Source organism: Vipera ursinii, assembly GCF_947247035.1.
Source record: "Vipera ursinii genome assembly, chromosome: 2".
NCBI classification, from domain to species: Eukaryota; Metazoa; Chordata; class Lepidosauria; order Squamata; family Viperidae; genus Vipera; species Vipera ursinii.
This window is the reverse complement of record NC_139513.1, coordinates 18,132,564-18,276,742: the sequence shown is the minus strand read 5'-3', so window position 1 is coordinate 18,276,742 and position 144,179 is coordinate 18,132,564. Positions and strand designations below refer to the sequence as shown.

The following is a 144,179-nucleotide window of genomic DNA, read 5'->3' as shown; positions in this document are numbered from 1 at the left end:
ATGTGGCCGGCATGACTAGACGCCAAAGGTGCACGGAACGCTGTTACCTTCCCACCATAGTGGTCCCTATTTTTCTACTTGCATTTTTACGTGCTTTTGAACTGCTAGGTTGGCAGAAGCTGGGACGAGTAACAGGCGCTCACTCTGTTACGCGGCACTCGGGATTCGACCCGCCAAACTGCCGACCTTCCGATCGACAAGCTCAGCATCCTAACCCACTGAGCCACCGCATCCCTTAGTGTGACACTAGATAACCTTTTAAGATATGTTTAAATCTAGCCAGTGAAGTCATCAATTATAGCACAATTTGTTTTTTTCAATACAATGCTACTTATGCAATAAACCTACATCCTTAACATTCTGGTATGCAAGTGTCCTAAAGTATTAAATGAAGATAAAGGACAAAAAATAAATTATGAAAATTTTGTCAATATTAATCATACTTCCAATGATTACAGGCACTATAATTATTTGACTTCCATCAAAATTAAACATGATGATGATAGAATAAAAATAAAAATTGAAGAAACAGCATACATCAGAGTATTTATTTTACAATAATAGTTTTGGTCTTAGGATAAATTACTTGCTACTGTACTTTCCATCATGTTTTTCATGACATGTATAAATATCTATTGGTGTATCTTTGTATCTGTTTGTGTGTATATATACATAGATATAAATATGAAAAAGAAGATGGATTTTTGTACCTGATAAATAAAAAACAAAGGAAAATTAGTAATACTAAAATAGAAAATGATTACATTTCAAAAGGAGCAAAATGAAATTTAAAAATACTAAGAATCTGTGATGTTTCTGACTAATTTTCTTTTAAAAGGTAAAGGTAAAGGTTCCCCCGCACATGCATGCTAGTCGTTTCCGACTCTAGGGGCCGGTGCTCATCTCCGTTTCAAAGCCGAAGAGCCAGCACTTGTCCGAGGACGTCTCCGTGGTCATGTGGCCGGCATGACTAGACGCCAAAGGCGCACGAAACGCTGTTACCTTCCCACCGTAGTGGTCCCTATTTTTCTACTTGCATTTTTACGTGCTTTCGAACTGCTAGGTTGGCAGAAGCTGGGACGAGTAACAGGCGCTCGCTCTGTTACGCAGCACTCGGGATTCGACCCGCCAAACTGCCGACCTTCTGATCAACAAGCTCAGAGTCCTAACTTTTACATATCTGCAAATTAGCAATATTTATAAACTGTTAGCCCTCCACCCCTCACTTAAAACCAATCTGTAAATTATTATATATGCCCTGCTTGGGGACATTATGCACAGATGGGAAACATTCTTGCTTAAATTAAGTTTAACCTGTGAGATATATATACAAACACACACATACATATACATACACACACACACACACACTTACTTCCTTGAGTATTTTTTTTGATGCACCCAATATGGGGAGAAGAAATCTTTTGCCTGTATCAGCCCAAACTAAGGCCATCCAGAGGCAGCAATCGCTACTGCAACAATCATTTTTATATTAAATTTGGATTGCTAACAAAGAATTAAAGGGAGACTGGTATAGCTATTTCAAGCCGCTTTGCAATCAGGGTACAGTGAGAATTGCATTTATTTTTTTTTGTCACAGTGTTGAGCAGAATTTATTCTTGCTGCTGCGTTTCTGCCATTTTTACTGGTTTGGTGTTCCAAAAAAGGCAAGCAGGATAGAGCTTCCCTGTTCAAATACTGCAGTTTCCCCACCGCCACCATCCCTAAAACTTTTCTTCCCCAAATAGCCCATGGGATCCTCAATCTGAACTAGAGCCCTGGTACAAGTAGCCCATATAATTCACATCTAATGCAGATTCTTGAAACTTCTTCCTGATGTGTTTGCTGCACATCAGGGCCATGGAGAACCTGTCCCCTTTCAAGCAGTCAAACCTGTGGTCTACCTGAGCTATCTTGTAGAGGTTCAGCAAATTTGAGATATGGATGGACATGTCTGCACCAACTCCTTCAAGGACCACCAGCGTGTTTTTCCTCTTTCCACAGCTGTAATTTGGAACATCTGCCTCTCCCTTTGATAGCAGATCCAGCAAAGCCTCCAGAGTTACTTTTGTGGTGACACCAGTGTCGTAAATATTGTAGCCCAAGGTGACGTTGGGTAAGATTTGGGGGTTCTGATTAATCTCCTCAAAGGCAAAAAGGAAGGACAGAGCTTTCCAGTACTCTGGGGAGCCTGTTCTGGAAATATAGGTACATTATATTTTCCTCCTGCATTCCACCAGAACAACATATTTAAAAGATTATCTTATGATTGTAGTAGTAGTAGTAGTAGTAGTAGTAGTAGTAGTAGTAGTAGTAGTAATAATAATAATAATAATAATAATAATAATAATAATAATAATAGTAATAATCAAAAACCTCTGTGTCTAATTTCTGAGCTATTTCTTTGGCTGATTTAAAACCCAAATGAGAGGCTTTACAATCATTCTGTCTCTCTGCAAATACATCTAACTTCTTCCATGCTTTTACCTGCTGCAGAACATCTTCTCAGGTCACAAAGAAACAAGTAAAAGTGAAGTTGGTCCTAAGCTCCCTGGGGTCTAACAAACCAAGAACAAGTCATCTAAGAATTATCCTCGATCCAACCCCCTTGCCCAGCAGATGCTTTGCTAATTTAAAACAGTAAGTCCTGTTACTCAGAAGAGACACTCACATCTAGCCCACTCATTCTCCCGTCCTTAATTAGTTTTCTATCCAAACTGATGTATGTAGAATTTTAGGCTTGAGAATATGCTGTTCTTCCCAATCATCAAGGAAGTAGCACAGAAAATGTGTAACAAAAATATTCAGTAAGAGGATTTGAATGACTTGCATGAAGGGTAAATACAGAATCTTGGAAAATAAAAAAGGGGTTTCCAACCTTCCTTTAACAATGAATAAATTAAGGCAGAGACACATGGAACAGTTGAAGTAATTTCTTTCCAGGTTTCTTGCCATCTGGGCTAAGTTTCCATTTGTGATATGAACTACCAATGGACTCCCCTCATATATCTTGGTTGTTTACATCTTACCTTCCTTTTGTAACAATCTCACACCACAATCCCTCATACACAAGAAATTGAGAGGCTGTACCTATATCAGACACAGGGACTTACTCAAACCAATCAGCAATGGGACTTTGCTTAAACCCAACGCTGAACAGGTCAGAAGCAATTTTGAAATGAGTGATCCCACTGATGACGTACTCTCCTGGTCTGTAGAAATACAGTAGCTTTTTTTGGCCAGCCTTCAAATTTAAGGGACATTTCAACCTTAGCATCCCACAAGTTATGTGGGACAAGAGCAGAAGAATAATCAGCATAGTTCGCATGTTGAGTAGAGTCAGTTGTTCTCATGAAATATGACTAAGAATAACAAGACCTAAATTTCCTGTGATTTGCCTTATTCAAGAGCTCAGCCAACATTTTATATCTGATGGAGATGAAAATAAATTCTCACCAGACACATCCTTCTGAGCAATTAGTGGCAAAATGCATTAAAACACCCAGACTTTCTGGCACAAGTTATCAAATCATATTGTTTGTAAGTCTGCTGTTTGCACTGAAGGCAATCATTGGGGAAATCACTGGAGAATCAGAAAGAAGACAATCAAAACGTGACTAATTTGTAACAGGAACACCAGCTGCCTGCAATTAGTGCAGGTTCGCATCCCACCAGGCTCAAGGTTGACTCAGCCTTCCATCCTTCCGAGGTAGGTAAAATGAGGAGCCAGATTGTTGGGGGCAATTAAGCTGACTTTGTAATAATGCCGCTTGGGGGGGGGGGGGAAAGCCCTAATAAGCAGGCATATACATAGAATGAAGGCTATTGCTAAGCACATTGGTTTGTGCTTAAATTGTAAGCCACCCTGAGTCTTCGGAGAAGGGCGGGATATAAATGGGATTAAAATAAAAAAAATAAATTTCCTCTGCAATGTCTAAGACTCTGGGTGATCACACGGATTAAAGCCAGCTGGAAAACTTGCTGATGCAATTCTTATAACCATAAATTTTTTCAGTGATCCATCTTAATAAGCATCAGGATCCAGAGAATTCTCTAAGCTTTGCAACAATAGAGCAACCTTTCTTTCACTAGTGGGTTGTAGGAGGTCTTCCAGAGGCCCCAAAGGAAGCACTAAAAGATAGTGGATTTCATCCCCAATCCACCAATGATACACTTCACCTTGAACACCAATGGCCATTACATTACCTTTGCCTTTTCAAAAGCTTATGAGATTTTTTCCCCTCCCCCACTGTATTTCCTGTATTTGTGTACCTGTCACCTTGTCACTTTTTAAGTGATTGTCATTAAAATCTAAAGTGGCTATCAATAAATAGCAGTTGTCAGCTAAACCCAAACTTTTTGCACATAACTGCACCAATATGCCATAGTTGGATTCCAGCTAGATGTGAAATCATACTATGGTTTGCTCCTTTGTTGGTTGCTTTGAGCCTTGTTAAAACTCAGCAATTTGTAATAATAGTTTATGACTTCTCATATTGTGCAAGCATAGACAGGCGTCTTTTTTTTTTTCAGAACATGAGCCATGTCAGATAAACCAGACAGGAAACAGGACCAGGTGAGCTAATTCTACTTTATTGTAAGGGTCCATTAACAGAATCTTGCAAGTCTGAAAATACAATCTTCCTGCTGTCACTTTTAATTGCTTCATTCATTAGAGTGGGTCCTTCCTAAGTTTCTTTCTCTGATCATTATGCCACCCTCTGTTCTGTGAAATACTAACATCACTACTTCATTTCCTCAAGGTCTTCCATGCATTGCATTATAATCATAGTCAAGCAAGGCCAGATGAAGGAGTGCCATGAGAAGGGAACCAAAAAAACAAGTATCTCTGTCTTTGAAAATGGGAGAAGGTAATCCAGCAAACTGCAAATTGGTACGTGTAGCATCTATACCAGGGATTTTCAACTGGTGGTACTTTGGCACCTGGCAGGTGGTATGTGACCCTGTCTAACCTAGGCAAGTGTAGTGGAGGAAGGGAATGAGCTAGAGCAGCACCGCACAGCCCTGGGGGAGAATCATCTGGAGCTGCAGGGCTGCCGGGGTGAGACAGATGCCCCAGGATCGGCATTTGAGGCTACATGCTGATTGGCACTTCCAGTGCACCTGGAAGAGAAAAGGAGGAGGAGGGGGGAGAGGGGAGAAGTTATAAAAGGAGCAGGTTTTGGCGGGAGAGGGGAAAAAAGATGTCGGAGAAAGAGACAGAAGAGAAAAGAGAAGAGGCTTTTGTCAGAGAAGAAGTGAAGAGAAAGAGAGAAAGGAAAGGCTTTTTGTGAGAAGGGTGAGAAAACGAGAAATGAAGACTTTTTATGAGAAGGGTGAGAAAGAGAGAAGCGTTTGTGAGAAGGGTGAGAAAGAGAGAAAGAAAGGTTTTTTGTGAGAAGAATGAGAAAGAGAAAGAGGAGAGGTTTTTGTGAGAGAAGCAGTGAGGAAAAAGAGGGAGAAGAGGAGAGGCTTTTCTGAGACAAGCAGAGGGATCAAGTGAATGAGCAGAGGCTGTGGAAGGAGATCCCAGCAGGCAATGAAAGAGAGAGAGAGGAGAGGGAGAAAGGAAGAAGGGCCAACCAGCCACCTGACCATCAAGGTAGTAGTGTACTGTATATTAATAAATATAGAGAAATTCATCACACATTCTGTTATGTACTGGGTTCGTTGCTCAAAGACGAAGACGAGGAGAGTGAGTTCAGCAAAGATCATTGTTTATGATCATTGTTTATTGTTTGCAGGATCTGAACTGAGAAACTGGGCTGTGAATGCAGCAATTTATACCCTGGCCTCTAGGTGGCAGCCAATTGGTTTAAAGCAGACATGTCAAACACAAGGCCCGGGGGCCGGATCCGGCCCGCGAAGTGGTTTCATGTGGCCCGCGAAGCCATCCTGGAAACAGTGAGGGAACGGCCCCCACTGCCTTGGCCCTGGCCCAGAGACCCTCCTTCTGCCAGAGACCCTCAGATCTGTCCCACTCCTGCCCAGGCCCCCATAGGCACCCTTGATGCGAACGATGTAGAGCTGGCCACACCCACCCAGTAGGCCATATGCACTTGGCCATGCCCACCCAGCAGGCCATGCCCACCCAGGCTACACCCACCTGGCCCCCTGAGGGCAACCGCAATGCTGATGCAGCCCTCAATAAAATTGAGTTTGACACCCCTGGTTTAAAGCAACCTATTGCCGCCCTAGAGCCAACCAATAGCGGTGCTGGAGACAGGTTGTCTGAGGAGCTGGGAGCTGTTAGCCAGCTTCCCAGCTCATGCAACCTTCCAGCAATTACCCATGTGGTGTTCCCTTAACAAAACAAGCCCAATACATTACACCCCTCCCCCCTAGAATGTACAAACATTATAGCAACAAAATAAAAGTAATTACAGCAATACAAGTTTACAAAGGTATAACAATAGTGTGAGTTTACACATTTCCGTTCTAGCTAATACAGGTAATTTCTAGCTATCAGCACAATAAGGTACATACAACATTATAGCTTCATTATTTCAGGACAAAATCTTGTAGATAAGCAGGAGGTTTGTGAGCCCTTGTGAAACCTGGGGGACCCTGGCACTTCCTGGCCTACCAGCTTGCCCGCCGGGCTGGGTAGACCAGTGTCTCTTAGTTCAAGTGATTCAGGTTGGCTCGGCATTCTCTGGCTGGCCCTTCCAGGTTGGCCCACCCCAGGATCGGTTTGTTCCACAGAGTTAGCACAGCGGCTGTAGCATTCAGGTTAGCTTTCTCCATCAGGGGACCCATGTTGCACTTCCAGGCTTTCCTCCCCTATGGCCATCTCCCTGTTGCTCTGGCTGCTTGGGCACTCAGAGCCTATGAATTGATCGGCCTGGCTGCAAGTTTGCGGTCCATGGAAAGGACCTGTGACGAAGTTCTTGCTTTGTGGCCGTTCTGGAAAATGCTTCCTAAGCTGATCTATATGGCAACAGACAACTCACCCACCCTCTAGACCCACTTTGTATGAGAGAGGGCCTGACGTTTTAGTGATTTTCCCTGGCACCCACAAGTTCCCATGCCTGTAGTTCCTGGTCCCCACCCCATCACCCACTTGCAGCCCCCTCGGGGGTTTTGGGCGAGAGGCCTCCGCTGCTACCCGGTATGGGTGCAACCTGTCCAGTTTCGTGATCAGTCGTCTCCCCCAGCACAGCTCCGCTGGGCTTTTCCCTGTAGCCGTGCATGGCATGGAATGTTGGCAAAGCAAAAAGTCAGCCAGTCTGTGGTGCCAGTCCACAGTCACTATACGCCTCAATGACTCTTTTGTTATGCGGACCATACATTCGGCTTGACCATTAGAAGATGGGTGAAATGGGGCTGAAGTTGCATGCCTAATGAGGTTTGCTCTCAGGAACGCCTGAAATTCTGCTGCAGTAAATTGGGCCCTGTTATCGGACACTACGACATCCGGCAGCCCGTGCATGGAAAAGAGTTTCCTAAGCACCTGGATGGTCCTAGCAGTAGTCATGTTTGCAATTGGTATAACATCTAGCCATTTAGAGTGGCTGTCGACCACTATGAGGGCCCAGCAAAGTCTACGTGAATCCTAGACCAGGGAGTGCGAGTCTCCTCCCACCTGTGAACTGCAGCGTGCGGCATTTCAGGCCTTGATTGCTAGCATGTATAGCACCCATGCACCTGGGCCTCAATGGCTTTATCTAATCCTGGCCACCATAAATAGCTTCTAGCCAAAGCTTTCATGCGGACAATACCCGGATGGCCTTCACGCAGTGATTGCAAAACCTGTCTCTTAGTGAGGTAGGAACTATGACCCTATTCCCCCAAAGAATACAGCCCTTATGAGATGACAGTGCATGTCTCCTTGTGAAATAGCTCTGAAACTCAGGACCTGGGCTTTTATCCAGCCACACTGTGTGTACCCAAGACAGCTCTCTATTTAGTGTCTTGTCTGCTGCCGTTTTTGCAGCTATGTCCCCTGCGTGGAGGGGGAACTCAGGCAAGTCCTGTATGGACAAAACGCGGGCCGCTGGGGCAGGATCTGGTTCAATTTGTGGCAGTGGAAACCTGCTCAGGCCATCTGCATGGCCCATATCCTTTCCGGGTTTGTGAATTAGCTTAAATGTATAAGCCAATAAAAAAATGGACCATCTAAGCATTCTAGGGGATAAAATGTGGGGTGTCTGTCTGTTTGTAGTGAATAACCCCAATAGCGGTTTATGGTCTGTGAAGACCGTGAAGTCCCTGCCGTATTCATGGATTTTTTTAACTCCAGCTACTATGGCCAATGCCTCTTTGTCAATTTGAGCGTAATTACGCTCAGCGGAGGACAGTGTCCTTGAATAAAAGGCAATTGGAACTTGAGTTCCATCTTTCTCTAAGTGACTTAAGACTGCACCCACCCCATATGGGGACACGTCACACGCTAAGCAAACTGGTTTAGACTCTTTGAAATGAGTGATAATGGAACTGACCAACAGAAGTGCCTTCAATTCCTGGAAACTCTTTTCGTGAACAGTAGTCCACTTCCATGAAGCATTTTTATCCGAAAGCCTGTGAAGCGGCTCCGCCACTGCGGCCTTGTTAGGAAGGAATGCATGGTAAACATTGAGGAGGCCCATGAATGCCTGCAGCTCTCCTTTTGTTTTAGGGCTAGGTGCCATCTGAATGGCTTTTACTTTAGACTCAGCAGGGTGGATGCCATCAGCATCAATGAGAAACCCCAAGAATTCAGTTGAAGGGACTCCAATAATGCACTTATTCTTTTTGAGCTTGAGGCCTGCTTCTTGCAGCCTTTGCAGGATGGCTCTGAGCCTCCTTGCTAGCACCTCAATGGATTCTCTGGTGATGAGCACGTCATCAAAATAGGGGCAAACCCCCAGAATGCCCTTGAGTGTACGTTCCATGATGCCCTGAAAAATGCCCGGGGCTACACTGACCCCAAATTGCAGGCGCTTTACTTTAAACACCCCACTGTGGGTTACAATTGTCTGTGCCACGGCCGTGGCCTCAACAGGAAGTTGCTGATAGGCCTGAGCCAAATCTAATTTTGCAAAAATGGTGCCACCCTGCAAAGATGCCAGGATGTGGCTTACTACTGGTACTGGGTATGCGTGCTGTTTGAGTGCCCGGTTAATTGTGCATTTATAATCTGCACAGTTTCTGACTTCCCCGTTGGCTTTTAGTGGTGTTACAATTGGGGTCTCCCACTCACCCCCATCTACTGGTTGCAAAACGCCCTGTTCAACAAGTTTATCTATTTCAGTGTCTATTTTGTGTTTGAGGGCAAATGGGACCCTACGAGGCTTAATCCTTACTGGCACTACATTCGGGTCTAGTTTGAATGCTATTGGAGGGCCCATGTGTGTTCCCAGAGCTGAATCAAACGCATCTGCGAATTCCTCGCATACTGTCACTAGACTTGCAACACGTGTCCGGTTGATTCTGGTTACTTGGATGCCTAGCGCATCAAACCAATCGAGCCCAATTAGGCTCGTTCTCTGGCCCCCTACTACAACAACATCCAGGTGCCCTGAAAACCCCTTAAATTTAACGGCTAGTGTGGCTTCATCCCTGACTGCGACTCTGGCACTCTGAAAATCAGTTAGTATGATGTCAGAAGGCCCCAGCTTGGCCCATCTCTTACTGCGACTACAAACAAAATTAAATGTTTCAAGGGAAATAATAGAAATGGCAGAGCCTGTGTCTAGCTCCATCTTGCAGGGGACCCCTTGCAGCTCCACCTGAAGTGTATACTTGGGCTTAATTGGGCGACAAGCCCCAGTACGGCAAACACTTCTGTGGCTGGACCAAAACCCCACGCTGTACTGTCCCGGGGCCCCGGTACCTCTCCTGGTTGGATCTTCCAACTGGCAATTCGATGGCCGGTCCCTCTGGCGACCTCTGCAGACGGACGTGATGTGGCCTGTCTTTCCGCAGGCCCGGCATGTGGCTGTCCGGAACCTACAGTCCAAGCATTGGTGGCAGCCGCCACAACTTGGACATCTAAGGAAGGGATCTGCCTTGTAAGTGGCACCATGTTGCTTGTTGCTGCGATGCTGTTGGTTGAGTTGTCTGTGTAGCTTGTCGACTTCTGTGTTGTCTTCGGGGCCTTCAGTGTGTTCGGCCTCCTCGTGGACAGCTTCTTCACGTTGTGCAGTTTTGGCAGGCTGCATGGCTTGTACGGCCCCGCCGGCGGCTTCGTCCGCCATGACTTCCTTCTTTGCGTCTGAAAATGATAGGATCTCTTTGGCGAAAAGCTTCTGCTGTAGCTCTCAGTTGTGGAGATTGCAGACAAGCCGGTCTCGTAGTCTCTCTTCAACGTCGGAGAATTCGCACAGGCGTGCAGCCTGCCTCAAGGCTGCGATGTACTCGGACACGGTTTCACCTGGTTGCTGTACTCTTTGCTCAAATGCATAGTGCCAAGCAATTACCAAAAGCTTGGGCTGGAAATGGTCCCCGAGCTTCTTCTTCAAGTCCACGAAGGATATGGACTCAAAGGCGTTGGCACGAACAGGTTCTCTGCTATGTCGAACATTGCTGGGCTGTACACACAGAGGAGTGTGGTGGCCTTCAGTCCGTCCTCAGTGACCTGGTTTGCTCGAAGGTAATTCTCGACCCTGGACAGGTACGAGGGCCACTCTTCTGGCTGCTTAGTGTTGAATTCTTCCAGCTTTCCGACCTTGGCCATTTCTGCTGGTCTTCGTGGCTGGTGCTCGGCATCTTCAAATCCTGCTCCTCAGTTGCCCAGGGACCGGTCCTCTGAGAACGTGGTCACTAGCGTGGCTGAGCTAGCCAACCGTAGGGGGGGGGGAAATTGCTTTTCCCACCAGGTGTGCGCTGCCTCTCCCCTAGTGACTTTCAGCTCCATTGGAGAAGCAGGATCCCACCTTCGTCGCCAGTGATATGTACTGGGTTTGTTGCTCAATGACGAAGACAAGGTGGTGAGTTCAGCAAAGATCATTGTTTATTGCTTGCAGGATCTGAACTGAGAAACCAGGCTGCAAATGCAGCAATTTATACCCTGGCCTCTAGGCGGCGGCCAATAGGTTTAAAGCAACCTATTGCCACCCCAGAGGCAACGAATAGCGGCGCTGCAGATGGGTTATCTGAGGAGCTGGGAGCCATTAGCCAGCTTCCCAGCTCAAGCAACCTTCCAGCAATTACCCACGTGGTGTTCCCTTAACAAAACAAGCCCAATACATTACACATTCATCAGTGCAAAGGGAAAGAGATTCAACAAAGGAACCAACACCAAAGAAATTAAAACCGGCATAGAATTGAAAATACAATGAAGATTATGTGAAGTTTGGATTTTATTTCATGGAAGAAAACAATTAGCAGCTTTCTTTTTGTGTTATCTGCAATGAAGTATTATCCAAGCATTCCATGAAGCCTTAATCCTGCAGTGGAGCCACAAGATGTTGGCAGCAGGGCATTTTGGATTTGTAAAAACTCTCCATCTAGTGAGGAGGCAGTTTTGGTGGCCAAAGATCAAAATGACACTGTCTATATCATTGATCTTTGGTTGATGGTAGCAGTGCCTCAGATAGAAGGTCCATATAGAGAGTGGTAAGGACAGCTGAGGAGATTATAGGAAGCCCGCTTCCCATTATTCAGGACAATGCTTATAAGCGCTGTGTGCTTAGAGCTCGAAGCATTGTTAGAGATCCTAACAATCCCACTTCATGGTCTGTTTCTGTTGCTTCCCTCAGAGAGGAGGTTTCAAAGTATTTCTATCACGACTACCAGATTCTGTAACAGCTTTGTTCCCTGTGCCATCTCTCTGGTAAACTCACAAGATTCATTTTTCTCGCCATGTATATGTACACATCTGAACTAGACTGTGCTGTTTCACTGGGTCATATATATTTAATATTTATTTGATTTTTCTACCGCCCTTCTCCCGAAGGACTCAGGGCGGTGTACAGGGCAATAAATATCAAAAATACAAGATACAAAAGTTAAAAAAACATTAAATAATTGTGCACGATGCAATAAATTAGTTAAGATCAATGTTAAAACCCCAAACCCATCAGACCAGGCCGGCTTGTTCAAATAAATAAGTTTTTAGATCACGTCGGAAGGAGCAAAGGTCGGGAGCCATCCGGAGCTCAACCAGTAAGCGGTTCCAAAAGTCTGGCGTGCCCACAGAGAACGCCCTCCCCCTGGGGGTCACCAGTCGACATTCTCTGACCGGTGGCACCCTGAGGAGGCCCTCTCTGTGGGAGTGCACTGGACGGAGGGAAGTTGACGCCTGCAGCAGGTGCTCCCGTAGGTAATCCGGACCCATGCCATGTAGGGCTTTATAGGTCATCACCAGTACCTTGAATCTCACCCGGAGGGCAACTGGAAGCCAATGCAGCTCACGGAGCAGAGGTGTAACATGGGAGTATCGGGAAACCCCCAACACAACTCGCGCGGCTGCATTCTGCACCAGCTGAAGCCTCCGAGTGGTCCTCAAAAGCAGCCCCATGTAGAGAGCATTGCAGTAGTCTAAACGAGAGGTCACGAGCGCATAAGTGACTGTACGCAAGGCATCCCGGTCCAGATAGGGCCACAACTGGCGCACCAGGTGAACCTGGGCGAAGGCCCCCCTAGTCACAGCTCCTATATGATCTTCTAAGGAGAGCTGTGAATCTAGGAGGACACCCAAGTTGCGAGCCCTATCTACGGGGGGTAATAACTCACCCCCCATAGTAAGAGGTGGAATAATCTGAATTTCCCGAGATGCCGGCATGCACAGCCACTCAGTCTTGTCAGGGTTGAGCCGAAGCCTGTTCCTCCCCATCCAGACCCGGACCGCCTCCAGGCAACGGGACATCACGTCGAGGGCATCACTGGGGTGGTTTGGGGTTGAAATGAAAAGCTGGGTATCATCAGCATACTGATGATACCCAACTCCAAAACCACGAATGATCTCACCCAGAGGCTTCTATATAGATGTTGAACAGGAGAGGCGAGAGGACCGACCCCTGAGGAACTCCACAAACGAGAGGCCTTGAGGTCGACCTCTGCCCCCCTGCCAACACCAACTGTGAACGTCCCAGAAGTTAGGAAGAGAACCACTGAAAAACAGTGCCTCCCACTCCCAACCCCCTGAGACGCCGCAGCAAGATACCATGGTCGATGGTATCAAAAGCCACTGAGAGGTCTAATAGGACTAAGACAGAGGAACAACCCCTGTCCCGAGCCCTCCAGAGATCATTCACCAGAGCAACCAATGCCGTCTCCGTGCTGTGCCCGGGCCTGAAACCTGATTGGTACGGGTCCAGATAGTCAGCTTCCTCCAGGAACAAAGGGAGCTGATGCGCCACCACGCTCTCAACAACCTTCGCAAGAAAGCAAAGGTTGGAGACCGGACAGAAGTTGTTTAATACAGCTGGGTCCAAGGCAGGCTTCTTGAGGAGAGGTCTCACCACCGCCTCCTTCAAGGTGACGGGGAAACTACCCTCACTCAAGGAAGCAGTTATCACCACCTGGAGCCAGCCTCATGTCCCATCCCGAGCTGCATAAACCAGCCAGGAGGGGCACGGGTCCAATGAACACGTAGTGGAGCTCAGCTTCCCCATGATCCTGTCCACATCATCCAGAGTCACAGGATCGAACTCCTCCAGTTCCTCCAGAGATGGATATCCATTCTCAGGCAGGAGAGATTGTGCTGCACTGCAATGAAGGTTCAGTTACCAAGTTTTACACTGCACTTTGTTATATGGGCTTCCTGGCAGCTGTTTGTTTGGTGGTGGCATTCCTGGCCCGAAGGCTGCCTGGGGCCTTTAATGAAGCCAAGCTGATCACCTTCAGCATGCTGGTCTTCTGTAGTGTTTGGATCTCCTTTGTGCCCACATACATGAGTACCAAGGGCAAATACATGGTGGCTGTGCAGGTCTTCTCCATGTTGGCCTCCAGTGCTGGGCTGCTGGGCTGCATCTTTTTCCCCAAGTGCTACATTATTCTTTTTTGACCCGATTTGAATAGAAAGGAGCAGCTTATTCTGAAAAGTGAAAAAGAAATGTCATTTTAAATTTGCACCATTTATCAAGCAGTATGAGATCCATTTGCTTATTTATGTTCCCAAAGAAAAATGTTTAGATCAAACATGATAAATTTTTAGGGAAATGTATTCTGTCTGCTTTATACTTACCTTTTAAGTAACACCTAATTTGTTAAAAATAAAAACTTCTTTAAAGGAGTGGTAGAATCAGAACATCAATTCTACCCTACATAAACATACTGTCAACGCTGTAAACATTGGATGTTCTTCCTCTGACAACTGATTGAAATTGCAGCCATTTCCACTTTGCTTTTAACATGCTTTTTCTTCATTTTAGAAATCAGGTGCAGAAGGTGGATTTGGGATGAATGCTTGAGCTCAGATAGCCATAATAATAACGCTGCTCTGTGGGAACTCAAAGATGAACTGACAACAGTTTGGCGGGCTGAGGAGGTGAAGAGAAAGCCCACGTTTCAGGCTAATTGGAGAATGTGATTTATGACGGCCTATTGGGTGTGGGAAGGGACGCAGTGGCTCAATGGGTTAGGACGCTGAGCTTGTTGATCAGAAGGTTGGCAGTTTGGCGGGTCGAATCCTGAGTGCCGCGTAGCAGAGTGAGCGCCTATTACTCGTCCCAGCTTCTGCCCACCTAGCAGTTCAAAAATGCAAGTAGAAAAATAGGGACCACTACGGTGGGAAGGTAACAGCGTTCCGTGCGCCTTTGGTATCTAGTTATACCGGCCACATGACCACGGAGACGTCTTCGGACAAATGCTGGCTCTTCGGCTTTGAAACGGAGATGGGCACCGGTCCCTAGAGTTGGAAACGACTAGCACACATGTGCGGGGGAACCTTTACCTTTACCTTACTGGGTGTGGGAGCTGCAATCTTTAACTTTGTATCAGGGTGAAGGAAATTTAGTTTGGGGTTCAACTATGTAGTGCCGATACTTTGCTTCCTGAATAAAATGTTTTTAAAGGAAGAATTCTTTCCTTGAAGATGGGTTTCATCTATTGGAACATACACACACTCACATAGACACAAAAATTATATAAACAAGTGAAAAGAAAGAAATAATAATTAGGACTTTCAGTCTGACCTCAATACCTGGAAAGATTCTGGAAAAGATAATCAAACAACGAATCAGTGAGCACCTAGAGGCAAACAAAGTCATTACTAAAAGCCAACATGGCTTTGTCAAAAACAGATCACAACCTACTACTTGATAAAATAGAAAAATGTGGGTTAGACAGCGTCACCACCAGATGGATTTGTAGCTGGCTGAAAAGCCGTACTCAGTGTGTGGTCCTCAATGGAACCGCATTTACATGTATGTAGTGGGGTGCCCCAGGGCTCTGTTCTGGGCCCAGTGCTGTTCAACATCTTCATCAACGATTTGGATGAGGGGATAGATGGGGAACTCATCAAATTTGCAGACTACACCAAGCAGGCAGGAATACCCCACACTCCAGAAGACAGGCTTAAGATATAGGAGGATCTGGACAGACTTGAACACTGGGCACTATCTCAATTCCTGGCAAATAGATGGGGAAGAAATGGAGGTAGTGACAGATTTTATTTTCCTGGGCTCCATGATCACTGCAGGTGGGGGGACGGCAGCCAAGAAATTAAAAGATGCTTGCTCCTAGGGAGGAAAGCCATAGCAAATCTAGACAGCACACTAAAAAGTAGAGACATCACCCTGCCAAGAAATGTGCGTATAGTCAAGGCTATGGTCTTCCCATTTGCAATGTATGGCTGTGAAAGCTGGACCATAAGAAAGGCTGAGTGCCAAAGAATTGAGGCCTTTGAACTATGGTGCTGGAGAAGACTCCTGCAAGTCTCTTGGACTGCAAGGTGATCAAACCAGTCGGTCCTAGAGGAGATCAACCCTGACTGCTCTTTAGAAGGCCAGATCCTGAAGTTGAAATTCAAATTCTTTGGCCACCTAATGAGAAGGAAGGACTCACTGGAGAAGAGCCTAATGCTGGGAACGACTGAGGGCAAGAGAAGAATAGGATGACAGAGAATGAGGTGGCTGGATGGAGTCACTGAAGCAGTAGGTGTCAGCCTAAAGGGACTCCTGAAGATGGTAGAGGACAGGAAGGCCTGGAGGAACATTGTCCATGGGGTCGTGATGGGTCAGACACGACTTTGCAACTAAATCCCACCCATCTATGCAATAAGGCAACTGGGTGGCTTACAGATTTACTAGCTTTCTATGTCTCATCTGTCTGTCTGTCAGTCTATCTATTACCTATCTATTATCCATATCTATCTATCTATCTATCTATCTATCTATCTATCTATCTATCTATCTATCTATCTATCATCTGTCTGTCTTTTTCACCCCTCTGTAGTAATTGCATAAGAAAATTCATTTCTCAGAATGACATGGTCCATACATTACATAAATATTTATATAACATTTCTATTATCCATAACAATCAGAAAGCAATACATACCAGTTTAATTGGACTAGATGACCTCCAAGGTCCCTTCCAACTTATTATTATTATTATTATTATTATTATTATTATTATTATTATTATTATTATTATTATTATTATTAATTGTACAGTCAGTGAGAATCTATTATTTTGCTCATATCTACTTGAGAAATTCACAAAATTAAACTCTCCATTTGGTGTAAATGGGTGTCTTTTTCTTTAATATACTATAGTATTTTTTAACAATATGGCTATTTTTGAAACTACTTTATATTTCTGTTTTGAAGATAGCTTTTGGGAAGAGATGACAGTCTAACAGTGTGCTGTCTTCTGAGATCAACACCATGCACTGTGATGATACTGAAACTTTAGTCACATGAAGAAAACAAACAAAAATTATCTGGCTCCTTTAGCCAGTAGACATTCTGTTTTTAGAGATGACAAGACTGAACATCGACATCTTAGGAATCAGTGAACTAAAATGGACAGGAATGGGTGAATTTAATTCAGATGACCATCAGGTATACTACTGTGGGCAAGAATCCCTCAGAAGAAATGGAGTAGCCTTCATAGTCAATAAAAAAGTAGGAAAAGCAATACTGGGATACAATACTCAAAATGACAGAATGATCTCAGTTCGAATCCAAGGCAAACCATTCAATATCACAGTAGTCCAAGTCTATGCCCCAACCACCAGTGCTGAAGAGGATGAAATTGACCAGTTCTATGAAGCCCTACAGCACCTTATAGAACTAACACCAAAAAATGATGTCCTTATCATCATGGGGGATTGGAATGCTAAAGTAGGAAGCCAAAAGATAAGCGGAATAACAGGCAAGTTTGGCCTTGGAGTGCAGAATGAAGCAGGGCACAAGCTGATAGAATTCTGTCAAGAGAATACAATGGTCATAGCAAACACTCTTTTCCAACAACACAAGAGACGGCTCTACACATGGACATCACCAGACGGTCAACACAGAAATCAGATTGACTATATGCTCTGCAGCCAAAGATGGAGAAGCTCTATACAGTCAGTAAAAACAAGACAAGGAGCTGACTGTGGCTCAGACCATGAGCTTCTCATTGCAAAGTTTAGGCTTAAACTGAAGAAAGCAGGGAAAAGCACTAGGCCACTCAGGTATGAATTAAATCATATCCGTGTTGAATATACAGTAGAGGTGACAAATAGATTTAAGGAATTAGATCTGATAGACAGAGTGCCTGAAGAACTATGGACAGAGGTTAACAACATTGTACAACAGGTAGCAACCAAAACCATCCCAAAGAAAAAGAAATGCAAGAAAGCAAAATGGCTGTCTGAGGAAGCTTTGCAAATAGCTGAGGAAAGGAGGGAAGCGAAAGGCAAGGGAGAAAAAGAAAGATACGCCCAATTGAATGCAGAATTCCAGAGAATAGCTAGAAGAGATAAGAATGCCTTCTTAAATGAACAATGCAAAGAAATAGAAGAAAACAATAGAATAGGGAGGACCAGAGATCTTTTCAAGAAAATTGGAGAGATGAAAGGAACGTTTCATGCAAAAATGGGCATGATAAAGGACCAAAATGGCAGGGACCTAACAGAGGCAGAAGAGATTAAGAAGAGGTGGCAAAAGAGGAACTATACAAAATGAGCTTAATGTCCCTGGAAATCACAATGAGGTGGTCACTGACCTCGAGCCAGACATCCTAGAATGTGAAGTGAAGTGGGCCTTAGAAAAGCTGAGCAACAACAAAGCTAGCGGAGGTGACAGTATTCCAGCTGAGCTATTCAAAATCTTAAAAGACGATGCAGTAAAAGTGCTACACTCAATTTGCCAGCAAATTTGGAAAACTCAACAGTGGCCACAGGATTGGAAAAGATCAGTTTACATTCCAATTCCAAAGAAAGGCAGTAGCAAAGAATGTTCAAACTATCGCACCATTGCACTCATTTCTCATGTTAGTAAAGTTATGCTTAAAATCCTACAAGCTGGACTTCAGCAGTATGTGGATCGAGAACTACCAGAAGTACAGGCAGGATTTTGAAGAGGCAGAGGAACTAGAAATCAAATTGCCAACATACGCTGGATCATGGAAAAAGTTAGAGAGTTCCAGAAAAACATCTACTTCTGCTTCATTGACTATGCTAAAGCCTTTGATTGTGTGGATCATAACAAACTGTGGCAAGTTCTTAAAGTGATGGGAGTACCAGACCATCTTATTTGTCTCTTGAGAAAGCTATATATGGGCCAAGAAGCAACAGTGAGAACTGGACACGGAACCACTGATTGGTTCAAAATTGGGAAAGGAGCCCGGCAAGGCTGTATACTGTCACCCTGCCTATTTAACTTATATGCAGAGCACATCATGAGAAAGGCAGGGCTAGATGAATCAAAAGTTGGAATTAAGATTGCCGGAAGAAATATCAACAACCTAAGATATGCAGATGATACCACTCTAATGGCAGAAAGTGAAGAAGAACTAAAGAGCCTCTTGTTGCAGGTGAAGGAGAGTGCAAAACTTGGGTTGAAACTTAACATTAAGAAAACCAAGATCATAGCATCCGGCCCTCTCAATTCCTGGCAAATAGATGGGGAAGAAATGGAGGTAGTGACAGATTTTATTTTCTTGGGCTCCAAGATCACTGCAGATGGGGACTGTAGCCAAGAAATTAAAAGATGCTTGCTCCTGGGGAGGAAAGCTATGGCAAATCTAGACAGCACACTAAAAAGCAGAGACATCACCCTGCCAACAAAAGTGCGTATAGTCAAAGCTATGGTCTTCCCAGTTGCAATGTATGGCAGTGAAAGTTGGACCATAAGAAAGGCTGAGCGCCAAAGAAATGAGGCCTTTGAACTATGGTGCTGGAGAAGACTCCTGCGAGTCCCTTGGACTGCAAGGCGATCAAACCGGTCAGTCCTAGAGGAGATCAACCCTGACTGCTCTTTAGAAGGCCAGATCCTGAAGTTGAAACTCAAATACTTTGGCCACCTATTGAGAAGGAAGGACTCACTGGAGAAGAGCCTAATGCTGGGAAAGATTGAGGGCAACAGAAGAAGGGGACGACAGAGAATGAGGTGGCTGGATGGAGTCACTGAAGCAGTAGGCGTGAGCTTAAATGGACTCCAGAAGATGGTAGAGGACAGGAAGGCCTGGAGGAGCGTTGTCCATGGGGTCACGATGGGTTGGACATGACTTCGCAGCTAACAAGAATTTTTCTACCAGGCCATGATATAGGGACATGTAGCATTTCATTACTAAAGTGTATGCGAAATGGGATATGGAGACTAATCTGATATAAACTATGAAGACCAAAATGTCTGCTCTTTTAATGGGATTTCTGTACACAATAGGAGATTTAACCACCTTCATTTTTACACATAGGTAATTCTTGCTAAATAGACTCCTAGTTCAGTGACTGGAGAAAATTATGACAGCAATGAAAAGGAGACTTATGACTGGTCCTTGAAATTATAGCTGTAATTTAGATGCTTGGAACTAGCATGTGTATTTATGACAGCCACAGATTCCCAGGGCCACATAAATATAATTTGCAGCCTTCATACCTGGCTTCTAACAAGCAAAGTCAATAGAGAATCTGGCAAATGATGATCACACAATGTCGCATTCAATGACCAGGTGGAATTCATTTCACAACCACAGTAAAAACTGAGACTGTAAATCAGCACAGTCAGGTGACATCAAGGATAACAACCGTGACAGTTAGTGATGGATTTGTCAGTCTCTATTGTGGTCAGTAAGTGAGGAGTACTTGTACTGAGATGATGCGGATTGACAAGTCAGAAAATGACTGTGCCCAGTTGTGGGGAAAATTGTAAGCTGTCTACGGATTCATTCTAAAAGGCACATAAAACTGTGCCCCCTGTTAGTTCAACAACTAAGAATCCTCATTACCATAATTATCTTCTATTTTTAAAGATACAAACTTTAGCAAGTATGAGGTTCAAGCATTGAACTAAAAAGCAATTACAGGTGTCACTAAACTGAACCATTGCAACACAAGTTTCATCACCAAAGGACACAGTGATAGAAGATAGAAATTCTGATTGTGTTGATTTGAAAGGAAAATCAAGGCATAATTTTCTGCCCTTTTTCTGCCTTCAGCAATTATTTCTTTTTCTCCCAGTGGATTTGGAAGGGGGAATCAGCTCTAAATTCTGTTAGCTGCTTGTTGCTTATTGTGAGCAGCAAGTGTCTTTAAAGACATGGCTGTTTTAATAAGCCAATTCTTGGTATACTTTAGGAAGGTCTCCTTTAATAAGTTAACCATTATCTCTGACCTTGGGCAGGATTGCCACTGGACTGGAATGATTATTAACAGGTGGTCCACTGACCAATCTCTTCCCTTCTGAAAGGAGAACAACTGGGAGGATGGCCTGAGATATATTCTGGAATGATCCACATAAGCCCTTTCAGAAAACTGTTCTGTTTGATGATTAGAGTAGATATCTGTTCACCATCTATATCAGACATGTCAAACTTGCGACATCACATGAACTTGCGAGGCGTATCAGGACTGTTTTGCCATTGCCAGTAATGGGGTGGGTGCGGCTTCCGGATGACGCGTTCGGCCCGCGGACCGGCACCCCTGATCATATCATTGATCTTTTGTGGTAGTGGAAAAAAAGAACTTCAGCAAATGCCAGTAATATTTTTAGATATCCTGAAATAGCTGTTATATGGGCACAGAGAGTTGGATAATGGAACAGTGGATAAAGATCACAAGTGTAACAAATGCCATCATTCACCACAGCAACTCCATTTATTGGATCAATTCACCATAGTAGTAGAGAAGACACTACAAATCTACAGTTTCTCATAGAGACTAATTAAACCAAAGCTGTTGCATTTTTATGAGGGAAAATATATCAAGTGCAGAATGAACCCAGGAAATCTGATGTCACACTACAGAAATATTCATGTACATCACAGATCTAGATGCAATCTGAGAACAATGGCCAATTTCTCACAAAATATTGTGATAAACAATACAATGCAAAATAATTATACAAAATATTGACTTTGATTTCTGCAGAAGTCCTCATTATTCTTTCTTTTCCTTTTTAATATAATTTGTGTGTCTATGTGAGTGTGTGTATGTTTATGTGGGGCAAAACTGAAGTTCTGATTCTACCACTCCTTTAAAGAAGTTTTTATTTTTAACAAATTGGGTGTTACTTAAAATGTAAATATAAAGCAGATAGAATACGTTTCCCTAAGAAACTATCATGTTTGATCTAAACATTCTCCTTTGGGAACAGAGATAAGCAAATGGATCTCATACTGCTTGATAAATGGTGAACATTTAAAATCACTTTTCTATTTCGTTTTTCAGAATAAACTGCTCCTTTCTATTCAAATCAAGTTGAACAAGAATAATGTAGCACTTGGGAAAAAAGATGCAGCTCAGGACTGGAGGCCAACATGGAGAAGACCTGCACAGCCACCATGTATTTGCTCTTGGTACACAGGTAGGTCGGCACAAAGGAGACCCAAACGCTACAGAAGACCAGCATGCTGAAAGTGATCAGCTTGACTTCATTGAAGGCCCCAGGCACCCTTGGGCCAGGAATGCCACCATCAAGCAAACAGCTGCCAGGAAGCCCATATAGCAAAGTGTAATATAAAACATGGTGACTGAGCCTTCATTGCACTGCAGTACAATCTCTCCTGCCTGGGAATGCAGGTCCAAATCTGGGAAAGGGGGAACAGTACTCAACCAGATAGTGCAGATAATAACTTGGACAACACAGCAACAAAGGACAATGGAGTTGCCCAAAAGCTTCCCCAGCCATTTCCTCAAACTATTCCCTGGCTTGGTGGCTAGGAAGGCCAGAACCACTGTGATGGTTTTGGCCAAGAGAAAAGAGACAGCCACTGAGAAAATGATGCTGAAGGCTGCTTGTCTCAGAAGACAGATGGCTCTCCTTGGCTGGCCAATGAACAAAGGAAGACATGAAGGAAAGTAGGGTGGAAATGAGGAGCAAGTAGGACAGGTCCCAGTTGTTGGCTTTGACTACTGGAGTTTCCATGTGCTTAACAAAGATGCTTAAAACAAAGGCGGTGCTCAAAGAGAAAAGTAAAGCAAAGAAAGTAAGGATGACCCCAAATCTTCTATGTAGGATAGGAAGTTTATTGCCTTAGGAACACACTGAATTTGTTCCTTGTTGGGATGCTGGTCATCAGGGCATCTTCCACATTGTTCAGCATCTGCAAAGAACAAATGCAACGTCTTTACTTGTGTGGAAATCTTTCAATAATAAAGAGTTAACCTTATCTTGAATTACATTCCAAAAATGTGGAACTGAACTGCTTTTGAGGAACTTTGATTACTTTGAGTGTGGGGAATTGCTAAGAGAATGATTTGGACATATTGGAAAACTACTTTTATTTTATATATTAAGGAGTGATTTCATGACTTGTGGCATTCATAGAAAAAAGCCATTTTCCCTAACAAGTAAAAAACAACAAATGATGAAACCATTGTCTTAAATTTTACAAAAGTCTACATTAGGATTTCTCCTCTTTAAATTAAAATATGCATGTACTGTTTAAAACTTGATGTACAGATTCTTTGTAACATTCTAGTTAAAATATTTTTAAATCGTAACAGTTAATGTAGTATTGAAAAAAGTTTATGATGACAATTAAACAAAGCAATAATGCAAAGAGAAGGGGTTGTGAAATTTTGTAAAAAAAAAGAGGATAAAGGGTTTTTTTTCATATGAATTTGGATTTGGAATGCCAACAAAATTATCATGAGGGGTTATTTTACTCAATATAATCAGGATTGGAAAAGGAAATCCTTAAAAAATGCATATTATCTTAGATGCAATTAAATGGAAAGAGGAGGATTTACAGAAAGCACTAGCAGATTCTTCTATTTTATACAAAATTAAAATTTTACAACAGGAAATATCTATATTAGACAATATAACTGCACATAGTTCTCGACGTATGATCACAACTGAGCCCAAACTTCCATTTCTAAGTAAGGCGGATGTTAAGTGAGTTTTTGACCCTTTTACAACTTTCCCCCCCCACAATTATTAACTGAATCACTGCAATTGTTAAGTGAATCATGCTGTTCTTAAGCTAATCTAGCTTCCCCCATTGATTTTGCTTGACAGGGGGTGGCAAGTGGTTATCACATGACCCCCAGGACAACACAACTCCCACAAATACATGACAATTTCCAAGTGCCAAATTGTGATCGTGTGACCATGGGGATACTGCAACAGTGGTAAGTGTGAAAAATGGTCATAACTCACTTCTTTTCAATGGCATTGTAACTTTTTTAACTTTTTAATTTAATTTCACAGACACACATCTATGTGTGTATAAAATATTATATATTATATGTATAATAAAATTGTTTAAGAAAAGCTCAATGTGGAGATGATACATCTAAATTTTTATATATCTTCATTTTTTCATACTACTTTTTATTAATAATGATGTGCTTCATTTTTATATTTTTTCTATTTGGGTTTTGTTTTGTTAAGCTGTGTTTTTTTATACAACTTTCAAATATTTATTTATTTATTTACTTATTTATATTTGAATTTATATGGCCTCCCTCTCAATCTGGGTGGCTTGCAAAAATAAAAACCCAATATACAAACAATAAAAATAACAGTCCCTCCCCCGCTCCAATGACAAGAGTCAATCAGATAAGTCAGTTGATGGGCTCTAGCCCACTTTGCGTTCCCCACGCCCGATGGCAAAACCAGGTCTTCAAGGTCTTGTACAAGAGTGTCAAAGTGGGAGCCAGTTTAATCTCTGTGGGGAAGGTGCTCCAAAGGGAGGGAGCCACCACAAAGGTGGTCCTTCTTCTGGATCCCACCAGATGTACCACCTTAGGAGAGGAGACCCGCAACATCCCTGGCCTCCCCAGTTTGGTGGATCAGGTGGATGTAATGGAAGAGACTTGGTCGCAAGACATGTAGTGATATAATAATAATAATAATAATAATAATAATAATAATAATAATAATAATAATAATAATACAGTTCTTCATTGCTTTACTGATTCTCTTTCATTGGGAAGTAAACATCCCCTTTTTTTGTAAGTGTGAAAAAATGTGAATTAAGCTAAGAACCAATAAAACTTTTAGAAATAATTGTGGATATTAAAAACTAAAAGACATGAGCTACTTTTTTCTCTGGAGTCACCCACCTTCCTGAGTGGAGATGGTCCCTTCTGCACAAGGAGCACAACTGTAACAGCAAACTGGCTTCACGGGGTCCAGCAGCCTGACAAATCCAGGTAGGCAGCTATCCACACACCGAGAACTCAGCAGGGGCTAAAGATAAAGAAAAGGAGCATTCAGTGAAATAAGTGGAGATGATGTCCCTATGAAATGTGACATAAAACAGAAAGACCCAAGCAAATTTCCCCAAGTTTTAATTTGCTGCATCTAAACATGGAGATGTTACAATACTATTGGCTGAAATTAAGGAAATGTGGGGGAAAGAATCTGGAAAATCAAAGATAAAAATGAAAAAGTAGGACTGAGTCTTAACATCAGGAAAAGAAAGATAATGACTACAACTGCAGATGGACAGGAGACATTTAAAATCAACAAGGAGGAAATTGATTTAGTTTGAGAATTTATCTTCCTTGGATAAAAAATTGTTCATAATGGCAGATCTACTCCTGAAATCAAACAGAGGATAACCTTAGGCTGCACTGCAATTGTTAACAGATGTAAGATCTGGAAAAGCAGATATATTGATTGAAATACAAAAAACAGGCAATAGTTTTCCGTATACTGATGCATGGGTGTGAGTTGGACACTAAGAATCACTAATTGAAGAATAATTGATGCCTTTTAACTGTAGCACTGTACAAATTACTGTGTCTACCATGGAGAGCCAGAGTAACTAACAGAAAGGTAGTAATCTGACACATCACTGGAAGCTAAAATCATAATACTATATCTGATTTACTTTGACCATGTTATGTACATGAATTCTTTGGAGAAGGCAGTGATGCTAGGAATGGTTAGTGGACAAAGAAGAAGATGCAAACAAAGAACACGCTGGCTTGATAATAGAAAATCTAATGGGAACTTGAACATCCAACAGTTGAATTAAACTGCTTGACAGCATACCATGGAGAGCACTTCCCTATAAACTCCACAACAATGAACTTGGAGTGCTTATTAAATCCTTAATAAGAAAGACCACACCTGGAATACTGCATCCAATTTTGGTCACCACATTACAAAAAAGATGTTGAGACTCTGGAAAAAGTGTAGAGAAGAACAACTAAGATGATTAAAGACCTGGAGACTAAAACATATGAAGAACCGTTGCAGGAATTGGATATGGCTACTCTAGAGAAATGAAGGACTAGGGGGGACATGATAGCAGTATTTCAGTATTTGCAAGGCTGCCAAAGAAGAGGAGGTCAACTTATTTTCCAAAGCACCAGAAGGCAAGACAAGCAACAATGGATGGAAACTAATCAAGGAGAGAAGCAACTTGGAATTAAGCAGAAATTTCCTAACAATGAGGACAATCAACCAGCTTTGCCTTCAGAAGTTGTGGGTGCTTCAACACTGGAGGTTTTCAAGAAAAGACTGTATAGTCATTTGTCTCCTGCTTGAGCAGGGGATTGGACTAGAAGACCTACAAGGTCCCTCCTAGCACTATTCTGATTGCCTTAACTGAAAGAACCACAGATGGATATAGCATAAACAAACAAAAATGTGCTTAACATCTGTGACTCTCTTGTGGGCCTCTGGCAGGGGGTGGAGTGAAGCAGCCACACAGATGAGATTTTGGCCCTTCACCCTCAAAGGTAAAAGGAAGCCTTCTGGTTTCACATTATGTCTGTCCTTTCCAGACACAGGAAGGGATCCTTTGCAGTTTACTTCTTTACTTGCTTAGTTATTTATATCTTCATTTATATCCCTCCTTTCTTATCTCTACAATAACTCCAGGCAGGAAGCATATATACAGTTGGCAGCTTGACATGCCCTCTGGCATCCACAGAGCTGGAAAAAGTGATCTTGGAAGAAACAGGGAGAGAGACTGGGGGAAAAACTGAGAAAGGAATGGAAGGCTACGCAGAGATGCACAATCCAGAGACAGGAAAGAAGTTTGTTGGAAGCCAATCTCAGACTCAGGCATTCAACCAGTCTATATTGACCCCAGACTAGGATTAAAAGAGAGCTTCCTGAAATCTACATAATCCTCTTTTCATTGATCTTGCTCAACTACATGGTTCCCAAAAAGATCGTCACACGAAACATAAATGTAATTTCCAATGGAGATGGCTTCTATCCTCCAGAAAAGACCAGGGGACATTTTGCCCCCTTTTTTTATTCCTGCCATTACTACCCTATCCCTGCTCTTCCATTTTCCCTGTGTCCAAAGATTGCCAGTCCCATTAAGTCCAGTTAGTGATGGTGAGTCACCTTGCAGATGGGAGAGAAGAGTTGCATGGGGAAAAAAAACCTAGACAATTTCATTTCTTTTCTCACAGGAAAATGTAACGGCCATTTCCCTCCTATTGCCAAGGAAATTATATCCTTGTGACATCTCTGTGGCTGGCAGTCATGCCTGACTCAGGGGCTTCTTCCCATGTATTCATTTTGTGCCACTCACAGCTTAAGGACTAGTGAGCTGAACAAGCAATTCTTTCAAGATCCAGAGGATATCTTGTTTCCCTCTTTTATTCCTTCCATTACTTCCCTGCCCCTGCTCTCTCCTTTTCCCTCTTTTTCCTCAAAAGACCCTTTTTCTCAGAGGACTCTCTTTCAAACTACACAAGAGACTCTTCGTGAAAGCAGTCCCTCTGTTGTTATATTTGCTTCTCTTCCTCTGGTCTCTCTCTGTCTCCACCAACGTTGGGAATTAGTACAAATACATCCCTTTGCTAATGCTTTCATGGTTTCTTATTCTTCTTTGAACTCTTTTTTATGAATTTAAAAGATGTTTCATCCCTCTTTTATTATGTTTAGCAATAACCCAAGGCAGCCAAGATATACCTCATACTCCTTCCTCCTCCTCTTTTCCCAAGAACAATAACAATCCTGTAACTAGGCAGCACTAGAACTCACTGTCTCCTGCTCTCTATGCTGACATCTTAACACCTAGATCCAACTGGCTCTTACTGTTTTTTCAACTTTTATGGCTGTTACATTGGAATGGAATGGAATGGAATAGAATAGAATAGAATAGAATAGAATAGAATAGAATAGAATAGAATAGAATAGAATAGAATAGAATAGAATAGAATAGAATAGAATAGAATAGAATAGAATAGAATAGAATAGAATAGAATAGAATAGAATAGAATAGGATGGGATGGGATGGGATGGGATGGGATGGGATGGGATGGGATGGGATGGGATGGGATGGGATGGGATGGGATAGAATAGGATAGAATAGAATAGAATAGAATAGAATAGAATAGAATAGAATAGAATAGAATGGAATGGAATGGAATGGAATGGAATGGAATGGAATGGAATGGAATGGAATGGAATAGAATAGAGGATAGGATAGGATAGGATAGGATAGGATAGGATAGGATAGGATAGGATAGGATAGGATAGGATAGAGCTCGAAGAGACCTTGGAGATATTCTAGTCCAGTCCCCTGCTCAAGCAGGTTTGGGCCTGGGTTTGTATTGTAACTTTTATAAAACTTTTTAATAATAAAAAAAGCAGGAGACTCTATACTGTCCTGGTTCCGACTAATGAAACACTTCAAAGAACTTTTGGGCATTGTTTATCCTAAAAAATCTTTAATAGTGAAAACAAAGTGTCAGCACAGCATGGTGGAATGCCAAGATCTGAATTCCCCTCCCTTCAGCACCTAATATCTGGCACAATTCCCTCTTCCAATTAGCAGTCATAAATCACGTTCTCCAATCAGTTTGAAGGGCAAAGCTTCCCTTCTGTTCTGTAAGGTGCCATTTCTTATCTTATTAAAAACAATGGGGGAAAACATTCTTCCTCCTCCCCCCAGCTTCATCAAATTCTAAGAGCAAAACAATTTAAAGGAAAAGGCTGCCTCTTTATATTGTCAAAGCAAAAACATCCAATGGCTGTCTCAACTGATAGCCACATCAGATTTTAATGCAATCACTTAAAAGGTGACAATGTGAGATTTTTTTTATTTTATTTTTTATTTTAATCCCATTTATATCCCGCCTTTCTCCAAAGACTCAGGGCGGCTTACAATTTAAGCACAAACCAATGTGCTTAGCAATAGCCTTCATTCTATGTATATGCCTGCTTATTAGGGCTTTCGCCCCCCCCCAAGTGGCATTATTACAAAGTCAGCTTATTGCCCCCAACAATCTGGGTCCTCATTTTACCTACCTTGGAAGGATGGAAGGCTGAGTCAACCTTGATGTATCAAATACAGGAAATAAGGGAGGAATCTCACATGTTAGAATAACAGAACTGGAAGGGAACTTGGAGGTCTTCTAGTCCAACTGCCTGCTCAGGCAGGAAACCCTATACCATTTTAGATAAGTGGCTGTCCAGTCTCTTAAAAACCTCCAGTGATGGAGCAGCCATGATTTCTGGAGGCAAGCTGTTCCACTGGTTAATTGTTCTCACTGTTATGAAGTTTCTCCTTAACTCCAGGTTGCTTCTCTTCTTGATTAGTTTCTATCCATTGTTTCTTGTCCTGCAGTCAGGTTCTTTGGAGAATAAGTTGATCTCCTCTTCTTTGTGGCAGACCTTCAAATACTGGAATACTGCTATCATGCCACTCCAGCCCTTCTTTTCTCTACAGTAGCAAAACCTAAATCCTGCAACAGTTCTTCATATGTTTTAGTCTCCAGGCCTTTAATCATTTTAGTTGCTCTTCTCTGCACTTTTTCCAAAGTCTCAACATCTTTTTTGTAATGTGGTGACCAAAACTGGATACAGTATTCCAGTTGTGGCCTTACTAAGGCTTTATAAAGTGGTATTAATAGTTCACACGACCTTGATTCTGTGCCTCTGTAGATACCCACTGTTTCAACTTGGAATTCATTTATCTGATTTCTGTAAAATATAACTGGGAATAAGCATTGAGCAGGATTCTTTTACAGAAACAATTCCTTGGTTATTTGGGTTTTCTATCCTTTTTATCATAAAAATGTAGAGTGAGGGGAAGGTAACTCACATTCAGGAAGACGTCTCAATATATTTCTACATGTTCACTTATATAACAGCATCTAGGCAAGCTTGGGAGATGTGAACAACATGGATAAAATTAGTCCTCATTATGATATGAATGGAAGAAGGCAAAAATGCTTCTGTACTATTCTGGAATCTGTCTGTGAAATCATCGATAGTCAAGAAGAGTTATATTCTGTTCTGTTTTCTTGAGTGGGATGTTGATTTTAATAATTAACATCAATGAAGTTTGGGGAAGGTCTTAAGATCCAAATCTTTTCACTGAGGCCACCATGTCCTGTCCCAGAGCACATGATAAACTCTTTGGGGACAGGAATGTCTCAGTAATCTCCAAGGAGCCATGAAGAACATCTCTAGTTTTGCCTTTGCTTTAATAAATAAGCCAAAAAAGGAACCCTGAATTCTATGACTGAAGTTGAGAGACTAGGTTGGGAAAAAAGAATAAATTGTTGAACAATATGTGGGAATAAAATAAATTATATTCCCTACCTCATCAACCTGTATGGCTCTTCTGATTGCATTCTGGTCCAGTCTGAACTTGAATGTGTCTTCCAAGCATCCCTCTCTTTCCAAACTCCCAACGTTCGTTTTGTAAAGAGACCAATTGGGAAACCTCACCCAGTATGTGATGTCAAAGTCAGCTGCCAGCTCCCCTTTCTTGTCCAAATAGACTCCCTCTATGGAATTATTGTAATACTGGGAGATGTGAAGGAAAGGGTGAATCTAAACTAGCAAAGAGAAATGAGTCAGTTAAAGAAAATAGGAAAGTGGGATTGAGATCTAAGCTCTCCCGATTCCACAGCTGACCTTCCTGTAACTCAAGGCTTGTCTAAGGGGCTAAGGACAATTCCCTTGAACTAAGCTGAAGAGCTTCCCATCCATCCTGGTTCTGAAAACAACCTATTATGTTCTGGTGTTTGTCTCTCCTCTCAGTCACTTCCAAGTGATTTAACTTCCTTTCAGGGTCATGGGTGATCCAGCCTAATAGATTTGAGACACCTGGAAGTTGCCCTCGGATGGTTTCAGAACAAAGAATGCAAGGCTACTTTAGCACCAATACAGCTGAACATGACTTACCACTATCTCACTCATGGACTGAGGATGAAGAGGACATTGTGGGAACAGGTGGAAAAAGAAGTTAAGAAAAAAGAAGGGCATATGTCTCTGATAGCTTAGATGCAAAATAGGAATTAGTAGATGAGAAAGTCAGCTACTTGTACCCCCTTAGCCATAGAAGCTTTTTTGTGTGACTGGACCACTCCCTCCCTCTCACCCTAAAGTGATGTAATTTTAATGTTATGTAGAGAAAGATCATTCTAATTTAAGGTGGTAAAAAGGGAAATTAAAATAAACAGCTATATTCAACCTATCAATTGCCCTTCAAATTTCCAGATTGAAACACCAGACTGTGTCTTCCAAGACAGGTTATGGAAAGGGGATAAAGGAAATGATTGCACCTCTTCAGCCAGATGCTAAATAAGATATTAATTTATTTGCAAGCTGCAGAAGCTCTGCCAGTTGAAGGTCAATTTGAACACCATATAATTCTAAATACTAAATATAAATACTGCTAAGCTTGTAAGCCGCCCTGAGTCTTCGGAGAAGGGCGGGATATAAATGGAATTTTTTTAAAAAAATTCCCCATCTTCATACAATCGGAGAAAAACAAATTTTAGTGTAATTGTTGGTTTATGCAAAATTCAATAAAAGTTCTAAAATTCCCAAATGGGAGAGTGGATTCTCCCCTTCAGCAGAAATCTTTGTGATGGAAAAGTAAAGTACCTGCCATGGCTGCAATCTTTGAATTTCTCTTTTCTTTCTATTCTTTGTGGACCTTTGCTGGGACCGGAGAACATAAGCTGCATGTAAAGCTTGTGCAACTGTCCAGACAGTGTGGTAAATGTGGTAGCCATCCAGGGACAGAATTCTTTCCCTCAACTCTTGAGACACAGGCCTCCGTTTTTCTTTCTCTGTGCATCTTGTCCAGCCTTTCACAGATGGGGCATACTTTGAATAGATACATGAATATATTTCATCCACAAATCTCTCAGTAAGAGACTCAAGTTCTTCAAGATGGTCACAATTTATTTTTTTATTAGTACGACTAAGAAAAGAAAAGATACGATAGCTTTTGTCATTGAACTTTGGAACCACTGACATCTGAAAAGTGAGGTCCCAAATAACTGTTATGATCCAAACGTTCCCCACAACATAACCCTTCTTCCTCATCAGGAAATTTAGTGTACTTGAAAATCCATCTATGAAGGTTTGAACCTCAGCATGGTAAATAAAAGTGTTAACTTTTCTATATAAAAGATCAGCTTCCTTCTCCTTATAATCGGACCGATATTCTGAAAAGATTAGTGTAAAAACAACACAAATGCCATTCTGGTCAAGTATGGATGTGAAGAGTCTCAGAAATTTCTCCCCACTTTCGGTATCTGCAGCAAGGAGTCCAGTCAATGTCCACTTGAAATACTGGAGGAGTTTGAGGATCCCCAGATATTGATTTGTTTCTGTGGGAAATGTGGAGTAAAAAAAAGGAAAATGCTGTCTGTCCCTCAAAACCAGAGGAGGAAAAGTAGAGCGGACCTGAAAATAATAATAAATCAACAAAATTTATAGAAAGTAAAAGTATATTCATAAATGTTAGTGTGACACTAAGTAAAGGTAAAGGTTCCCCCGCACATGTGTGCTAGTCATTTCCAATTCTAGGGCCCGGTGCTCATCTCCGTTTCAAAGCCGAAGAGCCAGCACTTGTCCAAGGATGTCTCTGTGGTCATGTGGCCGGCATGACTAGACGCCAAAGGTGCACAGAACGCTGTTACCTTCCCACCATAGTGGTCCCTATTTTTCTACTTGCATTTTTACGTGCTTTCGAACTGCTAGGTTGGCAGAAGCTGGGACGAGTAACAGGCGCTCACTCTGTTACGCGGCACTCGGGATTCGACCCGCCAAACTGCCAACCTTCCGATCGACAAGCTCAGTGTCCTAACCCACTGAGCCACCGCGTCCCTTAGTGTGACACTAGATAACCTTTTAAGATATGTTTAAATCTAGCCAGTGAGGTCATCAATTATAGCACAATTTGGTTTTTTTCAATACAATGCTACTTATGCAATAAACCTACATCCTTAACATTCTGTTATGCAAGTGTCCTAAAGTATTAAATGAAGATAAGGGGCAAAAAAAATATGAAAATTTTGTCAATATTAATCATACTTCCAATGATTACAGGTATTATAATTATTTGACTTCCATCAAAATTAAATATGATGAATATAGAATAAAAATAAAAATTGAAGAAACAGCATACATCAGAGTATTTATTTTACAATAATAGTTTTGGTCTTAGGATAAATTACTTGCTACTGTGCTTTCCATCATGTTTTTCATGACATGTATAAATATCTATTGGTGTATCTGTGTATCTGTTTGTGTGTATATATACATAGATATGAATATGAAAAAGAATATGGATTTTTGTACCTGATAAATAAAAAACAAAGGAAAATTAGTAATACTAAAATAGAAAATGATTACATTTCAAAAGGAGCAAAATGAAATTTAAAAATACTAAGAATCTGTGATGTTTCTGACTAATTTTCTTTTACATATCTGCAAATTAGCAATATTTATAAACTGTTAGCCCTCCACCCCTCACTTAAAACCAATCTGTAAATTATTATATATGCCCTGCTTGGGGACATTATGCACAGATGGGAAACATTCTTGCTTAAATTTAGTTTAACCTGTGAGATATATATACAGACACACACATAAGGTAAGGTAAAGGTTTCCCCGCACATGCGTGCTAGTCGTTTCCGACTCTAGGGGCCGGTGCTCATCTCCGTTTCAAAGCCGAAGAGCCAGCGCTTGTCCGAGGATGTCTCCGTGGTCATGTGGCCGGCATGACTAGACGCCAAAGGCACACGGAGCGCTGTTACCTTCCCACCGGAGTGGTCCCTATTTTTCTACTTGCATTTTTACGTGCTTTCGAACTGCTAGGTTGGCAGAAGCTGGGACGAGTAACAGGCGCTCACTCTGTTACGCGGCACTCGGGATTCGACCCGCCAAACTGCCGACCATCTGATCGAAAAGCTCAGCATCCTAACCCACTGAGCCACCGCGTCCCTGACACACACATACACATACATAAATACACACACACACACTTACTTACTTACTTACTTACTTGAGTATTTTTTTTTTGATGCACCCAATATGGGGAGAAGAAATCTTTTGCCTGTATCAGCCCAAACTAGGGCCATCCAGAGGCAGCAATCGCTACTGCAACAATCATTTTTATATTAAATTTGGATTGCTAACAAAGAATTAAAGGGAGACTGGTATAGCTATTTCAAGCCGCTTTGCAATCAGGGTACAGTGAGAATTGCATTTATTTTTTTTTGTCACAGTGTTGAGCAGAATTTATTCTTGCTGCTGCGTTTCTGCCATTTTTACTGGTTTGGTGTTCCAAAAAAGGCAAGCAGGATAGAGCTTCCCTGTTCAAATGCTGCAGTTTCCCCACCGCCACCATCCCTAAAACTTTTCTTCCCCAAATAGCCCATGGGATCCTCAATCTGAACTAGAGCCCTGGTACAAGTAGCCCATATAATTCACATCTAATGCAGATTCTTGAAACTTCTTCCTGATGTGTTTGCTGCACATCAGGGCCATGGAGAACCTGTCCCCTTTCAAGCAGTCAAACCTGTGGTCTACCTGAGCTATCTTGTAGAGGTTCAACAAATTTGAGATATGGATGGACATGTCTGCACCAACTCCTTCAAGGACCACCAGCGTGTTTTTCCTCTTTCCGCAGCTGTAATTTGGAACATCTGCCTCTCCCTTTGATAGCAGATCCAGCAAAGCCTCCAGAGTTACTTTTGTGGTGACACCAGTGTCGTAAATATTGTAGCCCAAGGTGACGTTGGGTAAGATTTGGGGGTTCTGATTAATCTCCTCAAAGGCAAAAAGGAAGGACAGAGCTTTCCAGTACTCTGGGGAGCCTGTTCTGGAAATATAGGTACATTATATTTTCCTCCTGCATTCCACCAGAACAACATATTTAAAAGATTATCTTATGATAATAATAATAATAATAATAATGATAATAATAATAATAATAATAATAATAATAATAATAATAATAATAATAATAATAATAATAGATACTTATCAAAAACCTCTGTGTCTAATTTCTGAGCTATTTCTTTGGCTGATTTAAAACCCAAATGAGAGGCTTTACAATCATTCTGTCTCTCTGCAAATACATCTAACTTCTTCCATGCTTTTACCTGCTGCAGAACATCTTCTCAGGTCACAAAGAAACAAGTCAAAGTGAAGCTGGTCCTAAGCTCCCTGGGGTCTAAAAAACCAAGAACAAGTCATCTAAGAATTATCCTCGATCCAACACCCCTGCCCAGCAGATGCTTTGCTAATTTAAAACAGTAAGTCCTGTTACTCAGAAGAGACACTCACATCTAGCCCACTCATTCTCCCGTCCTTAATTAGTTTTCTATCCAAACTGATGTATGTAGAATTTTAGGTTTAAGAATATGCTGTTCTTCCCAATCATCAAGGAAGTAGCACAGAAAATGTGTAACAAAAATATTCAGTAAGAGGATTTGAATGACTTGCATGAAGGGTAAATACAGAATCTTGGAAAATAAAAAAGGGGTTTCCAACCTTCCTTTAACAATGAATAAATTAAGGCAGAGACACATGGAACAGTTGAAGTAATTTCTTTCCAGGTTTCTTGCCATCTGGGCTAAGTTTCCATTTGTGATATGAACTACCAATGGACTCCCCTCATATATCTTGGTTGTTTACATCTTACCTTCCTTTTGTAACAATCTCACACCACAATCCCTCATACACAAGAAATTGAGAGGCTGTACCTATATCAGACACAGGGACTTACTCAAACCAATCAGCAATGGGACTTTGCTTAAACCCAACGTTGAACAGGTCAGAAGCAATTTTGAAATGAGTGATCCCACTGATGACATACTCTCCTGGTCTGTAGAAATACAGTAGCTTTTTTTGGCCAGGCTTCAAATTTAAGGGACATTTCAACCTTAGCATCCCACAAGTTATTTGGGACAAGAGCAGAAGAATAATCAGCATAGTTCTCATGTTGAGTAGAGTCAGTTGTTCTCATGAAATATGACTAAGAATAACAAGACCTAAATTTCCTGTGATTTGCCTTATTCAAGAGCTCAGCCAACATTTTATATCTGATGGAGATGAAAATAAATTCTCACCAGACACATCCTTCTGAGCAATTAGTGGCAAAATGCATTAAAACACCCAGACTTTCTGGCACAAGTTATCAAATCATATTGTTTGTAAGTCTGCTGTTTGCACTGAAGGCAATCATTAGGGAAATCACTGGAGAATCAGAAAGAAGACAATCAAAACGTGACTAATTTGTAACAGGAACACCAGCTGCCTGCAATTAATGCAGGTTCGCATCCCACCAGGCTCAAGGTTGACTCAGCCTTCCATCCTTCCGAGGTAGGTAAAATGAGGAGCCAGATTGTTGGGGGCAATTAAGCTGACTTTGTAATAATGCCGCTTGGGGGGGGAAAGCCCTAATAAGCAGGCATATACATAGAATGAAGGCTATTGCTAAGCACATTGGTTTCTGCTTAAATTGTAAGCCGCCCTGAGTCTTCGGAGAAGGGCGGGATATAAATGGGATTAAAATAAAAAAAATAAAAAAAATAAATTTCCTCTGCAATGTCTAAGACTCTGGGTGATCACACGGATTAAAGCCAGCTGGAAAACTTGCTGATGCAATTCTTATAACCATAAATTTTTTCAGTGATCCATCTTAATAAGCATCAGGATCCAGAGAATTCTCTAAGCTTTGCAACAATAGAGCAACCTTTCTTTCACTAGTGGGTTGTAGGAGGTCTTCCAGAGGCCCCAAAGGAAGCACTAAAAGATAGTGGATTTCATCCCCAATCCACCAATGATACACTTCACCTTGAACACCAATGGCCATTACATTACCTTTGCCTTTTCAAAAGCTTATGAGATTTTTTCCCCTCCCCCACTGTATTTCCTGTATTTGTGTACCTGTCACCTTGTCACTTTTTAAGTGATTGTCATTAAAATCTAAAGTGGCTATCAATAAATAGCAGTTGTCAGCTAAACCCAAACTTTTTGCACATAACTGCACCAATATGCCATAGTTGGATTCCAGCTAGATGTGAAATCATACTATGGTTTGCTCCTTTGTTGGTTGCTTTGAGCCTTGTTAAAACTCAGCAATTTGTAATAATAGTTTATGACTTCTCATATTGTGCAAGCATAGACAGGCGTCTTTTTTTTTTTCAGATCATGAGCCATGTCAGATAAACCAGACAGGAAACAGGACCAGGTGAGCTAATTCTACTTTATTGTAAGGGTCCATTAACAGAATCTTGCAAGTCTGAAAATACAATCTTCCTGCTGTCACTTTTAATTGCTTCATTCATTAGAGTGGGTCCTTCCTAAGTTTCTTTCTCTGATCATTATGCCACCCTCTGTTCTGTGAAATACTAACATCACTACTTCATTTCCTCAAGGTCTTCCATGCATTGCATTATAATCATAGTCAAGCAAGGCCAGATGAAGGAGTGCCATGAGAAGGGAACCAAAAAAACAAGTATCTCTGTCTTTGAAAATGGGAGAAGGTAATCCAGCAAACTGCAAATTGGTACGTGTAGCATCTATACCAGGGATTTTCAACTGGTGGTACTTTGGCACCTGGCAGGTGGTATGTGACCCTGTCTAACCTAGGCAAGTGTAGTGGAGGAAGGGAATGAGCTAGAGCAGCACCGCACAGCCCTGGGGGAGAATCATCTGGAGCTGCAGGGCTGCCGGGGTGAGACAGATGCCCCAGGATCGGCATTTGAGGCTACATGCTGATTGGCACTTCCAGTGCACCTGGAAGAGAAAAGGAGGAGGAGGGGGGAGAGGGGAGAAGTTATAAAAGGAGCAGGTTTTGGCGGGAGAGGGGAAAAAAGATGTCGGAGAAAGAGACAGAAGAGAAAAGAGAAGAGGCTTTTGTCAGAGAAGAAGTGAAGAGAAAGAGAGAAAGGAAAGGCTTTTTGTGAGAAGGGTGAGAAAACGAGAAATGAAGACTTTTTATGAGAAGGGTGAGAAAGAGAGGAGAATTTTTTGTGAGAAGGGTGAGAAAAAGAGAGATGCGAGGCTTTTGTGAGAAGGGTGAGAAAGAGAGAAAGAAAGGTTTTTTGTGAGAAGGATGAGAAAGAGAAAGAGGAGAGGTCTTTGTGAGAGAAGCAGTGAGGAAAAAGAGGGAGAAGAGGAGAGGCTTTTCTGAGACAAGCAGAGGGATCAAGTCAATGAGCAGAGGCTGTGGAAGGAGATCCCAGCAGGCAATGAAAGAGAGAGAGAGGAGAGGGAGAGAGGAAGAAGGGCCAACCAGCCACCTGACCATCAAGGTAGTAGTGTATATTAATAAATATAGAGAAATTCATCACACATTCTGTTATGTACTGGGTTCGTTGCTCAAAGACGAAGACGAGGAGAGTGAGTTCAGCAAAGATCATTGTTTATTGTTTGCAGGATCTGAACTGAGAAACTGGGCTGTGAATGCAGCAATTTATACCCTGGCCTCTAGGTGGCAGCCAATTGGTTTAAAGCAGACATGTCAAACACAAGGCCCGGGGGCCGGATCCGGCCTGCGAAGTGGTTTCATGTGGCCCGCGAAGCCATCCTGGAAACAGTGAGGGAACGGCCCCCACTGCCTTGGCCCTGGCCCAGAGACCCTCCTTCTGCCAGAGACCCTCAGATCTGTCCCACTCCTGCCCAGGCCCCCATAGGCACCCTTGATGCCAATGATGTAGAGCTGGCCACACCCACCTAGTAGGCCATATGCACTCTGGCCATGCCCACCCAGCAGGCCACGCCCACCCAGGCTACACCCACCTGGCCCCCTGAGGGCAACCGCAATGCTGATGCAGCCCTCAATAAAATTGAGTTTGACACCCCTGGTTTAAAGCAACCTATTGCCGCCCTAGAGCCAACCATTAGCGGTGCTGGAGACAGGTTGTCTGAGGAGCTGGGAGCTGTTAGCCAGCTTCCCAGCTCATGCAACCTTCCAGCAATTACCCATGTGGTGTTCCCTTAACAAAACAAGTCCAATACATTACACCCCTCCCCCCTAGAATGTACAAACATTATAGCAACAAAATAAAAGTAATTACAGCAATACAAGTTTACAAAGGTATAACAATAGTGTGAGTTTACACGTTTCCGTTCTAGCTAATACAGGTAATTCCTAGCTATCAGCACAATAAGGTACATACAACATTATAGCTTCATTATTTCAGGACAAAATCTTGTAGATAAGCAGGAGGTTTGTGAGCCCTTGTGAAACCTGGGGGACCCTGGCACTTCCTGGCCTACCAGCTTGCCCGCCGGGCTGGGTAGACCAGTGTCTCTTAGTTCAAGTGATTCAGGCTGGCTCGGCATTCTCTGGCTGGCCCTTCCAGGTTGGCCCACCCCAGGGTCGGTTTGTTCCACAGAGTTAGCACAGCGGCTGTAGCATTCAGGTTAGCTTTCTCCATCAGGGGACCCATGTTGCACTTCCAGGCTTTCCTCCCCTACGGCCATCTCCCTGTTGCTCTGGCTGCTTGGGCACTCAGAGCCTATGAATTGATCGGCCTGGCTGCCAGTTTGCGGTCCATGGAAAGGACCTGTGACGAAGTTCTTGCTTTGTGGTTTATCTATTTCAGTGTCTATTTTGTGTTTGAGGGCAAATGGGATCCTACGAGGCTTAATCCTTACTGGCACTACATTCGGGTATAGTTTGAATGCTATTGGAGGGCCCGTGTGTGTTCCCAGAGCTGAATCAAACGCATCTGCGAATTCCTCGCATACTGTCACTAGACTTGCGACACGTGTCCAGTTGATTCTGGTTACTTGGATGCCTAGCGCATCAAACCAATCGAGCCCAATTAGGCTCGTTCTCTGGCCCCCTACTACAACAACATCCAGGTGCCCTGAAAACCCCTTAAATTTAACGGCTAGTGTGGCTTCATCCCTGACTGCGACTCTGGCACTCTGAAAATCAGTTAGTATGATGTCAGAAGGCCCCAACTTGGCCCATCTCTTACTGCGACTACAAACAAAATTAAATGTTTCAAGGGAAATAATAGAAATGGCAGAGCCTGTGTCTAGCTCCATCTTGCAGGGGACCCCTTGCAGCTCCACCTGAAGTGTATACTTGGGCTTAATTGGGCGACAAGCCCCAGTACGGCAAACACTTCTGTGGCTGGACCAAAACCCCACGCTGTACTGTCCCGGGGCCCCGGTACCTCTCCTGGTTGGATCTTCCAACTGGCAATTCGATGGCCGGTCCCTCTGGCGACCTCTGCAGACGGACGTGATGTGGCCTGTCTTTCCGCAGGCCCGGCATGTGGCTGTCCGGAACCTACAGTCCAAGCATTGGTGGCAGCCGCCACAACTTGGACATCTAAGGAAGGGATCTGCCTTGTAAGTGGCACCATGTTGCTTGTTGCTGCGATGCTGTTGGTTGAGTTGTCTGTGTAGCTTGTCGACTTCTGTGTTGTCTTCGGGGCCTTCAGTGTGTTCGGCCTCCTCGTGGACAGCTTCTTCACGTTGTGCAGTTTTGGCAGGCTGCATGGCTTGTACGGCCCCGTCGGCGGCTTCGTCCGCCATGACTTCCTTCTTTGCGTCTGAAAATGATAGGATCTCTTTGGCGAAAAGCTTCTGCTGTAGCTCTCAGTTGTGGAGATTGCAGACAAGCCGGTCTCGTAGTCTCTCTTCAACGTCGGAGAATTCGCACAGGCGTGCAGCCTGCCTCAAGGCTGCAATGTACTCGGACACGGTTTCACCTGGTTGCTGTACTCTTTGCTCAAATGCATAGTGCCAAGCAATTACCAAAAGCTTGGGCTGGAAATGGTCCCCGAGCTTCTTCTTCAAGTCCACGAAGGATATGGACTCAAAGGCGTTGGCACGAACAGGTTCTCTGCTATGTCGAACATTGCTGGGCTGTACACACAGAGGAGTGTGGTGGCCTTCAGTCCGTCCTCAGTGACCTGGTTTGCTCGAAGGTAATTCTCGACCCTGGACAGGTACGAGGGCCACTCTTCTGGCTGCTTAGTGTTGAATTCTTCCAGCTTTCCGACCTTGGCCATTTCTGCTGGTCTTCGTGGCTGGTGCTCGGCATCTTCAAATCCTGCTCCTCAGTTGCCCAGGGACTGGTCCTCTGAGCACGTGGTCACTAGCGTGGCTGAGCTAGCCAACCGTAGGGGGGGGAAATTGCTTTTCCCACCAGGTGTGCGCTGCCTCTCCCCTAGTGACTTTCAGCTCCATTGGAGAAGCAGGATCCCACCTTCGTCACCAGTGATATGTACTGGGTTTGTTGCTCAATGACAAAGACAAGGTGGTGAGTTCAGCAAAGATCATTGTTTATTGCTTGCAGGATCTGAACTGAGAAACCAGGCTGCAAATGCAGCAATTTATACCCTGGCCTCTAGGCGGCGGCCAATAGGTTTAAAGCAACCTATTGCCGCCCCAGAGGCAACGAATAGCGGCGCTGCAGATGGGTTATCTGAGGAGCTGGGAGCCATTAGCCAGCTTCCCAGCTCAAGCAACCTTCCAGCAATTACCCACGTGGTGTTCCTTTAACAAAACAAGCCCAATACATTACACATTCATCAGTGCAAAGGGAAAGAGATTCAACAAAGGAACCAACACCAAAGAAATTAAAACCGGCATAGAATTGAAAATACAATGAAGATTATGTGAAGTTTGGATTTTATTTCATGGAAGAAAACAATTAGCAGCTTTTTTTGTGTGTTATCTGCAATGAAGTATTATCCAAGCATTCCATGAAGCCTTAATCCTGCAGTGGAGCCACAAGATGTTGGCAGCAGGGCATATTGGATTTGTAAAAACTCTCCATCTAGTGAGGAGGCAGTTTTGGTGGCCAAAGATCAAAATGACATTGTCTATATCATTGATCTTTGGTTGGTGGTAGCAGTGCCTCAGATAGAAGGTCCATATAGAGAGTGGTAAGGACAGCTGAGGAGATTATAGGAAGCCCGCTTCCCATTATTCAGGACAATGCTTATAAGCGCTGTGTGCTTAGAGCTCGAAGCATTGTTAGAGATCCTAACAATCCCACTTCATGGTCTGTTTCTGTTGCTTCCCTCAGAGAGGAGGTTTCAAAGTATTTCTATCACGACTACCAGATTCTGTAACAGCTTTGTTCCCTGTGCCATCTCTCTGGTAAACTCACAAGATTCATTTTTCTCGCCATGTATATGTACACATCTGAACTAGACTGTGCTGTTTCACTGGGTCATATACTGTATATTTAATATTTATTTGATTTTTCTACCGCCCTTCTCTCGAAGGACTCAGGGCGGTGTACAGGGCAATAAATATCAAAAATACAAGATACAAAAGTTAAAAAAACATTAAATAATTGTGCCCGATGCAATAAATTAGTTAAGATTGATGTTAAAACCCCAAACCCATCAGACCAGGCCGGCTTGTTCAAATAAATAAGTTTTTAGATCACGTCGGAAGGAGCAAAGGTCGGGAGCCATCCGGAGCTCAACCAGTAAGCGGTTCCAAAAGTCTGGCGTGCCCACAGAGAACGCCCTCCCCCTGGGGGTCACCAGTCGACATTCTCTGACCGGTGGCACCCTGAGGAGGCCCTCTCTGTGGGAGTGCACTGGACAGAGGGAAGTTGACGCCTGCAGCAGGTGCTCCCGTAGGTAATACGGACCCATGCCATGTAGGGCTTTATAGGTCATCACCAGTACCTTGAATCTCACCCGGAGGGCAACTGGAAGCCAATGCAGCTCACGGAGCAGAGGTGTAACATGGGAGTATCGTGAAACCCCCAACACAACTCACGCGGCTGCATTCTGCACCAGCTGAAGCCTCCGAGTGGTCCTCAAAAGCAGCCCCATGTAGAGAGCATTGCAGTAGTCTAAACGAGAGGTCACGAGCGCATAAGTGACTGTACGCAAGGCATCCCGGTCCAGATAGGGCCGCAACTGGCGCACCAGGTGAACCTGTGCAAAGGCCCCCCTAGTCACAGCTCCTATATGATCTTCTAAGGAGAGCTGTGAATCTAGGAGGACACCGAAGTTGCGAGCCCTATCTACGGGGGGTAATAACTCACCCCCCATAGTAAGAGGTGGAATAATCTGAATTTCCCGAGATGCCGGCATGCACAGCCACTCAGTCTTGTCAGGGTTGAGCCAAAGCCTGTTCCTCCCCATCCAGACCCGGACCGCCTCCAGGCAACGGGACATCACGTCGAGGGCATCACTGGGGTGGTTTGGGGTCGAAATGAAAAGCTGGGTATCATTAGCATACTGATGATACCCAACTCCAAAACCACGAATGATCTCACCCAGAGGCTTCTATATAGATGTTGAACAGGAGAGGCGAGAGGACCGACCCCTGAGGAACTCCACAAACGGGAGGCCTTGAGGTCGACCTCTGCCCCCCTGCCAACACCGACTGTGAACGTCCCAGAAGTTAGGAAGAGAACCACTGAAAAACAGTGCCTCCCACTCCCAACCCCCTGAGACGCCGCAGCAAGATACCATGGTCGATGGTATCAAAAGCCACTGAGAGGTCTAATAGGACTAGGACAGAGGAACAACCCCTGTCCCGAGCCCTCCAGAGATCATTCACCAGAGCGACCAATGCCGTCTCCGTGCTGTGCCCGGGCCTGAAACCTGATTGGTACGGGTCCAGATAGTCAGCTTCCTCCAGGAACAAAGGGAGCTGTTGCGCCACCACGCTCTCAACAACCTTCGCAAGAAAGCAAAGGTTGGAGACCGGACAGAAGTTGTTTAATACAGCTGGGTCCAAGGCAGGCTTCTTGAGGAGAGGTCTCACCACCGCCTCCTTCAAGGTGGCGGGGAAACTACCCTCACTCAAGGAAGCAGTTATCACCGCCTGGAGCCAGCCTCGTGTCCCATCCCGAGCTGCAAAACCAGCCAGGAGGGGCACGGGTCCAATGAACACGTAGTGGAGCTCAGCTTCCCCATGATCCTGTCCACATCATCCAGAGTCACAGGATCGAACTCCTCCAGTTCCTCCAGAGATGGATATCCATTCTCAGGCAGGAGAGATTGTGCTGCACTGCAATGAAGGTTCAGTTACCAAGTTTTACACTGCACTTTGTTATATGGGCTTCCTGGCAGCTGTTTGTTTGGTGGTGGCATTCCTGGCCCGTAGGCTGCCTGGGACCTTTAATGAAGCCAAGCTGATCACCTTCAGCATGCTGGTCTTCTGTAGTGTTTGGATCTCCTTTGTGCCCACATACATGAGTACCAAGGGCAAATACATGGTGGCTGTGCAGGTCTTCTCCATGTTGGCCTCCAGTGCTGGGCTGCTGGGCTGCATCTTTTTCCCCAAGTGCTACATTATTCTTTTTTGACCCGATTTGAATAGAAAGGAGCAGCTTATTCTGAAAAGTGAAAAATAAATGTCATTTTAAATTTGCACCATTTATCAAGCAGTATGAGATCCATTTGCTTATTTATGTTCCCAAAGAAAAATGTTTAGATCAAACATGATAAATTTTTAGGGAAATGTATTCTGTCTGCTTTATACTTACCTTTTAAGTAACACCTAATTTGTTAAAAAATAAAAACTTCTTTAAAGGAGTGGTAGAATCAGAACATCAATTCTACCCTACATAAACATACTGTCAACGCTGTAAACATTGGATGTTCTTGCTCTGACAACTGATTGAAATTGCAGCCATTTCCACTTTGCTTTTAACATGCTTTTTCTTCATTTTAGAAATCAGGTGCAGAAGGTGGATTTGGGATGAATGCTTGAGCTCAGATAGCCATAATAATAACGCTGCTCTGTGGGAACTCAAAGATGAACTGACAACAGTTTGGCGGGCTGAGGAGGTGAAGAGAAAGCCCACATTTCAGGCTAATTGGAGAATGTGATTTATGACGGCCTATTGGGTGTGGGAAGGGACGCAGTGGCTCAATGGGTTAGGACGCTGAGCTTGTTGATCAGAAGGTCGGCAGTTTGGCGGGTCGAATCCTGAGTGCCGCGTAGCAGAGTGAGCGCCTATTACTCGTCCCAGCTTCTGCCCACCTAGCAGTTCAAAAGCACGTAAAAATGCAAGTAGAAAAATAGGGACCACTACGGTGGGAAGGTAACAGCGTTCCGTGCGCCTTTGGTATCTAGTTATACCGGCCACATGACCACGGAGACGTCTTCGGACAAATGCTGGCTCTTCGGCTTTGAAACGGAGATGGGCACCGATCCCTAGAGTTGGAAACGACTAGCACACATGTGCGTGGGAACCTTTACCTTTACTTTACTGGGTGTGGGAGCTGCAATCTTTAACTTTGTATCAGGGTGAAGGAAATTTAGTTTGGGGTTCAACTATGTAGTGCCGATACTTTGCTTCCTGAATAAAATGTTTTTAAAGGAAGAATTCTTTCCTTGAAGATGGGTTTCATCTATTGGAACATACACACACTCACATAGACACAAAAATTATATAAACAAGTGAAAAGAAAGAAATAATAATTAGGACTTTCAGTCTGACCTCAATACCTGGAAAGATTCTGGAAAAGATAATAAACAACGAATCAGTGAGCACCTAGAGGCAAACAAAGTCATTACTAAAAGCCAACATGGCTTTGTCAAAAACAGATCACAACCTACTACTTGATAAAATAGAAAAATGTGGGTTAGACAGCGTCACCACCAGATGGATTTGTAGCTGGCTGAAAAGCCGTACTCAGTGTGTGGTCCTCAATGGAACCGCATTTACATGTATGTAGTGGGGTGCCCCAGGGCTCTGTTCTGGGCCCAGTGCTGTTCAACATCTTCATCAACGATTTGGATGAGGGGATAGATGGGGAACTCATCAAATTTGCAGACTACACCAAGCAGGCAGGAATACCCCACACTCCAGAAGACAGGCTTAAGATATAGGAGGATCTGGACAGACTTGAACACTGGGCACTATCTCAATTCCTGGCAAATAGATGGGGAAGAAATGGAGGTAGTGACAGATTTTATTTTCCTGGGCTCCAAGATCACTGCAGGTGGGGGGACGGCAGCCAAGAAATTAAAAGATGCTTGCTCCTAGGGAGGAAAGCCATAGCAAATCTAGACAGCACACTAAAAAGCAGAGACATCACCCTGGCAACAAAAGTGCGTATAGTCAAGGCTATGGTCTTCCCATTTGCAATGTATGGCTGTGAAAGCTGGACCATAAGAAAGGCTGAGTGCCAAAGAATTGAGGCCTTTGAACTATGGTGCTGGAGAAGACTCCTGCAAGTCTCTTGGACTGCAAGGTGATCAAACCAGTTGGTCCTAGAGGAGATCAACCCTGACTGCTCTTTAGAAGGCCAGATCCTGAAGTTGAAATTCAAATTCTTTGGCCACCTAATGAGAAGGAAGGACTCACTGGAGAAGAGTCTAATGCTGGGAACGACTGAGGGCAAGAGAAGAATAGGATGACAGAGAATGAGGTGGCTGGATGGAGTCACTGAAGCAGTAGGTGTCAGCCTAAAGGGACTCCTGAAGATGGTAGAGGACAGGAAGGCCTGGAGGAACATTGTCCATGGGGTCGTGATGGGTCAGACACGACTTTGCAACTAAATCCCACCCATCTATGCAATAAGGCAACTGGGTGGCTTACAGATTTACTAGCTTTCTATGTCTCATCTGTCTGTCTGTCAGTCTATCTATTACCTATCTATTATCTATATCTATCTATCTATCTATCTATCTATCTATCTATCTATTATCTGTCTGTCTTTTTCACCCCTTTGTAGTAATTGCATAAGAAAATTCATTTCTCAGAATGACATGGTCCATACATTACATAAATATTTATATAACATTTCTATTATCCATAACAATCAGAAAGCAATACATACCAGTTTAATTGGACTAGATGACCTCCAAGGTCCCTTCCAACTTATTATTATTATTATTATTATTATTATTATTATTATTATTATTATTATTATTATTATTATTATTAATTGTACAGTCAGTGAGAATCTATTATTTTGCTCATATCTACTTGAGAAATTCACAAAATTAAACTCTCCATTTGGTGTAAATGGGTGTCTTTAATTACAAAACTTTTTCTTTAATATACTATAGTATTTTTTAACAATATGGCTATTTTTGAAACTACTTTATATTTCTGTTTTGAAGATAGCTTTTGGGAAGAGATGACAGTCTAACAGTGTGCTGTCTTCTGGGATCAACACCATGCACTGTGATGATACTGAAACTTTAGTCACATGAAGAAAACAAACAAAAATTATCTGGCTCCTTTAGCCAGTAGACATTCTGTTTTTAGAGATGACAAGACTGAACATCGACATCTTAGGAATCAGTGAACTAAAATGGACAGGAATGGGTGAATTTAATTCAGATGACCATCAGGTATACTACTGTGGGCAAGAATCCCTCAGAAGAAATGGAGTAGCCTTCATAGTCAATAAAAAAGTAGAAAAAGCAATACTGGGATACAATACCCAAAATGACAGAATGATCTCAGTTCGAATCCAAGGCAAACCATTCAATATCACAGTAGTCCAAGTCTATGCCCCAACCACCAGTGCTGAAGAGGATGAAATTGACCAGTTCTATGAAGCCCTACAGCACCTTATAGAACTAACACCAAAAAATGATGTCCTTATCATCATGGGGGATTGGAATGCTAAAGTAGGAAGCCAAAAGATAAGCGGAATAACAGGCAAGTTTGGCCTTGGAGTGCAGAATGAAGCAGGGCACAAGCTGATAGAATTCTGTCAAGAGAATACAATGGTCATAGCAAACACTCTTTTCCAACAACACAAGAGACGGCTCTACACATGGACATCACCAGACGGTCAACACAGAAATCAGATTGACTATATGCTCTGCAGCCAAAGATGGAGAAGCTCTATACAGTCAGTAAAAACAAGACAAGGAGCTGACTGTGGCTCAGACCATGAGCTTCTCATTGCAAAGTTTAGGCTTAAACTGAAGAAAGCAGGGAAAAGCACTAGGCCACTCAGGTATGAATTAAATCATATCCGTGTTGAATATACAGTAGAGGTGACAAATAGATTTAAGGAATTAGATCTGATAGACAGAGTGCCTGAAGAACTATGGACAGAGGTTCACAACATTGTACAACAGGTAGCAACCAAAACCATCCCAAAGAAAAAAAAATGCAAGAAAGCAAAATGGCTGTCTGAGGAAGCTTTGCAAATAGCTGAGGAAAGGAGGGAAGCGAAAGGCAAGGGAGAAAAAGAAAGATACGCCCAATTGAATGCAGAATTCCAGAGAATAGCTAGAAGAGATAAGAATGCCTTCTTAAATGAACAATGCAAAGAAATAGAAGAAAACAATAGAATAGGGAGGACCAGAGATCTTTTCAAGAAAATTGGAGAGATGAAAGGAACGTTTCATGCAAAAATGGGCATGATAAAGGACCAAAATGGCAGGGACCTAACAGAGGCAGAAGAGATTAAGAAGAGGTGGCAAAATTACACAGAGGAACTATACAAAATGAGCTTAATGTCCCTGGAAATCACAATGAGGTGGTCACTGACCTCGAGCCAGACATCCTAGAATGTGAAGTGAGGTGGGCCTTAGAAAAGCTGAGCAACAACAAAGCTAGCGGAGGTGACAGTATTCCAGCTGAGCTATTCAAAATCTTAAAAGACGATGCAGTAAAAGTGCTACACTCAATTTGCCAGCAAATTTGGAAAACTCAACAGTGGCCACAGGATTGGAAAAGATCAGTTTACATTCCAATTCCAAAGAAAGGCAGTGCCAAAGAATGTTCAAACTATCGCACCATTGCACTCATTTCTCATGTTAGTAAAGTTATGCTTAAAATCCTACAAGCTAGACTTCAGCAGTATGTGGATCGAGAACTACCAGAGGTACAGGCAGGATTTTGAAGAGGCAGAGGAACTAGAAATCAAATTGCCAACATACGCTGTATCATGGAAAAAGTTAGAGAGTTCCAGAAAAACATCTACTTCTGCTTCATTGACTATGCTAAAGCCTTTGATTGTGTGGATCATAAAAACTGTGGCAAGTTCTTAAAGTGATGGGAGTACCAGACCATCTTATTTGTCTCTTGAGAAAGCTATATATGGGCCAAGAAGCAACAGTGAGAACTGGACACAGAACCACTGATTAGTTCAAAATTGGGAAAGGAGCCCGGCAAGGCTGTATACTGTCACCCTGCCTATTTAACTTATATGCAGAGCACATCATGAGAAAGGCAGGGCTAGATGAATCAAAAGTTGGAATTAAGATTGCCGGAAGAAATATCAACAACCTAAGATATGCAGATGATACCACTCTAATGGCAGAAAGTGAAGAAGAACTAAAGAGCCTCTTGTTGCAGGTGAAGGAGAGTGCAAAACTTGGGTTGAAACTTAACATTAAGAAAACCAAGATCATAGCATCCGGCCCTCTCAATTCCTGGCAAATAGATGGGGAAGAAATGGAGGTAGTGACAGATTTTATTTTCTTGGGCTCCAAGATCACTGCAGATGGGGACTGTAGCCAAGAAATTAAAAGATGCTTGCTCCTGGGGAAGAAAGCTATGGCAAATCTAGACAGCACACTAAAAAGCAGAGACATCACCCTGTCAACAAAAGTGCGTATAGTCAAAGCTATGGTCTTCCCAGTTGCAATGTATGGCAGTGAAAGTTGGACCATAAGAAAGGCTGAGCGCCAAAGAAATGAGGCCTTTGAACTATGGTGCTGGAGAAGACTCTTGCGAGTCCCTTGGACTGCAAGGCGATCAAACCGGTCAGTCCTAGAGGAGATCAACCCTGACTGCTCTTTAGAAGGCCAGATCCTGAAGTTGAAACTCAAATACTTTGGCCACCTATTGAGAAGGAAGGACTCACTGGAGAAGAGCCTAATGCTGGGAAAGATTGAGGGCAACAGAAGAAGGGGACGACAGAGAATGAGGTGGCTGGATGGAGTCACTGAAGCAGTAGGCGTGAGCTTAAATGGACTCCAGAAGATGGTAGAGGACAGGAAGGCCTGGAGGAGCGTTGTCCATGGGGTCACGATGGGTTGGACATGACTTCGCAGCTAACAAGAATTTTTCTACCAGGCCATGATATAGGGACATGTAGCATTTCATTACTAAAGTGTATGCGAAATGGGATATGGAGACTAATCTGATATAAACTATGAAGACCAAAATGTCTGCTCTTTTAATGGGATTTCTGTACACAATAGGAGATTTAACCACCTTCATTTTTACACATAGGTAATTCTTGCTAAATAGACTCCTAGTTCAGTGACTGGAGAAAATTATGACAGCAATGAAAAGGAGACTTATGACTGGTCCTTGAAGTTATAGCTGTAATTTAGATGCTTGGCAACTAGCATGTGTATTTATGACAGCCACAGATTCCGAGGGCCACATAAATATAATTTGCAGCCTTCATACCTGGCTTCTAACAACCAAAGTCAATAGAGAATCTGGCAAATGATGATCACACAATGTCGCATTCAATGACCAGGTGGAATTCATTTCACAACCACAGTAAAAACTGAGACTGTAAATCAGCACAGTCAGGTGACATCAAGCATAACAACCGTGACAGTTAGTGATGGATTTGTCAGTCTCTATTGTGGTCAGTAAGTGAGGAGTACTTGTACTGAGATGATGCGGATTGACAAGTCAGAAAATGACTGTGCCTAGTTGTGGGGAAAATTGTAAGCTGTCTACAGATTCATTCTGCACATAAAACTGTGCCCCCTGTTAGTTCCACAACTAAGAATCCTCAATACCATAATTATCTTCTATTTTTAAAGATACAAACTTTAGCAAGTATGAGGTTCAAGCATTGAACTAAAAAGCAATTACAGGTGTCACTAAACTGAACCATTGCAACACAAGTTTCATCACCAAAGGACACAGTGATAGAAGATAGAAATTCTGATTGTGTTGATTTGAAAGGAAAATCAAGGCATAATTTTCTGCCCTTTTTCTGCCTTCAGAAATTTTTCTCCCAGTGGATTTGGGAGGGGGAATCAGCTCTAAATTCCGTTAGCTGCTTGTTGCTCATTGTGAGCAGCAAGTGTCTTTAAAAACATGGCTGTTTTAATAAGCCAATTCTTGGTATACTTTAGGAAGGTCTCCTTTAATAAGTTAACCATTATCTCTGACCTTGGGCAGGATTGCCACTGGACTGGAATGATTATTAACAGGTGGTCCACTGACCAATCTCTTCCCTTCTGAAAGGAGAACAACTGGGAGGATGGCCTGAGATATATTCTGGAATGATCCACATAAGCCCTTTCAGAAAACTGTTCTGTTTGATGATTAGAGTAGATATCTGTTCACCATCTATATCAGACATGTCAAACTTGCGACATCACATGAACTTGCGAGGCGTATCAGGACTGTTTTGCCATTGCCAGTAATGGGGTGGGTGCGGCTTCCGGATGACGCGTTCGGCCCGCGGACCGGCACCCCTGATCATATCATTGATCTTTTGTGGTAGTGAAAAAAAAGAACTTCAGCAAATGCCAGTAATATTTTTAGATATCCTGAAATAGCTGTTATATGGGCACAGAGAGCTGGATAATGGAACAGTCGATAAAGATCACAAGTGTAACAAATGCCATCATTCACCATAGCAACTCCATTTATTGGATCAATTCACCATAGTAGTAGAGAAGACACTACAAATCTACAGTTTCTCATAGAGACTAATTAAACCAAAGCTGTTGCATTTTTATGAGGGAAAATATATCAAGTGCAGAATGAACCCAGGAAATCTGATGTCACACTACACTATATTCATGTACATCACAGATCTAGATGCAATCTGAGAACAATGGCCAATTTCTCACAAAATATTGTGATAAACAATACAATGCAAAATAATTATACAAAATATTGACTTTGATTTCTGCAGAAGTCCTCATTATTCTTTCTTTTCCTTTTTTAATATAATTTGTGTGTCTATGTGAGTGTGTGTATGTTTATGTGGGGCAAAACTGAAGTTCTGATTCTACCACTCCTTTAAAGAAGTTTTTATTTTTAACAAATTGGGTGTTACTTAAAATGTAAATATAAAGCAGATAGAATACGTTTCCCTAAGAAACTATCATGTTTGATCTAAACATTCTCCTTTGGGAACAGAGATAAGCAAATGGATCTCATACTGCTTGATAAATGGTGAACATTTAAAATCACTTTTCTATTTCGTTTTTCAGAATAAACTACTCCTTTCTATTCAAATCAAGTTGAACAAGAATAATGGAACACTTGGAAAAAAAGATGCAGCTCAGCACATGGAGAAGACCTGCACAGCAACCATGTATTTGCTCTTGGTACACAGGTAGGTCGGCACAAAGGAGACCCAAACGCTACAGAAGACCAGCATGCTGAAAGTGATCAGCTTGACTTCATTGAAGGCCCCAGGCACCCTCGGGCCAGGAATGCCACCATCAAGCAAACAGCTGCCAGGAAGCCCATATAGCAAAGTGTAATATAAAACATGGTGACTGAGCCTTCATTGCACAGCAGTACAATCTCTCCTGCCTGGGAATGCAGGTCCAAATCTGGGAAAGGGGGAACAGTACTCAACCAGATAGTGCAGATCATAACTTGGACAACACAGCAACAAAGGACAATGGAGTTGCCCAAAAGCTTCCCCAGCCATTTCCTCAAACTATTCCCTGGCTTGGTGGCTAGGAAGGCCAGAACCACTGTGATGGTTTTGGCCAAGAGAGAAGAGACAGCCACTGAGAAAATGATGCTGAAGGCTGCTTGTCTCAGAAGACAGATGGCTCTCCTTGGCTGGCCAATGAACAAAGGAAGACATGAAGGAAAGTAGGGTGGAAATGAGGAGCAAGTAGGACAGGTCCCAGTTGTTGGCTTTGACTACTGGAGTTTCCATGTGCTTAACAAAGATGCTTAAAACAAAGGCGGTGCTCAAAGAGAAAAGTAAAGCAAAGAAAGTAAGGATGACCCCAAATCTTCTATGTAGGATAGGAAGTTTATTGCCTTAGGAACACACTGAATTTGTTCCTTGTTGGGATGCTGGTCATCAGGGCATCTTCCACATTGTTCAGCATCTGCAAAGAACAAATGCAACGTCTTTACTTGTGTGGAAATCTTTCAATAATAAAGAGTTAACCTTATCTTGAATTACATTCCAAAAATGTGGAACTGAACTGCTTTTGAGGAACTTTGATTACTTTGAGTGTGGGGAATTGCTAAGAGAATGATTTGGACATATTGGAAAACTACTTTTATTTTATATATTAAGGAGTGATTTCATGACCTGTGGCATTCATAGAAAAAAGCCATTTTCCCTAACAAGTAAAAAACAACAAATGATGAAACCATTGTCTTAAATTTTACAAAAGTCTACATTAGGATTTCTCCTCTTTAAATTAAAATATGCATGTACTGTTTAAAACTTGATGTACAGATTCTTTGTAACATTCTAGTTAAAATATTTTTAAATTGTAACAGTTAATGTAATATTGAAAAAAGTTTATAACTTTTTGATGGCAATTAAACAAAGCAATAATGCAAAGAGAAGGGGTTGTGGAATTTTGTAAAAAAAAAGAGGTTAAATGGGTTTTTTTCACATGAATTTGGATTTGGAATGCCAACAAAATTATCATGAGGGGTTACTTTACTCAATATAATCAGGATTGTTAGTAAGTATATCTTATAATATTTCCCATATTAAACATATTGGGGTGTATTAGCGCTTCCATAGTTGACAGCCAATTTGGAATCTTCAAATAATGTTTTCTCTTTATTTTCTCCCTAACCACCAATAAAGAATTCCTTATATAATGTCTCTGGAAATAGCTATGTATTCTATTTTTCCCATACCAAATAAAAACGTGCCATCCCAAATGCAAATCATGTCCCTCTAATGTCAATAATCTCATGTTCCTCAATAAAATCCATTCTCTCTTCCATGATAGTGCTGCAGCCTGATAATATAATTCCCAATTAGGTAGACCAAACCCACCTCTGAGTCTTGCATCTTGTAACATTTTACATTAATCCTTGCCTTCTTTCCCTGCCAAATATACTTCAGAATTATTTTATTAAGCCCCTCAAAATATTTCTTTTTCAATCTTATTGGTATTGTTGAAAACAAAAATAACAATCGTGGTAATATATTCATTTTAATTATTGCAATCCTTCCCATTAATAATTGTACATTTTTCCATTTATCCAAATCTACTTCAATTTGTCTTTTCAATTTGTGATAATTATCCTCTTTAATTGCTGTACATTTTGCTGTCAAGTGAATCCCCAAATATTTTACCTTCTTTACAATCTGTATATCTAGCTTTCCCATCAATTCTATTTTTTGTTTTTAGTAATGTTTTTCACTAGCATTTTTTTTATTTTTATTAATCTTCAATCCCCCTACCTCACCATATTTTTCTATTTGTTTTATTAATACAGGTCCTGTCTCTAGTGGTTCCTCCAAGATAAATACTAAATCATTTTCCAGTTTTAAATACTGGAAAAACCAAAGAGATTGTTGTCAATTTCAGAAAAGGCAGGCACAGCCACACTTCTCTGAGCATTAATGATTCACTAGTGGAGATGGTTACTAGCATCAAATTCCTGGGTGTGCAGTTAACAAGTAGGCTGGCTTGGTCACTCAACAGCGAGACACTGGTGAAGCGGGCACAGCAGTGCCTGCATTTTCTGCGTCAAATGAGAAAAGCTCATCTTCCTTCCCCTATCCTTACCACCTTCCACAGAGGGACAATCGAGAGCATCCTGTCATACAGCATCACAGTCTGGTTTGGAAACATCACTGCTTCTGTTCTGTACCAGCCTGCTACCGGCCCTGCAGCAAAAGCAGGGACGACCCCTTTACAAACGGCAAGAGGCTGGAATAAAGCCTGCCAAATTTATTCACATAAAACAAGAGCAAGACAAGACACCAACCATAAAACACGAGCTAAGACGCAGGAACAATCCAAGCGGTTGCCTTCAGCAAACCAGCCTTCCCACACATTCCCCTTAAATACAGTTCAGGGCGTGGCCTCTCTGTGCCTCCTTCCGAGGTGCCCCATTGCCTCCCTCTGTTTACTCCTGACTGACTGCCTCCTGTGTCGGGCGTCCTTGAACAGGGCCAGCTGTGGGTCATCTTCATCCACGCTGTCAGGCTCACACAGCTGGGTCTGCGTCGTGACCAGATGAGAGGGGCCTTGCTGGGGGCTATCATCAGCAAGATCTTCAACCCCCTCAGCAAGGTCTTCAACACCCCCCTCCTCCTCTGAGTCGTCCGACCCAACTGCCGAACCCACAGGCTGACCCTGAATCACAACAGCTTCAGACAGGAAGGCGCTGCAGAGAGTGATGAGGATGGCTGAAAAGATCATTGGCAGTTCCTTCCACTCCCTCCAGGACATAGCACAGAAGCGTTGCTTGAACAGGATCCGTAAGATTATCTGGGACACTACTCATCCTCTTCACAACCAGTTTTTCTTGTTACCTTCCGGGAGGAGGCTTCGTGGTATCCGTAGCAGAACATCCAGATTCAGTCACAGTTTTGTTCCATACAGTATTAACCTTATGAACTCTAAAGCTTCCTCCTTCTGTTATGTATTCAAGATGAACAATTAATAACATTGTGTAGGTCTATACAAATGTTGTATATAGCAGAGGTCCCCAACTTTTTGGGCACCAGGGATCGGTTCCATGGAGAAAGATTTTTCCACGGACCGGAGGGTGCATGGTTTTGTGTGCTGCCTGCATCCCACAGATGGGGTTTTGCTTGTTTGTGCGGACCAAATGCTGGCATGCTGTGGCCCGGTACCAATCCATGGACCAGGGGTTGGAGACCCCTGCTATATAGTATGTTTAAATGTGTTATGTATTTATATATACTGCTCAAAAAAAAATAAAGGGAACACAAGATAAGACATCCTACTATTAAATACAGTACATTGTGTTGTTTAAGTGTTCCCTTTATTTTTTTTGAGCAGTATACTTTGAGAGTAAGCAACTAAGTTTCATTTTTAATGTGTGCCATTGTGCCCACAGTAAAAAAATAATAAAGGTTATCCATCCATCTATCTATCTATCTATCTATCTATCTATCTATCTATGGCCCTTGGGAAGGACTCAATAGGTTGACAAAAATGTTAAATTCACTATAAACATTTGGCTGACTGTGAAACCAACCATAATAATAATAATAATAATAATAATAATAATAATAATAATAATAATAATAATAATAATGCCTATTTACCAATCACTACTCCTAATCTCAATGTGGCTTTAAGTCTTTTTTCCCCCTTCATTTGGCAGGGACAATAACTTACCAGCAAGCCTTTGCTTTCCTGCTCTCTGTTTGACTGATGTACCAAAATATTTTGTTCTACCTCCTTTTAATTGGAGTTTAATAGGGGTTTTATTTTATTCAAGGACTAAATTTAATTATTTTAACTGTTCTTAACTTTTGTAATTTGTATTGTTATTTTAAATTCCTTGTGAACCGCCCTGAGTCTTACGGGAGAAGGGCGGTATATAAGTCCAATAAACATAAACATAAACACCATCTCCACAAAACTGTTCACATATTCCTGGGGAGAAAATGACAACCAAGATTTAAGTTATCTTTGTAAGTCAGTCAGCTTACTGGTGTGATTTATGAGTTTGATCATTAGAAAGGGTTGTTATTATTATTATGGAAAGAAGGAAATTATGTGGTAACTTGAGAAAGGAGGTAAAATATAGATATGCGATACAGTACTTGAAACTGCTGTAAAGACCAGTAGCCATTTCTTCATACACTTTTTCCTTTTCTTTACTCTTTTTTAAATATTTGTATTGTTTGTTTTTTAAAACCTTTCTTTGATGAAAATTATATTTAAAAAAGAAACTTATTGGCTGAGCTCCCATCTTTTGGCCTAAGTCAAGCCTTGTATTTTAAGAATTCCTATCAACAAGTAAAATCCTCTTTAAATTACCAGCTATCTTGGTAGATCAGATCCATTTCATTTCACTCTCCTTTTAGCTGATTCAAATCCAAATATTACTTGCAAGATGGCAAGATTTCTTAGATCAGGCTTACAGGAAAACGAACAGTATCACAAGTGGTATAGACGCAGAACTGTAGGTTTAAATCCTTTTTCTTTTTTTTTTTTGCACTGGGGCTAACATCCTGCCTTTTTTGACCACACGAGTACTCTGTGATTACTCCTGGTCCTAGTTTTAATCATGCGTTGGAAAGAAAGAAAAACTTCCTTTTGCTTATTCAATCTTACTTCGTTATCTCAGCTGTTATGCCCATTATAATGACCTGCCTTCTCTCTCCACGATCTGGGAAAAAAAATGGTGATTTTAATAAACTATTCATTTCTCATCTATTTCCCAGCAGTGCCTCCTTTTTTGAAAAGCACCAACGTCGTACATTTTATTTCTCCCAGAGAATTCCTCCGAATGCACATAAAGCTTATTACTGGGGAAATAATAGACACCCCTATAGCGAAGATCACACGTGTTTGTTTGTTTTTAGCCCAATAGCGTCAGTAAGCGCCGCAAGGCGATGCTTGCAATCTTTTTTTTTTTTTAGGTAAAGCAATTCTGTCTCACACGCCTAACCGCCTTCTAACTGCGATTTTTTTTTTAAAAAAAAAAAAAGCAAACAGCTGCAAAACAAATCACCAACAAATCGCTAAATCGCGTTTTAAATACCCGGCCAGCAACAGTTAAGCTCCAACCAACCAGCTTTGGATAAGTAGTTGGCGATTAATTGCCCTGAGCATGCGCACTGATGGCCTTCCCCCAAGCTTTCCCTCGCTCTCCCAGCGGCAGGTTTTGCAAAAGCGGGATCGCGCGGGTCCCTCTTCCCGAAAGGCAGGGGGGGGGGGGGGAATAAAAGAAGCAGCAATCCGGATCCTAAACGAGTAAGATTATTATTTTTTTTCACCTTATGTGCATCGTTGGTTTTCTGTGTTGCTTTTGTGCGGGCTTGGTTAGGCCGCGGATGTCACGGCTGCGGACGGCGTCGTGCTCGCGGGAGTTTTGCAGAAGTTCGCCTTGCTTGTTGTTTTTTTTTCCCGCCCGTCGGAACTTCTCTGCGAACTGAACCACGCGGCCGGTTGGGGGATGTGTGTGTGTGTGTGTGTGTGTGTGTGTGTGTGATGCTTTTTCGGTGGTCGAAGGTTTTTCGACCCTGGGGGCGGGAGGTGCCTCCTTTAATAATAATTTTTATTTTTATTTTATTTTTTATTTTAATTCTATTTATATCCCGCCCTTCTCCGAAGACTCAGGGCGGCTTACAATTTAAGCACAAACCAATGTGCTTAGCAATAGCCTTCATTCTATGTATATGCCTGCTTATTAGGGCTTTCAGGGGGCCCCAAGCGGCATTATTACAAAGTCAGCTTAATTGCCCCCAACAATCTGGGTCCTCATTTTACCTACCCCGGAAGGATGGAAGGCTGAGTCAACCTTGAGCCTGGTGGGATGCGAACCTGCACTAATTGCAGGCAGCTGGTGTTACTTAAGGAGGCATTAGCCCACTGCTCCACCAAAATAAAGTTGGAAGGGACCTTGGAGGTCATCTAGTCCAACCCCCTGCTAAGGCAGGAAACCCTATACCAGGGATCTTCAAACTTGGCCCTTTTATGACTTGTGGACTTCAACTCCCAGAATTCCTCAGCCAGCGTGCCTGGCTGAGGAATTCTAGGAGTTGAAGTCCACAAGTCATAAAAGGGCCAAGTTTGAAGACCCATGCCCTATACCAGGGGTAGGCAACCTCGGCTCTTTTATGACTCGTGGACTTCAACTCCCAGAATTCCTGAGCCAGCTTGGCTGGCTCAGGAATTCTGGGAGTTGAAGTCCACGAGTCATAAAAGAGACGAGGTTGCCTACCCCTGCCCTATACCATTTCAGACAAATGGCTGTCCAGTCTCTTCTGAAAAACTTCCAGTGTTGGAGCATTCACCACCTCTGGAGGCAGGTTGTTCCACTGGTTAGTTGTTCTAACTGTCAGGAAGTTTCTCCTTAGTTCTAGGTTGCTTCTCTCCTTGACTAGTTTCCATCCGTTGCTTCTTGTCCTGCTTTCAGGTGCTTTGGAGAATAGCTTGGCTCCCTCTTCTTTGTGGCAGACCCTGAGATATTGGAACACTGCTATCATGTCACCCCTCACCCTTCTCTTCATTAAACTACACATACCCAATTCCAGCAACCGTTCCCTATATGTTTTAGCCGGGTCCTTGGCAGCAGCTGCTCAGGCGGGTGCGGCAGAAATTGTGCCCGCACGTGCTTATGGTCACCGGGTCCTTGGAAACACTCCAGGCAGATGATGGGACAAATGACTTCGTCGCAGAGGAATCACAGCCGCAAACAGCCGCGACCGTCTCCAGCTTCAAAGGCTTCAAACTTTCAGCTGCTTTCGTGTTCCGATCCGGCCTTTCGGGAAAGTCCGCTTGCAGAACTTGAGAGCGGGGCGAAAACAAACGGCGGGCGGCTGCGCAACTTTGCGCAGCCCAGGGGGGAAAAAAGCAATTTTAGAGGTCGCCAACTCCTTGTTTTACTCGGTATAGGAAAGTTTTATTGATTTTTTTTCCAGTCTCACCACCGGCTCGAGGTTGACTCAGCCTTCCGAGGTCAGTAAAAGGAGCATTTGGGGGGGGGGGACACTGTAAACAGTCTAGAGAGGGATGTATATTTATATTTATTAAATTTTTATACCGCCCTTCTCCCGAAGGACTCGGGGCGGTGTACAGGGCAATAAATATTAAAAACAAAATACAAAAGTTAAAAAAACAATTAAATATTATGCCCGATATATACAGTAATTAAAAACCGTGTTAAAACGCCAACCCCCTAATCCAGGGGTCTTCAAACTTGGCCCTTTTATGACTTGTGGACTTCAACTCCCAGAATTCCTCAGCGAGCGTGCCTGGTTGAGGAATTCTGGGAGTTGAAGTCCACAAGTCTAAAAGGGCCAAGTTTGAAGACCCCTGCCCTAATCCATCAAACCAGGCCGGATTGCTCAAATAAATAAGTTTTTAGATCCCGCCGGAAGGAGCGAAGGTCGGGGGGCCATCCGGAGCTCGACCGGCAAGCGGTTCCACAGGTCTGTAAAGTATTGGTTAATTAATAACTAAAATAGCATTAATAATAATAATAATAATTTAATTTCTATACCGTCCTTCTCCCGAAGGACTCAGGGCAATGTACAGGGCAAATACAATAAAAATACAGTATGCAAAAGTTAAGAAAGAATTAAATAATGTAGCCCAATTACAATAAAAATTAATACAATTAATATTAAAATAATTAATATTAAAATACCCCAAACCCATCAGACCAGGCCGGCTTGTTCAAATAAGTATGTTTTTATGTCACGGTGGAAGGAGCGAAGGTCGGGAGCCATCCGGAGTTCAACCGGTAAACGGTTCCAAAGGTCTGGCGCGCCCACAGAGAACGCCCTCCCCCTGGGGGTCGCCAGTTGACATTCTTTGGCCAACGGCACCTAAGTAGGCCCTCTCTGTGGGAGTGCACTGGACGAAGGAAAGTTGACACCGGCAGCAGGTGCTCCTGTAAGTAATCCAGACCCATGCCATTTAGGGCTTTATAGGTCATTACCAGTCATTACTAGCAGTATCGATACCACTTAGACTTAAATATCGCTTCCAGCCCTCTCACTAAGCGGTTTACAAACGACATACAAGTCTTAAGTGCTATTGCCAGTGTTATTTTAGTTATTAATTAAATTCCTACGCCACCCGTCTCTCCATCGAAAGAGACTGGGGTGCAATAAAATAGGAATATGAAATAAGGGGTCCTTGGTACTCTCTGAGCTTGCTTTCTTGCAGACATTTCATTAGTGGATTTTATTCCCAGCCCCTCCCCTATCTCCATTTACATGTAGCGGAAGAAAATTTTACAACCCCCCCCAGCTGCCCTTAAGGGTTTTTGGATGTTGTTGGAAGCCTGGGGAGAGGGGGGGCTCAAATACTTTTTTAAGAGTCGCTCATTGTCTTACTTCGGACTCTAATCTGTGTTGAAGGAAAAGTCTTCCATCGTGGTTCAGTCCAAGCCGGGAATAAACAACATGGTGGCTGCTTTAGAAAGAAGGTTGCAGTTTATTGAAGAAGAGAGCCAGACAAGAAGATGGCTCTGGAAGAAATGAGAGTGAGCACATGTAGGGAGTGGGTTTTTATACCCTCTGGAGCCTTTTGTCTGGAGCTGTTCCTGTGGCATGAACTTGGATTTGAGTCTGAGTGTGTCTTTATGGTATTCTGATGGTGGGTTAATCCTATTATGTCCCAAAGGTCATATCCTGCTTCGCTGTGGCTGATCACTCTTAGATTTTTGGTGTGAGGGGTTGTTGATTCTAATATTTCCCCCAGAGAAGGAAATACTAAAAGGGCAGAAAAATATATTTCCTCAAAGGATCTTAAAGAGGCAGAAAAGCATGCCCAGTTGTTGTTTTTTTAATATCCCCAAGTCTCCCTCCCCCAAGCAGAAACCAGCTCTGTAGAAATGCAGATGTAAACCATTCAGGAAGATTGAAGCTAGAAGATTAAGAAGACAAAGACACCTAAAATCTACATACCCCACCCAAACTATAATTCAGAATCCATTTATATCACATTCATAAGTATATGTTTAAAACATTATCCCCCCCCCCTGGATTCTGCCATCTCCCGAGGAAGGAGGAGCATATGTGGATTCAGCCTGCCTTAGGTTATTTCAAAGGCCAAGGGAATCTTTTGAACTGGGGGGAACAAAAGGCATCTGGCTTGTCTTCTTTTAATTCTGGAGAGGAAGAAAGCAATAACCATAAAGATTCGAAGTTCCTTTTTTTCCCACTAAAGGGATGACACGAAGTAGAAGGATGGCGGCTGACCAAATGGGGTTGAGGGAAGCGGGGGTTGAACCGGGTACCCTTTATAAATAAAGTGGCTGGACAAACCACTCCAGACAGCAGGTAACCTTAACACGTTTATTAGAACAGAGCCAAAAGGTAACAGGAACACTTGGCTATTTATAGTCTGGTATCGGTCCAATCACAAGCCGGTCTTCTTCCCGCTTCTCTTCTCCTCCAATCAGCTTTGCGGTTCGTTTGACAGTTCGGTTCCTTGTGCTGTGGCTTGTGTTGCTTTGACAGCCGAGAGCTGTCAACTCGTGCGCATGCGCGAGTCGGGAGTTTTGACAGCTGTCAAAACTCCCTCGTGTTCCGCTGTCATCGGTTTACCTCATGTTCAGCTGTCAGATGCTTAACCTTTATGAACCAATGAAGTTAACACATAAATTTCCCCACATAACTGAACTATATACATATAATACACCCCTTACCCTTCCCCTGGTTCGTTTCCACCCTCATGTGTTTGTTTGTTACTTCCTTCCCACTCGTAGTCCCGTAAGTATGCGGGTGCTTTCCGTAATCGGCTGGATCGTCGCAGGGGAGTCTCATTTGCGGGTTCTGGTTCCTCTTGTGGTTGAAGTGGCTGTGCTTCTTCGGCAGGCGGGATACTTGGTATGAAGGAAGGTAAAAGGGGTTGTTGAGGTGGTGGGGGTGTAATTTGTGGTTTGCGGATACGTAGTTGGTCGACGTGCCGGCGTAAATGGCCTTGTGAGTCTGAATGGATTAAGTATGAGACGGGACCGGTTTGTTTTATTATAACCCCCTCAATCCACTTTTGGTTGCTGGTGTAATTCCGTGCCCAGATGGTTTGGCCAGGAGAGAAGGTTCGTGGTAACGGTGTTGGGGGATCTTGGTGGTTTGATGTTCTATCAGGGTGCAGACGGTCTAATCTCGTAATTAGTCTCCTGCCCCATCGAAGCTCCGCTGGCGTTTTCCCGGTGGTGGTGCCCGGTGTGGTGTGTTGGGCTAGGAGAAATTGACTAAGCCGCTGGTGCCAGTTCCCTTTTATGAACTTATTAAGTGCTTCTTTAGTGGACCTTACCATAATTTCTGCCATCCCATTCGACGATGGGTGGAATGGCGCTGATGTGACCAGTCTAATACAGTTCCTCGAAGCAAACATCTGAAATTCACGAGAAGTGAATTGTGGGCCATTATCAGAAACTATGACGTCTGGAAGGCCGTGTGTTGCGAAAACTTTTCTAAGTGCTTGTATGGTGGAGTATGATGTAATTTTATTTAAGGGAATCACTTCGAGCCATTTAGAAAAACTGTCAACTATTATTAAGAAATTCTGCCCTCGTATCGGTCCCGCAAAATCTAGGTGGATGCGGGACCAAGGATTTTTTGTCGTTTCCCATCTATGAACTGGGGCGTGGGGTGGCTTGCCTCTCGTTAGTTGGCAAGTATAACATCCCCCTACGTGTTGTTCTATGTCTTTGTCAATCCCAGGCCACCATACATAACTCCTTGCAAGAAGCTTCATTTTGACCATCCCTGGATGTCCCTCGTGAAGGGTTCTTAATGTTTGTTGTATGTTTGTGTGAGGTATCACCACCCTGTTCCCCCATAATAAACAGCCTAAGTGTGAGGTTAGTTCTAATTGTTTGGAAAAAAATGGACGGAACCTTTCCTCTGGGCACTTGTGAGGCCATCCGGTTGTGACCCATCGCAGGACTCTGCTGAGAGTGATATCCTTAATGGAGTTGTCAGCAATGATTTTTGCTGTGAGGGGGCATTCTGGTAGTTCATTGATAGCCAGTATGCCACCGGCGGGGGCTGGGTCTGGGTCGTAGCGCTGTATTGGAAGCCTGCTTAAACAGTCTGCATGTCCAAGTTCCCTGCCTGGCTTGTATATCAGTTTGTAAGAGTATGCTGCTAAAAAGGTTGACCAGCGCAGGATTCTCGGGGATAATATTTGGGGGGTTGTTTTATTCCAGGTAAAGATGCCTAATAGGGGTTTGTGGTCTGTGAAGATAGTGAAGGGTCTGCCGTACAGATAGTCATGAAATTTTTTAACCCCGGCAACGATGGCCAGAGCCTCCCTATCAATTTGAGCGTAATTCCTTTCAGTTTTAGTTAGTGTTCGGGAATAGAATGCGATGGGTCTTTGAGTGTCATCCTGGTCTAGGTGGCTTAAGACGGCTCCTATTCCATATGGAGATGCATCGCACGCGATGCAGACAGGGGCGTCCTCTTTGAACAAAGTGACAGTGGAGCTTTTGCAAATGATGTTTTTAAGTGACTGGAAACTATTCTCGTGTACCTTTGTCCAGGTCCAGGGGCTGCCCTTGTCTAATAATCTATGAAGCGGTTCAGCAATTGTAGCCTTGTGGGGCAGGAAGGCGTGATAAAAATTTAATAGTCCTAAAAACGCCTGAAGTTCTTGTTTGTTTTTGGGGCTGGGGGCTGCTTGAATAGCTTTTAGTTTGTCATTGGTAGGGTGGATGCCTTGGGCATCGATTTTGTACCCGAGGAATTCCGTAGACGGAACTCCTATAGAGCACTTTTCTCTCTTTAGTTTAAATCCGGCAGTTCTGAACCGGTCTAGTACAGCTGACAACCTGTCAGCTAAAATGGCTTCTGTTTCTCCGGCGATGAGTACATCATCAAAATAAGGAGAAACCCCGGGAATTCCTTTTAAAGTTTTTTCCATGATACTTTGAAATATGCCTGGGGCTGCCGAAATGCCAAATTGTAGTCTTGTCACTTTAAATGCACCGCGGTGTGTGACAATTGTCTGGGCGACCGCAGTGTCATCTGTCACAGGCAATTGCAAATACGCCTGCGTGAGGTCTAATTTCGCAAAAATGGCGCCTGAGCGAATGGAAGCTAGGACATCCCTTACTGCTGGAATGGGGTAAGAATGGGCATTGAGCGCTAAGTTCAGGGTCCCTTTATAGTCAGCGCATATTCTAATTTGTCCATTAGGTTTTACTGGAGTTACGATGGGGGTTTCCCAGCTGCCCCCGTCAGTAGGTACTAAGACCCCCAGCTTGACGAGGCGTTCTAGTTCATCCTCAATTTTTTGTTTGAGGGCGAAGGGGACCCTCCTGGCCCTGATTTTGACAGGTTGTATGGCGGGGTTCAAGTTAAGGTTGATGGGCGGACCTGTATATTTGCCTAAAGAACCGTCAAACACGTCTGCATATTTTCTGCAGACGGCCTCGAGGTTTGACGTTTGTACCATGTTGACGCCAGTAATGGCGATTCCTAAGGGGTTAAACCAATTTAACCCTATTAGATTAGTGCGGTTTCCGCTGGTGACTATTACTTCTAGGGGTCCCTTGAACTTTTTGTACTCCACCCAGACCTTAGCTTTACCCTTAAGCTGAATTGGAGTTTTCTGGTAGTCTGCCAATTGAACCTGAGGAGGTTCTAACGGTATTATTTTTTTACTGTTCCGGCAGACTTCCTTAAACGTCTTAAACGAAATTAGGGTTACAGCTGAGCCTGAATCCACCTCCATGTCACAAAGGACCCCTTGCAGCTTAGTTTTAATTTTTACCTTAGGGCTCAGATTGTGCACCCTGTCAATTGCCTCTATTAACGCTTCTGGAATTTTTCCCTTACTGGCTCGGTAGGAGATCGTACCTGGGGGGGGTAGCCTCCACTTCATGCAGATTGTCACGGGGACGGCTTCGGCAGACGGGTTTGATGTGGCCAGTCTTGCCACAGTTGTGGCATTTAGCGCTCCTAAACCGGCAATTGGCCCGGGCATGGTTGCCCCCACAACTGGCACAGACGTTGCGTTGTTCACGTTGAACTGGCGCGAAGTTTCTCGGCTTGGACCGGTCGTTGGTGTCACTGCGTCTGTTTTGCCTTCTCTCCATACGGCGTTGTATGGCGTCCGTGTCGGTCAAGTCAATGGACTCTTCGTCGCTGAAAGATGCTTCGTCCTGGTGGACGCTGCTCTGGGGTTCCGTTGCTGTTCGGGTGAGGGACTTCTTATGGTTGTCCTCATATGCCAAGATCTCCCGTGAGACCTGGGCAAGCGTCATCTCAGGTTTTGACGTGAGTTTCTTCCTGAGGCGTTCGTCTCTCAGGCCGATGACCACCTGGTCCCGGATCCGCTCTTCTAAATCGGGGAAGTTGCAGCTTCTTGCAGCGTGCCGGACTCCTGCGATGAAGTCGTTCACAGCTTCATCCGGCCGCTGTCTTCGCTGGGCGAACTGTACTCGCCAGTACAGTTCCGAGCGGGCCGGCATGTAGTGTTTGCTAAGCCGGTCGATGAGCTCGGCATATGGGACCTCGGTGATCGGTACGGGGCTGAATAGCCCGACAGCAGAATCATAGACGGGTGGCCCGCTGATGTAGAGAAGGGCTGCTGCTTTGGCTCTGTTATCCGTGATTTTGCTGACGAGGAGGAACCCCTCGACCTGCCCCAGGTGCGATTCCCATCGCTCGGGGTGGTGAGTGTCGAATTCTCTCACTCGTCCGAAATTAGCCATGCTGTCAAGGTTCGGTGGTCCGCTTCACTGTGGAAGTTAAAACTTCCAGTGACTTAGCTCGGTTGGCCGGGAACTGCCTTCCTGGCCGTGACTTCAGCTCGAGAAGCGGATCCCACCTTCGTCGCCAGTAAAGTGGCTGGACAAACCACTCCAGACAGCAGGTAACCTTAACACGTTTATTAGAACAGAGCCAAAAGGTAACAGGAACACTTGGCTATTTATAGTCTGGTGCCGGTCGATCGGTCCAATCACAAGCCGGTCTTCTTCCCGCTTCTCTTCTCCTCCAATCAGCTTTGCGGTTCGTTTGACAGTTCGGTTCCTCGTGCTGCGGCTTGTGTTGCTTTGACAGCCGAGAGCTGTCAACTCGTGCGCATGCGCGAGTCGGGAGTTTTGACAGCTGTCAAAACTCCCTCGTGTTCCGCTGTCATCGGTTTACCTCATGTTCAGCTGTCAGATGCTTAACCTTTATGAACCAATGAAGTTAACACATAAATTTCCCCACATAACTGAACTATATACATATAATACAATAAAATTTCAATTTGTAAAACAATACTAAGTCCTGTCTTGTATTCCCACAACCAAGCATGTCCTAGTAAAAGATTCCTTTTGGACTAGAACTGACTCCAAGAGTTTGTGTTTTCCTAAGACGTGGGTTGGGGGTGGGTCCTGACACTATACTTATCTTGTCCTGCTTTGTGGTATGTACTCCGGACCTAAATAAGTTTCAAAGCAAAAGTTGTTTTTTTTTTTAAAGGATGTGTTGAAGTGGGAAGACTTCAGACTTAAAAGGTTTGGACAAAAGGCGACTTGAGAACTGAATATGACTGAAATCCCAGGGAAGCTGACTGCAAGGCTTAGAAGAGGCAAAAAGAAAGTGCTTCTTTACACAATACATAACTGATCTGAGGAATTCGTGTCCGCAAGAGGTAATGATGGCCATTTAGTTGGGCAGTTTTAAAAAGAGACAGTGTGGGCCAAGAGATAAAGGGGCTGGGAGTGGGAAGACCCGGGTTTTACCCAAAGGTGCTTTTCTCATGAGGCAACTGGACTTCCTTGTTTTTCTTTGAAGACGTTTCGCTTCTCACCCAAGAAGCTTCTTCAGCTCTGACTGGATCCTTCCATTCCCCCGCCATCCAGTCAGAGCTGAAGAAGCTTCTTGGATGAGAAGCGAAACGTCTTCAAAGAAAAACAGTTGCCACTCCAGTTGCCTCATGGGGGGGGAAAAAAGCACCTTTGGGACAATCATGACCTGGATGTCTGAGGATCTCCATTAAATCTCCTGGTTCGCCAATTATGGCCCTATCTAGACCGAGATGCCCTACGTACGGTCACTCATGCACTCGTGACCTCTCGTTTAGACTACTCTCGTTTAGACTCTTTACATGGGGCTGCCCTTGAGGACCACTTGGAGGCTCCAACTGGTACAGAATGCAGCCGCGAGAGTTGTGTTGGGAGTCTCCCGATACTCCCATGTTACACCTCTACTCCGTGAACTGCATTGGCTCCCAGTTGTCCTCCGGGTAAGATTCAAGGTGCTGGTAATGGTTTTCAAAGCCCTACATGGCATGGGTCCGGAGTACCTTAGGAATCACCTGCTGCCAGCGTCAACGTCCCTCCGTCCAGTGCGCTCCCACAGAGAGGGCCTCCTCAGGGTGCCGCCGTTCGGAGAATGCCGTCTGGTAGCTCCCAGAGGGAGGGCGTTCTCTGTGAGCGCGCCTGACCTATGGAACCGTTTACCGGTTGAGCTCTGGATGGCTCCCGACCTTCGCTCCTTCCGGCGCGACCTAAAAACATATCTGTTTAAGCAATTCCGGTCTGGTCTGACGGGTTCTGTTTTAATTATTGTTTTAAGATAACTATTTGTGCATTCTGTTATTTATGTCACTGTTCACCGCCCTGAGTCCTTAGGGAGAAGGGCGATATACAAATCAAATAAATAAATAAATAAACAAACAAACAAACAAACCCAGGTTTTAGTTGCTCCTCAGAATGGAACACCACTTGGGTCGGCCCTAGAGTCAGCATAGGGTAGTGACAAAGGCCCTAAACTAGGAGTGGGAAACCTCAAGTTCTAATTCCCCATGGCCTCCCCATGGATCCCTTGTTATTTGGAGCCAGTTACAGGTAGTCCTCGACTTAAAACAGCTTACTTAGTGACCTTCGAAGTTACAATGGCACTGGAAAAAAGTGACGACCATTTTTCACACTTTAGGCCATTGCAGCATCCTCAGGGTCACATGATTTACATTCAGATGCTTGGTAGCTGACTCACCTTTATGACAGTCGCAGTGTCCCTGAGTCACGTGATCCCCTTTTGCAACTTTCTGACCAGCAAAGTCAATGGGGAAACTAGATTCACTTAACAACTGTGACCCTAACCCAGGGGTAGGCGACCTTGGCTCTTTTATGACTCGTGGACTTCAAGGTTGACTCAGCCTTCCATCCTTCCAAGGTAGGTAAAATGAGGACCCAGATTGTTGGGGGCAATAAGCTGACTTTGTAATAATGCCGCTTGGGGGGTGTGTGAAAGCCCTAACAAGCAGGCATATATTTTATTTTATTTTAATTCCATTTATATCCCGCCCTTCTCCGAAGACTTACAAGCTTACAAGCTTAGCAGTAGCCTTCATTCTATGTATATGCCTGCTTATTAGGGCTTTCACACACACCCCAAGCGGCATTATTACAAAGTCAGCTTAATTGCCCCCAACAATCTGGGTCCTCATTTTACCTACCTGGGAAGGATGGAAGGCTGAGTCAACCTTGAGCCTGGTGGGATGCGAACCTGCACTAATTGCAGGCAGCTGGTGTTACTTAAGGAGGCATTAGCCCACTGCTCCACCAAGGCTCTTTATACATATACATAGAATGAAGGCTACTGCTAAACTTGTAAGCCGCCCTGAGTCTTCAGAGAAGGGCGGGATATAAATGTAATAAAAAAAACTGCCAGAACTCCTGAGCCAGCTCACTTAACACATGTCTCACTTAGCAACAAAAATGTTGGGCTCAGTTGTGGTTGTAAGTCAAGGATGACCTGTACTAATAAATTAACATAGCATAAGATGAAAAATAAAAATATTTTCCTCGTGCAAGCTCAGGAATTCTGGCAGTTGAAGCCCACACATCTTAAGGCCGTTCAAGGTTGAAAAACGCTGTTGTGAGGCATACAAAGTCACAACACGCATTGAAACTCTGGAACTTGCAACATGACTCCACTTTTGAGATTTAGCTCCTTGTGTCATCTCTTTGAGATATTCCTGGAGTGGAGAAAAGCTATACGTAGAGACTCTCTCATCTCACATTGGATATTTTTTTTTTCATATCCTCAGGTATGCTTTCGTTCAGAAACTTTTCCTACAAGCCAGAAATGTCTGCGTGTTTTCTTCCGTGTGGATTCTCTCATGATTCATGAGGTTTGATCTTCGCCCAAAACGTTTCTCACAGAGGGAGCTTTTCTCGTGGGGATGTAAGGCTCGGTTTTTGCTTAAACCTTTTCCCATAATCCGTGTATGAATACAATTTCTCCTCTGTGGATTCTCCCAAATGTTCCTTCATGCAGACAGCATATGTACAGTTTTTCCTGAGTGTGGATTTTTTTATGTTCGGTGTAACTTGTTCTGTGCTTGAGGTTCTCCCCACAGACCCAACAGGTGTAGCCTTTTTCTCCAGTGTGAATTGTTTTATGGGATTCATTGCCAAACCTTTTCCTGCAAACGGAGCACAAATATGGCTTCTACCCCATTTGGGTTTTCGTATGTCTGTAGTTTCTCCCACAGACTGAACATGTATGCAGAATTTTTCCAGTGTGGTCTCTTTCATAGGGTGGTTGGACCTTTGCTTGAAACTTTTCTCACGGAACACGCATGGTTAATATTTTTCTTGTGTGTGCGTGCTTTCCTGTGTTGGTTCTCCCACTCTACCCTTTTTCACACGCATAGCATTTATAGGGTGTCTCTCCTGTACGTTTTCCCACATTTACGAGACTTTTTATGACTAAGAAGGTTGGATATTTCCCACACAATGAGCATGTATGTAATTTTTCTGTGTTATGGCCTCTCCTGTGGACAGCCAGGTGACTTTTCCAGCTAAAACCGTTCCACAGACCGAGCATGTATATGGTTTTTCTCCTGTATGGTTTCCCTTATGTCTCAGAAGTTTTTACGATGGAAGCCTTTTCCATAAATCGAGTATTTATAGGGCATTTCCCCCATATAAATTCTTCTGTGCTGGAGAAGACCCCTGAGGACGAGCTAAAACCTCTTCCCACAGGTGGGACAAGAGTACCTTCCTCTCCCAGATGAATTTGCTCATGTCTTAGCCAGACATGCCTGTTACCGAAGCATTTTCTGCACATGGACCACCACAAATATGGTTTTACCCCTCTGAGGGATCTCGTGTGCAGTAAAGCCTAGCATGCTGAGAAAAGCTTTCATCGCATGGGGAGCATTGATATGGTTTTTCTCCTGTATGTACTCCTTCATGACTGATGAGGGGTGTTTTACGACTCAGGTGTTTTTACCCTGGACTGAACAAGCAGATTCGCCGCCGCCCCACCCCCCTCATGTCTCCTTTCATGGTTAATAAGATGGGATCTTTGATGGAACATTTTTCACAGGTTGAAAATCTATATGGTCTCTCACCTCTGTATGGCTGGTTCCATGTTTAATGAGATGTGATTTTTGAAAGAATTCTTTTTCCAGAAATTAAGCATGTATAGACTTACTCTGTTGTAGGATTTTTTTCCCCCCATGGTTTATTAAATGATATTTCAAACCAGTTGTCGTCTTGTCATCTCCAAATGGGGCTACAAATATTCAGACAGTGCAATTCTAAATCTGGTCACTAGGTGGCAGCAATACCTTAAATAAAATTACCTAGTTTGGAGAATTGAATACTTGATTTGGCCGTGTGTGATTAAAATGCTTGAGAAATTTGTCTCCAGTGCAGAAGCTCTCACTGCATGCAAAGCAACAGAATAATAACACCAATAAGAGGGGTGAGTAAGAAAGATAATAAAGATAAATAATAACAATACTACTGCCATAATACATGGAATGAAACGTCTGCAAGAAAATCACCAAGTTCAGCAGCCAAGACTGGTAGTCTTGTCCAAATTACAGCAGCATCCATCATTTCTTCTTACATTCCCAAGACCTAGACTCAAAACCATATCTGAGAAAGTCACTACAGATGGTCCTCGATTTATGACCACAGTTGAGCCCCAAATTTCTGTTGTGAGACATTTGTTAAGTGGGTTTTGCTCCATTTTACAACCTTGTCGCACTTAAGTGGAACACTGAAGTTGTTAATTACCCAGTGGGTACGTGAATCTTGCTTCCCCCTTGACTTTGTCAGGAGGTCACAAAAGGTGATTGATCACATGACCTCAGGGCACAGCAACTGTCATAAATATGAACCGGTTGCCAAGTATCTGAATTTTGATCACATGATCATGGAGACACTGCAAAGGTCGTAACTGAAAAATGGTCATAAGTCACCTTTTTCAGTGCTGTGGTAACTTTGAACTGTCACTAAATGAAAGTCGACTACCTGTATTTGGAGTCAGTTCCCCAGTGCCATTCCTGCAAGGAGGAACAGCCTGCTGATCAGACTGTTCTTGAAATGAAGGATGGAAGAGTAAAGTTGCTAGGCAATTGTGTTGCTGTAAAAGGAAGAATCGTTTTTTTGTTGCAAAAATAACTTGGTCCTAGAGAAAAGCACGATAGACCACAGAAATCCTGGGAAATTGTGAAGAAGCCTGCAACCGATTCTCAAAAAGCCATTTTGACGCTCTAATTTCATGAACTAGCCAAGCAAGACACCTGCCTGCCTGCCCGGCAGTGCTCTTCCTCCTGTCCGAGGTTTTCATTGTGATCATTTCTGTTGAGGATTGGCATAATAGAGTTGGAAGGGACCTTTGAGGTCTTCTAGTCCAACCCCCTGTTCAGGCTTGTGCGGTGCTGCCATTCTTCCCCGCTACCACTTTTCTAGGTGGTCACGTACCACCTGCCATGTACCAATGTACCACAGGTGGTACCCGTAGCACTGGGTTGAAAAGCCCTGAACTAGACCAGGGGTGAGGAACCTTGGCTCTTTTATGATTTGTGGATTTCAACTCCCAGAATTCCTGAGCCAGGAATTCTGGGAGTTGAAGTCCATAAGTCATAAAAGAGACAAGGTTCCCCACCCCTGAACTAGACCCTTCACCTGATGGGTCAACTGCAGAGGTCATGTTTGAAACATCACATTTGAAGGCACTGACGGTCTCCTTCCCTTTCATATATTCCTGTCTGGGAAACCTGACATTTAGATCTTGTGACCATGGGGATGCTGCAGTGATTGTAAGCATGAAAAACGGTCATAAGTCACCTTTTTAAGTGCCGTTTGAAGGGTCACTGAATGGTTGCAAATCAAGTTATAAGAGGTTATCCCTCTTTTAAATAATCCTTTAAGAGACAATATATATCATCTGTTGGAGAAAGGCTATTGATGTCTCAAATGTGTTTCCTTTTTCACAATTTAGCATTTCTTGGTTTGAGGCACAACGTATAGTTTATTAGTGAAATACAGTTCTGAAGAGGTTTTTAAAAACCTATGGTTAAAATGAATGTAAAATGTGTCTACAGCTATAGCAGTGGAACAGTGGGAATTCCAGTGAAAAATATATTGCATGTACTTCAAATTTCAAAAAATCTACTTTGAGTGACTTGGTGTAAGACACTTTATTACTAGTATATTACTCCATTCTTGGTTGCCAAGACGAGTATCTTTTTTTCTATAAAATGATGCAAACGCATTGACTAAACTGATCCTTATGTGCTGCAAAGCTCAACAATAATAGGAAAATAATTTCTCATAGAATGAAAGAAACGTTGAAAGTTTTAATTCCATTTGGCCCCGATACACTTTTATTAAATCTTTTCCAAAACACGTATTTCTTACTAATATACTAAACTGAGATGGTGCGTGTTAATAGCTCCAAGAATTCTATACGATTCTATTAGAAAATATTTTGATCCTTTCTGTGGCCTTTCTCGAGTTACAGCAGGGGGCTTTATAGTACAATTTACCTTAAAAAAAACCATCAAGTTTTAATGACGAATGTGAAAGTCACCTTCCATATGAAAGAGTCGATATAAGAAGTGCCTCCAACACAACCCCACACTGCAGTGTGGTTATTTAGGACATCTGTTCCCCTTTACGTTTCCCTTTCAATGGGTCAGCCCCTTTCCCCCAATTTCTGCAATATGCCCTCCTCTGAAGGAGGAAGCAGGTCGACACTACATTTTATTTCTTTATTTTTAAAATTTATAGGTAGCCACCCATCTTACCTCAAGGTAACTCTGGACAGATTGAGAAGCTTGAAACAAGGACGGGTAGACTAAGTTGGCAGATCTACTTTGGTTTTCTTTTATTAGAAAAAAGAAAATTGCAAAAGATTTACAAAGCGGGCTTAAATGAATTTCAAGTTTCAAGTCCCAGAACATTGTCCTTCTAATTCCTGGTTTGCTTTTCTTCCGTCCTTCTGCCACTGCCGGGGCTGGCAGAATTTCAGCTGTGTATCTCTCCCTGCAGAGAGAACACGTCATTCTACCTGTGCTACCTGAGCTGACGGCTCTGCGGCAGCCTCAACAGGTGTAGGATTTGTCTCCCATGTGCATCTTCTCGTGCCTGATGAGATGCGACTTCTGCCGGAAGGTTTTCCCGCAAACGCAGCAGGCGTAAGGCTTCTCCCCTGTGTGCGTTCGCTCATGTTGGCTCAGGCTGGACTTGAAGCAGAAGCCTTTGCCGCACAAGGGGCACCTGTACGGTTTCTCGCCCGTGTGAATTCTTTGGTGTTTGATAAGCTTAGAGCTCTCCTTGAAGGACTTCCCGCAGTCCGAACAAATGTAGGGCTTCTCTTCCGAATGGGACCTCTTGTGTTTGATGAGACTTGAACGGTTATTGAAACGTTTCCCGCAGACCAAACACTTGAACGGTTTCTCCCCGGTGTGGATGATTTTATGAGCCATCAGCCACGAGCTCTGGCTGAAGCACTTGCCGCAATCCGAACAGGCGTAAGGCTTCTCCCCCGTGTGGGTCCTCTCGTGCGCCAGGAGGTTGGCTTTGCGGTTGAAGCTCTTCCCGCAGTCCGAGCACTGGTAGGGTTTCTCTCCCGTGTGAGTCCGCTCGTGCGTAATGATGTGGGAACTCTGGCTGAAGCTTTTCCCGCACACCGAGCACTTGTAGGGTTTTTCTCCTGTGTGGGTCCTCTCGTGTTTGACCAGATAGGAGCGCTGCTTGAAACTTTCCCCACAGAATGAACACTTGTAGGGCTTCTCTCTAACCGTGGGTTTCTGGTCGTTAAAGGAGTCTGGGATGCTGCTGGTACAGCCCGGGCCTTTTCCACAAAAGGAAGCTGCCTCTACTGCTCCTTCCGAATGGCTCCCCTCCTCAACCATAGATATCCCAGGGAACTCATACATGTTCTCCTCCAGCAAATCCCCATTGAATTCCATATAGTCAGGCCGCACCATCCAGCAGGTTGCCACTTCGGGCTCTGTCGCTTCTCCGTTGCCTGCAGGAATAATAATATTTTTTTAAAAAAAAAGCAGCCAATGGAATACGAGAGACGCCATATCCTGTTGGGTTTGTCTGGCTCAGTGGCTATTTTATTTTTATTTTTTTATTTTAATTCCATTTATATCCCGCCCTTCTCCAAAGACTCAGGGCGGCTTACAAGCTTAGCAGTAGCCTTCATTCTATGTATATGCCTGCTTATTAGGGCTTTCACACACACACCCCCAAGCGGCATTACTACAAAGTCAGCTTAATTGCCCCCAACAATCTGGGTCCTCATTTTACCTACCTCGGAAGGATGGAAGGCTGAGTCAACCTTGAGCCTGGTGGGATGCGAACCTGCACTAATTGCAGGCAGCTGGTGTTACTTAAGGAGGCATTAGCCCACTGCTCCACCAAGGCTCAGTAATTTCCACACGCAACACAAGTCAGTGAAGGAGCCAGGGCGTTAACGTGAAGCAGCTAATCCAGCAAACACTACAGCAGCAACTCTCAATCTTAGCAACTTCAAGACAGGTGGACTTCAACTCCCAGAATTCCCCTGCCAGCATGCCCCAAGGCTGCCCAATCCAAACGTAAGACACCCTTGAAAGGGTTGGTGACTCAGTGGGATACAGGCAACCCTTGACTTGCAAAACCATTTGTTTAGTGACCAAAGTCACGACATTGGAAAAAAAGCATCTTATGACTTGCAACTCTTGCTTGGCAACTGATTCGTGACGGTTGCAGTGTCCCGGAGTCATGTGATCATCTTTTGTGACCTGACAAGCAAGTTTTTTATTTTATTTTATTTTTTTTGAATCTGGCTTCCCCATGGACGATTGCTGGGGACACTGCAATCATCATAAACAGGAGCCGGTTGCCAAGTGTCTGAATGTTGATCACCTGATCATGCTGCAATGGTCATTAAGTGTGAAAAGCAGGTCGTCAGTCACTTTTTCCAGTGTCGTAACTTCGGACAGTCGCTAAATGGACTGTTGTAAATCGAGGTCTACCTCTACTGAAGTAAGTAAGATGTAGTTCCCAGCGCAGAGGCAGCCTGGGCATGAAATGAGCAAGACATTCCCTCTTATTCTTTGTTTTAGGAAGCGAAGGGTCTGCCCAAATTCTCTTACCCAACAAGCTGGCATTTTCATCCTCTTCCGGGACAGCCTCCATGAGGAGCTGGATCTTCACAGACTCAGAGAGAATTTTCTCTCTTTCTCCACTGTCCAATGCCTAGAAGAAAAATGAGACTACCATGAAGACACACATATCCATTTCTGCCCAGTCCTGCTAGGTGGAACTCAAAATCAGCCTCACCATAATCACATGGCAGGAATTAAAACCAAATTTCTCTTAATATTTTTCAGATCATTTTTCTTAAAAAAAAATCTCTTATTTCTAATGCTTCTGCTTTTCCGTTCCAGAATTAAATCTGAAGGCATTTAAAGGTCCCTAAGAACACAGCAGTGCCTAAGATAAAAAGGTAAAGGTTCCCCTGCACATGCGTGCTAGTCATTTCCAACTCTAGGGGCCGCTACTCATCTCCGTTTCAAAGCTGAAGAGCCAGCGCTTGTCCGAGGACGTCTCCGTGGTCATGTGGCCGGCATGACTAGACGCCAAAGGCGCACGGAACGCTGTTACCTTCCCACCGGAGTGGTCCCTATTTTTTTACTTGCATTTTTTACGTGCTTTCGAACTGCTAGGTGGGCAGAAGCTGGGACGAGTAATAGGCGCTCACTCTGCTATGCGGCACTCAGGATTCGACCCGCCAAACTGCCGACCTTCTGATCAACAAGCTCAGCATCCTAACCCACTGAGCCACCACATCCCTCTGAGTTTGATACCCGTGCTTAAAACCATCACAGCCCCCCGTAATAATGTGATCAACATTCAGACATTAGTCAAACAGCATCAATTTACGATAGTTGCAATGCCCTGGGGCCACATGGTCACATTTGCTATCCATTATTACCTTAATTGCTATCCATTAATTGCTATCCATTAATCCATTAATTGCTCTCCACTAAACCATTAATTGCTATCCATTACACCATTCAAAAAGGACGTGGTGGCTCAGTGGGTTAGGATGCTGAGCTTGTCAATCAGAAGGTCGGCAGTTTGGCGGGTCGAATCCCAAGTGCCGCGTAGCAGAGTGAGCGCCTGTTACTCGTCCCAGCTTCTGCCAACCTAGCACTTCGAAAGCACGTAAAAAGGCAAGTAGAAAAATAGGGACCACTCCGGTGGGAAGGTAACAGCGTTCCGTGCGCCTTTGGCATCTAGTCATGCCGGCCACATGACCACGGAGACGTCCTCGGACAAGCGCTGGCTCTTCGGCTTTGAAACGGAGATGAGCACCGGCCCCTAGAGTCAGAAACGACTAGCACGCATGTGCGGGGGAACCTTTACCTTTTTTAAACCATTCATTGAGGTTTGCTATCCATTTATTGCTATCTATTAAATGGAATTATTTCCATTTAAATAGTGCTGTATACAAGTCATCCTTGACTTACAACCACAACTGAGCCCAAAGTTTCTATTGCTAAGTGAGACATTTGTTAAGCGAATTTTGCTCCAGGTAACAAATTTCCTTGCCGGAGTTGTTAAGCGAATCTATCCAGTTATTAAATTAGTAACAAGGTTGCTAAGTGAATCTGCCTTCCCCATTGACTTTGCTTGTTCAGAAGGTCACGAAAGGTGATCACATGACCCCGGGACACTGCAATTGTCATAAGTCAGTTGCCAAGCCTCTGAATTTTGATCCACGGGGTTGCTGCAATGGCTGTAAGTGTGAAGCAGGGTCATAAATCACTTTTTCCAGTGCTGTTGTAACTTTGAATGTCACAACTGAACTGTTGTAAGTCAAGGACTACCTGTATTTCTAATATGGAAAAGACCTTTTCATTATCATAATAGGACACTTATGCTTTGTGGGCTGTGGAATTCTGAGTGTTGAAGTCCACCCATCTTAAAGTGGGCAAGAGTGAGAAAGAATGCAATGACACATACAGATTTATTTTAATATCTTCCAAGAAATTTAGAGAGAGATTTGTGGTTTTTGTATTCAGAGTACAGACTATCTTATGATACAGAATTCAGCTCTTTACCTCTATGTTAGACTAAGTCTTGTCACTGTGACCTTAAGATATGTTGAATTCATGTAGAGAAACTGTAATTCCTTGCTTCCAGTCCAAAGATTAAGATATCTAAATGCAATAAGAAATCACACAATATTTAGAAACTGTTTCTAAGCAGATATGCATTCTTGGTCAATATGCTGTGCAAGCTGCAAGGACTGATTGATAAGCAACTTAAATGATTTGAAATCAGGAATAAACACAGCATCAAGTGGCGGGGGGTGGGGTGGGGTGTTCCAAGAAGAGTACAGATGGCTAAGCAGAACAATACTTTCATTCTTGTTTTCTTGATAAACTAATGTAGCAAGTCATTTGTCAATATCAGGGTTACTAGCCACTGAGTCTAGTTCAAACTAGCCATGCAGTCTAGGTTAATGAAAAGAAGGACTAGGGGTGACATGATAGCTGTGTTTCAATATCTCAGGGGCTGCCATAAAGAAGAGGAGGGTCAATCTATTCTCCAAAGTACCTGAAGGCAGGACAAGAAGGAATGGATGGAAACTAATCAAGGAGAGAAGCAACCTAGAACTAAGGAGGAATTTTCTGACAGAACAATTAACCAGAGGAACTTGCCTCCAGAAGTTGTGGGTGCTTCATCACTGGAGGCTTTCAAGAAAAGACTGGACAGTCACCTTGTCTGAAATGGTCCAGGGTCTCCTGTTTGAGCAGGGGGCTTGACTAGAAGACCTCCAAGGTCCCTTCCAGCTCTATTCTGACTCTATCTACAACTTGCCCTGCCACTTTTGGTTTTCTCCTTATAGTTCCTTGATTGGGGCATTGTTTTTTGACTTCAAGCTACTAAGGGGACAAACAATAAAAAGCCAACAAACATTCTGACATTAAACAATGCCTTCATCAAAGAACAAGGAGAAAACCACATCCCCCACCAACAGTGGAAGGGCAAACTACTGCATGTAAACAGCAAACCACACCCTCCCTCGCGCTGATGCTGTTACCTAGTTGGGTGCTGAAGTGTCTGAAAGAAGACAACCAAGCTCAGAGAGCAGCAAGGACTCCTCAAAACATTAAAATGAAGTAAAACTAAAATGCAGGAAGGATGACAGACAGATCTTTCAGAGTGGGAGGGGGGGTTAGTGAATGTGCAGAAGAGGAAACCCCCCCACACACACCCCACAAACCCAAGAGGACCTTTTTCCCCATTACTGTATCGGTTGATATCCCCCTCCTCTTTCACTCAGGGAAAAACACAGAGGTTGCACCTCAGGAGAACCTGCCTGCCTGAAAACTTAACGATGGGTGAGAAAGACTAGGGGTCCAGTTACGTTCTCACATGCAGCCATTATTGATACACACAGAGACACACTTTTTTAAGCAGCGAGCCAGGACTTCGGATGTGGCACCCGGCGAATCCTGACAGATCGGCCAAGCCAAACCCGATCGTTCCAGACCTGAATGGGAGACCACCAGTAAATCCAAAGTCGACCACCCGTAAATCCAAAGTCAATCCAAAATCTCTACCGTAGCGCTTAGAAAACAACATGGACGACTCCTTGAAGCCCCCCCTCCCGGGAAGGCAACGGGAGGGGGGATCTTGACTCTCGCCTGCCCGATCCCGCCTCCCCTCCAACACCCCGCTCGGGTGGGACCCGTTTTTGTTTTTTTTCCTCGGGAGGCAGAGCAAGACCTGAAGCTCCCGGGGGAATCGGGAAGAGACAACCCGCAAACATGGACGCGCATCCACGGAGTTCCCCCACCACCACCCCCATCCCCACGAAGCCCTGCCTCGCCTTCCCCGCTTTGCAAACCCGGGCCCGGAGATGCGGATCTTCCCCGCTCCCGCCGCGGGCTTCCGTCTCTCGTCCACCCGCCCGGGGCGGCTCCCTCCGCACTGACCTTTCCTCGCCGCTGCCGGACGAGCAACGATCCGCTCGCTCGCCCGCCTGCAATCGCCGCCACCCGCGGACTGCACGGTCCGCTCGGGAATGGAAAGGGGCGGGGCAGGAAGGTTCCGCGCCCCCTCCCCTGCTAAAGGGGCCCTGGTCGGCATTTCCTGTTCCCTCTCTAGGAATGGCAGATCCGCTGCTTTAACCAGTTCAGCGGGGGAGACGAGGAGAGGGAGGAAGCAGAGGGTAGAGCGCCCACGGGGGGAGGGGGAATCGGGAAGAAAGTAGGCGGGGTGGGGAGGGGGTGTGTGTGTGTGACGGGCGTGGGTCCGAGCCTTGACTTTGCAGAGATGAGGTTGAAAGACCAACTAATGGGAAAGCTTGAGACAGCTTGGAGGTGAAGAACGGCTGCAGGACTTGGGTTTGGCTAGTGCAGGGGTAGGCAACCTCGGTTCTTTTATGACTCATGGACTTCAACTCCCAGAATTCCTGAGTCAGCTATGCTGACTCAGGAATTCTGGGAGTTGAAGTCCATGAGTCATAAAAGAGCCGAGGTTGCCTACCCCTGGGCTAGTGGGTCTTCAAACTCGGCCGTTTTATGACTCATGGACTTCAACTCCCAGAATTCCCCAGACAATGTGCTTGGCTGAAGAATTCTGGGAGTTGAAGTCCATGAGTCATAAAAGGGCCGAGTTTGAAGACCCCTAGTCTAAAGAAAAGAAGAATTAGGGGAGACATGATAGCAGTGTTCCAGTATTTGAGGGGCTGCCACAAAGAAGAGGGGGTCAAATTATTCTCCAAAGCAGCAGAGGGCAGGACAAGAAACAATGGTTGGAGACTAACCAAAGAGAGAAGCAACCTGGAATTAAGGAGAAACTTCCTAACAGTGAGGACAGTTAACCAGTGGAACAGCTTGCCTTCAGAAATCGTGGGCGCTCCATCCCTGGAGGTTTCTAAGAAGAGACTAGACAGTCACTTGTCTGAGATGGTGTAGGTTCTCCTGCTTGAGAAGGGGGCTGGACTAGAAGACCTCCAAGGTCCCTTCCAGCTCTATTCTATTCTATTCTATTCTATTCTATTCTATTCTATTCTATTCTATTCTATTCTATAGCTTGTAAATCTGTGGCCACTGAATCAACATCCCAGTCTCAACACTGAAAATTCAAGGACTGTCCTCTGCCCTTCCTGTGATGCAGCGGTATCATATGCATTTGTATATTATTGTTATATACGCAATTGTTTGCTGCCAGTTATTTATGCAGCTAGGATTGGTTTTCATACACATTGTGTTCCCCCCACCCCCCAAACCTAGATGATAACTGATAGATGGGAAATGCTTATATTTTGTAGAATAGAATAGAATGGAATAGGAATAGAATGAATTAGAATTATTTTACTGGCCAAGTGATTGGACACAAAAGGAATTTGTCTCCGGTGCATAAGCTGTCAGTGTACATACAAGCAACAAGTGATCATAATTATGAAGTACAATCATCATAAATCATACAATTTATGTAAGTGAATGTCCCAAGATTTTTTGATGTCCAAGATTTTGTAAGTGCTGTCCAAGATTTTTTGGTATAGCCACTGTGACCACCACAGCCAGTTTGTGCAATAGTTTTTAACTTTGATTTTGATGCTTTGTGATCTCCAATTCTTTGCCTTCTATTCAGTGTTATCCCTCCTTTTTTAATATAAATATAATTCAAAGTGGCAAACACACCAAATCCTTCTGCCTATTTTCCCCACCACTACAACCCTCTGCAGTGGGCTGGGCTGGGCTGAGCAAGAGGGACTGATCCAAAGACACCCAGCTGACTTTCATGCCCAAAGCAGACCTGGAATTCACAGACTCCCAGTTTCTAATCCACCTCCTGAACCACTGCATCAAATTGACTCTTTATTCAGAAGAATAAATTGATTGGAGCTTGCTAGAGGATACAAACTCATCTTACATAAAAGTTCATCTTACATTACCGCTGTTGCCTATTTTTTTCTGCTGTTTTTTGCTTATTTTCTACTATTTATAAAACTACTGGGAGAGCTAAATATTTAGATCCCTGTCTACACTACATATACTTATTTACATCACAAGGCTCCAGGAGCCCACTACAGTTGGTAGCAAAGAATGATTGTATCCTTTCGCTGCCACCTAATGGCTGTCCAGATGTTTGTAAGGGTCCTTGGTGCTCTCTGAGCTTAGTGGTTTACTTGTGGCTGTTTCATTACCCAAACAAAGGGAGACTAGCACTGATAATGTTACCTAGTTTGGGTAACAAAATGTCTGCAAGAAAATAATCACTCTAGGAGAGCACCAAGGACCCCTCATTTCAACCCTGAGCTATAAATATTCTCCTTTATTGGGACGTTGGTAGCCCAAATAGGCTACATTAAGTTGGTGTCAACTTTATTTATTTATTTATTTATTTATTTATTTATTTATTTATTTATTTATTTATATTCCATTTATATCCCGCCCTTCTCCGAAGACTCAGGGTGGCTTACAAGCTTAGCAGTAGCCTTCATTCTATGTATATGCCTGCTTATTAGGGCTTCCACACACACCCCCACCCAAGCGGCATTATTACAAAGTCAGCTTAATTGCCCCCAACAATCTGAGTCCTTTAGATGCCACATCCATAGATTTTCTCTATCTGGCCCTAATCAGGTCCTTCAGCTCTTCCAACAAAGCCACTCTAACTAAATGCATCCTCCTTGCTGCTGATCATCCTTCTTCTTCTCTTTCTTTCCATCTTTTCCAGCATCAGATCCTTCTCCAGAGAGCCAAGTCTTCACATTAGATGTCCAAATAGACCTGAGATTATCACTGTTTTTGAAACAGCTGATAAGACATGCTAGCATTCCCAAGTATTACTCTCCCAATATGGGGAATATGTTGGTCCTTTCCTGTCAATTCTGGCAGGAAAATGTTTCCACCTTACAGATGGGGGGAGGGGGCATTCCCCTGAGCAGAACTAATAAATAAACTAATAAATCTAATAAAATCTAAAATCTAACTGCCTTGACTTGTCAGATCAAAGTTCTTTTCTTTGCTTGTTGCTTTTATAAATCACTGGATTCAACAAAAGCAACTCCCTGTAGGTTTACAACATATAAACATAAACACAGAATTAAAACATAACTACCAATAAAAAAAAACACAAACGACCATAAAAACAATGCTCAAAGTATATCAGGCAACCTTCAATTTTTTTTTGTTACCGCTGTATTTCTAAAGGACCAATTGTGAGAATGCCAATCTAATCTTCAGGAGGAAGATCTCCATTCAGACCCCTTGGAAAATTGAATTGTTGAACTCTGGCTGGCCATACTTTTGTTACTTGCATCAATCCGACTACTCTAAGTTCAGGTCAAAAAACATAATATAACCATCCCCAACCTGGTGCCCACCAGATTGGAAGTGCAGCTGGCTAGGGATTCTGGGAGCAGCAAGCAAATAACCAAGCTTAAGAGACCACCAAAAGCACCACAATGCAAAAGAGAAGTACAGATAGTCCTTGACTTAGGACCACAGTTAAGACCAGAATTTCTATTGCTAAGCAAAGAGGTTATTAAGTGAGTCGCACCTGACTTTACAATCAATTTTGGGTTTTTTTAAAAAAGTCACTGCAGTTTTAAATAAAACACACGGTTGTTACGTGAATTGGACCTTCCCCATTAACTTTGCTTGTCAAATGCTAACACGGAAAGTGGCAAATGGTGACCCCATGACCCTGGGGTGAGCGGACTGAGTTCACATTTAAGAGTGTCACAGTATCTCCCACAGTCCTATATTGTGGTGCTTTTGGTGGTCTCTTAAGCTTGGTTATTTGCTTGCTGCTCCCAGAATCCCTAGCCAGCTGCACTTCCAATCTGGTGGGCACCAGGTTGGGGATGGTTATATTATGTTTTTTGACCTGAACTTAGAGGAGTCGGATTGATGCAAGTAACAAAAGTATGGCCAGCCAGAATTCAACAGTTACTGTGTTTTTCAGCAAACACAGCATCTCTGTAACGAGCATCACTAACACAGGACAATAGATAATCTATCTTTTTTTCAAACCATCACAGAATAATGCAGTGTAAAGTGGCATCTATATGAGTTCTCCTGACAGTTATTGATTTAAAACAGTATCCAGTATCCAGAACCAGGTGTCCAGATGCAGGTCAAAAATTTTGCCTGAGTTATGTGCAATTTTCTATCTCTTAACTACAATCTATTAACGCGGTGGCTCAGTAGGTTAGGATGCTGAGCTTGTCTATCAGAAGGTCGGCAGTTTGGCGGGTCGAATCCTGAGTGCCGCGTAACAGAGTGAGCGCCTGTTACTCGTCCCAGCTTCTGCCAACCTAGCAGTTCGAAAGCACGTAAAAATGCAAGTAGAAAAATAGGGACCACTACGGTGGGAAGGTAACAGCGCTCCGTGCGCCTTTGGCGTCTAGTCATGCCGGCCACATGACCACGGAGACGTCCTTCGGCTTTGAAACGGAGATGAGCACCGGCCCCTAGAGTCGGAAACGACTAGCACACGTGTGCGGGGGAACCTTTACCTTTACCTTTATTAACATAAAGCACCAGCTAGGGCAAGAAGTAAAGGTTCACCTTAAGGGGAAAAAATTAACTCTGGGTATAAGAGTAAACACATCCTTAGTTTTAAAACTAAAAAAACCCCTGAACTTCAAATTGTCAGTTTGGGCTATTACTGTATCCCTAACTTCCAGTTACAAAGTGAAATATTGTGGAGACAGAGCAAGTAGAGAGGCTTCTCTCGATGCCCTGGAATTGTGGTCGTCCTCAACTTACGACCACAATTGAGCTCAAAATTTCCATTGCTAAGCAATGGGGTTTCCCCCCATTTTATGACCTTTCTTGCCAGAGTTGTTAAGTGAAACATTGCAGTTGTGAAGTTAGTAACATGGTTGTCAAGGGAAATTGGCTGCCCCATTGACTTTGCTTGTCAGAAGGTCGCTAAAGGGGGTCACGGGACCCCAAAGATACTGCAACCGTCATAAATATGAGTCAGTTGCCGAGCATCTGAATTTTGATTATGTGACCATGTGGGTGCTGCAATGGTCATAAGTCTGAAAAACAGTCATGAGTCACTTTTTTCACAACCACTGTAACTCTGAACAGTCACTAAACGAACTGCTGTAAGTCAAGGGCTTCCCCCTTCTTCCACCTCTAGGGTGCTCAGAGTCCGGGAAATCCAACAGGCACTTTCCCACGGTGATGAGCATCGCCGCGTTACACCCACGTCTTGGTCTTTCCAGCAACTTGCGGATCTCTATCCATTACTCGCAGCCATCTCCCCAAAACATCACTAAACGAACTGCTGTAAGTCAAGGGCTTCCCCCTTCTTCCACCTCTAGGGTGCTCAGAGTCTGGGAAATCCAACAGGCACTTTCCCACGGTCTTTCCAGCAACTTGCGGATCTCTATCCATTACTCGCAGCCATCTCCCCAAAACATCACTAAACGAACTGCTGTAAGTCAAGGGCTTCCCCCTTCTTCCACCTCTAGGGTGCTCAGAGTCTGGGAAATCCAACAGGCACTTTCCCACGGTGATGAGCATCGCCGCGTTACACCCACGTCTTGGTCTTTCCAGCAACTTGCGGATCTCTATCCATTACTCGCAGCCGTCTCCCCCAAAACACCACGGGTGGGGGGTGGGGGTGGGAGAAAGAGGGAAAGAGAGAAAACCTCTTCCCCCCACTGGTGGAGAGCACAAGACGCGAGCGCTCCCTTCCCCACGCAGAACGCGCTAGTGAAAGTGGGAAGGTGGCGCGAGCGTGCGAAACGCCTTGGGAAAGCAAGCTTCTCGCTGCCGCAAGGTGAGCGTGGGAAAGTGGGACGGGCCCGGGAAGCAAGGCAAGGAAGAGGAGGCTCCGAGAAGGCAGGGACACAGCAGCCGGCAAGGCCAGAGGCGCCGGTCTCCCGAAGCCACCGCCTTCCCCGGCCAAAACTGCTGGCAACCCTCTCTTCTCTTTTTCCACCAGCTTCTTCCAGCTTCTAGATCAGGAACGGAGCGAAAGGGACGCGCGGAGAGTAGGCAGGACGCTTCTCCTGTCCCTTTCCAATGGGGGGTTTGTTGGGAACGTGGGACGGCTGTTTATTTTCTTGGACTCGAGTCCGGGCCCCCGCATCTTTGCACCGACGCAAGCCCTGCGGGGGGCGAAGCGATTCCCTGGGATCGCGTGGGCTTTTGGTCTCTTGAGAAGGCAGCCTTCTCTTGGACTTACTTCCAGGTAAGCGTGCTGCAATCCTATACCTGTTTGGTCATTCTCGCTGAACTCAATGGGCTGTCTTTTCTCTAGGGGAGCAAATCGTGAGCTGCACTACTGCAGGTGGCATAGTATTAGAGCCAGGAAGATTTACTCCTTGGAAAATGCAGATTAAGATTTCCTGCCATCGATCCTGAACCCCACTGGGTCACTTTCTCCCATTGTAATCTCTAAAGTTAATTTGCCTTGCAAGCTTGTTAAGAATATGAACAAAAGGTGGACGAGCAGGTCTTTGGAAGGATAAACACTCCAGTCCAGCTCAATTATTGCCCAGAAAACAACATGGACATTTCATGCAGTCACTGCAGGTGACTGCATGAAATGTCCATGTTGTTTTCTGGGCAATAATTACAACACTTTGACATTACTTTTCCCAGTGGTTTCCCCCCCCCTCCGAATTATCCAGTCCAATTCACAGCAACGGGATTTCCCCCATTCAGTTACCAAATCTCCCACCCACATATGTTATTATGCCAGGGCAAATATATAACAGCACTTGCCGCATATTAATTTACATGAAACAAATGTGTGTTAACCTTTTGATTCCAATAGTATTTAAAAAAATCACCAAAAATGCATTTGTTTAATTTGCATGGGCAGTATTTAGATGTATGCATTCTCTGGGATTTTATATAGTTGTAAACCTGTATAAAGGGACGCAGTGGCTCAGTGGGTTAGGACAATGAGCTTGTCGATCAGAAGGTCGGCAGTTTGGCGGGTCGAATCCCGAGTGCCGCGTAACAGAGTGAGCGCCTGTTACTCGTCCCAGCTTCTGCCAACCTAGCATAAAAATGCAAGTAGAAAAATAGGGACCACTACGGTGGGAAGGTAACAGCATTCCGTGTGCCTTTGGCGTCTAGTCATGCCGGCCACATGACCACGGAGACGTCCTTGCACAAGCACTGGCTCTTCGGCTTTGAAAGAGAGATGAGCACCGGCCCCTAGAGTCGGAAACGACTAGCACGCATGTGCGGGGGAACCTTTACCTTTACCTTTAAACCTGTATAATTTGGAGATGTGAAAAACAACAGAAAAAGGGGCCTAGTTGTCTTGTCCTGCAGCTTAACAGATAGAAGTTTTGTTTTGGAGTAAGGATAAAAAGAAAATGAAAACCACCGTAGCCCCTTCCCCTTCTTTTTTTTTTTTTTAGCTAACATTCAAGGCAGACTCTCCCTCTTCCTCTTCTTCGGAGATCCAGTTCCGCAGTGCAGAAAGACGGACTAGCACCTTTTTCTACACACGCAAGTCAAAGTTTTGGAACAAGCAGAGACAGACAGGTCAAGTTACTAATCTGCCCTGTGAAAAACTGACCAAGCTGGTTACGTTGCTTTCAGGCTACCTGTGATAAAAGCAAAGGAACTGGTGTTTTTTTTAAATTTTTGCTTTGTTTTGTTTTCCTTCTCTGCAAGTTGACTTTTAGAAAACAAAGGACAACTATTCATATTACATCATGAGATAATCTTTCCAACAGGTTGTTGCCCCCCCCCACCCTCCAGAGATGCAAAAGGCAGCTTGTTCCTCTTGTTCCTCTTTCTTAGATGCATAGCATATATTTTCTTAGATATTGTTAAGTCCAGAACGGTCGAACCTGGGGCTTGACAGATATATAGCATATATTTTCTTAGATGTCTGAAATGGTACCGGGGTCTTCTGTTTGAGCAGGGGGTTGGACTAGAAGACCTCCAATGTCCCTTCCAGCTCTATTCTGATTGATTAATGTGCTTCTCCCCCCCCCCCGTTACTATTTTGAGACTCTGCAGGAAAATAATATTGACTCCTTTGCACATCAGAGAAGAGGAAATTTTGATGGGCTGGGGGTGGGGTTGACTGCACCTGTCAGTCTTCTCTCTTTTCCAAAATTATTCAAATGTGTTCCAAAACCAGGCGGAGAATCTCTGGAGCTCTTAATAATGCTGAAGCTTAACTTTCAGGCAGTCTCTCAATTAAGCAGGCCCTAGGCCATGATGAGGGATGTGGTGGCTCAGTGGGTTAGGACGCTGAGCTTGTCGATCAGAAGGTCGGCAGTTTGGCGGGTCAAATCCCGAGTGCTGCGTAAAAGAGTGAGCGCCTGTGACTCGTCCCAGCTTCTGCCAACCTAGCAGTTCGAAAGCACGTAAAAATGCAAGTAGAAAAATAGGGACCACTCCGGTGGGAAGGTAACAGCGTTCCGTGCGCCTTTGGCGTCTAGTCATACCGGCCACATGACCACGGAGATGTCCTCGGACAAGCGCTGGCACTTCGGCTTTGAAACGGAGATGAGCACCGGCCCCTAGAGTCGGAAACGACTAGCACACATGTGTGGGGGAACCTTTACCTTTACCTTTAGGCCATGACGGCTTTATAGGTAACAATCAGCACCTTGAATTGTACCCAGCAGCAAACTGGCAATTAGTGTAGTTCAAGAAACAAGGGTGTTATCTGGGCATATTAACTATACTACCATCACATTCTATGAGATATACTTGAAAATAATGAGGTATGGCTAAGTTTATATGACCCACCTTGAATTTTGTCCTTAACTTCTCTCCTATTATCCTGTTTCCAGGACCAGTTTTCTAGCCAGGAATAAAAATGCAGGCATTCACAAGCTCTGAGCAAGCTCCAGGGGAGAAAATGGAGGAAGGAGAAAGTGATCCTCATGTTCTCCAGGAGGACTGTGTTGGAAAAATTCCATCCAATGTGGATCCCCTACAGATTAAAGGAGAGCAAGTTGTGGAGCTGGATTCAGACGTTCCATGGTGTAACATCCAGAAAGGAACTCATTCAAAAGAAAGCCAACCTCAGCTGCCTGGACCTGAAGAGTGGGATGACCATAATTCTTCTATCACATTGTTAGGGGCCATTGCTCGTCCCAACCCAGGGCTTAGAAGAATGGTTGCATCTGAAATCCTACCAGGCTTTAGTAGGGAAGCTCATGCCATCTCTGAAAGCTTGGATTGTCCTCTGAAAGCTGGAGACAAAGCCCTGGAGAAGGACAAGATCAGTTTGGAGCGACTGTGCCAGGGATTCAGGCAGTTTCGCTATGAGGAGGCTGAGGGACCTCGAGAAGCACTTGGACACCTCCAGGATCTTGGCTCTCAGTGGCTGAAGCCTGAAAGTCACACAAAGGAGCAGATTGTAGAGCTGGTAATCCTGGAACAGTTCTTGGCAATTCTGCCATCAGAGATGCAAAACTGGGTTAGGGAAGATAACCCAGAGACCTGTCTCCAAGCAGTGGCTGTAGCAGAAGATTTCTTGCTGTGGAAAGAAGAAACTGAAATACAAGAAGAACAGGTGAGTAGTTTCCTTTTGATCAACCAGAGCAGGGGTAGGCAACCTCGGCTCTTTTATGACTCATGGACTTCAACTCCCAGAATTCCTGAGTCAGCTATGCTGACTCAGGAATTCTGGGAGTTGAAGTCCATGAGTCATAAAAGAGCCGAGGTTGCCTACCCCTGAACCACAGGGTAGTAGTAGAAGATAATATTTTTAGCTCAGGGTTGAACTGTAGTATTCTTGATGCTCTTTGTGCTTGGTCGTTTTCTTGCAGACTTTTCATTACCCAACTAGGTGACATATTTAGTGCTAGAAGGGAGTGGGGGTTTGCTCTGTTTATGTACAGTGACTTTTCCTGTCAGGATTGTTGGGACAAAAACAAAGTGACCAAAATGCCTCCTTAACAGTAATCAACCCCCAGATAAGCAGGGGTTAACACCAGGATTAATACCAAATCGAAAATCAGAGAAAAATCAAATAGTAAACAACAGCCTAATCAAGGAGCTGTCAAGAAGAAAACAGCATTCCCACCAACCCTGACAGGATTTGTTCCAGTATTATAGATTCTGAAATTGTGCAATGTGTATCTTATGTTCCTGCTCGCTGCATGAAACAGCTAATTAATTAATTCGTTCATTAGAAATTACACCCACTTACAAGAACCATTAAGTTAAAAAGGTAAAGGTTCCCCCGCACATGCGTGCTAGTCGTTTCCGACTCTAGGGTCTGGTGCTCATCTCCGTTTCAAAGCCGAAGAACCAGCGCTTGTCCGAGGACGTCTCCGTGGTCATGTGGCCGGCATGACTAGACGCCAAAGGTGCACGGAACGCTGTTACCTTCCCACCGTAGTGGTCCCTATTTTTCTACTTGCATTTTTACATGCTTTCGAACTGCCAGTTTGGCAGAAGCTGGGACGAGTAACAGACGCTCACTCTGCTACACGGCACTCGGGATTTGACCCGCTAAACTGCCGACCTTCTGATCGACAAGCTCAGCGTCCTAACCCACTGAGCCACCACGTCCCTTTTACCATTAAGTTACTGTTACCTAATTTGTGAATCACTTTTACAATTTTCCTTCAATTGAAGTTTATTGACGAAAATGGGCACATGTGCACATGCACACACAGAATCTGGATCTTCACAAACCCCCAGCCATTTCCTGCAAACCAAATCTAATTTAACATGTTTGACCCACATTGTAAATAGGATGCTTTTTTCGGGGGGGGGACGACTGTTAATTTCAGGGTAAAAAAAACCTAAGCAAAAGGATGTCACCTTCCCACATTTCTTATAACGTTGAATCTATGTATGTAGTATGTAGTATGTATACACATTGGCTATAATATTGTAACACATTGCTAAATCTGAAAGTTTTCCATTAAATATTCTGAAATCTTCAGGTCTTGTGGTCTTTCTTTTTTCAGGCCAGTTCCATCAAAATAAAACAGCCTTTGTTGGAAACAGGAAAGGTGGCAGATGAGCAAAGGGCAGATCATCAGATCCACATGTTAGGTAAGATTTGAATCACAGATCATAGAGTCATAGGGCTGGAAGGGACCGTGGAGGTGTTCTACTCTAATTTTCTGCTCAAGGCAGGAGTCCTTATACCATCCCCAGACAAATAGTTGTCCAGTCTTTTCTAGAAGACCTCCAGCAATATGGAGCACCTACAACTCAGGGAGGCTGTTCCATTGATTAATCGTTCTCACTCTCAGGAAATTCTTCCTTATTTCCAGGTTGCATCTCCCTCTGACTAGCTTCTACCCATTGCTTGGCCAATTTGGAGTTTGCAAAATTTCTAATATACTTCTGAGTTGTTTTCCTAAACCTATGACTTTACGTACTTGCATCTAAAGTAGGGACACTTGTATATATGTAAGGGCGGGGCTTGTGCTGTAACATAACAACACTTAGGTTTTGTTTTTTTTTAATGGGAGGAGGATAGGATCATCATATGACCTGGGTTGCTCTCTGTTTTACTGGGGAGAAGCAATGAGATGTTAAATGTCAAAATGCTCTTCACAGACTCATTGCTCTCTCTTATTTCTTATAGAAACAGTTAAAAACAAGCGGAAGCCATTTGTCAAAGGAATTTCTCACCTGATGGGTCTTACTGGGGTTCCATTTGATAAAGCCAAATGGGAACTTTTCTCCTTGCCCCCAATGAGAAAGATGGCAATATGTCATCAAGAGACAGAGAGGAATGAAGGGAGTCCCTTAGAGCAAGGAGAAGCAGAAAAACACACCTGTGAGAAACAGGATGAGAAAATCTTCAGTCGAAACAGCTGGGAGAGAATGCCCAGAGAAAATGCTCATGACCTTTCCAAGTGTCAAAAAATGGAAGCTGAAAAAAAGCCATCCCAACCTAACGAGGATGGTGAAAGTTGGGAGTCCATGTTTGAGCAGAAGAAACAAATGAGCATAGACTCGACCATGGATGGTCAGGATGGGTTGCATCAAAAAGTTAATCAAAGTAGTCTGCAGAGGATCCCTGTTGGAGAGAAACCATACAAATGTTCCAAATGTGGGCACGATTCCAGTCAGACCTTGGATCTGAGGGGAGGAAGTCTTCGTATATGTTTGAATTGTGGTAAAAGCTTCCTCTCCAGTTCATCCACAGGAAAGCAAGAGAAAGCATATGGTGAAGAGAATCCATCCAGACATCCAGAACATGAGAAGAGGACCCCACAGCCTCCTGACTTTCAGATGGGAGAGAAACCATACATGTGCGCAGACTGTGGGAAAAACTTCAGCTTTAGGTCAAGTCTTGTCCGCCATCAGAGACTCCATACCGGAGAGAAACCATACAAATGTTTAGACTGTGGAAAGAATTTCAGCCAGAGTTCAAACCTTCTGAACCACCAGAGAATCCACACAGGGGAGAAACCATACAGCTGCACCAACTGTGGGAAATCTTTCAGCAACAGTTCAAGCCTGACATCCCACGAGAGAACTCACAGAGGGGAGAAACTGTATAAGTGTGCCAGCTGTGGGAAATTTTTTAGTTGCAACTCAGTTCTCCGAATCCATGAGAGGATTCACACAGGGGAAAAGCCATACGTGTGTTTGGAGTGTGGGAAAGGCTTCAGCCGAAGAGAATTCCTGGTTGGCCACCAAAGAACTCACACGGGAGAGAAACCGTACAAATGTGCAGAATGTGGGAAGAGCTTCAGTCAGCGATCCAACCTGATTAATCATCGGAGAATCCACACAGGAGAGAAGCCCTTTGAGTGCTTGGACTGCGGGAAAAAATTCAGTCACAAAGCGTCCCTCTTGAAACACGAGAGAAACCACGGGCGTGGGCCAACCGTGGAAAAGGATTTAGCCAGAGCTGATGCAATAATGCATGTGGTGGAACATAGCATGAATATGGGGTAGATCTCCTCAAGGGTTGCCAACAAACAGAAGCTCCATATAGGAATGACACAAGGTTTTGTAAGAACTGCCTTCCTTTGGAGGTAACCATCTTTTCGGCCTAAAATAAAATAGAAGGAGCAATTCATAAGAGTTGAAGCAGTGAGGAAGAAAATGTTGACGGTAGGTCAAGCTTCCCCTTAGGTTGTCTCTTTTTCCATTAAGACTGTGGCAGACATTTTTTACATCCCAAATGTCACCTGTCTGGCACAGAAGAAAGGAATCCGCAAGCTTGGAACACTGAGGTTTGCAGGCTTGCCAAAAATTAAAATTAATGGGGCTGTCTCCCTCCCATCCCCCAAAGACCTCCAAGGTCCCTTCCAATTCTCTGTATTCTGTAGAAAAAGGGCTGAGCATGCTCAGTAAGCACTGGGAAGGTGGGCAGGAAGGATAATGCAATGATGTACCCTGAGAACGGGCACGGCTGACAGAATTGTCACTCGTTCTTGGTGTTCCTAATTTTTACTACACTCACAAACAGTGCCATGGATTCATGGCATGGGTGTCACAGTGTTTCTTAGCTCAGAAGGTTCCTTTCAAACTTGTTGCCGCCACCAGAGAAAGCAATCTGGTGCCATTCGGTATCTGCTGTGGGCTTTCCTCAACCTCTTTCCTTAGAATGCGGCTCTTAGAATTCTGGGAATTGCAGTTCAGCTGTGGCCTTCTAGGGAGCAGATCCCAGAATGCATTTGGAAGGAGGGCAGCAGGTGGGGAAACTGTATTGCCGCGTTCTGTGGGTATGGCAGGTAACCAAATGCCTCTTATGTTCCTCAAATGAACATTAAGTTCTCGAATGCCTGCATGTTTATCGTTCCTCTTGAGAAGAATAGATCTAAGTTAGGTGTGAACAGACTGGCTAAGTCCCCCCCACGCTTGTCCAGAAGCAAACAAGACGTTTGTACTGGGATCCATTCCACCAGCACTCAGCTCCTTTGTTGTGCAAGACTGTGGCTGTAGAAAGTACAAGTAAGTCCTCAACTTACGACCACACAAAATTGTAATATTCCAAGTTTTTAGGAATGATTGGATCAATGTAAAAAGTTCACTGAGGATATACAGGTAGTCCTTGATTTACAACAGTTCGTTTAGTCACCGTTTGAAGCTACAACAGCACCGAAGAAAGTGATTTATGACCATTTTTCACACTTACAACCATTGCAGCATCCCCATGGCCACGTGATGCTTGGCAACTGACTCATATTTATGACATTTGCAGTGTTCTGGGTCATGTGATCGTCTTTTACAACCTTCTGACAAGCAAAGTCAGTGAGGAAGCCAGATTCACTTAACTGTCATGTTACTAAAGTAACAACTGCTATGGTTCACTTAGCAATTGTGGCAAGAAAAGTCGTAAAATGGAGCAAAACTCAATAAATGTCTCACTTAGCGACAGAAATGTTGGGTTCAATCGTGGTCATACGTCGAGGACTACCTGTACTGAATCTTTCCTATCCAAGTTGTCAGAAGTTGTAATGTTATTCGTACCAGCTAATCTTCCTATACAGATAGTCCTCGACTTATGATTACAAGTTGGACTGGAATTTCCATTGCTAAGCCAGGCAGTTGTTAAGTGAGTCCTTCCCAATTTTACCACCATTTTCCCACAGTTGATAAGTGAATCAGTGATAATCACATTATCATTGATCACACTGTAAACTTTGAAAATGCATGCCCGCTTTCTAGCACCCAAATTTTGTGCAGTGGTTTGCTGCAGTGGTCATAAGTGTGAGGACTGACTCTAAGTCACTTTTTCAGTGCTGTTGTCACTTCAAATGGTTGCTAAATCAAATAAATAGATGTAAGTCAAGAACCACCTGTATGATGGAACCTGCATGATTGGCACTCAATGCACTAACCTGTTATATCAAGTAAATGAAGAAGTTAAAAAAATGTAATTCTAAGAATCCTGAAATATTAAGGTGGGTTTTAAAACAACTTTGGAGCATAATTGGAGCATAATTCTTGTGATTGTTCTGCTAGTACAGAAGGTTCAGAATCTAAAGAGTTTGAAGAATCTAAACTTGAATTTAAAATGAGATTATGTAAGAAATTATATTTGATTAAATTTTAGGCATCAGGGTTGCTAGGATTGGGAATAGAATTAACTGTCAATGCTGCCAACATCAGATGTTCTTGCTTTGACAACAGATGGACATGTAGCCATCTTTTCTCTATCGCTTTTAGAGTTGTTGATCCTGGGAGGGGGAATGTGGATGAGAGTCCAGCTAGTCGTAACAATAATAACAGCCGTGGGAACCCAAGGTTATTAGGTCCAGAGCTGATTGAAATTTGGCTGGCAGGAGAGGTGGGGAGGCAGGAGAGATGGGGAGAAAGCCCACGGTTCAAGTTAATTGGGGAATGTGATTTATGACTGTTAATTGGAGGAGGGAATTGCACTTTGCTACTTTGTGCCAGGGGAAGGGAATTCAGGTTTTGGCTACAACTATCTAGTGCTGATACTTTGTTTCTCGAATAAAAGATTCTTTAAGGAAAACAATGCCTCGAAGTTCTTTTGAAGTTTCATCTGTCGGAACCATGACATTAACCTGGCTAAGCAGTGATGAAATATATTGGGGAAAATAATGAAGAGTCATGATCATTAATTGGGTTTTATCAATAACGCAATCAACTGAAAAAATATTTGATTACTAGAAGCCAGTATTGGAATTTTAATTAGGAGCTTGTAGTTAAAAGTATAGTCTGTTTTTTCCTTTTACAAATAAATTTATTTTTAGTACAATACTGCATTTAATAGGAAATAACAAACAATAAATCTTGCCTTTGTAATGAGTGTTTGGGGTTTTTTTATCTCTGGATTTCTGCAATGCAAGAGGAAATAGATTGAATTAGATTTACTTAATTAAAAAAAATCTGAAAATCAGTTTGTTGCTGGGTTAGTAACCAGGACACCACAAGTTCTTCTTCTGCCTTAGATATGAAGCCAGCTGGGTGACCTTGGGCCAGTTTCTCTCTCTCAGCCCTAGGAAGAAGGTAAGAACAAACCAGTTTTGAAAATGTTGCCAAGAGTCAACGCAAAGAACAAACACACACTCTTGTAGCTTGCCTTTCCAACATTATTGTGTATCTAGATTCCACTAATGTTCTTTAGGTTTCTGGGGGGAGTTCCTAAGAGAGCTGGAACAATACACCACAGTAATTATCTAGACCAGTGTTTCTCAACCTTGGACACCTTAACGTGTGTGGAATTCAGCTCCCAGAAAGTCCACACATCTTAAAAGTGGCCAAGGTTGAGAAACTTTGCTGCAGTGGAAGGTTAACACCCCATAAAATAACATCTGAGTGTGATTGGTCTATTGCAGGGGTGTCAAACTCAATTTCACTGAGAGCCGCATCAGCATTCCGGTTGCCCTCAGGGGGGCGGGTAAGTATGGCCAGGGTGGGCATGGCCTACTGGGTGGGCGTGGCTAGTGTGCGTATGGCCTACTGGGTGGGCATGGCCAGCTCTATATCGTTTGCATCAAGGGCGCCTGTGGGGGCCTGTGCAGGAGTGGGACAGATCTGAGGGTCTCTGGCAGGAGGAGGGTCTCTGGGCCAGGGCCAAGGCAGTGGAGGCCGTTCCCTCACTGTTTCCAGGATGGCTTCACGGGCCGCATGAAACCACTTCGCGGGCCGGATCTGGCCCCCGGGCCTTGTGTTTGACATGTCTGGTCTATTGGTTAATGCACCAAGCTAAAAAAACAGGAGACCATGGGTTTTAGCCACATCTTAGCCATGAAAGCCAACTGGGTGACCCTTGGGTCTGTCACTCTTTCTCAGCCCAACTCGCTTCACAGGGTTGTTGTGGTGGGGGAAATGGGGAGAAAGTGCATTGGACATGTTTGCCACCTTGAGTTATTTGTGAAAGTAACATACATACATACATACATACATACATACATACATACATACATACATACACTGGCTATCTATACCGGTTGAGTCCCCACTAGAAAACAGCCAGATACTTAAAGCCCATCTCCCAGGGTTGAACTGCCTTCCGTATGAAACAAATCAAACATTCAATCTCCCCTTCATGAAAATGCAAGGTCTATATTCTTGCAGTCCAGTGATCAGCTTGGCTGTGTTTACCTAACATGTTCAACTAGACTTGTCAAAGAACCAACAGCTCTATTTGCTGCACACAAGAAACTTACTTAGCTTTTACCCTGATTCAAATACAGATACTCCTCGGCTTACAAAAATTCATTTAATGGCCGTTTGAAGATACAACAGCACTGGAAAGAAAGGGACTTGTGACCATCTTTCATATAACCACTGTGGCATCCCCAAGGTCACATGAGCAAAACCCAGATGCTTGGCAACTGACTCACATTTATGACACTTGCAGTGTCCCAGGGTCATGTGATCCCCTTTTGCAACCTTCTGAGAGTCAATGGGGAAGCCAGATTCATTTAACAATTGTGTTACCAACTTAACCATCGCAGTGATTCATTTAACTGTGGCAAAAAAGGTCGTAAAATGGGGCAAAACTCACTTAACAAATGTCTCACTTAGCAACATTAATTTTGGGCTCCATTATGGTCACAAGTTGAGGAACACCTGTACACATGCATGTTGGTTAGCATGCTGTGGAAACACTGCCTTAGCTGTTGCCATCCAGAATAGGACTATGATTTGTATTCTTCCAATTTTATCAACTGTGTTCTACCAATGTTGATTTTAATGTTCTTTAATGCTTTAAGGTTCTTTATACTGTAAGCCACCCAGAGTCGCTGGATACGAGATTGGCGACAAATAAATTTCCTAAATATTTTTTAAAAATAACATGAGAACTCAGGTAGTGGGTTAATCCGCTAATGAAATGTATTGATGGGGATATAGAGCCGTGGTGGTGCAGTGGTTAGAATGCAATAAAGGTAAAAGTAAAGGTTCCCCTGCACATGCATGCTAGTTGTTTCCAACTCTAGGGGCTGGTGCTCATCTCTGTTTCAAAGCCGAAGAGCCAGCATTTGTCCAAGGACGTCTCCATGGTCATGTGGCTGGCATGACTAAAACGCCAATGGTGCACAGAATGCTGTTACCTTCCCACCGTAGTGGTCCCTATTTTTCTATTTGCATTTTTACGTGCTTTCGAACTGCTAGGTTAGCAGAAGCTGGGACAAGTAACAGGCGCTCACTCTGTTACGCAGCACTCGGGATTCGACCTGCCAAACTGCCGACCTTCTGATCGACAAGCTCAGCGTCCTAACCCACTGAGCCACCACATCCCTTAGAATGCAATATTGCAGGCTAATACTTCTGGCTGCCGATTGCCAGCACTTTGGCAGTTTGAATCTCACCGGCTCAAAGCTGACTCAGCCTTCCATCCTTCTGAGGTCGGTAAAATGGAGACCCAGATCGTTGGGGGGGGGGCGCAATATGCTGACTCTGTAAACTGCTTAGAGAGGGCCGTAAAGCACTGTGAAGAGGTATTATATAAGTCTAAGGGCTATTGCTATATGTACATACATACGATTTTATGTATGTAACAATGTCAAGTGACAAGGCAGGGGGTAGGGCGGGGGTGCCATTGCTGTGGGGCAAGGCGAAGCAGGGGCAGCTGAGCGCATAGGGGCATTCTCTACCACCTGTACTCGAGCTTGCTAGCTGGCTGCTTTGCTTCCTTTGTGCTGGGCAGGGCTGCTGCTGTGGGCACTGGCGGTAGCCTAATGGACCTGTGCAAGCTGCTAGTGGTGGTGGCAGGTGTGCCCACAGAGAGGACTCTGAGTGCCGCCTCTGGAACGCGTGCCATAGGTTCGCCATCACTGACCTAAGGAGGAATTCCCTGACAGTTAGAACAATTAACCAGTAGAACGGCTTGCCTCCAGAAGTTGTGGGTGCTGCATCACTGGAGGCTTTTAAGAGATTGGATACCCATTTGTCTGAAATGATGGGGCTTCCTGCTTGGAGTAAGAGACCTCCAAGGTCCCTTCTAAGTCTGTTATTCTGTTCTGTTCTGAAGCTTTCATGAACGTCTGAAAAAAATGCTCAGATTAATCCTAAAAATGGAAAAAGGAAATATCCCAAGACAGGGAATCTTCCCTTATCAGTAGAAAAAGCCAAGTTGCCCAGAGATAAATGACAGGGGGGAAACATTCCCCCTACAACATCCCTCTCCCTTTCCTATCCATGGGAAATTCCAGAATCAGAAGCCAACCTGGCTGGCAACTGGATTTAACTTCTAGCTCCTTTAATGGGATAACACATTTCAGCCCCACAAGAGGCTAATTCAAGAGATACAGGATAGACTGTACGTGCCACTTACAACTTAGTTCTCCAAAAGTCAGTACAGTGTATCTGCAGAGCATGGTCTAGATTGAGAAAGGTAGATCGGTTACTTAGGCAATACAGGTAGTCCTCGACTTACCAACAGTTCATTTAATGACAATTCAAAGTTACAATGGCATTGAAAAAAAGGGACTTAAAGACCATTTTTTCAAACTTAGGACCGCTGCATTATCCTCATGGTCGTGTGACCAAAATTCAGAAACTTGGCAATTGATTCATATTTATGACAGTCACAGTGTCCTGGGGTCATGTGGTCACCTTTTGTGACCTTCTGACAAGCAACCTCAATGGGGAAGCCAGATTCACTTCCACACCTGTGTTACTAACTTAACAAGTGCAGTGATTCACTGAACAACTGTGGCAGAAAGGTCGTAAAATGGGGCAAAATTCCCTTAACAAATCTCACTTAACCACAGAAATTTGGGGCTCAACTGTGGTCGTAAGTCGAGAACTACCTGGAAACAGATAAACGTGGCTGAAGCCCAAAGACAGACGTTTTACAAAAATATCTCAGATAGACAACCTCCCCCCTGCCACACCCCTAATTCTCAAGAAGATAAAGGGGAGATGGGGAAGTACATTCAGACTTGCAAGCTTCTGCTATTACAGCCATTCTACTAAAAGTAGTGTTAAGTCCACATAGTGTCTGATTCTTGGTCTGGTCTACCGAATAGGGCCGACAACATCCAACCTGAGTTTGCTACTTCATTTAAGGGAAGGGTAGGTTTTGAGACAGATTTTAATCTTTTCTTTCTCTATACAATGTGGCATTTTGATTTAATAACCACCAAACTGTCTCTCTGTCTTTTTTGCCCCCGAGGAAATTATTTAATAGATAAAACTGGTCAAACTCTGAAAAACTCCATCACTATATCACAAACGTCTTCCTTTTGTGTTCTGTTTGCAACGCAGCAAGACAAGAGGGTTTGGCTGTATATCTGAGACCGTGGTCACCGACTCTGCAGGGTTTGTATACATATCATCCAACACTTTCCCACTACTATTCAAATACAGCTCCATTCGGTTTGAACCCCATCCTCTGCTACTAATGTCAAATAAAAACTTGGCTTATAGAGCAAGCAGCTTATACGGCCTCTCCAACATGGTCTCTCTCATGTACAGGCAGCTTAGAATCCAGATCCAAGCTAGGATGAGGATACTGTGAGAAGCTGGGCCGTGTATGGATTCTCTCGTGCTTGAGAAGGCCTGAGCTTTGTTTGAATTTTTTCCCACACTGGGAACATTTGTAGGGTTTCTGCCCTGTGTGGTTCCTCTTATGTCTTGTAAGGCTAGATTTGTTACTGAAGGTGTTCCCACAGTCTGAGCATCTGTAAGGCTTTTCCCCAGTGTGGATCCTCTCGTGTTTCACCAGATTTGAGCTCTGGGAAAAGCGCTTCCCACAGATGGAGCAACTATAGGGGGTCTCTCCTGTATGCGTTCTCCCATGGACTAGAAGACTGGAGCTCTGCTTGAAACTTTTGCCGCAGTCTGAGCATATGTAGGGCCTCAGGCCGGTGTGATTCCTCATGTGCCTGATTAAACTCGAGCTCTGGCTGAAACGTTTCCCACAGTTTAAGCAACAGAACGGCTTTTCTCCGGTGTGTTTCCTCTTGTGTCTCGTTAGGCTGGATTTGTTACTGAAGCTGTTCCCGCATTCTGGGCATTTGTAGGGTTTTTCTCCCGTGTGAGTCCGGTCGTGGGTGAGGAGGGCCGACCGTTTCTTGAAGCCTTTCCCGCAATCAGCACATTTGTATCGTTTCTCGGTTGCTTTGGGTCTCTCACGATCCATCAGGCTCGACTGATCACCAAAACCTTTGTCATACATCGGACAGTAATGGGGATCCTCTCCTGTGTAGATCCCTTCGTCCTCATCACCTTCTGGAAGACAGAATTGGGGTGTCAGTCTTTATGTAGGCCTGGGGCTAGTACAGGTAGTCCTTGACTTACAACCGTTCATTACAACAGCACTAAAAGAAAGTGACGTATAACCTTTTGTCACCCTTATGACTGTTGCAGCATCCCCATGGTCACACGATCGAAGTTCGGATGCTTGGCAATTTTTTGATGGTTGCAGTGCTGCAGGATCTCATGATCACCTTTTGTGACCCTCTGACAAGCAAAGTCAATGAGGAAGCCAGATTCCACTTAACAACCATGTTACTAACTTAACAACTGCAGTGATTCATTTAACAACCGTGGCAAGAAAGGTCATAAAATGGGACAAAACTCACTTAACTGTCACACTTAGCAAGAGAAATTTGGGGCTCAATTGCAGTTGTAAGTCGAGGACTACCTGTATCAATAAAAGCTGCCCTCCATAAAATGAAACTTTTCTTTTTAACAAAAGTAATTCTAAACTGTGAGTTGTTAAAGGAGGATCTGATGGACGCAAGGAAATCTATCAAGTTCTAAAACTGCCTGTGTCTTTTGCTGATATATTCAACTTTTTAAAAATTGTCAAAATCTTGTGACGTGACCAAATTTCAAAAGAGTTGAAGAATACAATTCTACATCCCAGAGTACAGTTTGACACCCAAGCTCATCCATCAGCTCAGAATAACAAAGTGCACAGGTAGTCCTTGATTTATGACCCTAACGAGAGACGTAAGCTTGATAATTGTAAAAATGGGCTGGTCATGTGACGACCTGGTTTTAGGACTTTTGCAGTAGCCATTAAGCAAATCACTATGGTCGTTATGTGAATCTCATATTGTTAAGCAAACCAATAGTTCATGATGGGCATGCTTTTGCTGAAAATCAGAGGTGCTTGTTTTGGGCAAAAGCCATAAAATGCAGTCATGTAACCGTGGGACTCTGCAAACCATAAACGTGGCCGTGTTGCCAAGCGCCCGAGTCATGTGATCAGTGGAAGAGGGACAGCGACCATCATAACTTCAAATTCAGACCATAAGTAGCCCCCAAGGTAGGATCGTTATAACTTTGAATAGCCACTAAGCAACCAGTCATAAGTTGAGGACTACCTACCTACCTGATTTACCACAATCGTCCATTTTCAACTAGTATCTGAAACCACCCAGAGCAAACCTCATTTCCTCTCCTCCCCCTCCCAAATTTGCCTAGCAAATCAGCCACTAGGAAAAATCAGCATGAAATAGAAACCCTGAGGAACAGATCAATCTTTCTGGAAACATGGAGGCCAACAGTGCCCTCAAAGGCTGCCTTGTGTTCACTGTGTCTCCACAGTGCACAGGTGTCAAAACTCGCCACATCACGTGATGTGTCGCGACGTATCGCGACTCTTTTTGCATTGCGGCAATGGGGTGGGTGTGGCTTTGGTATGATGAAACCGGCCCGCAGACCAGCAGTTTGACACTCCTGAAGTAGCGCATGGAGCTGAGGGGAAGCAAGACAGCAGCAGCATTCCTCAGCTAGCATAGCGTATTATTCATGGATTTGGTGCTGCTGCTGCTCCATCTCCTTCTTAAATTATCAAGATTCCTGCGGTCAGCTGCTCCCCAGAAGTGGCTCCCTGGGTTCATTTTCACACAATCTATGTTGACCTCCAGGTGAGGCTGGAGAAATGCCTCTGAAATATTTCCAAATCAAGTCCTCCTAGAAGTCAGGGAAGAGCCCAATTGATTCACAAATCTTGAGGAGAAAGTGCCCTCACCCAGAACAACGATGCTGCCAGAATCTTCCTCCATAGCAACTCCAAATCCAACATTTGAGGCTAGGCCCAGAAAACCACTTGCTCCTGTCACGGAGGAAGAAAGAGAGTTCAAAATAATGACTTTTTAAAAATGTTCATTTGGGGAAAATAAGTCCGCGCTGATTTGAGCAGCCACGTATTTTTTCCTGCCTACTCTTTTCTCCAAGGCTAACATTGCACAATTTGACTTTTTAGACCATACATTATCAAACAGAGTTCAACCCTCAAATGGGTTTCAAATTTGTAAGAGTTGTAAGTTATCAATTATAAGTTGGCTGTCTGGGGAATTCTGGGAGCTGAAGTCCACACAGCTTAAAATTGCCAAGGTTGAGAAACACTGATCTGGAAGGTTCTCTTGGGCTCCAATATTTCCAGACCTAAGCCAACCACTCCCATCACCCCAAACCAGTAAGGCCATACATTTTAGAGACCTGTTCATCTCTTTAACTCCCCCTCCCCCTCCATTTTTTTTTAAAAAAACAGCTACTATCCTTGTTTTTTCTTTGATCTCTCCAAAAAGAAAAGCCATAAGAACTTTCAGGATTGATCTCATATCTAATAAGATTCTCCATCACTTCTTCTGGCCTCTGATTAGCCTATTGGAATCAAACTTTAAACAATAAGTGGGCAGGATAATATAATAATAATAATAATAATAATAATAATAATAATAATAATAAGAAGAAGAAGAAGAAGAAGAAGAAGAAGAAGAAGAAGAAGAAGAAGAAGAAGAAGAAGAAGAAGAAGAAGAAGAAGAAGAAGAAGTTGGAAGGGAGCTTGGAGGTCATCTAGTCCAACCCCCTGCTAAGGCAGGAAACCCTATACCATTTCAGACAAAATTTAAAATGTATTTCGACTTCAGTGCAATGAAAATCAAATCGAAACTCTTTAAATATGTGGCTTGGTGTATACTGAATCATCCCGTCTTTTTACCCAAGAGAATTCCACATTGTCTGGACACAACCATCTTTACTCAAAAGCTACTTTTACTCAGATCATGAGGATTTGCACCCAGACACGTTAATTGGTGACATGCAACCCCAGTCAGCAGCTGCACAGTACTAACGCAGATGTGGTTTCAAATAACACCACAACACTATAAAAAACAGAGAAGACATAATCTGCAAGGTTTAATTCAACGGCCGGGGGGAGGGGGTGATGAGTAGGCTTAGTGAAGACCCTGCCAGGAAAATCTGGATGCTGACCTCTTCCTTCTCCCTCCCCATCTGCTTTATCTTCTTGAGCAATCCACTCGTCGGGCGTTTCTTCTCTTCCCCGGTCGAATGTGTTTTTCCTCTCTTTTTCAACACCCCAATCACTTTTGGTGAGAAAACAAACTTTTATAAATGGGTTAAGTCCCACCCATCCCACACCCTCTGCATCAGGGCAATCCCTAAAAAGGACGACCCATCAGGAAGAAGAGAGGTGAATTTTTAAAAGCTGGGAGACATTTCAGAGGACAAAGCACTTTTAAGGGGCAGCTAATCCGGATTAAACCATCCAAAGCACACGGGGATTCAAACCGACCTGGGAAAATCTCTCCTTCTCTTTCTGGGTGTTTTAAAGGCGGCTTTTCCCTTGCTTTCCGCTTCCTATCATGTGACCGAAGCTCTGCCAGGAGACTGGCAAGACAGACCCGACTAATCAGCTGTTAGAGCGGATGGGTGAATGGAGGATCGGGAGCCTGTGATATCCAAGCCTGCGTTACAACAGTTCATTTAGTGACCTTTTAAAGTTACCATAGGGAACAAAGGGAGTTAGGAAACCGTTGCAGAATCCCCGCGGTCACGTGATTAAAATTCAGACACTTGGCAACTGGTTCGTATTTATGACGGTTGCAATAGTCCATGGTCATGTGATCACCTTTTGTGACCTGACAAGCACATTCAATGGGGAAAGCTAGATTCACTTAACAACTTTGTTACCAATTTAACAACTGCAGTGATTCATTTAACAACTGTGACAAGATGTATTTACTCAAAAGCTATTTTTACTCTGATCAAGAGGATCTGTGAAAAGAAAGGTCATAAAATGGGGCAAAACTCACTTAAACAAAATGTCTTGTTTAACAAAAGAAATTTTTGGCTCAATTGTGGTCGTACGTTGATCACCTGTAATTAAGCAGCAGCAATTGATTGCATGTCATCAAGTCATCGTTGACTTTTAGCAACCATATGCTGTAGATAGATTTTCTCCAGGAGGATCTGCCCCTAATCTAGTCCTTCAGGTCATCCAAGGGTGCTCCAATTGCTCCTGTAACTGAGTCTGTTTTAATGCTGGTTATCTTCTTCTCTTTCCTTCAATCTTTCTTAGCACTAGAGCAGACATGTCAAACACAAGGCCCAGGGGCCAGATCCGGCCCACGAAGTGGTTTCATGTGGCCCACGAAGCCATCCTGGAAACAGTGAGGGAACGGCCCCCACTGCCTTGACCCTGGCCCAGAGACCCTCCTTTTGCCAGAGACCCTCAGATCTGTCCCACTCCTGCCCAGGCCCCCATAGGCACCCTTGATGCGAAGGATGTAGAGCTGGCCACGCCCACCCAGTAGGCCATACGCACTCTAGCCACGCCCACCCTGGCCATACCCACCTGGCCCCCTGAGGGCAACCGCAATGCTGATGTGGCCCTCAATGAAATTGAGTTTGACACCCCTGCACTAGAGGCTCCTCCTGAGAGCTGGGTCTTTGAATCTGAATTAGGATAATTTGAGGCTGCCCCTTTGTACCTACGAAAATTCTGCGTTGATTTATTTTCTGATCTATTTATTTGTTTTCTTGGCTGTCTGTGGTATTCTTATGTGGTTTCTCCAACCCAAAGTTCAAAGGGGTCAATGGAATTCTTTATACTTTATTGGCCAAATGTGGTTGGACACACAAGGAATTTGTCTCCAGTGCGTAAGCTCTCAGTGTATATACAAACAACAAAGGGATAGGTCGTAGATCATAAGTCATAGTTACAATCATTAATCATGAGATACAAACAAGTGACAAATCATGTGATACCAATAGGAGAAGACAGAAGGAAAGGAGAAGAAAAGATAAGAAATGGGAAGATAATAGCAATACAGCCTACTACATGTGTAAATATATTTAGGCTTAAGACAGTGCTGTGGGAATTAGGTGTTCAGCAGAGTGATGGCTCAAGGAAAGAACTATCTTTGTGTCTAGTTGTTTTGGCACACAATGCCCTATAGTGGCATCCCAAGGGGAGGAGTTGAAACAGTTTATGTCCAGATGTGAGAGGTCTGTAAATATTTCCTCAGCCATCTTTCTGGTTTGTACAGTATACAGGTCCTCAATGGAAGGCAGGTTGGTTGCAATTGTTTTTTTTCTGCAGTCCTAACTATCTGTTGAAGTCTGTACCTGGCCTGTTTGGTTGCTGTGCCAAACTAGACAGCTGTAAAGGTACAAATGACAATAATCCCTCTGTAGAACTGTATCAGCAGGTCCTTGGACAATCGGAGCTTTCTGAGTTGATACAGGAAGAACATGTATAATATTACCTGATTTTGATGGGCAACATGTACCAGCCTTTGAACTCTGGTGCTGGAGAAGACTCCTGCGAGTCCCTTGGACTGCAAGGCGATCAAACCGGTCAGTCCTAGAGGAGATCGACCCTGACTGCTCTTTAGAAGGCCAGATCCTGAAGCTAAAACTCAAATACTTTGGCCACCTAATGAGAAGGAAGGACTCACTGGAGAAGAGCCTAATGCTGGGAAAGATTGAGGGCAATAGAAGAAGGGGACGACAGAGAATGAGGTGGCTGGATGGAGTCACTGAAGCAGTAGGCGTGAGCTTAAATGGACTCCAGAAGATGGTAGAGGACAGGAAGGCCTGGAGGAACATTGTCCCTAGGGTCACGATGGGTCGGACACGACTTCGCAACTAACAACAACAATGTACCAACTCTGGCCTTGAGCATCTAATAATTCAACACAGTCTTCCTTCAGCCTTCCCAAAGGTTACTATAACTGTAGAGCTTTAGCAGTGAATGTATTGGAGCAGAAGCTGTTTCTGCACACACTCATCTGAGTTCCTGTATGAACAAACATTTGATTGCGGCCTGAAGCTTTTCCCACAAAGCTTTGAAGTGGTTTCTTGATAGTAGGCTTTCTTCTCTCTCTTATCAAGCCTAAGAAACACTTAAGCTTTCTATCAGGACTTGTTCATCTCAACTGTTTCTTTCAGTGGCTGATGTTCTCCTTGCCGTATAGAGATTACAACAGCATTTGAAGTAGAACCACCAACCTATAAGATAATGGCAGGCAACATGTAAACAGTATAACAGAGTTGGGAGGGACCTTGGAGATCTTCTAGTCCAACCCCCTGCTCAAATACAAAATCCCATACTATTTCAAACAGAGGGTTGTCCAATCTCTTAACTTCCAAAATATAGCTTCCCAGCCCCAAAGCACCCTGAGATTGTACCAATGGCATCCAGTGGCGAAGGATATAAATAGACGTATAGGTGCTAAGCCTTTGGGACCCCAAGAAACTAATTTCTGGTGTTTCAAATCCCAACTCAACTTCCAAAAGCCATTCAATTTTTAAGTGAAATTTTTGTACATTGATCCCATTGCTTCATTGAAAGGCCTCCTACGGCCCATCAGCAGATGGGGAGGGTGGGTTTTATCTCCCAGGCTAAGACCATGTCTGCTCTTAAGTGATGGTCTTGTGATGGACTAAAGGAATTTCAGTTGCACAGCTGGAAGACCCCAGTGAAGAGTGACTGGAGAAAAAAAGCTCTTCTGGGAGAAGAAAAGATAATCAGAAATAGGGTTCCCTGCCGGAGCAGGAAGCTAAACTAAAAGACCTCCAAGGTCCGTTCCAACTCCTATCCTATCCTATCCTATCCTATCCTATCCTATCCTATCCTATCCTATCCTATCCTATCCTATCCTATCCTATCCTACCCTACCCTACTCTATCCTATCCTATCCTATTTCTTACTCTCTTGCCTCCCAACATGTAAGTTTATCAACTGAATGTCTGGATGAAAAGCCACCTCTGAATAATTGAAGCATGCCGTAAGAGACCATCTCAGAAAGCGTCACCAAATGGTACGTTTTCGTGCAACACAGAGAGAAAGCAATGGAATGCTTAGGAGGTATTTGAAGTATTATTAATTCAACTCCCTCGACCTGTGACCACATTTAAGCTTAAAATTGCTAAGCAACAGAGTTAAGTGAGTTTTGCCCCATTTTTTGACCTCTCTTGCCACAGGTAAGTGAATCGAGGTAGGTAAAATGAGGACTCAGATTGTTGGGGGCAATAAGCTGACTTTGTAATAATGCCGCTTTGGGGGGGGGCGCGAAAGCCCTAATAAGCAGGCATATACATAGAATGAAGGCTATTGCTAAGCACATTGATTTGTGCTTTAGACTGTAAGCCGCCCTGAGTCTTCGGAGAAGGGCGGGATATAAATGGGATTAAAAAAAAAATCCCTGCAGATGTTAAATTAGTAACACGGTTGTTAAGTGAATCTGTCTTCCCCATTGACTTTGCTTGTCGGAAGGTCACAAAAGGTAATGACATGACCCCAGGACACTGCAACCATCATAAATATGAACCAATTGCCAAGCATCCCTATTTTGCTCACGTGACCATGGGGATGCTGCAACAGTCATCAGTATGAAAAACAGTCATAAGTCACTTTTTCCAGTGCCGTTGTAACTCCCCCCCCCCGCACATGCGTGCTAGTCGTTTCCAACTCTAGGGGCCGGTGCTCATCTCCGTTTCAAAGCTGAAGAGCCAGCGCTTGTCCAAGGACATCTCTGTGGTCATGTGGCCGGCATGAGTAGACACCAAAGGTGCACAGAATGCTGTTACCTTCCCACCCTAGTGGTCCCTATTTTTCTACTTGCATTTTTACGTGCTTTCGAACGGCTAGGTTGGCAGAAGCTGGGACGAGTAACAGGCGCTCACTCTGTTATGCGGCACTCGGGATTCGACCCGCCAAACTGCCGACCTTCTGATCGACAAGCTCAGCGTCCTAACCCACTGAGCCACCGCATCCCTGTAGTTGTAACTTTAGGTAAAGGTAAAGGTTCCCCCGCACATGCGTGCTAGTCATTTCTGACTCTAGGGGGCAGTGCTCATCTCCGTTTCAAAGCCGAAGAGCCAGCGCTTGTACGAGGACGTCTCTGTGGTCATGTGGCCGGCATGACTAGATGCCAAAGGCACACAGAACGCTGTTACCTTCCCACCATAGTGGTCCCTATTTTTCTACTTCCATTTTTACGTGCATTCGAACGTTCACTAAACAGATGGTTGTAAGTTGAGGACTACCTGTAGATTGAATCAAATGCAGGCCTCCCCCCCTCCCATTGTTCAGCTATGTTTTGAAATAGAGCTGGCCAGATTTCCCCTTCAGCCCAAAGAGTTGGTTCACACTTGCTTTATAGGAATGCTGCATGTTTATGTGTACATACATCTGTACATCTGGAGTGTTTCACAGTGAAACCTATAGAAAGCTGCTGGTGTAACTAAAGTGAATTATTCTGCTTCTCTTGACTCAAATATCCAGAGGCTTTTGAATTATTCCAAGCATTCTCAGCTCCTAAACATAAAAATATGGTACTTCATAATGGACGTGATCAAAAAGTGGCACCAACAAAGAAAGACAAGGAGAATTAAATATAATTTGATTAAAGTTTTTAAACTGCACTTGTTTAAATTTGAAGCCACCTGGAGCTTGAGGCACAGGCCAAATAAGCTTCCTGGTTCCTTCCCACACCTGGCCTGGTCATTGGGTGTATTTCTGCCAAGGTATTGTATGCAATATGACCTACTAGGAAAACAAGTGTTATATAACATTATCAAAAGTTTATTATGGTGAAAGACCAGCATAAGGGTACATTCAGTTTAAAAAACATAGAAAATAATCAAAGTCTAAGAATGATTATTATAAACAGCCAAAAGACATAAAAGAAAAAAGTATACATAGAAACAGAAGTTTAAATGGAATTGAAAGGAAAACTAAGAGAATGAGATGGGAGTACAGAACATAAAGGTTAACATGTGACAAGACTAAATATTTCACTCTACAGAACATGCCATTTGAGGAGCTGGATGCTCATTAAAGGCTAGTTTATACCACAGGTCATCCATCACCTGACGAATTCTAAATGCTGCTCCACAGAAATCTGGAAGCATTACACACTGCACCAAGCGGCAGAGAGGCATGGAAATGTCTCGTGAACCCTGAATATTTATGCAGTAATGGTGTTGTGATTCAGGGTCAGCCTGTGGGTTCGGCAGTTGGGTCGGACGACTCAGAGGAGGAGGGGGGTGTTGAAGAGCTTGCTGAGGGGGTTGAAGATCTTGCTGATGAGAGCCCTCAGCCAGGCCCCTCCCACCTGGTCACAACGGAGACCCAGCTGTGTGAGCCTGACAGCGTGGATGAAGATGACCCACAGCTGGCCCTGTTCAAGGACGCCCGACGCAGGAGGCAGTCAATCAGGAGGAAGGTAATGGGGCACCTCGGAAGGAGGCAGAGAGAAACCACGCCCTGAACTGTATAAAAGGGGAATGCGTGGGAGGGCTGGTTTGCTGAAGGCAACCACTTCATTAGCTCCTGTTTCATAGCTCCTGTTTCATGGTTGGTGTCTTGTTTTGCTCTGTTTTATCTTAATAAATTTGGCAGGCTTAATTCCAGCCTCTTGCCGTTTGTAAAGGGGTTGTCCCTGCCTTTTCTGCAGGGCCAGTAGCAGTCTGGTACAGAACAAATGGCAAGATAAGCCTGATGCAAACATCTCTGCAATAAAGCCATTGGAGAAGCACATGCTGTTGTTTCACAGTAGGGGGAGTGTGGTGGCGGAGCAGTTAAGACGCTGGGCTTGCCAACCAGAAGGTTGGCTGTTTGAGACCGAAGTACCGTGTGATGAAGTGAGTTCCCTTTATTTGCCCCAACTCCTGCCAACCTGGCAGTCCAAAAACAGATAAATGTAAGTAGACAGATACCACGTCAGTGGGAAGGTAACAGTGTTCTGTGTGCCTTTGACAAACAGTCATGCTAACCAACAGTCATGCCAACCATGGAAAAGATAATGCTGGCTTTTGGGCCATGAAACGTAGATCAGTACCATCCTCTAGAGTCAGACACAACCAGCAGGAGAAAACTTTACTTTTTTTTAATCCACAGAAAGAGAGGCAATGAATTATAAACTGACCTCTGAATTCTGTTAATGAAAAGAACCAACCTTGAATTCTTTGATGTCCTTCAAATTTAGCAAGTGCAAGATCATTCATCTGCATAGTTAAAATGCTGGCTTAGAAAGTCGGGCTAAAATATGGAGGACACCAAAGATAGAAAGCTGAAATTCTGCACGGAGTATTTCTATGATCCATGATGATCAATATGCAAAAAAAAAAAACACCCAGAAGCTTTTGTGCAATTGCACTTTACTGCTAAACTGGTCATCCACTAACCTCTGCTGATAATCAGGTATATGTAGTTAGCCTTTACCTAAGTAATATTTTACCATTTTTCTCTCCTCCTTCGTGGCCAATATTAAGACTCGATTCACTAAAGAGAGTAAGGCCACAAATTAAATTAATTTCTAAACTGCATTCCCAATGGGAAATCAGAAATTCAAGGCTTTTCTACACTCATTACTGTCTGCCTCATGTGGACTTTCTTGTGTGCAGTAAGGGAGGAATAATGTGTGAAGCACCGTCCACACTCTGGGCATCTGAAAGGTTTCTCCCCTGTATGTAAACCTAAATGATTTATAAGCTTAGATCTAGTACTGAAACCCTTCCCACACTCTGGACATTCATACGGTTTTTCTCCCGTGTGAGTCCTATGGTGTACTACCAGATGGGAATTCTGACTGAAACCTCTCCCACAATCAGGACACTCATATGGTTTCTCTCCTGTGTGAGTCCTCTGGTGTATCACCAGCTCAGAATTCCGACTGAAAGTTTTCCCACATTCCAAACACTCAAATGGTTTCTCTCCTGTGTGAATCCTCTGGTGTATCGCCAGGTGGGAACTACGATTGAAATTTTTCCCACAATCCAGACACTCATAAGGTTTCTCTCCAGTGTGAGTTCTCTGGTGTATCACCAGGCCAGAATTCCGACTGAAACTTTTTCCACAATCCAGACACTCGTATGGTTTCTCTCCTGTGTGACTTCTCTGGTGTAGCACAAGGTGGGAATTCCGACTGAAACTTTTCCCACAATCTGGACAATCATAAGGTTTCTCCCCAGTATGAGTCCTTTGGTGTGCTACAAGGTCGGAATTCCGACTGAAACTTTTACCACAATCTGGACACTCATATGGTTTCTCCCCAGTATGAGTCCTCTGGTGTAGTACCAGAGCATAATTCCGACTAAAACCTTTCCCACAATTAGGACACTCATATGGTTTCTCCCCAGTGTGAGTCCTCTTATGGATGACTAGGTCGGAATTCTGAATGAAACTTTTTCCACAATCTGGACACTCATACGGTCTTTCTCCTGTGTGTGTCCTCTGATGTATTACTAGGTCAGAATTCTGACTGAAACTTTTCCCACAATCTGGACACTCATATGGTTTCTGTCCTGTGTGCATCCTCTGGTGTATCATCAGATTGGAATTCTGACTGAAACTTTTTCCACAGTCTGGACACTCATAGGGTTTCTCTCCTGTGTGAGTCCTCTGGTGTATCGTCAAGTTGGAATTCCGACTAAATTTTTTGCCACAATCTGGACACTCATACGGTTTCTCCCCTGTGTGAGTCCTCTGGTGTATCACCAGGTGAGAATTCCGACTGAAAGTTTTCCCACAATCTAGGCACCCATATGGTTTCTCCCCCATGTGAGTCCTCTTGTGTATCACGTTTCCTAAAGCTATTTGCCACATTAAGGGCAGTTGGTGGCTTTTCTTGAGTGCCGGTCCTTTCATGCATAATAAGCTGTTCTTCTGCAATCTGTGCTTTTCCCTACAATACACACATTGTGAGGTTTTTCCACCAATGATATTTTTGGATTCTCAAGTTCAAAAATATTTTGGATACCTTCTTGGATGGTGCTTTCAAGCTAGTCTTACTTTCTTCAAAGGGTGAAGCATGAATGCCTGCCTGTCCTATGTGACTATCAAGTGACCATTTCTTTCTGCACTGATTTCCAGATTACTTCCCCTTTTTCTGAATTTGAAAATAAACCCCCTAGACCTTTTCCTGGAGTGTTTGTTTGAATTCTGCATGCTCAGTTTTTTTTCAACTCAAAACTCTCTTCCATCTTATTCTCTTTTGTCTGTCACCTGTCTGGAGAAGAAGACTTTCATAGTTTTCTGGAGGAAGCAAAAAAGAATTTCATAGTTGGCTGAATATGGTTTCCTTTTAATATTGCTTGTGATCCTCACGTGTCTGGAATTCTCTTCCTAGCATCCTCTTGGTCTACAAGATTGACATAAAAATTTAGTTTATTGGTTGTTTCATAAAATGGCTGCAGAACATGTGAAAACTGCAAGAGGGAAAAAGCATGCATTACAATGGAAAAGCAAACATGCCAAAGTGCTAGATTAACCTCTAACATTGACTATGATTTATTTGATGTATAGAAGACTAGCAAGATCCAAGTTCAAATATCCACACAATCATTAAATTCTCTGCTGGACTTCAGTAAGTCACAATTTTTTATCATTACAAACTGTTATTTTCAAATGCATCAGGAAATGCTGAGGCTAGACTATACAGATATGCACAGGAGAGAGAAATGTAGATAAGACACACCTTTGAATATATATGTCTGTTCCAGAAGTGGGTATGCTCAAACGTTTGGGTCTAATTTTAGAGGCAGCAGGGCTTCAACAGAGGAGAGGCTTCAACCAAAGAAATGGTGCTCAAAGCATCTGCAAGATATAACGCCCAGTTTTGTGCATGAAACTCCCCAGTTCCCAAGAAAACAACACGTCCATGAAATCAAAGCGTCCACCCTAAACTTAAGGAGACTTTTCAAAATCTCCCAACCAGCAGAAAATTGCAGGCACCACTTTTAAAGCGACCAGCACCCCTGGAATAAAATTTGGGGTGGGAAGGAACACGCAGCAGCAACATACAACATGTTCAGTCTTTGGTTTCTACCTTCTTTCTGCAGCGTGGAGGAAATCAAACAGCCCTACTTGCTCCCGGCCTCTCCTCCGACCGGTCCTCAACGCACCTTCCAGCTGCTGTAGTCCCGGGAAGAGCAGGACAACAGCCCTCCATTCTGCTACCATCCTCCCATGGGTCAGCCGGAAAAGGAAATTCCTCCGTTCTTCTCCTCTCTTCCAAATCCTCTCTAGACATCCAGCACTCGATTGTTTCAACACCTTTTCGGCTCTGTCGCTCCCCCTCCCGTTGGATTTCAGTGCTCAGCAACCATCAATGCCGCCTCTGAATTGACGGCTTTCTAGACGCCGGGTGTTAGTCATATTTAATAGAGCGCGCGCCATCTAGCGACATAGGGCTGACTTACAGGCTTCTATCGTTTGCAAGATTTTTGATTGATTGCTATATGCTACATCGATGCACTCATACCTACTATAACTGAAGCAAGAACTAAACCAAGGGAAAGCATCCTTTGGGGAGAGTGGGTGAGACAGAGACGATGGAGATGCTGGCTCAGCTAGACTCAGAAGACCCCAGTTCAGCAGTTGGCTCTAATCTCTGTTGTATGGAAGGGACGCGGTGGCTCAGTGGGTTAGGACGCTGAGCTTGTCGATCAGAAGGTCGGCAGTTTGGCGGGTCGAATCCCGAGTGCCGCGTAACAGAGTGAGCGCCTGTTACTCGTCCCAGCTTCTGCCAACCTAGCAGTTTGAACGCATGTAAAAATGCAAGTAGAAAAATAGGGACCACTACGGTGGGAAGGTAACAGCGTTCCGTGCGCCTTTGGTGTCTAGTCATGCTGGCCACATGACCATGGAGACGTCCTCGGACAAGCGCTGGCTCTTCAGCTTTGAAACGGAGATGAGCACTGGCCCCTAGAGTTGGAAACGACTAGCACGCATGTGCGGGGGAACCTTTACCTTTACCTTTTACCTCTGTTGTATGGAGGAATCTGAATGAAAACCAACACCAACATATGTTGTCTTGATTCTTTTTTCTTTCGGGAACTCAAGGTGGCATAGAAAGCACTTCCTAGGTAGCATCCTGGGCCAAAAAAAGAGGTTGATTTTAATCTCCCCTACCCGCCTATCTCCCTTCATGGACATACTTTTTGACTGCCAATTGGCATCCCGGTATTCCATAGCTCTTGGAATACCTTCATGCCTGACCTAACCCCAAACTGGAACTTCTTGGAGTCTTAATCCCCATGCCCCTTATGTCCAATGTTTGTTTTTGGCACCTTCAAAACAGACTTCATACCTGGACTGGTTTCTCTGCAGTTTCCTTGGCAAGGATTTTTGAAGTGGTCTCCCCATTTCCTGCTTCCTAACCCCGAGAGAGGGACTAGGTTTTATGCCTATGGCAGGACTGGAACTGAGCACTTCCCAGTCTGTAACTTGCAGCTTTAACCATTACACCTAACTGGCTCTTCTTACTCCTCACAAAATCTACTCACTCGGCGGTTCCTGTGGCTGCAGCCTTTCAAGATCTAGTACATCTTTGCAATCGAGTTCTCATTATTCTCCAGAAAAAGAACCTTTTTTGTCTTAAATCTGAGCTTCAAACTTTTCTTCTGAGGAAATGGAATCTCTCTCCGACTGGAGACAGGTGGCTTCTGGCCTGTCCAGAAGAAATAACTCCTTTTACTATGAGATTGCCTATTGCAGAATTTTACTTGATTTTATGTTAGATAGATAGATAGATAGATAGATAGATAGATAGATAGATAGATAGAGTTTGTAGGTTTTATGGAGTCTAATTAATCTATTTATTTACTGTAAAGGAGTTACTTGTTGGGAATTCCGCTATTCCCTTTGTATCAGTCTATCTTGAATATTTGTGTAATTACCATTCCTTTATTTCTGCTCCACAATTAATTCTTAAGCATGGCATAAATTGTTATTCCTCCCCTCACTCATTGCTCATCTTTCTTATCATCTGTATGCATGTATGAGACAAGTTGCAAAAGAAAAAGAAATTGGAGCTTTACAGAATCAAAAGAAATACACTCTTTGCAAGGAACTCGTGCAGTAGCCAGCAAGCCACAAACTCTTCCAACTTCTTCGCTTCCATTTCCTCTGAGCTAATGTCCCATTTTGTTCCCCAAACATATCAGAATATTGTAGAGGTTGTATCATGGAATGGTGCTTTCAAAGATCCAGAGGCTTTTGAGCTATTTCAAGCATTTTCAGAGCCTAAGCATGATAAAATGTCGTAACAGATCTGTCCAAAAGTGATACCAAAAAGAGAAAGAGAATTAAATACATTATGGCATGAACAAAAAATAATTTAAGGTTTAAAATCTTTATTACAGTTAAAGACCACCATAATGACTGTGGGGTGTATTTAGCTAAAAAGTACAGAAATCAAAGTGTAGTAACAGTAATTATACTAAAAAGCCAAGACATAAAAGACAGAGTATATATAAAAACAGGAGTCTTAGGACTGCCTCCGACCTCCGCTCATTCTGCCGGGACCTGAAAACTTGGCTCTTTGAACTGTCAGGCCTAGACTGAGGGGTTTTAATTGGGTTTTAAATGTTTTAATTTTTAAACTTTGTGCTTTAAATTTAATTAATTGTTTTAAATTTTTAACTTTTGTACGGTATGATTTTAATTGCCCTGTAAACTGCCCTGAGTCCTACGGGAATAGGGCGGTATATAAGTCGAAAAAATAATAAATAATAATAAATGGAACTGTTAAGGTATTTAAATTTAGTAGCTGGAGCAGTGAGGTTGTGCAGTGAGCCAGAAAAGTTGTGGTTGATTGGTGCATCCTGCATGAGGCAATCTGCACTGTGATTGGTTGCTGTGGGTGTGGAGGGGGAATTTCCCTGTTTTCCAGCCTTTTTCTTCTGTGTGCTTTGTATGCTGTTCTGTGATTTGCCTGATGATGCTCCTGTTTGCCTATCTAGTTTGCTGTATACATAAGTTGTAAAATATATTTACGTATAGAAATACAAGCTCATGTCAATCTATGACTTCATTTGGACACCTGCTGCACAATCCCCTGACAGGAACTAAGCAGACAGTAAGGCATAAGATGGCTGTAGCTCCATGAAGTTTAGTATGTGGCAAACTAAATCTATTACTCTACAGAGCAAATTGTAGGATGAGCTGGATGCTCCTTAAGACTGGTTTATGGCACAAGTCATCCATCGTCTGACCAATTCTTACTGCTGCTCTGCAAAACCTGGCAACATTATACTGTATTTTGTACCAGGGCGGCCATTTGAAAGCAGAAGGGAGCTACAGAATTGTCCTGTGCATCCTGAGTATTTATGCAGTGCTGGAGAAACAAGCCTGATACAACACAGTGCTGTGATAAAGTCACTGGAGAAACACAGGATTTGTTGTTTCTATGTGTCCAGAACCACCGGGGCATTGTATTACAACCTGAACTGTATTACTGAAATGAACAACCCTTGAATTCTTTGGTGTCTTCTAAATTCAGGAAAACATTTAGCAGCTTCCACTGCTATCACCCACCAGCATTCAAAGGATAACAAGAGGCACCCCCGAGCAAAGTAGATCACAGCAGCAGTTGGTAGAAAACTTGAAGATCCTACATTCAAAAACTACATCCATTTTTTCTCTAGAATAACAAAGCCTGTTTGATCTTCCACATAGTGTCTCCCAGGTGATGTCAGGGTAGTTAAAGTCCCCCATTACTATTGTGATATACTTCCTACATACCTTAGTTAACTGACTAAGACTAACTGACTATTTTCTCTGGCTGGGTGAACTATAGTATACACCTATGGCAATGTCATTTCCCCCCCTTTTATATTGACCCAAATGCATTCAAGACAGTTTTCATCATTGTTGTACTCTATTTCTGTAGAGATGTAGTTATTTCTTATATATAGTACACCTCCACCTCCTCTTTTATTTGGTCCGTTTTTAAAAAATAATTTAAGTCCCTCTAGCTGATATCTGAGGGATATCTGAGGGAACACCTGCTGCCAGCATCAAGTTCCCTTCGTCCAGTGCGCTCCCACAGGGAAGGTCTTCTCAGGGTGCCGGCGGTAAAAGTTTGCCGGCGGGTAACGCCCAGGGGGAGGGCCTTCTCAGTGGGTGCGCCTGCCCTCTGGAACCAGCTGCCTGTGGAGCTGAGGACTGCCCCCATCCTCCGTTCATTCTGCCGGGACCTGAACACCTGGCTCTTCGAGCTCTCTGGTCCAGGCTGAGAATTTTAATTTTAATTTTAATTGGGGGTTTTACTCTTTCAGGGACTGTTATAATCTTTTTAATTGTTTTTAATTTTTGTATTTCTTGTTTTAATTCCCTGTAAACTGCCCTGAGTCCTTCGGGAAAGGGCGGTATACAAATCCAAATAAATAAATAAATAAATATTCCATTTGTGGGTTTCATCCCACCAAGTTTCCCTAATGGCAACAATATATCTGCCTTTATTTACTTGTATTTTTAATTCACCATGTTTATTGCTCATACTCTGCATGTTGGTGTATAGACACGAGTCCTTTTTGACTGATTCTGTGTTTACTTTCTACATAACATGTATAGAAATATTCTGTATCAATTAACTAACTCTCCCAGTTTAGTTTAAATGTTTCTCTAGAAAAACTGTAAATTTGATGCCAAGTAACTCAGTCCCTTTCTTTGACAGATGCAGACGAACTCTGTTTCATCGGACCAGCTGCAGACATCATGACTAGTTCCTTTTTGTTCTTTATATACTGGTAAAACCTCTATCCTACCAAGTTCCTGCCCCAAGCTCTGGAAATCATTCTGCACAGAGAGTACATCTTTTGGGGACAGATCATTTGCGCCAAGATGTACAATAGCATCAACATCACAGTTCTTACTGGAATTCCTGACTATCTTCAAAATATGCCTCTTGTCTCTGCACCTGGCAGACACCTGACCTCTTTCAAAACCTCCGTATCCTTTCCTAAATTTAGATCCAGCTGTATTTGCATATCATGTTCAAGAACCTTTACATATGAAATTTTCTTCTCACTGCCCCAAATCTCCCTCATAGGTTCTCCATTCTATGCTTCACAATCTGAACAGGAATTCTTCTTGTCCTGAATTTCTGAAAATGTTAGGAAAAGATGAACTCTGAACCCTCCTTACTTCTCCCATCAACTCATATTTGAGGAGCTACAATAGGCAAGTAAATCAGAGTGCTCCTATCTCCTAATATATTTTTTCAGGATCTAAAAAACTGTATGTTGCTTTTCTATGATCTCTATTGTTCAACATGCAAAAAACATCCCCAAAAGCCTTTTGGCAGCAATTGTGCTTTTTTGCAAAAGGAAATATCTACTATATTTTGCTGATAGCCAGACACAAGTAGTTAACCTTGATCAAGCTATCATTTTCCATTTTCATTTCTTTCTCTCCTCCGTCATACCTAATACTGAGACATGTAAGGCTAAACAGAATCAGGTAAGAAATTAAATACTTAATTTCTCAGCTGAACTTGCAAAGGCAGATGAGAAAAGAAATTCAAGCCTTCTCTTTACGTATCATCTTCTGGGTCATGTGGATTTTCTTATGTTTAATAAGAGAGGATGTTTGCGAGAAGCACCGTCCACACTCTGGGCACTTGAAAGGTTTCTCACCTGTGTGTAAACCTACATGATTTATAAGATTAGTCCTAGTACTGAAACCTTTCCCACAATCAGGACACTCATATGGCTTCTCCCCTGTATGAGTCCTCTGGTGTATCACCAGGCCAGAATACCAACTGAAATATTTTCCACAGACCAAGCACTCATACGGTTTCTCCCCAGTGTGAGTCCTCTGGTGTATCAGCAGGTTGGAATTCTGATTGAAACTTTTCCCACAATCTGGACACTCATAGGGTTTCTCCCCAGTGTGAGTCTTCTTGTGTTTCACAAGGTTGGAATTATTACTGAAACTTTTCCCACAATTAGGACATTCAAAGGGTTTGTCTCCTATGTGAGTCCTCTGGTGTATCATGAGGTTGGAATTACGAAAGAAACATTTCCCACAATCTGGACACTTGTACCGTTTCTCTCGAGCATGAGTCCTCAGGTGTTTAACAAGGTTCGAATTCTGACTGAAACCTTTCCCGCAACTGGGACACTCATATGGTTTCTCCCCTGTGTGAATCCTCTGGTGTGTCATCAGGTTGGAATTATGACTGAAACCTTTCCCGCAATCTGGACATTCGTACGGTTTCTCCCCTCTGTGAGTCCTTTGGTGTTTCACAAGGTTGGAATTATTACTAAAACCTTTCCCACAATCTGGACATTCGTATGGTTTTTCTCCGGTGTGAATTCTTTGGTGTATCGCAAGGGCAGAATTATGACTGAAACTTTTCCCACAATCCGGACACTCATATGGTTTCTCCCCTGTGTGAGTCCTCTGGTGTATCATCAGGATGGAATTATGACTGAAACCTTTCCCACAGTCTGGACATTCATAAACTTTCTCCCCTGTGTGAGTCCTCTGGTGTATCATCAGGGTGGAATTATGACTGAAACTTTTCCCACAGTCTGGACACTCATACGTGTTTGCTCCTGTGTGAGTCCTCAGATGATTCACAAGATTGGTATTACGACTGAAAGTCTTCCCACAACTGGGACACTCATATGGTTTCTCTCCTGTATGAGTCCTCTGGTGTATCACCAGGTTGGAATTGTGACTGAAACCTTTCCCACAATCTGGACATTCATACACCTTCTCCACTCTGTGTGTCCTCTGGTGTATCACCAGGTGGGAATTCCGACTGAAACTTTTCCCACAATCCCAACACTCATACGGTTTCTCCCCTGTGTGTGTCCTCTGGTGTGTCACCAGGTGGGAATTCTGACTGAAGCCTTTCCCACAATCTGGACACACATAGGGTTTCTCTCCTGTGTGTGTCCTCTGGTGTGTCACCAGGTGAGAATTCCGATTGAAAGCTTTCCCACAATCAGAGCACCCATATGATTTCTCCCCCATTTCAATCCTCTTTTGTAACACTAAGGTAGCATGTTTCCTAAAGCTTGTGCCACACTGAGGACAGAGGTTGGTCTTTTCTTTATATGCACATCAGTGGGACTTTTCAACCTATAACATTATTGAATTTTCAAGGTCAAAAACATTTTGGATCCCTTCTTGGATGGGTGCTTTCATTCAAGCTATTCTTTCTTCACAGGGCAAGGCTCGCTTGACTGCCTATCCTATGTGATTATACAAGTGACTCCTTCCTCCTCACTGATTTCCAGATTACTTCTCTTTTTCTGTATTTCAAATTGTCCCCCTTGACTTTTCTCTGGAGTGTTTGCTTCAGCTCTACACACTCATTTTTTTCCAGCTCAAAATTCTCTTCCTATTATTCTCTCTTTTGTCTCTCACCTTCCTCATGAAGGAGAAGAATTTTGTAGTTTTCGGAGGAGTCGGAAAAAACTTTCATTGCTGACTGGATTTGCTTTCTTTTTTAATGCTGCTTGTGATTCTCACTTGTCCGGAATTCTCTTCCTGGCATCCTATTTGTCTATAAAATGGACATAAAACCCTTAGTTTAATGGCTGTTTATAAAGTCGCTGCAGAAGATGTGAAAACAGCAAGAGAAAAAGCATGCAGAGGATGTGAAATCAGCAAGAGAAAGAGCATGCATTATAATGCAAAAAGCGAAAATGCTGGATTAACCTCTAACATTAAATATGATTAATTTGATGCATAGAAAACTAGAAAGATACAAGTTCAAATATCCACACAAACATTAAATTCCCTTTTGGACTTCAGTAAACCACAAACTCTTAGCGTTACAAACTGTTATTTTCAAATATATCAGAAAATGCTGAGGATAGATTATACAGATTTGCAATAGATAAAGATTTCCCTGTCAGTCAGGTTGGACTCTAGGGCATAGAGTTCATCTCCATTGTCATCACTACAGGCCACCCAACCAAGCAGGAGAAATAGATGAACTTCTTGCTAACCAGTTAACGAATGTATTTCAGAAACACTCCATAAGAGTAATGAGGGACTTTAACTAGCCTGACATCAACTGGGTGACAAACTCTGCATCAGGTGGGAAATTGAACAAGTTCCTGACCAACTTAGTTGACAACATTTGTCATCCAAAAAGTGGAGGAGGGACAGCTATACTGGACCTAATTTTTACTAACACAAAAGAAGTGAAAGAGGGGGGTTAAAGTTGTTGCAACTGTGTGGTAGAGTGACAACGTCATATTGGAATTCAATATAATGCAGACACAAACAACAGAACATAATCACACCAGTGTCTTAGACTTCAAAGGAGCTGGTTTTAACAAATTTAGAGAGAGCTTGGGAAGGATTCCATGGATGAAAATCTTAAAGGGGAAAACCACTCAACAAAGTTGGAAAACTGAAAAATATGATTATAAAATTCCAGTCCAGCTCAATACCACTGAACAAGAAAAACAAAAAATCCAAGAAGAAACCAGCATGGTTAGACAAAGAATTCTCTGATAAATTGAAAGACAAAAAGGATAAATACAAATAGTGGAAATAGGGACATATAACTAAGGCAGAGTTCAAACAAATAGCCCGAACTTGCAAAGAGGAAATCAGAAAAGCTAAGGCTCAGAATGAAAGATGTCTTGAAACAAATGTCAAAAATAATTTTAAAAGTTCATTTCAACACATATAAAAAACAAGAAAATGTCAAGAAAATAATTGGTCCACTAATGAGAGAAGATGGCAAGGAAGTAAGAGGCAGTAGAGAGAAAGCAGAGCTATTCAATTCATTTTTGGTCACCATATTATAAAAACAATGAGGAGATTCTGGAAGAGTGCAGAGAAGAGCAACGAAGATGATTAGGTGGCTGGAGGCTAAAACACATGAAGAATGATTGCAGGAATTGGGTTTGTCTAGTCTAGAGAAAAGGACTAGGGGTGACATAATAGCACTGTTCCAATATCTGGGGGCTGACACAAACAAGAGGGGGTCAATGTATATTCCAAAGGACCAAAAGGGAAGGCAAGAAACAATGGATGGAAACTAATCCAGGAGAGAAGCAACTTAGAACCAAGGAGAAATTTCCTAACAATAAGAACAATCAACCAGTGGAACGGCTTGCCTTCAGATGTTGTGGGTGCTCCATCATTGGAGGCTTTTAACAAGAGACTGGACAGCCACTTGCCTGGAATGGCATAGGGTCTCTTGCTTGAACAGGGGGGTTGAGCTAGAAGACCTTCAAGGTCTCTTCCAACTGTACTATTCTGTTATTCTGTTCTTTTGTTTCTTGGTCCAGGGAGCCAGCATTGTCCAAAGATAATTTCAGTGGTTCTGTGGCCAGCATGACTCTACGACAAAGGCACATAGAACTCTATTACTCTATTATTTGCCTGCTTTCGAACTGCTATGTTGGCAGGAGCAGGGGAAGTAACAGGAGCTCACCCTGTTCTATGGAGCTCAGGCCTTGAACCCCAGTCATCAGCCCTCCAGCTCAGGATCTTTAACCACTGAGTCATTGCACTCCATACAGATATAAAGGTAAAGGCTCCCCCGCAAATGCGTGCTAGTCGTTTCCAACTCTAGGGGCCGGTGCTCATCTCCGTTTCAAAGCTGAAGAGCCAGTGCTTGTCCGAGGACGTCTCCGTGGTCATGTGGCCGGCATGACTAGACGCCAAAGGTGCACGGAACGCTGTTACCTTCCCACCGTAGCGGTCCCTATTTTTCTACTTGCATTTTTACGTGCTTTCGAACTGCTAGGTTGGCAGAAGCTGGGACGAGTAACAGGTGCTCACTCTGCTATGCGACACTTAGGATTCGACCCGCCAAACTGCCAACCATCTGATCGACAAGCTCAGCGTCCTAACCCACTGAGCCACCATGTCCCTTACATCAAACAAATCTAAGCACACTTACCAAAAGCATGTTAAGACTCCCGTGTATATTTTAGGCGCAAAGATATCCCAGAAGTGGGTACGCTCAAATTTTTTAGTCTAATTTTAGAGGAAGAGAGGGCTTTCAATAGATGAAGGGCTTCGACAGATGAGGGGCTTCAACCGATGAAAAAGTGCTGAAAGCATTTGCAAGATGTAATGCCCAGTTTTGCGCATGAAACTCCTCGGTTTCCAAGAAAACAACAAGCTCACAAAAATCGCGGAAGAGTCCACCCTAAACTGAAGGAGACTTTTTAAATCTCCCAACCAACAAAAAAAAAAATTTGCAGGCACCACTTTTAAAGCGACCAGCACCACTGGGACAAAACTTGGGGAGGGAAGGACCGTGCGGCAGCAACGTGTCTCTGGTTTCTTCTCTTCTTCTACACCGTGGAGGAAATCAAACAACCCTAACTTGCTCCCGGCTTCTTCTCCGACCTGCCCTCAATTCACTTTCCAGCTGCTGTTTGATCCTGGGAAGAGCAACAGAGCCGCCCTCCAGACCTCCATCCTCCCACGGATGAGCCGGAAGAGGAGATTCCTCTGCTCTCCTCTCTAGAAATCCAGTACTCGTTTGTTTATACACCTGTCGGCTCCGTCGCTCCCCCTCCCGTTGGAATTGTCAGCACTCAACAACCATCGACGCCGCCCCTGTATTTAACGGCTTTCTAGGCGGCGGGTGTTATTCATTTCATCGAGCGCCATCTAGCGACGCAAGGCTGAAAATCTATTCTTTGCAAGATTTCGGATCGATTGTTTGTATGCGCCGTCAAAGTGATTTCAAAACCGCCGACCGCATCGATAATTTCACTTGGGATCGGTCTCTAAACTGTTCTTTCGGGTCTCCCAGGGATGTTCTCACAGCTAGTATAACTGACCCGGCGGCTTTGCTTCCAAGAATTTAAAATCAGAGGTCTTCAAACTTGGCCCCTTTTATGACTTGTGGACTTCAACTCCCAGAATTCCTCAGCCAGGCACACTGGCTGAGGAATTCTGGGAGTTGAAGTCCACAAGTCATCAAAGGGCCAAGTTTGAAGACCCCTGATTTAAATCAACGTGGGTGGGGAGGGGGGGCAGGAAACGATGTGCACACAAACAGCACCAAATGCACATCACGAGTGGATTGGTGAATTCTGTTCCAGCCAGTTATGGGGGGGGGGGCATAACTGCGGGGTCAAGGATAAGTCCTCAAAACCTAACTTTGCAAACTAAAGTGAAGCTCTACATCAGGGGTAGGCAACCTCGGCTCTTTTATGACTCATGGACTTCAACTCCAGGGCCCTTTTTAAGACTGCAGAGCCAAGGCAAAATGTTCATCTGAATGCTCACCCATCCTTTTCACAGTATCCTAGGCCAAGGAATGTTTCACTCTTTGTTTCATCAACCCCTTTTTAAAAGGTTTCCACCTTGAAAATGACTCTCCTTCCACTGGTAGATTACGTGAATTCAATTGACTATTTTCGCAGAATGATAATCAAAAGAAACACACTTAGCAATGAACTCTTGCAGTAATCAGTCAGCTATGAAGTCTTCCAACTTTTTCACTTCCATTCCCTCTGTGCTAATGTCCCATTTTGTTCCACAGAGACATCAGAATGTTGTAGCTGCTAAGAGTCCTCCTTGCGGAATAGTCCTCTCAAAGACCCAGGGGCTTTTCAGCCATTTCAAGCATTTTTAGCACCTTAACCATAAAAATGTGACAACAGATGCACCCAAAAATAAAACTAAAAAGAGAGAATTGAATATGACAAAAAATAAATATAATTTGATTTAATTTAAAGTTTAAAAAGTTTATTACAGTGAAAGACCAGCATAATGAATGTGGGCTGTATTCAGTTAAAAAGTAGAGAAAGTAATCACAGTGTAAAAATAGTGAAATTATACAAAAAAAGAAACAAGAGAGACATAAGTCTTTATTGATTAGCCCTTGGGCCATATCAAAATGAAAAGTTACAAGAGAGACATAAATGAGAGAGTAAAAACAGAAGGCTAAATGGAACTAAGAGCAAATTATTGTTGTTCTTAGTTGTGAAGTCGTGTCCGACCCATCGCGACCCTATGGACAATGTTCCTCCAGGCCTTCCTGTCCTCTACCATCTTCTGGAGTCCATTTAGGCTCACGCCTACTGCTTCAGTGACTCCATCCAGCCACCTCATTCTCTGTCGTCCCCTTCTTCTCTTGCCCTCAACCTTTCCCAGCATTTGGCTCTTCTCCAGTGAGTCCTTCCTTCTCATTAGGTGGCCAAAGTATTGGAGTTTTAGCTTCAGGATCTGGCCTTCTAAAGAGCAGCCAGGGTTGATCTCCTCTAGGACTGACCGGTTTGATCGCCTTGCAGTCCAAGGGACTCGCAGGAGTCTTCTCCAGCACCATAGTTCAAGATAGGGCACAAGATAGGGCACATAAATTTTAGCATATTTATTTATTTATTTATTTTATTGTATTTCCCGAAGGACTCAGCATATGGCAGATTAAATCTATCACTTTACAGAGCACACAGTATGATGAACTGGATGTTCCTTCAGACTAGTTTATGGCACAAGTCATCCATCATCTGACCAATTTTAAGTCTGCTCTGCAGAACCTGGCAACATTATTGATATTTTGTACCAGGGCGACTATCTCAAAGCCGCAGGGAGCTACAGAATTATCCTATGCACCCTAAGTACAGGCAGTACAGGTAGGCTTTGACACAACCACAACTCAGCCCAAAATTTCTGTTGTTAAGTGAGAAATTTGTTGAGTTTTGCCCCATTTTACAACCTTTCTTGCCACGGTTGTTAAGTGAAGCAGTGGAGCTGATTAGTTAGTAACCCAGTTTTTAAGTGTATCTGGTTTCCCCATTGACTTTGCTTGTCAGAAGGTTGTAAAAGGGGATCACATGACCCCAGGACCCTATGACCATCATAAATATGAATCAGTTGCCAAGTGTCTGAATTGTGATCACATGATCATGGGGATGGTGCAAAGGTCGTAACTGTGAAACATGGTCATAAAGTCACTTTTTTAGTGCCGTTGTAACTTCAAATGATCACTAAGCAATCTGTTGTAAATGGACAAATGAACCTGATACTAATATCTCCATAATACAGCCACTGGAGAAGCACATGTTTTGTTGTTTCTGAATGTTCAGATTCATGGGCACACTGTATTATAAGCTGAACTGTGTTACTGAAATGAACAACACTTGAATTCTTTGGCGCCATCTACATTTAAGGAAAAATTTTAGCACCTTCCACTGCTATCACCCACCAGCATTCAAAGGATAACAAGAGGCACTTCCAAGCAAAGGAGATCACAGTAAAAGGTGGTGGAAAAACCGAAGATCCTACACTCAAAAGCCACAATCCCCTTTTCTCTATAATATTCCAATAGTATTTGCATATCATGTTCAACAATCTTCACATGTGGAATTTTTCTGCTCTTCTCACTGCCCAAAGCTCCCTCATATGTTTTCCATTCTGTGCTTCACTCTTCTTGCTTGATGCTTCACAATCTAAAAAGGGATTCTTCTTGCCCCGAATTTCTGAAAAAGTTAGGAAAACATGAACTCCGAACCCTCTTTACCTCTCTGCTCCCATCATCTCATATTTGGGGAACTACAATCGCTAAACAAACCAGAGTGCTCCTATCTTCTAATATATACGGTATATTACATAACATAAAACATCCCAAAAACATTTTGGCACAATTGTATTTTTTCCCCAGAAGGGAATATCCACTATATTTTGCTGATAGCCAGACACAAGTAGTTGAACTGGTGTAAGGAAAACAGCCTAGTTTTAAATGTTGGAAAAACCAAAAAGATCATTGTCGATTTCAGAAAAGGCAGGCACAGCCACACTTCTTTGTGCATAAATGATTCACCTGTGGAAAGGGTTACCAGCATCAAATTCCTGGGTGTGCAGCTAACGAGTAGGCTGACTTGGTTGCTCAAAAGTGCAGGCAGGAAACGGTGTGCACACACAAGTACACATCATTTCTGGATCCGTGAATTCTGTTCCAGCCAGTTATTCATCCTGGGCGGGCAAACTGAGGGAAGAATGTATACAGAATAACAGAATTGGAAGGGACTTTGGAGGTCTTCTAGTCCAACCCCCTGCTCAGGCGGGAAACCCTATACTATACCTGTGTATCTGATTTTTCTTGCCCAACTGTAGAACCTAACTTTTTTCACCGTTGAAGGTTGAGTCTTACTTGGCTTTGCAAGATAAAGCCAACTGTGGGGCATTAAAAGCTCATGAAGTTCTTGTTTGTGTAGACCTAAATGATTGCCAGCTTCATCCTATTAATAGAACAGTGAAACCCTGGTCAAACCTGGAAGATCCACTGGCATTACATCCAAACCACATCTAGATGGGAGGAACTTTAACTGGCTTTGCCTCTGAACCTTCTATCTGTATTGTTGGGCAGCCTAAATCTCACTAGAGGGCAGAATTGCTCTGAGCAGCCTTCCAAATCCCCAGAAGTTATTATTCTCAAGCAACTTGGGTTAAAAACTTGAAGGAAACTAGTTTGCAGAAAGCTGATCTAAAGATTGTCGTCCCTTCACAGAGGTGGTTCTGGCCAGAGATCATTTATTTTTATTTTTTATTTTTTTATTTTAATTCCATTTATATCCCGCCCTTCTCCGAAGACTCAGGGCGGCTTACAAGCTTAGCAGTATCATGTCCTCTCTATAGAAGATTAGAGAGATCCAAGTTCAAATATCCAACAAACATTAAATTCCCTTCTGCACTTCAGTAAATCACAAACTCTTAGCATTACAAACTCTTTATTTTCTCCCATTTTTCCCCCCAAAGACTTCGGAACGTTGTAGCAACTAAGAGTTTGCATTGCAGAGTGGTCCTCTCAAAGATCTAGAGGCTTTTGATCTATTTCAAGCATTTTCAGCGCCTAAAGCATACAAAGAAAGTAACAGATGTGTCCAAAGATGACACTAAAAAGAGAGAATTAGATGTCAAAAAATTAAAACTAATTGGATTATTTTACAATTTAAAATCTTTTATTATAGTGAAATACCAGCCTAACAAACATGGGGCGTATTCAGCTAAAAACTATAGAAAGTAATCAAAGTCTAAAAAATAATAAGTATACTAAAAAACAAAAGACATAAATGACAAGAGTATATTAAAAAGCAGAAGTCTAAATGAAACTAAGAGAACAGCAGTTTATGCAGTAAACGTCTCTGTAATACAGCCACTGGAGAAGCAAGTGCTCCGTTGTTTGTGTGTCCAGAGTCACTCGGAGCGCTGTTATAACCCAAATTATGTTACTGAAATGAACAACGCTTGACTTATTTGGTGTCTAGTAAACTCAGCAAAAATGTATCACCTTCCACTGCTATCACCTACCAGAATTCAAAGGCTAACAAGAGGCACCTCAAGCAAAGATCACGGCAAGAGTTGCTAGGAAACCTGGAGAACCTAACGCTCAAAAAACCACGTCCCTTTTTTCTCTATAATATTCAAGTAGTGTTTGCATATCACGTTCAACAACCTTTACATGTGAAATTTTTGTGCTTTTCTCACTGCCCCTAACCTCCTTCATATGTTCTCCGTTCTGTGCTTCACTGTTCTTGTTTCACTCTGCACAAACTGAACAGGGATTCTTCTTCCACTGAATTTCTGAAAATGTTTTTTAAAATGAACCCTGAATTCTCTTTACCTCTCCTCTCTGATCATCTCACATTTGAGCAGCTATAATCACTAAGTAAATCAGAGTGCTCCTATTTTTTTTAGCATCTGCAGATTTCTGAAACTCTGCATGTTGCTTTTCTATGATCTCTTGTTAAACATGCAAAAACTATAACCCCAAAGCCTTTTTGCAGCAATTGCACTATTTTTTCACAAGAGAATATCCACTACGTCCTGCTGATAGCCAGACGCAAGGAGTTAACCTTGATCAAGCTAACATTTTCCATTTTCATTTCTTTTCTCTCCTCCCTCATGCCTAACACTGACGCATGTTTCACTAAACTGAATCAGACCAGAAATTAAATAATTTCTCAGCTACATTTGCAAAGGCAGCTCGGAAAAGTAATTCAAGCTTCACCTTCTTCACTCATCCCCTTCTGCCTAATGTGGATTTTTTTATGTTTATTAAGGGAGGATGTTTGTGAGAAGCACTTCCCGCACTCTGGGCATTTGAAAGGTTTCTCCCCTGTATGTAAACCTACATGATTTATCAAGATAGACCTAGCACTGAAACCTTTCCCACAGTCCGGACATTCATATGGTTTCTCCCCTGTGTGAGTCCTCTGGTGCATCACAAGGCTAGAATTCCAACTGAAACATTTACCACAATCGGGACACTTGTACGGTTTCTCCCCAGTGTGAATCCTCTGGTGCATTAGCAGGGCAGAATTCCGAATGAAACCTTTCCCACAGTCCAGACACTTGTATGGTATCTCTCCAGTATGACTCTTCTGGTGGTTCAGAAGATCAGAATTATGACTGAAAACTTTCTCACAATCGGGACACTCATACGGTTTCTCGCCTGTGTGAGTCCTGAGGTGTTTCATCAGATGGGAATTGCAAAGGAAACCTCTCCCACAATCCGGACACACATACGGTTTCTCTCCTCTGTGAGTCTTCTGATGTATCACCAAATTGGAGTTATCACTGAATCTTTTCCCACAATCCTGACACTCGTACGGTTTCTCTCCTGTGTGAATCCTCTGGTGTGTCACCAGGTGAGAATTTTGACTGAAGCCTTTCCCACAATCTGGGCACTCATAAGGTTTCTCTCCTGTGTGCGTCCTCTGGTGTTGCACAAGGTGAGAATTCCGTTTGAAAGTTTTCCCACAATCGGAACACCCATATGATTTCTTCCCCATTTCAGTCCTTTTTTTGTATTACTAGCAGTAAAAGGTAAAGGTAAAGGTTTCCCCGCACGTGCGTGCTAGTCATTTCCGACTCTAGGGGCGGGGCTCATCTCCGTTTCAAAGCCGAAGAGCCAGCGCTTGTCCGAGGACGTCTCCGTGGTCATGTGGCCGGCATGATTAGACGCCAAAGGCGCACGGAACGCTGTTACCTTCCCACCGTAGTGGTCCCTATTTTTCTACTTGCATTTTTCTACTTGCAGTGGTGGGATTCAAATTGGAGAACAACTGGTTTTTTGTGTGGATGCCGCTTCCGGAAGTCCATTCTGGGCCTGGGCAACAAAAAATTAGCTACCGGTTCTGCCATAGTGGTGCAAACCGGCTGAATCCCATCACTGATTACTAGGGGTACGTGTTTCCTAACGCTTGTGCCACATTGAGGACAGTGGGTGGGTTTTTCTTCAGAGCAGTTCCTTTAGTATATAATCAGGTGTGATGTGCAATCTGTGCTTTTCCCACAATATGCACATCAGTGGGGCTTTTCAACCTATAACATTATTGAATTTTCAAGGTCAAAAACATTTTGGATCCCTTCTTGGATGGGTGCTTTCATTCAAGCTATTCTTTCTTCACAGGGCAAGGCTCGCTTGACTGCCTATCGTATGTGATTATACAAGTGACTCCTTCCTCCTCACTGATTTCCAGATTGTTTCCCTTTTTCTGTATTTCAAATTGTCCCCCTTGACTTTTCTCTGGAGTGTTTGCTTCAGCTCTACACACTCAGTTTTTTCCAGCTCAACATTCTCTTCCTATTATTCTCTCTTGTCTCTCACCTTCCTCATGAAGGAGAAGAATTTTGTAGTTTTCGGAGGAGTCGGAAAAAACTTTCATTGCTGGCTGGATTTGCTTTCTTTTTTAATGCTGCTTGTGATTCTCACTTGTCCGGAATTCTCTTCCTGGCATCCTATTTGTCTATAAAATGGACATAAATGGTTGTTTATAAAGTCGCTGCAGAAGATGTGAAAACAGCAAGAGAAAAAGCATGCATTATAATGAAAAGGCAAGCATGCCAAAATGCTACTTTAACCTCTAATGTTAACTATGATTCAGTTGATGTATAGAAAACTAGCGAGATCCAAGTTCAAATATCCACACAAACATTACATTCCCTTTTGGACTTCAGCAAATCACAAACTCTTAGCATTACAAACTGTTATTTTCAAATATATCAGAAAATGCTGAGGATAGATTATACAGATTTACAATAGATAAAGATTTCCCTGTCAGTCTATGTCTGACTCTAGGGCATGGAGCTCATTTCCATTGTCATCACTACAGGCCACCCACCCAAGCAGGAGAAATAGATGAACTTTTTGCTAACCAGTTAACGAATGTATTTCAGAAACACTCCATAATAGTAATGAGGGTCTAACTAGCCTGACATCAACTGGGTGACAAATTCTGCATCAGGTGGGAAATTGAATAGGTTCCCAACCAATCTAGCTGACAACTTTGTCATCCAAAAGGTAGAGGAGGGAACTAAAGGCATTGCTATACACAACACATAAGAAGTGATAGAGGGGGTTGAAGTTGTTGCAACTGTGTGGTAGAGTGACCACGTCATACTGGAATTCAATATAATGCAAATGCAAACAATAGAACATAATCAAACCAGTGTCTTAGACTTCAAAAGAGCTTATTTTGATGGGACGGGGTTGGGTTTTATGTATTTTAACCTACTGTTATAGTTTTGGGCACTTGTTTAATCTTTTTTAATTTTTGTATTTTGTCTTTTAACATGTATTGCCCTGTTCACCGCCCTGAGTCCTTCGGGAGAAGGGCAGTATACAAATAAAATTATATTATATTATATTATTTTAATAAACCTAGAGAGAGTTTGGGAAGGATTCCATGGATATAAAATCTTAAGGGGGAAAACCACTCAACAGGGTTAGGAAACTCTGAAAAATAGGATTACAACAGCCCAGTCCAGCTCAATACCACTGAAAAAGAAAAACAAGAAACCCAAGAAACCACCAGCCTGGTTACAACAAAGAACTCTGATAAACTGAAAGACAAAAAGAATAATTACAAAAAAAATGGAAAAAGGGAGATATAACTAAGGCAGAGAGCAAAAAGCCCAAACTTGTAATGATGGTCAGAAAAGCTAAGGCTCAAAATGAAATAAGACTTGCAGGAAATGTCAAAAAAAAAATTTAAAGTTTATTTCAACATATAAAAAAACAAGAAAAAAAGTCAAGGAAACAATTGGTCCACTAATGAGAGACGCTGGCAAGGAAGTAATGGGCAGTAGAAAGCAGAGCTACTCAATTCATTTTTGCATCTGTCGTCACACAAAGATAATACAGCCCAATTTATCAAAAGCTTAACTGTGAAAGACAGATTAGGAATACAAATTAAAATAAGCAAGAAAATACTAAGAGATATATCTGTCTGCTCTAGACAGGTTCAAATCACCGCTGACAGATTACACCCCAGAGTGCTGCCAGAGCTGCCAGATGTGATCTCAGAACCACTGAACCTTATCTTTCAAAGATCTTGGATTACCGGGGAACTACCAGAGGACTAGAAAAGAGTTGATGTATTCCCAATCTTCAAAAGAGGAAAAAAATAACAGATCCAGGAAACCACAGACAAATCAGCTTGACATTAATACCTGGGAAGATCCTGGAAAAGTTAATAAAGCTTCAGACCTGCAAATAGCTAGAAGCAAGCAAAGTTATAAGCAGAAGTGAACACGGGTTTTTCAAAAACAGATCGTGCCAAAACAATCTTAATTTGTTGCAGCCCTATCTAGACCGGGATGCCTTATGTATGGTCACTCACGCACTCGTGACCTCTCCTTTGGACTACTGCAACGCTCTCTACATGGGGCTGCCCTTGAAGACCACTCGGAGGCTCCAACTGGTACAGAATGCAGCCGCGAGAGTTGTGTTGGGAGTTTCCCGATACTCCCATGTTACACCTCTGCTCCGCGAGCTGCATTGGCTTCCAGTTGTCTTCCGGGTGAGATTCAAGGTGTTGGTAATGACCTACAAAGCCCTACATGGCATGGGTCCGGAATACCTTAGGGAGCACCTGCGGCTGGCATTGTTGTGACTCAGGGCCAGCCTGTGGTTTCGGCAGCCGGCTCAGATGTGTCGGATGACTCAGATGAGGGGGAGGAGGACCGTGTGGGAGACGAACCGGTTGATGATGGCGTGGAGGCTTGGCAGAGTTCCCAGCCGGGGCCCTCTTCTCAGCTGCGTGAGCCCGATAGTGCGGAAGATGACCCACAGCTGGCCCTGTTCAAGGACGCCCGACGCAGGAGGCAGTCGAGCAGGAACAAACAAAGAAAGAATGTGGGACTCCTCGGGAGGAGGCACAGGGAGACCACGCCCTGAGCTCTCTATAAAAGGAGTGTTTGGGGAGGGGCTGGTTGCTGAAAGCAACTTTTCCGCTTGAGAAGACAAGCTCTAGTGTTTTTGTTAACTGCGTAATTAAATCTTGGCAGAAGCCTTTTAGCCTTGGACGCTCTCCAGTCTCTTCTTTTTGAATAGGGGTTTGCTAGAAGAGGGCTGGTTCAGAACAGTTTGCTTTCAGCCACCCACCCCTTATTACTACGATGGAGCAGCTTCTTGCCGAGAATGCCCAGCTCACCCAGCAACTCACTTTGCTGGCAGCTCAGGTGGCACAACTGCAAGCTCAGGTACATGCTGCACCCCCACCCAGGAGGAAATGTCAGATAGCTATGCCGGATAAATTTGCTGGTAAACCAGAACTGTTTCCTGCCTTCCTGGGACAATGCCAGCTTTATATCAGCGTGAGAGCAGCTGATTTCCCCACTGACCGAGATAAGGTGGGATTCCCTGTTGAGCCTTCTGTCGGGAGATGCAGCTCGTTGGGGCACGCCTCTGTTGGCACAGCCTAGCCCTTTGTTGGATAACTTTGGGGGGTTTTGTGACCATATGCGCCTCATGTACGAGGACCCGATTAAGGCGCAGACTGCCACCCGACGCCTGAAAGCTTTGAGGCAGGGTCAGCGCCCTCTACAGGCCTATATCAGCGATTTCCGGCTGCTTAGCCAGGATTCCGCCTGGAATGAGGCTGCGCTCGTGGATGCCTTTCAGGATGGCTTGTCAGAGGAGATGTTGGATGAGCTGGCCCGCGTGGACATTCCCTCAGACCTGAATGGGCTGATCCATCTTTGTCTGCGGATCGATGCCCGGCTGCAGCAGCGTAAGAGTCGCCGTGCCACCCCACAGACCCCTGCCGCCCCTGTTGTGCGTGAGCCCCCAGTCCAGAGGGAGGAGCCAATGGAGCTGGGTGCCGCCAGGTCCCGTCTATCGGTGACGGAAATGGACAGACGACGATCGGAGGGGTTGTGTTTTTACTGTGGGGACCCTGGACATTTGGCTGCTTCTTGCCCGAAGAAGCGTCAGCGGGCGTCAGTGACCAAGCCTGCCCCGAGAAAGTCCCCTGCTTTGCTATCGGGAAACGGCCCGAGCCCGATCTAGACGGTGTGAAAGATCGGGCGACCCACAACGACCACGCCGAGCGACGCCGTTCCGACGGTGCCTGTGAACCTCCATGGCATTTGATTCTGGAGGCACGACTGATCCTTCCTGGCAAGCCAGAGGGGATTCCGGTCCATGCCTTAATTGACTCTGGGGCTACCACTAACTTTATGGATTCGGCCTTTGTGGCCAAATGGGCTGTTCCCCAGTGTCCAGTGGATCCGCCCATGCTTGTGGAGACCATCGATGGTCGAGTGCTCCTGTCCGGGCCTATTACGGCCGCCACGCAACCCGTGTGTATGGCCATCAGTACCCATGTGGAGGCCATTCAGTTTTACGTCACTTCGGATCTGCACTTCCCCGTGGTCTTGGGACTGGCGTGGCTCCGGGTGCATGATCCACAGATCTATTGGTATCAGAACTTGGTCACCTTCCCAAGTTTGCAGTGCGTGGACCACACCCGCCATATCTGTGCCGGCCAGGTGGAGGGTTCCTCAGGGGTTTCCTTGCCTCCCGAACTGTCCGACTTTGCTGATGTGTTCAGCGAGTCAGAGGCGGACCAATTACCCCCGCACAGGCCCTATGACTGTTCCATTGATCTAGTCCCTGATGCGCCTCTCCCAGTGGGGCGTTTGTACTCCATGTCGGAGCCCGAGTTGGCTGCATTGCGGGACTTCCTGACAAAGAATTTGGCTCGTGGTTTCATCCGGCCCTCGTCCTCGCCAGTGTCTGCACCCGTGCTCTTCGTCAAAAAGAAGTCGGGCGAGTTACGGCTTTGCTGTGACTACCGGAAACTCAATGCCATCACGCTGCGTAACCGCTACCCGCTGCCCCTCATCCCCGAGCTCTTGGACCGACTCCGGGAGGCTAAGATCTTCACGAAACTGGACCTGCGTGGAGCTTACAACCTCGTCAGGGTTCGGCCGGGTGATGAGTGGAAGACGGCGTTTGGTACTCGCTATGGACATTTCGAGTACACGGTGATGCCGTTTGGCCTGACCAACGCCCCCGCTGTGTTTCAGCATTTTATGAACGATATCTTTCGGGATCTGTTGGACCAGTTTGTCGTGATTTACCTGGACGACATCCTGATTTACTCCCCGTCGCGTGAAGCGCATCATCAGCATCTCCGTCAGGTCCTGCAGCGCCTCCGGGAACATCGGCTGTTTGCCAAGTTGGAGAAGTGCCAGTTCTACCAGGTGACCATCGATTTCCTGGGTCACCGCATTTCTCCTGAGGGCATCGCCATGGAGCCGAGTAAAGTCGAGTCGTTGCAGAGTTGGCAACCCCCGCGTCGCGTGAAGGACGTTCAGCGACTCCTTGGATTTGCCAACTACTATCGGACATTCATCCCTGGCTTTGCTGCCTTGACAGCCCCCCTCACCCGGCTCCTGCAGAAGAAGACTCGGTTCCAGTGGAACGCCCCCGAACAACAGGCGTTCCAGGCTTTGAAGGACGCCTTCATGAAGGAGCCCATCTTGAAACATCCCGACCCGCAACGGCCGTTTGTCGTGGAGGCGGACGCCTCCGACATTGCCATTGGGGCCGTGTTACTCCAGGCAACGACGCCCAGCGGTACCCTTTTCCCTTGCGCGTATCACTCTCGGAAATTGAACCCCTCGGAGCGCAACTATACCATCTGGGAGAAGGAGCTGCTGGCCATCAAGGCGGCATTCGAGGCTTGGAGGCATCATCTGGAGGGGGCGCGGCATCAGATCGAGGTCCGGACGGACCACAAGAATCTGGAAAGCCTGCAGACCGCTCGGAATTTGAATCAACGCCAGATCCGGTGGTCCCTCTTCTTTGCGAGGTTTGACTTCCGGGTGCGGTACATACCAAGCGGGCACAACCAGAGAGCGGATGCTCTGTCCAGAAAGCCCGAATACACCTGAGCGGAAGACAAGCTTCCGCCCAGGACAGTGATCCCCGTCGAGTCTTTTGCTGCGGTGCGGGAGCCGGTGGATATACGGGCTCGGATCCGGGAGGCGCAGCAGCAGGAGGCGTGGGTGGCTCAGCGGAAGGAAGAGGTGGGGCCAGATTCGCCTTGGTCGGTCGCGGATGGACTCCTGTATTATCGTGACCGGCTCTATGTTCCAGGAGGGCCACTCAGGGGACTCGTCCTCAGCCAGTGTCATGATAACCCGGCTGCGGGGCATTTTGGCCTGTTCAAGACTCTGAACCTGGTCTCCCGTACCTTCTGGTGGCCCCGAGTCCGACACGATGTCCAGTCTTATGTCACCTCCTGCATTCCTTGCAGGCAGGCCAAGTCAGCGACAGGGGCCCCGCCTGGTTTACTGCAGCCCTTGCCAACACCCAAGAGACCCTGGGGGGCTGTGTCCATGGACTTTCTGACGGATCTACCCCCATCCTCCGGCTTCACGACAGTGTTTGTGGTGGTGGACATGTTGACCAAGATGGCGCACTTCATCCACTGTCGCGGCTTACCGTCAGCTCGCGCCACTAGTCGCATGTTCATCCAACAGGTGTTCCGGCTGCACGGCCTTCCCGATAGAGTCATCTCCGATAGGGGGGCCCAGTTTACAGCCCGCTTCTGGCAGGAGTTGATGCGGGCGTTGGACATTAAGGTTTGCCTCTCGTCCGCGCATCATCCTCAGACCGACGGGGGTACCGAGAAGGTCATCGGCATCTTAGAGCAGTATCTGCGCTGCTACGTTAACCTGCAGCAGGACAATTGGGTGGACTATTTGGCCATAGCCGAGTTTGCCTTTAACAACTCGCAGCACACCTCCACGCAGATGACACCATTCTTGGCCAACGTGGGTTATCACCCCCGGTTTTTCCCCCTTTCTCCCGTGGACTCATCGGAGCCGGCAGCGAACGAATTTATGGCGGAGTTACAGGCGATCCATCGGTTGGTGCGACGGCAGCTGGAGAAGGCCAAGGCCGACTACAAGAGGTTCGCCGATCGGTCGAGAAGGGATACGCCTCCACTATCGGTGGGGGATCGGGTCTGGCTGTCCACCAGGAACCTACCATCCACTCGGCCGGCGAGGAAGCTGGACCACCGTTACCTTGGACCGTTCCCAGTCGAGGCCGTCATCAATCCGGTCGCCTATTGTTTAACTCTGCCACGTTCCCTGCGCGTGCACCCCGTCTTCCATCGGTCCTTGTTGGTCCCCGAACAACCGGCCTGTCCACTTCGCCAAGCGGAACCTCCCCCATCAGGAACTCGTGATGGAGGCAGCACCCCCGAGTACGAGGTTGCCAGCATCAGGGATTCCCGCTGGCTGAAAGGTCGCTTCCAGTACCTGATCGAGTGGAAAGGGTACGGGCCGGAGGACTTCACATGGGAAGACGCGACCGCCGTTCATGCCCCTGCGTTGGTGACTGCGTTTCACGAACAGTTCCCATCCCGACCGCATCCGGATCGGCAGACCCGGGGGAAGGGCCCTGCGGTGCGGGATAGTGTTGTGACTCAGGGCCAGCCTGTGGTTTCGGCAGCCGGCTCAGATGTGTCGGATGACTCAGATGAGGGGGAGGAGGACCGTGTGGGAGATGAACCGGTTGATGATGGCGTGGAGGCTTGGCAGAGTTCCCAGCCGGGGCCCTCTTCTCAGCTGCGTGAGCCCGATAGTGCGGAAGATGATGACCCACAGCTGGCCCTGTTCAAGGACGCCCGACGCAGGAGGCAGTCGAGCAGGAACAAACAAAGAAAGAATGTGGGACTCCTCGGGAGGAGGCACAGGGAGACCACGCCCTGAGCTCTCTATAAAAGGAGTGTTTGGGGAGGGGCTGGTTGCTGAAAGCAACTTTTCCGCTTGAGAAGACAAGCTCTAGTGTTTTTGTTAACTGCGTAATTAAATCTTGGCAGAAGCCTTTTAGCCTTGGACGCTCTCCAGTCTCTTCTTTTTGAATAGGGGTTTGCTAGAAGAGGGCTGGTTCAGAACAGGCATCAACTTCCCTCCGCCCAGTGCGCTCCCACAGAGAGGGCCTCCTCAGGGTGCCACCAGTCAAAGAATGCCGACTGGTGGCCCCCAGGGGGAGGGCGTTCTCTGTGGGCGTGCCGGATTTATGGAACCATCTTCCGGTTGAGCTCCAGATGGCGCCCGACCTCCGCTCCTTCTGGCGTGATCTAAAGACTTACCTCTTCGAACAAGCTGGCCTGGCCTGATGGGATGGGGTTGGGTTTTATTAATGTGTTTTAACTTATTTTTATTGTGTTTTAACTTATTGTAAGAGTTGTGGGCATTTTGTTTAATCTCTTTTAATTTTTGTATTTTGTCTTTTAGCATGCATTGCCCTGTTCACCGCCCTGAGTCCTTCGGGAGAAGGGCGGTATACAAATAAAATTAATAATAATAATAATAATTCCGTTCTTTGAAATCAGAGGACAAGCAAAATGCATGCTTTCAAACTGCAAGGCTGGCAAGTAATGGGAGCTCACCCTGTTGCATGGAGAGCAGGTCTTGAACCCCAAAAGTCAGCTCTCCAGCTGGAAGCACTGAAGAGCATCTTTAACCCCTGGGCCATGTCACCCACATACAGATATGCACACAAATATGAAGCATACTTACCAAAGTATGTCAAAACTCCACGTGCATTTCAACTGCAAACATGTCCCAGAAGTGGCTACCCTCAAGCTTCTTAGTCTAATTTTAGAGGAAGAGGGGGCTTCAACGGATGAACGTCTTCAACAGATGAAAAAAGTGCTCAAAACATCTGCAAGATATAATGCCCAGTTTTGCGCGTGAAACTCCTCGGTTTCCAAAAAAAAAACCCCAACAAGATCATAAAAATCGCGAAGAGCCCACCCTAAACTGAAAGGAGACTTTTTAAATCTCCCAACCAACTGAAAATGGCAGGCACCACTTTTAAAGCGACCAGCCCCACTGGAACAAAATTTGGGGAGGGAAGGAACACGCAGCACTACCAGCAGCAGCTGACCTGTTTCTGTTTGCTTTCTTCTCTGTGGAGGAAACCAAACAACTTTACTGGCTCCCTCCGACCCGTCCTCAACTCAAGCTTCCAGCTGCTGCCATCCCAGGAAAGAGCAGGAGAGCCGCCCTCCACGCTTCCATTCTGGGTCAGCCGGAAGAGGAGATTCCTCTGTTCTCCTCTCTAGGAATCCAGTGCTCGTTTGTTTATACAACTTTCGGCTCCGTCGCTCCCCCTCCCGTTGGATTGTCAGTATTCAGCAACCATCGATTCCGCTACGCCGGTAGCGACGGCTTACTAGGCGCCGGGTGTTACCATATTTATTTCATGGAGCGCCATCTAGCGACATAAAGCTGAAAATCGCTCTTTGTTTGCAAAGGGGTGTCAAACTGCCCGCCCGCGGGCCGGATGGGTCATAACCAAAACCGCACCCACCCACCCCATTGCTGGCAATGGGGAAAAAAAACGCGATAGGTCCCGACACGTGACGTGAGGTCGCGAGATTGACAGCCACCAAGTGATTTTTTTTCAACACCACCGACCACGGCGATAGTTTCACTTCGGATCCATCTCGAAACTGTTCTTTCGGGTCTCCCAGGGATTGCACCCATAGCTACCACAACTGAAGCAAGCCGCTTTGTTTGCAAGAAACGAGAATTTAAACCAGGGGTCTTCAAACTTGGCCCTTTTATGACTCGTGGACTTCAACTCCCAGAATTCCTCAACCAGCATGCCTGGCTGAGGAATTCTGGGAATTGAAGTCCACGAGTCATAAAAGGGCCAGGTTTGAAGACCCCCTGATTTAAACCGACATGGGGGGAGGGGGCGGGAAACGATGCGCACACAAACAGCAACACTACACTTCATTTATTTATTTATTTAATTGGATTTATATACCGCCCTTTCCTGAAGGTCTCAGGGCGGTTTACAGGGTATTTAAAACAAGAAATACAAAAGTGAAAAACAATTTTAAAAATTACAACAGTCCCTGAAAAAGTTAAAAAAAAAACAATTAAAATTAAAATTAAAATCCTCAGCCTGGGCCGGAGAGCTTAAAGAGCCAGGTCTTCAGGTCCCGGCGAAATGAACGAAGGTCGGGGGCAGTCCTAAGCTCCACGGGCAGCTGGTTCCAGAGGGCAGGCGCACCCACAGAGAAGGCCCTTCCCCTGGGTGTTATCCGCCGGCAATCTTGTACCGCCGGCACCCTGAGAAGACCCTCCCCGTGGGAGCGCACAGGACGAAGGGAACTTGATGCTGGCAGCAGGTGTTCCCTCAGATATCCTGGACCCAAGCCATTTAGGGCTTTATAGGTCATCACCAGCACCTTGAATCTCACCCGGAGGGTGAGGGTCAGTGAATTCTGTTCCAGCCAATTATTCGTCCTGGGGGGTGGGGGTGGGCAAGGATAACTCCTCAAAAGCTATCTTTGCAAACTGAGGGAGGGTTGTGTCTATTTAACCTTGCAAGATTAAGCCGACTGCTAGGCCCTAAAGTTCATTAAGTATGTTGTTTATGTGTAGCCCTAAATGATTGCCAGCTTTATCGTAGCAATAGAATAGCAAAACCTGGAAGCGTCCACTGGCATTGCGTCTGACTCACATCTAGGTAGGAGAAATTTTAACTGGCTTTGCCTCTGAACCTTCTATCTGTATTGTTGGGGAGCCTAAATCTCACTAGAGGGCAGAATTGCTCTGAGCAGCCTTCCAAATCTCCAAAGGAGTTAAGATTTGCAGCCTTATAATTCTCAAGCAACTCGGGCTAAAGACTTGGAGGAATCTAGTTTGCAGAAAGATGATCTAAAGATTCCTGGAACCTGGTTGGGTGAGGGAGTGACAGAAGTACGTGGAGATGGAGGGCAAAGTTGGGAAGGGCGCATGAGGAAGAAGTTGCATGGAAGGCACCATGCGCGTCAGGAAAGGCGTACGGGCTAAGCAAGAGGCTCTGCATGAAATCACGGAGGGTATGCAGGGTGAAGCAGAGCATAGCAAGGATGCAGAGGGGTGTGAGGCAATGGGTAAGAGGTATTGCACAGCTATTCCAAACATTTTCAGTGGCCAAGCATTAAAAACGTGCCCAAAAATGACGCTAAAAAGAAAGAGAATTAAATGTAATCTGACAAGCATTAAATATAATTTGCTTCTTTGAAACTTTAAAAATTTTATTACACTGAAAGACCAGCATAAGGAACTTGGGGTGTATTCAGCTAAATAGTACAGAAAATAAAGTATAAAAATAGTAATTATACAAAAAAAACCAAGAGACATAAATGACAGAGTATATATAAAAATAGAGGCCTAAACGGAACTAAGAGCTCGGTGAGGAGCATAAGACATGGTGAATAAATTTTAGTATGTGGCAGATTAACCACTGTACGGAGCACAAAATACGATGAGCCGGATGCTCCTTATGGCACAAGTCATCCATCATCTGATCATATTTAAGTGCTGCTCTGCAGAATCTGGCAACATTATACTGTATTTTATACCAGGGTGACTATCTGAATGCTGGAGGTTGGTGTAGAATTGTCCTGTGTGGCCTGAAGATTTATGCAGTACTAGAGAGACAACCTGGATACTAATATCTCCATAATACAGCCACTGGAGAAGCACATGTTTTGTTGTTTCTGAATGTTCAGTTTCACAGGCACATTGTATTATAAGCTGAAGCGTACTACTGAAATGAACAACCCTTGAAATCTTTGGTGTCGTCTACATTAAGGAAAAAAATTTAGCACCTTCCACTGCTATCACCCAACAGCATTTAAAGAGGCACTTCCAAGCAAAGGAGATCACAGCAAAAGGTGGTGGAAAAACTGAAGATCCTACACTCAAAAGCCACAATCCCTTTTCTCTATAATATTCCAACAGCATTTGCATATCATGTTCAACAATCTTTACATGTTGTGAATTTTTTCTGCTCTTCTCACTGCCCCAAAGCTCCCTCATATGTTCTCCATTCTGTGCTTCACTCTTCTTGCTTAATTCTTCACAATCTGGACTGGGATTCTTCTTGCTCCGTGTGTGTATGTATGTATGTATGTATGTATGTATGTATGTATGTATGTATGATAATTGCATTACAGAAACCTGGTGGTACGAAACCCATAACTGGAATGAACTGATGGATAAAAATTGTTCAAAAGAAACAGAACTACAAAAGAGGAGGGGGAGTTGCACTATATGTAAGAGAATACTACATATACAGAAATGCACACGATCAAAGATAAAAGCCCTCCAGAATCTATATGGGTCAATATAAAAGGGGAAAAATGTGACATTGCCATAGGGGTACACTACAGGCCACCCAACCAATCAGAAGAAATAGATGAACTCTTTGCTAACCAGTTAACAAATGTATGAAGGAAGAATACCACAGTAGTAATGGGAGACTTCAACTACCACACATCAGCTGGGAGACAAACTCTGCAGCAAGTGGGATATCAAACAGATTCCTAACTACCTTAGCCAACAACTTGTCATCCAAAAGTAGAAGTCAGAACTAGAAGTAAAGCTATACTAGATCTAATTCTTACTAATAGAGAAGTGATAGAGGGAGTTGAAGTTGCCGGAACCTTGGGGGAAAGTGACATCATGTTGTTGTTAGCTGCGAAGTCATGTCCGACCCATCGCGACCCTATGGACAACGTTCCTCCAGGCCTTCCTGTCCTCTACCATCTTCTGGAGTCCATTTAAGCTCACGCCTACTGCTTCAGTGACTCCATCCAGCCACCTCATTCTCTGTCGTCCCCTTCTATTGCCCTCAATCTTTCCCAGCATTAGGCTCTTCTCCAGTGAGTCCTTCCTTCTCATTAGGTGGCCAAAGTATTTGAGTTTTAGCTTCAGGATCTGGCCTTCTAAAGAGCAGTCAGGGTTGATCTCCTCTAGGACTGACTGGTTTGATCGCCTTGCAGTCCAAAAGACTTGCAGGAGTCTTCTCCATCACCATAGTTCAAAGGCCTCAATTCTTTGGCGCTCAGCCTTTCTTATGGTCCAGCTTTCACAGCCGTACATTGCAACTGGGAAGACCATTGCCTTGACTATACGCACTTTTGTTGACATGGTGATGTCTCTGCTTTTTAGTGTGCTGTCTAGATTTGCCATGGCTTTCCTCCCAAGGAGCAAGCGTCTTTTAATTTCTTGGCTGCCGTCCCCGTCTGCGGTGATCTTGGAGCCCAGGAAAATAAAATCTGTGACAACGTCATACTGGAATTTAATATAATGCAAACACAAGAAATAGAAAATAATTCAACCAATGTCTTAAACTTCAAAAGAACTGATTTTAACAAACTCAGAGAGAACCTAGGAAAGGTGAAAATCCTAAAGGGGAAAACAACTCAAGAAGCATGGGAAATTCTGAAAAATGCTATCATAAAAGCCCAGTCCAGCACAATATCACTGAAAAAGAAACTCAAGAAACCAGCATGGTAGTACAAAGATCTCTCAGACAAGCTGAAAGACAAAAAGGACAAATACAAAAAATGGAAAGAGGGACACATAACTAAGGCTGATTCTCAGCAGACAGCCAGAACATGCAAAGACAAAGTCAGGAAAGCAAAGGCTCAGAACGAACAAAGACTTGCAACAGAAATCAAGGATAATAAAAAAGTTTTTTTCAAAATATTAATAACAAGAAAAAA

The 144,179-nt window shown here is 44.0% G+C and overlaps 3 protein-coding genes and 3 long non-coding RNA genes across 7 annotated transcripts; 2 read left to right on the top strand and 4 right to left on the bottom strand.

Annotated features, from left to right (window-relative positions):
- Nucleotides 1–57,399: 57,399 nt before the first annotated feature.
- Nucleotides 57,400–70,720, top strand: LOC310636150. Its single transcript, XR_014491622.1, has 3 exons — nucleotides 57,400–57,521; nucleotides 66,707–66,878; nucleotides 69,282–70,720. It is a non-coding gene; the product is annotated as an uncharacterized lncRNA (long non-coding RNA).
- Nucleotides 70,721–73,346: 2,626 nt separating this feature from the next.
- LOC310636133 (uncharacterized protein) lies at nucleotides 73,347–79,529 on the bottom strand. Its single transcript, XM_083355676.1, has 3 exons — nucleotides 79,485–79,529; nucleotides 75,627–75,729; nucleotides 73,347–74,509 (listed from the first exon to the last, which is right to left on the bottom strand). The coding sequence occupies exons 2-3, from the start codon at nucleotides 75,667–75,669 to the stop codon at nucleotides 73,581–73,583; spliced, it is 972 nt and encodes a 323-aa protein (XP_083211802.1). The 5' UTR covers nucleotides 75,670–75,729; nucleotides 79,485–79,529; the 3' UTR covers nucleotides 73,347–73,580.
- A 5,857-nt stretch (nucleotides 79,530–85,386) lies between these two features.
- On the top strand, nucleotides 85,387–95,141 carry LOC310636114 (uncharacterized protein). Of its 2 annotated transcripts, XM_083355646.1 has the most exons (4): nucleotides 85,387–85,716; nucleotides 88,298–89,025; nucleotides 90,434–90,521; nucleotides 91,063–95,141. In XM_083355646.1, exons 2-4 carry the CDS (start codon nucleotides 88,324–88,326, stop codon nucleotides 92,385–92,387), a joined length of 2,115 nt encoding a protein of 704 aa, XP_083211772.1. In that variant the 5' UTR covers nucleotides 85,387–85,716; nucleotides 88,298–88,323; the 3' UTR covers nucleotides 92,388–95,141. The 2 variants fall into 2 exon arrangements, with proteins under 2 accessions (XP_083211772.1, XP_083211773.1); XM_083355647.1 differs by lacking the exon at nucleotides 85,387–85,716 and having other exon boundaries at nucleotides 88,268–89,025.
- A 4,277-nt stretch (nucleotides 95,142–99,418) lies between these two features.
- LOC310636137 (uncharacterized protein) lies at nucleotides 99,419–103,952 on the bottom strand. The gene is made up of 3 exons (XM_083355682.1): nucleotides 103,909–103,952; nucleotides 102,343–102,426; nucleotides 99,419–100,589 (listed from the first exon to the last, which is right to left on the bottom strand). The coding sequence occupies exons 2-3, from the start codon at nucleotides 102,374–102,376 to the stop codon at nucleotides 99,796–99,798; spliced, it is 828 nt and encodes a 275-aa protein (XP_083211808.1). The 5' UTR covers nucleotides 102,377–102,426; nucleotides 103,909–103,952; the 3' UTR covers nucleotides 99,419–99,795.
- A 5,133-nt stretch (nucleotides 103,953–109,085) lies between these two features.
- Nucleotides 109,086–115,049, bottom strand: LOC310636142. Its single transcript, XR_014491615.1, has 4 exons — nucleotides 114,389–115,049; nucleotides 113,453–114,014; nucleotides 113,102–113,220; nucleotides 109,086–112,765 (listed from the first exon to the last, which is right to left on the bottom strand). It is a non-coding gene; the product is annotated as an uncharacterized lncRNA (long non-coding RNA).
- Nucleotides 115,050–115,743: 694 nt separating this feature from the next.
- LOC310636145 lies at nucleotides 115,744–139,744 on the bottom strand. Its single transcript, XR_014491618.1, has 4 exons — nucleotides 139,553–139,744; nucleotides 139,183–139,327; nucleotides 116,153–120,928; nucleotides 115,744–115,904 (listed from the first exon to the last, which is right to left on the bottom strand). It is a non-coding gene; the product is annotated as an uncharacterized lncRNA (long non-coding RNA).
- Between the last annotated feature and the right edge of the window lie 4,435 nt (nucleotides 139,745–144,179).

What these genes read in the sequence shown, in the direction of transcription:
- LOC310636133 (XM_083355676.1), bottom strand. Translation starts at nt 75,669, where the DNA reads ATGGAGGCTGTCCCGGAAGAGGATGAAAATGCCAGCTTGTTGG. An exon ending in TGAAAATGCCAGCTTGTTGG is followed by an intron (nt 74,510 to 75,626) that starts GTAAGAGAATTT and finishes TTATTCCTGCAG; the next exon opens with GCAACGGAGAAGCGACAGAG.
- LOC310636114 (XM_083355646.1), top strand. Translation starts at nt 88,324, where the DNA reads ATGCAGGCATTCACAAGCTCTGAGCAAGCTCCAGGGGAGAAAATGGAG. An exon ending in CTGAAATACAAGAAGAACAG is followed by an intron (nt 89,026 to 90,433) that starts GTGAGTAGTTTC and finishes TTCTTTTTTCAG; the next exon opens with GCCAGTTCCATCAAAATAAA. An exon ending in TCATCAGATCCACATGTTAG is followed by an intron (nt 90,522 to 91,062) that starts GTAAGATTTGAA and finishes TATTTCTTATAG; the next exon opens with AAACAGTTAAAAACAAGCGG.
- LOC310636137 (XM_083355682.1), bottom strand. Translation starts at nt 102,376, where the DNA reads ATGGAGGAAGATTCTGGCAGCATCGTTGTTCTGG. An exon ending in TGGCAGCATCGTTGTTCTGG is followed by an intron (nt 100,590 to 102,342) that starts GTGAGGGCACTT and finishes TCTGTCTTCCAG; the next exon opens with AAGGTGATGAGGACGAAGGG.